Below are 137,802 nucleotides of genomic sequence, written 5' to 3'. Positions count from 1 at the left end.
CAGAGAGGGGTATATATTGCATTATTCCAGTGATGGGACATTCTGGAAAAGGTGAAACTATGGAGACAGTAAAAAGATTTGTGGTTGCCAGAGGTTAGGGCATAGGTAAGGATGAATAGAGGAAGCTGGGAAAATTTTTAGGGTAGTGAAAATACTTTGTATGAAGCTATAATTGTGGATACAAGTCATTATATATTTATTCAAACCCATAAAATGTACACCACCAAGAGTGAATCAAATGTATACCGTGAAGTTGAGGTGCCAGTGTAGGTTCATGGATGGTAACAAATGTACCATTTTGTTAAGAGCTGTTGACAATGGGACGGGGCAGCTGAGCATGAATGGGTCAAGGAATACATGGGAATCTCTGTACATTCTCACTTTTGCTATGAACATAAAACTTCTCTAAAAATAAAATAAAGCCTAACAATATAAAAAAGTACAGGATACAGTTTCATATAAGGATAAATACCAAAGTGTAAATGGAGTTAAAAGGAATCTTTAAGATACCTAGTCTTTATTACTCCCAAGTAATAATACTTCATACTTTTGAGTATTCTTCATGTCTTGGTGAATTTGATTATCACAACAACTTTTTGAGAGGGGTCCTATTATAATTTCTATTTTTCAGATTATGAAAAGCTGATTTAGAGAGGCTAAGTAAATTGTCAGAGCCCACTAAGTATTGGGTGGTAGACCCAGATTTCAAACCAAGTAGTCAAGTTCATGCTCAAGACTCTGTGTTCTTAACAAGGTCCCTAAATTGTCTCTTAATATCATTTTTGTTTCACTGATGTCACCCCAGAGATGACAGGAAATAAAACTTCACTTTGGAAGATGTAGGATTAGAAGAGGAGAAATAGCAGAAAGATTCAAAACAGTGAAAACTGTATCTGCACAGAAAAATGAATTCAAGACAAATATAATTATTCAATTGTAAATGAATATTAGCTCACCTAAATGTAAATTAATTAGTCCTGCTTTTAATGAGTGCTTTTGCTCTCATAGAAAGCTAAAACAAAATGAAAGGAGGATGTAGTCTAAGAAATGGAGATTAAAGAGAAGCAGAATTCAAAAAAAGCCAAATGTCTATTGCTAATGATTTGTAGAAGGAATTCTTCCAGGGACAATATAAGAGATAAATGTTCTTTCCAAAATAGAGAGGTCTGTGAGAGGGATATTTATTCTCTATTACCTTCTGCTTCTCAGACTTTGAAGGACCTTTCTATGTGCACTTCATCCACTTGGGCAATTAATTTAAGGGCAACAGAATATATTGACTCTGATATTGTTGAGCTACTGAACCAATAAATGCCATGAAGCCCAACATGTGATCATTTTTCTATTTTAAGGTAAGTCCTCTTCCTTGAGCCAGTGTTAGTTAGTGACCTATTCATGCATGGGAAAAACATTCCTGAGTGATACCATAAAAACCATAGAGCACCACATGCAGCTGTGAAGGCTGAGCATCATGTTATTTTAGGGTGTGCATTCATATGGATGGAGATGTGAAAGCCCCACCCGAAAGATATTCAGTTAAGAGAATATTGTCCTGATTCATGGAAACACACAATGACTGCCTATTACAGTGACTAGACTGATAAAGGGAATTGCATATCTGTCAGAAATATTTATCCACCCTATGAGGAGAAACATCACTAATCAAGATACACAGTTTGTCATTGAAAGAGCTCCTCAAATACGAGAGAGAATTCTAATTAAGGAGCATGAATATGAAAGTTAAACATTAGTTTCTGTAGAATAGGAAATAATCTCAGGTTCATTGAATTTTTAACAATTCACAATACTCATAATATTCCCAAGTTTCAAATTGTATCTGCATGTGGTTTCCTATTGGAGAAAGGAACTAGGGCATTCTCTGGAGAATACATCTATCTAGTCTCTCTCTCTCTCTCTCTCTCTCTCTCTGTCTCTCTGTCTGTCTCTCTCTCTATCTATCTATCATCTATCTATCTATCTATCTATCTATCATCTATCTATCTATCTATCATCTATCATCAATCTATCTAATTTATGTGGATTCCCTGGAGAAGTTGTAACCACTTGAGAGCTGAAAAGAAATGCTATGAGGTAGGGAGGTCCCAGCAGTCATGCAACAGGAGGGTCTATATTCTTTTTTTTTTTTTTTTTAATATATTTATTGATTATGCTATTACAGTTGTCCCATTCCCCCCCCACTCCACTCCATCCTGCCCACCCCCCTCCCTCCCACATCCCCCCCCTATAGTTCATGTCCATAGGTCATACTTATAAGTTCTTTGGCTTCTACATTTCCTACACTATTTTTACCCTCCCCCTGTCTATTTTCCACCTATCATCTATGCTACTTATTCTCTGTACCTTTCCCCCTCTCTCCCCCTCCCACTCCCTTAATGACAACCCTCATGTTCTAGTTGTTTGCCTAGTTTGCTCTCGTTTTTGTTTTATGTGTGGCCGTTAATAACTGTGAGTTTGCTGTCATTTTTACTGTTCCAATTTTTGATCTTCTTTTTCTTAGGTAACTCCCTTTAACATTTCATATAATAAGGGCTTGGTGATGATGAGCTTCTTTAACTTGACCTTATCTGAGAAGCACTTTATCTTCCCTTCCATTCTAAGTGATAGGTTTGCTGGATACAGTAATCTTGGATGTAGGTCCTTGCGTTTAATCTTGGGTAATGTAATTATGATGTGCCTTGGTGTGTTCCTCCTTGGGTCCAGCTTCTTTGGGACTCTCTGAGCTTCCTGGACTTCCCGGAAGTCTATTTCCTTTGCCAGATTAGGGAAGTTCTCCTTCATTATTTGTTCAAATAAGTTTTCAATTTTTTGTTCTTCCTCTTCTCCTTCTGGCACCCCTATAATTCGGATGTGGGAACGTTTCAAGGCATCCGGGAGGTTCCTAAGCCTCTCCTCATTTTTCCAAGTTCTTGTTTCTTCATTCTTTTCTGTTTGGATGTTTGTTTCTTCCTTCTGGTCCACACCATTGATTTGAGTCCCAGTTTCCTTCGCATCACTATTGGTTCCCTGTACATTTTCCTTTGTTTCTCTTAGCATAGGCTTCATTTTTTCATCTGTTTTTCGAATAGATTCAACCAAGTCTGTGAGCATATTGATAACCAGTGCTTTGAACTGTGCATCCGATAGGTTGGCTATCTCTTCGTCGCTTAGTTGTATTTTTTCTGGAGCTTTGAAGTGTTCTGTCATTTGGGCCATTTTTTTTTTTTTGTCTTGGCGCGTCTGTTACTTTAAGGGGCGGAGCCTTAGGTGTTCACCAGGGCGGGGTAATGCTGGTCACTGAGCTGTGACGCTGTAAGTGGGGGAGGGGCCGAGTGGGAGCAATGGCTCCCGCCTCACTCTCCTCCGGATTTCAATCCTTCACTCTGCTACCCACAATCAAACTGGGCCACTCTGGTGCTGGTTCCCGAGTAAGTGGGCCTGTGCACACTCTAGGCCCCTGTGGGTCTCTCCAACAACCTCTTCTGTGATGCTTGGAGTCTCTCCTGCTGCTGCCCCAACCCCCAGGGGCACTTTCAATCAGAGGTTTGAGGCTTTATTTCCCGGAGCTGGAGCCCTGGGTTGCACGGTCTGCTTCGTTGCCTGCAGTTCCTCAGGTTTATCTGTGGGCGAATGTGGTGCCGCAGGGTGCTACCCGCCGCTCTGCCTGCCCCACTCTCCGCCACTCTGAGTCCGGCCCTCTCGGTTTATCTGCGCAGATGTGGGGCCGCAGGGTCTGCTAGTGCTCGGACTGCCTGCGCCATTTGTCCCACACTCCGCCAGTCTCAGTCCCGCCACAGCCACGCGAGTCCTCTCCACCCCGGTGCCCGTCTCTGCCCCTCCTACCAGTCTGGATGAATGGTTATTTTCTATTTTCTTGGTGTTGGTCCCCCTTGCTGTTCGATTCTCTGTCAGTTCTGGTTGTGCGAGGAGGCGCAGTGTGTCTACCTACGCCGCCATCTTGGTTCTCAGGAGGGTCTATATTCTAATGTCTAGTATGTGAATGGCACGTCCTGGAACAACGAGGGCCATGCCCTTCACAGAGCCATCTGGTGTTTCTCCTATTCCCTGTATGTCATAATGGAGCAGAAATTTTACATTTATGTACTGCCTATCTTACCTTTATTAGCTCCTTGATGATAAGGATTAAAATATTTGTACGACAGCATTTAAATCCCCACAAACTTGCAAAACATAAAACATGAAATAATAGCAAAATATATAATCCAGTGTGCCTGTCTCTTTATATAATTTGTAGCTCAATATATTAATTTGTAACTCAGAATACTAGAAATTAATCATAGACAAAGTAAAATTCAGTTTTTATTATGTCAAAAAAAAGGTTGACATTTTTAAAACTTACTTCTTCATGGAATTATTTATTTGCCATCACAATCAACTTTAAATCTATAGAAATTATGGACTTACTTTTTAAAAAATCAAGTTAGAAGTAGAACAATACAGAGATTTCTTTCAAGGCTTTATTTTTTTATCGTCCTTAAATTTTAACATGTTTTCTGTAGTCATAAAGAATTTAATACCTGTTGAATAAATGTGGTCTTTATTTCTTGCAGAAATGATTATATTAAATTAGCTTCTTGATTTCAGATCTAGTAATAATCACATAAATTAATTTTTATTTTTTGCTAATTTTAATTTATATTTTATAGCAATTTATGGAGATATAATTCATAGACCATATATGAGGTTTATTTTAAGAATGCAAGCCCAGTTCAACATTCACATATCATTAATGTAATTTATCATATCAATAGAATTAAGAAGGAAAAATATGAATTTCTCTATTGATACAGAAAAAGCACTTAATGAAATTTAGTATCTATTTACAGCATAAAATTAATATAGCAATTTAAAATGGAAAGAAACTTCCTAAAAATCAATACAATACATCTACAGTAAAACTTACAGTGAACACCATATTTAATCATGAAAGGATATATGTCTTCTCACTAACAATGGAAAAAGAGAAGGCTTTTTTTCTCACTACAACTATCATACATCACAACGGAAATCCCAGCTCGTGCTGTAAGATGAAAGCAATAAATAAAAAGACATAATGATTTGAAAAAATAAATAAAATGTTCTATATTTGAAGATGATGTGATTGTTTATGTAGAAAATGAATCTTCAGAAGTTAGTATAACTAATAATTGAATATAACAAAGTCACAGTAAGCAAGTCCAACACACACAATTCTAATGCATTTCAGTATATAAGCAATACATAGTTGGAAGTATAAGTAAATATATAATTTATTACTCTAAAAGAAAAAAACATGATATATATATAAATCTAAAAGAAGTTCACTCACTGTGTTGCCAGTTTATTACAAAGGATGTCAAAGAATATGAATCAACAGCCAGATGGAGAGATACGTAAAGCTAAGTTCCAAGTGCAAGACCTTCTGTCCTTGAGTTTGAGGTCCAGCGGGGTGGCACATGGAAGTATTCTGGTTCAACAACCTGGAAGCTCTCCACACACCCTCTTTTGGGTTTTTATGGAGGCTTCATTCCACAGGCAAGGCTGATTAAATCATTGGTCATTGGTAATGGATTCAACCTCTAGCCCTCTTCCCTCTTTGGAAATGGTGGTTGGTTCCCCTGGTAACCAGCCCCCAAACAGATGCACTTTCCAAAATCACCTCAGTAACATAACAAAAGATAGCTTCCAGGATCTCAACACTTAGGAAATTCTGTCCAAGTTTATTGTGTATATTAATGAGTTAATCGCTCTACATATCCATGGCCCAGTGACCAGCCCGACACACTTCCTCTTAGACATGGCCACACTGTAAAGCAAAGGATTTGCAATCGCCACAAAACGATCCTAGGCCATTACTGACAGCAAGAAACCTGTGGTAACAAACACTCCAAAACACAAATGCTGTACCATGCAAGCAAAAAAAGAAAAAGAACAGTTCCCTTCACAACCAGGAGCTTTATTGGCATTTTGGGTGATAAAAAGGTTTTAGGAGCTATGTCAGAATCCAGGAGTAAGACCAAATATGCCTTTCCTATTATAAACTGCAATATCATAGCCACTTTTTAATGAGTTAAAGTATAAGTCAATGAAGGCAAATTTTAGCTATAGCTTATCTGTATTCTTGGAACTCTGAGAACCAATATACTTTTTTCTTTGTAAGTACTGTGTTTTTATGTCCTTACATGAGAGTATTATTATGTAATTGTTTTCTCCAAATAACAGAAAAATATAAATGTAGTACTGGATTTTGTGTTGATTCATGGATTAATAACCTTGACTGCCAGAAGGCCACTGTCATAGGCTATTGGTTTTGTGAGACAGCTGTATGAATTAAACAGGTTTTGTTTGTTGGCTGTTTCCTCATAGGACCCTGAGGTGCATGCTGGGAGCAGTGCAGGTACTACTCTGTGGAGGGCATGGGTTTCTGGCTGCTTGGCTGCACATCTGAAACTGGTGTAGAATGGTGTTGCATGTAAATGATGGTTGAAAAATTTTTAGAAATTAAAAAAAAAACTTTGTATATCTTTAAAGACTTTACATTCATGGAATTATAGAAAGTGAGAAGCAACTGGTAGAATGTGATAGGGTTTACAATGACTTAAAATCTACACAGGAAATGTTTCATTTCTAAGGCCCTTTTCACAGCCTCCTTTACCTCTTTGTTTCTCAGACTATAAATCAGTGGGTTTAACATGGGAATAACTAGCGTATAGAACACAGAAACTACCTTCTCTTGTTCTACAGAATACTGGGAGCTTGGCTGAATGTAACTAAGGCTTAAGGTACCATAGAATATGGTCACGGCAGTCAAGTGAGAGGCACAGGTGGAGAAGGCTTTCCATCTGCCTGCTGCTGAGTGGATCCTCAGGATAGCAAGAACAATGAACATGTAGGAAATCATCACAACCAAGAAGGTGGCCATGGCAATGACTCCAGAGAAAATTAAGAGCAACAGCTCATTCACAGCAGTGTCAGAACATGACAGCTTTAGGAGTGAAGGAATATCACAGAAGAAGTGGCTGACAACATTCAGCCTACAGAAGGACAATCTGCCCAAACTTACTGTGTGTACTAAGGAGTTAACTATTCCACATATCCACGACCCAGTGACCAGCCCTACACACTTCCCCTTAGACATGGCCACACTGTAAAGCAAAGGATTTGCAATCGCCACATAATGATCATATGCCATTACTGACAGCAAGCAGCCTTCCGTGGTAATAAATACCCCAAAACACAAATGCTGTGCCATACAAGCAGAAAAGGAGATGGTTCCCTTGGCAACCAGGAGGTTTATCAGCATCTTGGGTGCAATGGCAGATGCATAGCAGGCATCTACAAAAGAGAGGCAGCTGAGGAAAAAGTACATGGGTGTGTGGAGCTTGGGAGTGACTCGGATTAAGATGATCATGCTCAGATTTCCCGCCAAGGTAACGACATAAATCACCAGGAACAACACAAAAAGCACACCTTTCAGTTCAGCGTGGTCTGTCAATCCCAGAAGAATAAACTCAGTCACAACCGTATAATTCTTTTCAGTCATTTGTTTCTTTCCACAAGATCTGTTGTGAAAAAAAAAACAGAGATTACAGTTTATTAGGGAATATATATATATATATATCACATATTACATATTATTAGGGAATACAGATACATACAATTACTGATGTTAGGCTTTGGATAAAAAATATCCTTTCTTTGAATCTGAGATTTTTCACCAATAAAACTAATAAGTGGATAAAATGGTCTCTAATTTCATTCCAGTGATGTTGCTTTATATAATTATATTCCATAGAAAACAATAGGTAAAAAAAACAGTTTGTTTCTCACAACTTCAGTCTCCCTCTAAAGTGTGCACTTTAAGACTAAAGTTATACTACGCACTAAGACACGAATGATGATTGAAATTAATAGCATGTATAATATATGCCATTAGAAAAGTAAACAGTTACACAGTTATAGCATATAGCTATGATATTCTCTGATTTTGGTTTGAAGTAGGAAGTTATTGAATGAGAAGAGTCTGAAAATTACATTTATTTTGAACTTAGATATGGCAGCGACCTACACTGGCATTATTGTAGACAGCAAAAGGGCCACCGCGTGGGTTAAGGAGGTGCAGGTGTCTAGAGTAATGACATTTAAAAATGCTTCTTCTCTATTATGTCGGAGAGTCATTTTAGAAATTATAATAAACAAAAGATGATTATGTTGGTTTATCTGTAATTTATACCATCTATATATTTTAATTAAAACATTTAATTGATACAATGATGAGAAAGTTGGGATCCATTAACCCTGGGTCAAATCCTATGGCTAACAACAGTTGGTTTTATTTCATTGAACCAAGTTATTTAACTTCCCAGATTCAGGATGTATTATATTTAGTTCTCCAAGATTGCTGAGACGATTGAAAAAGACAACTCCAGTAAAGTATTGACTGTTCTTTGAGTACACTAAACACTTCACTTAAATACGTAGCTGCATAGCTATATGAAATCAAGATAAATAAAATAATGATACACATTTAGTGTATTATATATTTTGGTACATGGTGATCAGTATTAAACTTTAAAACCATTGTAGTTGAGGAATTTCCTTTTTATTTGGATCATTTCTGCAATTCTTAAGAACTATCTTTATTTATTTGTTTATTTTAGTAATCAAATGGATATTTCAAATTATCATTTGCAAACTAACCTTGTTAAATGTGCGATAAATAAAATAAATACCTATATTTTTTATATCTAATGTGCTCCTTAAAGATTACGAACAGATTTGACAATGTGGAAGAGTACTTTCAACAGCTGTTCAAAACTGCATATTTTTTTTATCATAGAACTACCTATCACATGCTCTTTCTTCTGCTAATCTTAGAGACATAACTGAAATTGTTAATAAAATATCACTTACTGAATTTTATTGTAAACTCTAATTTAGTAAATAGCATGTTTAAAAGGTATTAGAAATTAACTACCCAAATGTAAAACTAATAACTTTAGTGGCAAAATTTGATGGCAACATTGTAAACTGAATTAAATAATAAAATATGGACTTAAATTACATGAACTTTGAGAATCAAAACACTGATAAGATTATATCACATTTGAAGTTTTCAGTCATTTGTCAAATGAGTTGTAAATATAAAAAAATTAAAGGAAATAGAAAGACATTAAAAATGAAATTTAACTTACCAATTATATTTAAAAGTTTAGGATATTAGTTTATTTAGAAAGCTCACATCCATGTCCAGGGTTTCTTACTCTCTTCTCAGAGATGAAATCAGTTAATATATTTTTGAGATTCAGAATAATCAATATTTTAGTGACAGATAACTGAATAACTCTAGGTTTTAGATAGATAAGTAAACAGATAAGTTTTTACTAGATATCAAGTAAAATACAAAAAACAAAATTTTTTAAAAAAATGTAATGATGGTCCATCTGTAATTCTTTCCTCAATGAGGACACATTTGAAAGAAGAGACAAGTATGTGTGTGTGTGTGTGTATATATACACACACAGGCACATGTATACTTCTAACGAGACCAGAATCCCTGTGGTTCAGACACCAATTACACTAAAGTGACTACAACAAAAATTACCCTCTGGATTGCACTGTGGTTTCTCAAGAGACTGTCTCAAGGTATTTCAGTGGAACTGGTTTCCCTAACTTGTGTAATGTAAAAAATCTTACAAAGAATAGAAGGCAACACAGTACCAAGGGTGAAAATATAGCAGAAATGGTGATTGTAAATAATGTTTATAAAATGGATAGTATTTTATTAAGATATAGTAGGGACTGGGCCTGCCTTTGTAAGGCTAGAATGTGTTAGGTGGAATCCAGCTCGATAATGGCTATTCTTTCTAAAGAGTGGGGGGGCAATACCTGCAAACATTGTAAATAAAATTGCCCACTATGTTGAGGCATATTGTTAGAAAAAAAAAAAAGAAAGAAAGAAAGAACCTCATCTGCAAATCAGTAACCACAACCTTTCCTCAACTGGGGTTGAAACTTGGATTTCGCCATCTGCGCAGGTGAGGATGCTTCAGGCTGAAAAATGAATGCAAAGTGGTCTGAGTAGTAGCAATGTGGCCACCAGAAGTGACTTTACAGGACTGTCACAGAGAAGGTCCTGTAAAAGGTGAGGGCATAATTTCCCAGTATGTTTTACCATCAGTTGCAAAGCATAATGAGAAAGAACATCTCCATATCAAGATTCTAGAAAGCAATAAATATATTTAAAATGTTTTTAAGTCAAATGGATAAAAGGGAAAAAGGCAAAATGAATAAACCTTTAGCAGAAAGACCAGGGTTGTAAGTTGACTTACTGACAATGGTCTAAGCAAGGATCAGGAGGAATGAATGAATGAATGAACAATACCTGTGGAAAAAATCTAGCTGGTCAAAAGAAGTTGTGTCTTGGTGTGGGATACAAATGTAGCCCACTGTTGCAGGAGGATTAGATCATAATAAGTAACTATTTTGAGGAAGAGATGTTGAAGCCAGCCACTGATCATTTTTTAAAGTATCCTTCAGAAAACAACAGGAAGCATTTCTCCATCCCTCTGCAAGTGCTCACAGAAACCACTTAACACCTGTTGAACCTGAGTCTGTGCAGTTAACAGTTAAATGAACCCAATCTGACCTCCAGAGCACAGCGGTGCTACTGTTTGCCATCTGGAGCCCATTAAAACGTGTGAGGTCGGCCAATGAGAAAGATCTGGTGCCCAGACCAATCCTTACACACACGGAAGTCATAGAGGAGGAGGGCATGAGTAACATTTATGAGAGATGGATTATAGATCTTATCTCAAGTGTTGCTCTCAATGAGCTTGTATTGAACACTATCCAAAAGTGGGGAGATCTCCACTCAGGAAACACTATTATCGAGGCAATCATCACAGTAACACATTGCATTATAATAATTGTTACAGGTTTGTCATATGAAAGAACAAAAAATATATATATATTACTCATTTAAAGATGAGGCATTAATTTCAAATCTCCTAGTCACCAATCAAGCGACTTTGGGCAAACTACATGGGTTATATGAGCTTGTCCTCTGAATATGAGACTAGTGTATCTATCTTACACAGGTCTGTGACATATTTTTAACCCAGAGTGTACTCCATATTTTTATTTCAATAATAAGTTCAAAGAAAAAAAACCCTATGTGATGTCATTTATAAGTTTACCACAACTTTTGGAATGATGCCAGTTTTATTGGGATAAAGTTGATGTCAAAGTATTTTCCACAGTTACTTTAATCATTGATGACTCTGTGAGTGAGTACCTTTACGTCACGTGGGTCTCCGTGAACTGTTCAGATCATTTCTGTTGTTCAGTTGCTTTCCTTGAATTGTCCCTCACATGTTATCACCAGGGAATGTGTAGGGTGTCCTGGGTAATTAGCAGGCACCACGAGGCAATATTCTAAAAATCTCTCAGGTGACTTGAGCATGAATTATATGCCACGTCTTCAGGGAGTATCTCAAAGAAGGACAAGAAGCATAAATTCTCCCTATTTAAAGTAAAAGCAATTTAGGAGAAGAAAATCCAATTCTCCATTAAAGGTCAGTGTATAGGTTTGTGTTTTGATTATCACCTGGGTGTTGGTAGTTTTCCATGATTCCTGGCTTCTGATCATGGACATTCTTGTAGCTACCGACAGCTGACTCTGAACTACCACAGCAATTCATTATCTTCTCTGTTAGCTGCAATTCCCTGGCATAGAATGGCATGTTTAGGGCACTAAATCTTATGATTTTACTACTAGATTCCTAGATCTATTTTATTTATGAAAGTTGATAGTGACATTTGGATATTGCAATTGAACAGAGTTATGAATATCATAAAAAATCATCACTAATCTCATCTATTAGAATTTATTAAAGTTAGGATTTCCAAATAAAAACAGGATTCACAATTACATTTGCATTTCAGATAAGCAACAAATCATTTTAATATATGTTATATAATAGTTGATAAATATTGTATTATATATAATAAATATATTCAGTGCAATTTTTGACAGAAAGCATTTTAATATATGTGTTACCCATGTAATATTTTATAAACTGCAAATAATATTAAAATGAGGATATACATATGCTATATATAAGGATAAACTCCCAATATTTTTTAGTTATTTGCTTTTTTTCTCAAGGCAGCTTACTACTTGGTTTGTTTTTTCAGAATAAGCTTTACAAACTGACTGTATTGTACATTAAAAGTCTTTAACAGAGTATATTTCATATTAAGTATTCTTACCACAATAAAATTAAAATGTGAATTTTAAAAAACAAAGAATAAACAAAGTAAAAAAAATTAGATGTTTTCTGAGAGAGGTAATAATTGACACTAAAAATACAGATGAACTAAACAAACACTAGACTAATTATGTCAATGTAAGATATTTTCAAATGTGTAAGAATTTTTATGAGTTTATTTGAGCAAAATGATGACAATTGTCAAGAAGCAAAACCTCAAAGGATTGAGAAAATGCTCTGGAAAAGGGCAGTTTTGCACTTTCTTTCATACATTACAATCAAAAGAGGAGGCATAGGTGGGTTACATGAAATCCACTGGCGATAGATTAGGAAGGCAGAAGAAAGCAAAGCGGGGAAACCTCTGGGTTTGGACAAAAAATTAAATGATAGACACATACTTCTTTTACGCAAGTGGGTATGTAATAGTTAACACTCAACTATTAACATAATAACAATAACAATGAGGGGATTTGTGATCTCCCTCTGGTGGGGAGCCTATGCTTTGAGGAGTCTGGAAAAAAAGGAAATTTGACATTGCAAAGGTATGTTATTTCAGATGCAAAAAGATAACAGACAGGTACAATTAAGGTAAAGATTGCCATTTGTCAGGGAAGGTTCCGGCCTAGGACGTGACTGCTTGCCTTCACCTGCTTTTAGTTAGAAGTTTTTAACTTCAGACCATCCTATGAGGTTACTTTAGGTCTGGAAGTTTTTGTTGTTGTTGTTGTTTAAAAGAATTTTTATATAGCTATCATACGACTTTTTCAATGAAAACTTTTTATTGTTGTTCAATTACAATTGTCCCATTTCCCCCCATTACTCTCTCCCGCCCTCCTCACCCCCAACTCCCACATCCAGTCCTCCCCTCTTTGTGTTTGTCCATGGGTCTTTCATACATGTTCCTTCTCCTTCTTTGCCCCATTTCCCCCTCAAAGTTTGCAATGCCGTCACGCAGGCCTCCTCGAGGTCGTCAGGCTTAGCAAGTGGCCCCTTCTCATCCACAACACTTAGCAAATCGTTGAAGACTTCAACATGGCACTGGAATTCTGAATTTGTTTGCTTAATCCAGTGCATCTGTAGAAGAACCCAGGAGAGCAGGCCCTGCAGCACTTGTTCTCACTTGTGAAAGAGTAATGAACCTGAAAGCAGAGTGGGCTCGATGGAGAAACAGCAGACAACTTCATCTAGGAAAGAGGGATGGACGTAACTGAGGAATCTTCTCAGTTGGCTCCCCCTGTGCTTCCCATTCATTATGCCTTGAATCAGATTGGCTAAATGGACACCCCAAAATTACAGATTCCTAGAATTCTGCCAATAGCCATGAAGGGTGCGGGGGTTCCTGACTCAGCTGCTCTAAACTGTAGGTTTGGACCTTCTGCTGGGCTCCCAGAAGTTTTTACTTGATAGTTGTTCCGTCTAAAGCTGAGCATTTCATCACACAATTCTGTTTTGTATTTTAACTGGCTGGATATTTTGAACATCATTTACTCCTGCATCGAAAATCACACTTGCAGAGTTCCAGATTTTCACTGAAGGGAAACTCAACGTGAGGGGCAAGGAATACGAGTGGATTGAGCTAAAGCAGCTTCTCTGTCTTCAATCAGAGCAAGTTCTGCTTTGTTTTCTTGAATTCCCATGTAAATTTTATCAAATGAAGAGGTTAGTACTTATCACTGAAATATTTGAAAATCACAGTGTTATACTCTATGTATACTCGATTGTACAATTCAAGAAATACATCGACAGTAATATGAGATATAATAAATGCTCAAATAAATATTTTAAATGCTTATCATATTCACAATGGAGAAATTAATGAGTACATATAAATAGCATATAGAGGAAAAGAAGGATATACAATTAAATATTCAAAATGCCTAAATATTGATATAAACCATATATTTTAGCAGAAATAGATCCAGATATTATACCTCTTAAAGTTTTTACTAATTGAAAGACTTTTTTTCTTTAAAAATGAATAATAGTTATACATGTAAATTAAGGCATAAATGTGAATAATTATTAGAAGGAAAAAAGAGTTTTAAAAATTTCAGTGGTCAGCAAACAAGTAGTTGCATACATTATAAAATTATAAATATATTATTTGTATTAGTAACATTCCAGACCTATCTCTGCATTTTGGGTGGTAAGAGACTTCTCAGAAGCCATTACAATACCAGAGTGGATAGCATTACTCAATGATAAATTTGACTCTTACAAACACGCCCACTACCCATCAAATAAAGTATTATTAACTCAATCTCTCTTTAGCTGGACACCACAAATGTTTGTACACATGTCAACCATAGTTGATATTAGTTGATATCAACTATAATATTAGTTGAATGTGGAGTAAAGTTGGAATGCGAAGACAAATTGGGCTTGGTTGAGGTTAAAATGTCTTACATTTGCAACTTTGACAAAAATAAATCACTTTGGGGGTGTATTGTTAAGGCCCCACCTAGGTCTTAAAAGTGCAAAAGAGGGACCTAAAATCTTAAACTTCATTCACTTCATATTATCTCTGCCTCTCTCATTTAGAAAATCAAATATTCACAAGGATTCTCAGATAGAAATGTAAGTGTACTAAAGAAAAATTGTGATGTTATTGTGTAGGTTAAATAAATATATCTAATATTTATATGGCTTTTAAAAAATCAGTGGATATGTTGTCCCAAACATTGTTGACTCTAGTGAGAGTTTAACCTGTCACAACAGTGCATGTGTTTCCTGTGGGTCTCTTCTCTTGAGAAGTTAAAATTCTATCACTATCTATTTAATTTTATCTAATTTTATCTAATTCTATTTTACTTTTAAAATCAGATGTGGGAATTATTCTCTATCTCCTATTATGAAAAACGTGTTTGTTCAATGTGTCTGCAAAGAGTATAATTTGTTTAGATGACTCTACATGAAAGCTAATAAAAACCCCTCTGTTTCTTTCCAGAAGAGCTGACTGGACTAGATGGGCCAACGGAATTTAACATCATTGACAGAATTCGTTCTGATGGGAGTCACAAGGCAGCCTGAGCTGCAGATGCCACTGTTCATGGCCTTCCTCATTGTCTACACAGTCACAGTGGTAGGCAACCTGGGCATGATCATCTTAATCCAGGTGGACTCCCGCCTACACACACCTATGTATTTTTTCATCAAACACCTGGCTTTCATCGATCTTGGTAATTCTACTGTCATTTGTCCCAAGATGCTGGCAAATTTTGTTGTGGATCAAAATATTATTTCATATTATGCGTGTGCCACACAGTTGGCTTTCTTCCTTATGTTTATTATCAGTGAATTTTTCATCTTGTCAGCCATGGCCTATGACCGCTATTCAGCCATTTGCAACCCTTTGCTCTACAATGTCATTATGTCCCAGAGACGTTGTCGTGTGCTGGTGGGTATTCCTTACCTCTACAGTACCTTTCAGGCTCTAATGTTCACTATTAAGATTTTTACATTGACCTTTTGTGGCTCTAATATCATAAATCATTTCTACTGTGATGATGTTCCTTTGTTACTTTTGCTCTGTTCAAATGCACAAGAAATAGAATTGCTGATCATACTATTTTCAGCATTTAATTTGCTCTCTTCTCTGCTGATAGTTTTGGTGTCATACATTATGATTCTGAGAGCCATATTTCGAATGCATTCTGCAGAGGGCAGGAAAAAAGCTTTTTCCACATGTGGTTCTCATCTGACTGTGGTGGTTGTATTCTATAGCTCTCTACTATTTATGTACACTCAGCCCAAAGCTGCTCGCTCCTTTGATACTGATAAAGTGGCCTCTGTGTTTTACACATTAGTGATCCCTATGCTTAATCCCTTGATATACAGCTTAAGGAACAAAGAGGTAAAAAAAGCCTTCCATAGGGTCTGTAAGAATCAGTGCAAACTTTGAATTTAATATTCAATATGGACTATTGTTCTACTGAATTCTGATAAAGGCAAATGTCACAATATTTCTAATATATATAATTACATTCTTTTGACTCCAGAGCAAAAATTCATTATAATGCACAAATAGATTGTTTTCTAATATTCAGCCAAATTAATCCTCCTATTTCAGATCTCAATTAAATGATACTTCTGCCTTAGCATTTCTTGTTTTTAACTCAGTGTTTCATCTAGTAAAATCACAGAACCTGACATTTCTCCCAGTTGAAATGCTAAATTCTACCTCAGTAAACTATATGTTTGTTTTTGTCTTTTAATTGCTATTATTTTTTAGCTCAAGGATCTTTTTAGTTTTGATTTTATTCTGTTTTCTGAATCTAATACAACAGTGTAAATAAAGTAAGTCTCCTTCTCTCTCTCTCTCTCTCTCTCTCTCTCTCTCTTTTTTTTTTTGCATATAGCTCAAGGATCTTTTCAATTTTGATTTTATTCTGTTTTCTGAATCTAATACAACAGTGTAAATAAAGTAAGTCTCTCTCTCTCTCTCTTTTTTTTGCATATAGCTGTCCAGATCTCCCAACAACATTTGTTGAAGAGGCTATTTTTACTCCATTTTATGCTTCTGCACCCTTTGGCAAATATTCACAGACCATAGAGACTTGGGTTTATTTCTAGGCTCTCTATTCTGTTTCATTGATCGATGTGTCTGTTCTTATGCCAGTACCAGACTGTTTTGATTACCATGGCCTTGTAATATAGTTTGATGTCAGGAATTGTGATCCTTCCTACCTTGCTCGTCTTACTCAAAATTGCTGCAGCTTTTCATGGTTGTTTATGGTTCCATATAAATTTTTGAAATATTTGTTCTATATCTGTGAAATATATCATTGGTATTTTAATTGGAATTGAGTTAAATCTATAAATTTCTTTGGGTAGTATGGACATTTTGATGATGTTAATTCTTCCAATCCATGAACGCAGTATATGCATCCATTTGTTTGTGGATTCCTTAATTTCTTTGTTCAGTGTTGTGTAGAGCATTTTGCTAAATGAACTAAGCCAGATGGTGAAAGGCAAATACCATATGATCTCATCTATAAGTGGAACCTAACCAACAAAACAACAAATGAGCAAAATAGAACCAGAGACATTGAAATAAAGAACAAACTTATGGTAACCAGAGGGGAGGAGGGGTAACAGGGAGAAAAGGGGGAATGAAGGGGAAGGGTCATCAAGGAACATGTATAAAGGACCCATGGACAAAGCCAAAAGGCAGGAGGTGGGGTTGGATGGGGTTGGGGGAGTGATGGGGGAAAATGGAGACAACTGTACCTGAAAAACAATAAATAAAATAAATAAAATAAAATTAAGTCTCTTGCAGACAGCATATAGTTGGATTATGATTTTTTAAAAAACCTATTCTGCCGAACTCTACTTTTGGATAATTTAATCCATATACATTCAAAGTAATTGCAGATAATGATGACATACTTCTGGCAGGTTGCTCTTTGTTCCCCACACCTCATCTCATTCTCTTGTTGCTCATCCTTTCCTCCACTAAAGGGCTCCTTGAGTTTCTGGCTGAACACTGAACTGGGCATGCCTACAGTCAAAATCCACCAGGCTGTTAAAAGAATGACCAGAGACTTGTAAGCTGGACAGTTCAGAGGTTGCAGAGAGGGCAGGAAGACATTAGAGTTCCAAAATCCAGAGAATAGAATCCTTGTTTAACACCAGGGCATCTGGTAGAGACCTCAGAAATAAAAATTACTTAGGATTGCTACTCATAGAGTTTGGAAATAAGCCTCAAGAAAGTGCCATCTGATCCTTGTTAAAAAAACACTGAAGATTTTTTTAGGAAGACAGAAAGATATTATAATATGCATTAGCATAAAATTCATGAAATTCTCCATCCAATCACAAGTATTAGACATACGTGAAAGCAGGACCATGTGATACCCCAGGAGATGATTAACATAGATCTTGAAATAACAGTGATGAAAAGAATTATCAGGCAAAGACTTCAAACCACTATACACATACGTATGTATATCTGTTTAGAGTGTAAGCCCTGACATTAGTGTTTGCTTTTTATCTTCTTTTTGTAATGCAAGTTCGGGACTTGAGTTTTGGATGCCCAGGCATCAATTTCAAAGAGGCATCCTCTTCAAAGACTGCTATATTTTTTTTCAATTACAGTTTACATTCAACATTATTTTGTACTAGTTGCAGGTATGCAGTATAGCCATTAGATAATCACATGCTTTACAAAGTGGTCACCCCAATATTTAAACTACCTACATAATATTACAATATTATTGACTAATTCTCAATGTTGAGTTTCTATCACTGTGACTATTTTGTTAGTACCAATTTTTACTTCTTAATTTTTTCACTTTGTTCAAGGAACCCTTGTGCACTGTTGGGAGTGCAGATTGATGCAGCCACTATGGAAAACAGTACCGAGGTTTCTCAAAAAATTAAAAATGGAACTGCCTTAAGACCCAGCATTTCTACTTCTGGGCGTATATTTGAAGGAATCCCAAACAGTAATTTGAAAGTATATATGCACCCCTATGTTCACTGCAGCATTATTTACAACAGCCAAGTGATGGAAGCAACCCAACTGCCCATTAATAGACGAGTGGTTAAAAAAGTGGTGGTACTCTCTATATACAATGGAATATTACTTGTCCATAAAAGAATGAAATCTTACCATTTATGATGGCATAGATGGACCTAGAGGGTATTATGCTAAGTAAAACGTCTGACAGAGAAAGACAAATACCATATGATTTTATTTACATATGGAATCTAAAGAGAAAAATAAATGAACACATGACACAGAAACAGGCTCACAGACACAGAGAACAGACTGGTGGTTGCCAGCTGGGAGGGGACTTGGGGGGCTGGGTGAAAAAGACTTCTATCTTGAGTAAATACACTGCTAGCCACACAATTAGTTAAAGAGCCGGGAGGCCTCCTCCCATTGAGGCTCCTTTGTTTTGTAGATCTTGCTTGATTTCAGTAACTGACAATTTGGGCTACAAGTCGTTTTCTCTTCCAGGGCTTTAAATTCCCACTCTTACGTTCTAAATTTGCCCATGAAGAATAGGCCAGAGACCCTATGTTCCTACCCTAGAGCCACATAAAAGTGGAACCCCAGACCCTAGGAGCTTTTTCTTTCTACCTGCAACCTTGATGTCTGGCCCCAGATGTGCTATGTAATTTCCAGGACTTGCAAGGAATAAACCTGTACCTTTGTAAAGTTTCCTGATAGTTACTGCTGAAGAGCATCGTGCAGTCATAATAAGAATTACAAGGACTGGTCCATCCGTCCACAACATTGGGTATCGATGGGCTGAGACCAGTACAAAACAATGTTCCGTATAACTGAGGGGTTTCATAACAATACTAACTTTCTGGGACTGCCAGAGACTAACACACAATTTTAGATATGAACAAATAGTTATTGAATGAGAGGAATAGCATATTATACACTGAAAAAAATGATAACTACACTTAAACATATCTCAGTAGAAACTACCCAAAATGAAGCCATAGAGGAAGCAAAATACTAAACAAACACCATGAAAATCATCTCAGTGATCTGCAGAACAATAATAAGCTACATACTGTCCATTTAAATGTGGGCCCAATTTGAAAGAATGAACTATATCAGGCAAAAGCTATTGGAAGAAATGTTGGCCAAAACTTCTTCCAAATTTAATTTTTTTAAATCCTATAATCCTAAAAATATAAGAAGCTAATATAATTCAAAGCAAAATAAACAGAAAGGAAATTAAACCAAATATATCATAATTAAGTTTTTGAAAACCAATGATAAAGAGAAATCCTTAAAAACAGATAAAAATGAAATAAACCTTATAAACAAATGAAGAAAAATTTTACTACTGATTTATTGGCAGCCACAATACAAGTAATAAAACATTGGTTTATGCCAACCAAATGTTGTATAATCTTTTTTTAAGATGTAAATTTCATTTCCTCATACATTGTGTGTATACGTATATACTGTACCTAATATGTGCATGATGTGTAATGGAGATACTGACAAAGACATATTCATAATTCCAGTGTTTAGTGATATTGCATAATTTATTTTTTCAGTTAGACCCACATAAATACTTTTGACTTTTCTTAATGGTACATTCCCAGAATAATTAATAGAAACTAGAGTACTCTCTCCCTTGGGTAATATTATGCAATATTTGTTATACTTTAATCAAATTAAAACATTAACAAAATGAGTGTCGAGAGGGTAGAACACCTACATATATTCTCTAATGACGGATGAGGATTAAAACAGTATGAAATCAAAGTAGATTCTCCACTCAGGTGAGTGAAAAACACTGGTTTGGAAATTTCTGTGGGTAAACAGCTTAAACCAAAGATCTTGAAGAGCATTGTGTCCTATAAAACTGCTTTTTCTTAGCAATATACATTTTGTGTCATTAATAGAATTAATGTGTAGAACATGTACATTTAGACCACCTTAGTTTTCAGATGAACGTACCGTTTCAGTCCCCTCTTGTAGCAAGGGTTTTGTCTGTATTTATGAAGTGTCCCTTCTTTGTCACTTTTTTACTTTCTACCTATTCAATGTTATATTAATAAAAAGAAAACATTGTGTTTATAAAAATGTATTCTGAAGACATATGGCTTTATTTGAATCCTGACTCCACCTTCCATTATTGGAGGGACCATCGTTAATTTATTCCACTCCTGTGCTTTGGGTTCCTTGACTCTCAAATGGATGTGGTTTTACTATCTACTTCCTGCTGACTGTGTGGACCCCATGAGTGAATTTACGTAAAGTGCTCAGAAAAGTGCCCAGCACACAGTGAGTCCTCTATCAGTGCTCCATAGTCACTTGTATTCTTCTTCCCACGCATCTCCATTAAGAGTTTCTGAATAATCGGAATGGCCAAGTTCTCTGTATGCCAAAGAGGCTTGCATGGTTGGAAAATTATTAGGAGTGATTCAATAGGCAGAAACAACAGATGTGCCAAATAAGGGATAAGCTATTAATAATAAAATCCTAAAATTAACATATCACAGCCTTAGATTTTGTATGGGGTAAACAAGCTGAATTTATAGTAAGACGTGCTGAAATATATGTGTATATAACGGTCAAATTTTCCCCCATCACTGCCTGATTCATCGTTCCACCAACAGTTTAGAAAGTCTTTCGTCTTGCTACTCTAAGCAGACGATTGTCAATAATGTAAGGTATACGGTTTAGGTGTCTCTGTTTGTTTACAAATTAATTAAAATATTGAAAAAGCTTAAAATAGATCAGTCTTTCAACATACTTAAAATGACTTTAGATCAAAAAGGGAGGTCACAAAGATGTATCAAAACAACCACTTCAAAATACCTTGCCCCTTTAAGGCATACCTGACTGAAGGCTCGGTGACTGTGTGTGTCGTACCAGTCTCAGACTATCAACAGCGATGCTGTCAGCTAGGAATGCTTGAGGACACCCACCTGGACCTCACTACTGTGGCAAGCCCCCCAGACACTTCCCTACCAGAGCTGGCGTTTCGGCAAAGTGCAGAAAGGCAAAATCAGGGTTTTTCAAGCAGTCAGTTACTAGGTTACCCAGGGCTCTGTAAAACTGACCTTTACAGGTGAGGCAGCTTAGCTCTTTTTCTAATTGTGTAGTTGCAATACATTTATTCCAGATGGATGTCATTGAAATAAATGTCTCGGCAATCAACAAACCATGGTTGGAACAGTACAATCGAGAAAGCTAATTGTCAGGCACTTACACTACAATGTGAGCATAGGTATTATAGCTTTGGCTTGATGAGAAGAGTTGCCTCTATTTATAATTGAAGACAAAGAAAATGCCCATGTATCTTATATGTTATGTATTAAATTCACTTGGAAGATAGCATCCCAAATGTAAGTATTAATTTTATACTCTACACAGGTTCCTAAGCAATATGGAGAAACGCAATCATACTGCCGTGACCAAGGTGACTGAGTTTGTTCTCATGGGGATCACTGACAACCCTGTGCTGCAGGCACCTCTCTTTGGGATCTTCCTGGCCATATATGCGGTCACAGTAATGGGCAATCTAGGCATGGTCATCCTGACCCATTTGGACTCCAAACTGCATACTCCCATGTACTTTTTCCTTCGACATTTGTCCATTACTGATCTCGGTTACTCCACTGTCGTTGGCCCTAAAATGATGGCAAATTTTGTGGTGCACAAAAATACAATTTCCTATAATTGGTGTGCCACTCAGCTAGCCTTGTTTGAGATTTTCATCATCACTGAACTGTTCATTCTGTCAGCAATGGCCTATGATCGCTACGTGGCCATCTGCAAACCTCTCCTCTACCTGGTCGTCATGGCAGAGAAAGTGCGCTGGGTGCTGGTACTTACTCCCTATCTCTACAGCACGTTTGTGTCGCTGTTTCTCACAGTTAAGTTATTTAGACTGTCCTTCTGTGGCTCGAACATCATCAGTTATTTTTATTGTGACTGCCTCCCTCTGATATCCATTCTCTGTTCTGACACACATGAACTAGAATTGATCATTTTGATCTTTTCAGGCTGTAATTTGCTCTCTTCCCTTTTGATTGTTCTTGTATCCTACATGCTAATTCTTGTGGCTATTCTGAGAATGAGGTCAACTGAGGGGAGGTACAAAGCCTTCTCCACCTGCAGCTCCCATCTGACAGTGGTGGTCGTGTTCTATGGGACGTTGCTCTTTATTTACCTGCAACCCAAGTCCAGCCATACCTTCGATATTGATAAATTGGCCTCTGTGTTTTACACCCTGGTGATCCCTATGCTGAATCCATTGATCTACAGCCTAAGGAACAAAGATGTGAAAGATGCACTGAAGAGAACTTTAACTAATTGGTGCAAAATCTCCTCTTAATGTCTTAATATTCATTTGCAAAGGTGGGTTTTTGTTTAATTTTCTTTCTGTCCAATTACAGCATCAAAAGGTAGAAATGTCTTAGCAGATGAAGTTTTCTTCTTCTTCTGGGTAAAACACATTTCCCCTTACATCTCCCTGTACTTTTCTTCACTTCAATCAGATAAATAAACATAGTAGCCAGATAATTTAAGTTCCAAATTATTTTTCAAGATGTAGAAATAAAGTAAATCACACCAAATTTTTGGTAGAACATAAACTTGCAGAGGTAAAAAAAAAAAAGTCTTACAGATTTTAAGATTTTGTAACTTAAGATTTTAAGTTATCTTCAGATTTTGTTCCTAAGCATATTTATTGTTATGAATGTATTTTGTTTTCTAGAGCAACGTTTTATACTATAATGCAAAATCTTGGTCATGTATACCTTTCCCAAACTCTATTATTTCCATTACTTTTCACAATTGACAAGTTAAATAATATTAATAGCATTCTCTAGTATCACCCACATAAAAGGGGCTTTAAAAAAATGTCACACACACAAGGCCTAGACATAGAAGAATAAAAACCAAACTGTTCATGGCGGTTACCTTTGGGGAGCAGAGTGAGATTGGTTGGGAGAGGGGAATAGTGGAGGTGAGGGAGAGCTTTGACTTTTTTGTCTACATTCTTCTAGATTGCTTGAATTTGTATCATGAGAATGTTTTTATTGTGTAATTTTGAAAGTGTAATCAAAATGTGTTTTTTAAAAGAGTTAACTGCGTTGTTCAAAAAAAACTTAGAACTAATAAAAAACTCTGTAAAATTGCAGGATATAAAGACAATACAAAGGGATCAGTTGCATTTTTATACACTAACAATGAACAATCTGAAAAGGAGACTACAAAAACAATTTCATTTATAATAGCATCAAAAAGAATAAAATACTTGGGAATACACTTAACCAAGAAGGTGGAAGACTGGTACATTGAAAACCACAAAATATTGCTAAAGGAATTAAAGAAGAAACAAATAAATGTTCATTAATTGGAAGATTTATTCTTAAAATGTGCACCCTACCCAAAGCAATCTATGGATTAGATGCAATGTCTGTGAAGATTTCAATGATATTTTTTCCAGAAGTAGAAAAATCCATTTTAAAGTTCATATGAATTTCAAGAAACCCTAAATTGCAAAAGCAAATATGAAAAAGAAGAATGAAGTTGGAGGTCTCAGTTCCTGATTTCAAAACTTACAAAAAGTATGGTAATGAAAATGGTGTGATACTAGCATAAAGACATAGAGACCAATGAAATAGAATACAGGACCCAGAAATAAACCCTAATGCATATGGTCAAATAACTTCAACAAGGGTGCCAGGACAGTAGGGGAAAGGACAGTGTTTTCAGCATGGATGCTGGGGAAACTGGATTTCCACCTGAAAAAGAATGAAAAAAAAATGAACTGCAAATATGCTTGGGAGATATAGAGGTTGCAGGAAAATAGCAGAACTATAAATATGCTTGAAAAGAATTTAATTTAAACCTAGTCAAAAATGAGATATTTCAGGAGTTCTCACTTTTGGCAAAATTCACAAAATTGAATGACATTAGGATAGTTTTGTACCAAATATTACATGACGGACTGATCCAAGATTTAGAAATGCATGCATTTAGATAAGTATCTATGGTAACATTGGAATTCAAGTTCTGCATTCATGCTCTGTCTGGATATGAAGGAGCCAGGCTTAGAAAAATTTGGTAATAGTTAGCAAGCAAATAAAATTCTGTTATTCAGAAAAAAAGGAAAGTAACACATCATGTTCCCTGTAACTTTCTTATTTGAGAAATTCATCGACATCTTTCTTGGCCAAAAAACATTATTTAACTGTTTTAATTTTTAATGTCAACATACAATTGTGAAGTGCAAATCAATCACTGTGTATTTGACCCAGCCTTTGGTTGATGGAAACTTCATTGTGTGTAAGTTTTTATTTTTTGCCACTATCTAAAAATGTACACTGTAATAAGTAGTCTTGTGCTGATGATATATTTTGTTTTTTTATTTCTATCGTGAATGACAAGGGTTCTTTCACATCTTCATAACGTTTTACATATATGGGTAGTAATTTGGAAAAAATAAAACACTAAGAAAAAGGGCTATGCATTGTGACTTTTTTCATGTAGCATTTTTTTATTTTTAAGAGCAGATAGTAATATTTATTGACATTATTTTCGTTGTGTGATGATAAAATTTCAAAAGGGCAATAATTGATGAGAAACTTCCATAGCATAGGTCCGGACTGCCACAAAGGAGATTCAATGGGTGTTTGATTGAACTCCTAGAGGGAGGTCTGGTGATGCCAATCCTGGGTGGCATCCTCCCCAAGGAGGTAACAGGAAACATGGGGATTCTGGAATTATCTGCGCTTCTGAGTTAAGCTCTCAAAAATTCATAGAGACCTATAAACTCTTACTGCCACAGCCATGTAGAGATTCTCACTAAGAACCTGAAGCAAACTCTCCATTAGAGGTGGGTAGAAAATATTTACCTTATTTTTGTATAGTGGCCTTAAAAGATCTCAATCATTCATCAAATGGAGCCCCGCAGCTTTTATTTTGGAAAGAACTGGACATCATGTATAATCAAAAATACAATATTTAAAGTACGGTTTGTTTCCAAGATTTATAACTTGTTTCCAGAATGCAAAGTGTTAAACATGTTTCTAAATGAGAACTGACATCATTATATCTTAGATACTTAAATAAATTATATCACTACTGAAGCAATGGATATTTGCTCACTGATATTATTTATTTCAAAGTTTAATCTCTGCAGTCCTAGCTAAAATGAAAACTATGTTTCACAGTGTAACCTGTGAAAGAAAACTGGGTACACATGACCCGAACTTCAAAGGATAACTCCTTTTTGAGAATATGATTAGCCATCACAAATTTTCTCAAGAAAAATTTCCATGAAAGTTAATAACATACAGACTAATATATAAATAGAAGCCTAATATGTAATCCATACAACAATGACACCTATTTAGATAAACAATCTATCTGAGAGTAAAATAAATTAGTGGAGAAGACCTCATAAAGAAGAACTTCTGTTTGAGTAGAGGCTCTGCATAAGCAGTAGTGAGACATGAAGAACTGTGGACCCCTAGGTTCCTAGACAGAATCTATTCCTCCCTCAATGAGAAAATAAAACCCGGGAAGAGAATGTTCATTTACAAGGTTACCTTTTAAATTCAGTGTCCTAAAAGAGGATGTTCCAGAATAAATGTACTTTATATTTAGCCTTATAATTTTATTTAAAATATTCAAAGTCCTTAGGAACTATTTCACACACATTTTAAAAAGACTGACGACATTATTCATTCACATAAAACACTAGTGGGAATAAAGACAACTCGCCCGCTTTTTACCCTCCCAATTACTCATTGGTATTCATTAGAATATGGACAGTGCCTGGAGTGTGATAAGAATGCCATTCTTAAATACTGTGAATGTAACTCTGTAAGCCTTGTTGCCACATTCATTTTCAGTTCCTGATTGCAGGGAGCCACTGCCACAGATGGACGGTAGGCAGGCTTTGTTCAGATTAAATGCCACCTCTCAAAAAAAAAAAAAAATACAGTAATCTCAGAAGAGTCGCTATGAGTCCGGAACAAAGGGCCAAGATTTGTCTTCAGTGCATTCCTAGCAGGCTAATGTGGCTATAAGTTTGATTGAAAATGAGGCTAAAACATTATCTTAATTATTCCTTGAAAAGTTCAAATTGTTTATCTTAATTACTCAAAATGCTTTAAGGACTGCTGTTTGCCTACCTGCTGATTTCAGAGAATCATGACGTGAAGACCGAGAAGGACACAGTAGTCAATGAGGACACAGTAGTCAATGACAGTGTGAGTAAAAACCTGACCCAAGAAGTGGAAGAGTGGAATGCTGAGGATAGGGACGTATTTCTAGAAATGGGCAAATAATGCAACATGGGGCTTGAAACAGAAAATTGGGGGATGAATATATTGTTTATTATTTAAGATGGTTTCTAATTAAAATTTATTACTGCAGGGATTGAGCGAAAAGGAAAAAAGGACTCATGGAGGGGCAACAGTATGGTGGTTGCTGGAGGGAAGGGATATAAAGGAACTAAATGGTAATGGAAAACAATAAAGATTAAAAAATTGTTGTTGCAATTTCAAATGCAATTGCAATTTAAATGTAATTTAAAAGTGTGTAATGTAATGTAATGTAATTTTTAAAATGTAATTGCAATTTAAAATTGTAATTGCAATTTAAAATTGTTATTGCAATTTAAAATGCCCTGACCTGTGTGTCTCAGTTTGTGGGGCATCATCTCACAAAGTGAAAGGTCACCAGTTCAATTCCCGGTCAGGGCACAGGCCTGGGTTGCCGGTTTGGCCCCTGGTCGGGGTGCATAAGAGAGGCAACTGGCTGATGCTTCTCTCTTACATCAATGTTTCTCTCCCTCTCTCTCTCCCTGCATTCCCCTCTCTCTAAAAATAAGGAAATAAAATATTTTAAGAAATAATAAAATGAAATATATAATTAGGAAAACACTAGATTCTAGGAGAAATAGAGGAGTTGATATAATTTGGAAGCATTTGTGTTGGCTGATAGTTGATATGTTTGCTAAGCAAGACAATGGAGAGAATGAAACCTGCAGAGAAAATATTAACAATTGTAAACACAGAGAAAGCAAGATAGGTTAGGAACTGGAAATATGAGGGAAACACCATGTAAAGTATATGACTGTCTAACCACTAAGCTGTACACCTGAAACCAATACAAAATAATATTGAAAGTAAACTGTAATTGAAAATAGAAAAAGAAGCGTGGGAGGGGACACAGACGCCGTATCCTGCAGTGTGCTGTTTGGGGACAACAGGAAGCTGCACTCTCAAAACAGTGTAATCCCCACAAAGACTGATTGAGCAACTCACTAGGAATTTTTGTTACAAATTTTGAAACAAGAACGTTGACAGAAGTGGAAAAACAGGGGATCATTATCTAGGTTGTTGTTTCCTAAGTATCTACAAGGCTAACCACACAACATGCTCTAGACTTACATATTAGCTTGCCTAAATGACTATTTAAATGATTCATCAGCACCTCAAGCTTATTTACCATGTTCAAATTATCACTTCGATCACTTCATTTTAAATCATATGCTCTAAAATGCAAGGGAAAAAATGTCATGGCTACTGACTCAATTGCAAAAAAAAAAAAATCACAAAATTCTTTCTTGGTTGATGCCCCCAACCTCTCATTCCCTAATACCTACCTTACACAATTCATAATATAAACTATGTTGGAGATTGCATCTTGTTTCTGCTCCCAACTGTTAAATGTACATCTGTGTCCAGGCTCTCCACTTTGTCCCAGTCAGCATGAACTTTCACCAATAATCCTACAACAACTGCTTAAGTCATTTTTGAAAAATTTCCACTAATAATTCCTACCCCTTTCCAATTCTACAATTTATTGTCATTGTTACAGAAAAAGTTGTTATTCATCTACCTTAAAATTTCTCAATGGCTTATGATACTGGTTAGAATACAATCCAGCTATTGTAACCTGCATTATTGGATTTGAATGATTCTCTACCTACTTATTATTATCCAGTCACACTGGCTTCTATTAAGTTTCCCCTCAAAACCCAACAACAATAAAAATTAAAAAAAGAAAAAAAAAACCCAACAACAAAACACGAAGTTATTTTCTATCCCAGAACAGAATTCCTGCCTGGAATCCTGGAATATTCTTCCTGTAATGTATTGAATAGTGGGTTTCATCGCATGCTTTATGTGTCACTCACATGTCACCCTCTCACAGTGTCTTTCCCATAGCATCTCCTATGAAATAATTCTCCCAGGTTGCTCTGATTATCTCCTTGCTTAATTACTTATGGCACTTACTATATTCTGCAATGATCTTGTTTACATGTTTCTTTATCAACCTTCTGTCTCTTCCTTATTGAAATAGAAAGTCCATGAGGTGAGAAACAAGTAATTTATCTGAAGTTTGAACATTGCCTGGTACACATAGGACATCAGCAAAGACTTGGTGAATGAATAAATAAATAAATAAATAAATAAATAAATAAATAAAAAGAAACCAAGGGGGAAATTATATTTGGTGTCAGAAGCAAACAGATATCAAAAAAAAAAGAACAAACAAGTAAAAATATATTAGTTGTTATTTTTGTTTTATTTCTCTAATTCTCTTTATGCATCACTACAGAATAGTTTATATTTTTCCATTTTATTTTATTTTTTATTTATAGAGAGAATGTCAACTCTGAGCTTTTATAGTTCAGCCATTTTTTATATATAGTCTTTTTAAAAAACTATTTAGGTATGATTAAATATAGAAAGCTGGACATGTTTAATGTATAATATATGACTTGATGAATTTAAAGATAAGTATGAATTATAGAAACCATCAATACAATAAACATCCATCAAACCCAAATCTTGTCTCCTGTCTTTATTATATTATTATTATTACTATTATTATCATTTTATAGTTATATATAAAATTTAGCTAAACATTAGATTTTGTGCTAATTAATGATATAGCCTTGGCTCTTTGGAACTTAACTTCAAATCTTTAGATAAAAGGCTATTATAAAGCTTCTTTGGATCAATCGCTTACCATTTGTCCAATTGTGATGGGGCAGAAACCCTAGTTGGCTTAGCTAGGAGCAGGTTAGCACCCTTAATACAAAATACTCTCAAAAAATGTTGTCATATTAAAATTATAGTGTGTGTATTTTTTGGCAAATATGGGTAATGTAATTATCATAGACAATCTTTAAAATAAGTATCTTCTGCTATTACAATAATGAAAAATAACAAAAATGTTTTAAAAATATTGAGAAAAAGGTTAACTAAAATTAAGGCTGGATATATTTTATAGAATTTTAAAATAATATTATGAAATTATGTAAATAAAATACTGGTTAAAATAAAAACAGTGGAAATCATATGAGGACTTGTATCAACTTGTGGGGCAAGAAGGAAAAGAGTTATGAGGGAGAATAAAAAGGAAGCTGTACCCAGTAAAGCACAGAAGGGATGAAATTTTCAGAGATAATTTTTTTAAACTGAATAAATAAATCTGTAGACACACCTCTATGCATTTCTGTCTGAGTTAATTACACAGAAAATGAGAAGAAACAGTAAACAACCATGAATGGTAGAATATGCAAGTTCAGTGTGCTAAGATGTTATAGAAGATAAAGAAAATGGGACAGAATAGTGACTAACACCTACTCTGAAAAGGAAGCAAGAATTCTCTGACGAAGAAATTGTAAGATGACGTTCAGTTATTTTGGGGCATACAATTCCTCAAGCCTTTCTCACACTCAGTGCAAGAGACATAAGATAAAATGTTTCTTTGCAAGCTAATAATATACTCATAATTTAATAAGATGGTAAGGAAGTAAATCTTCAGAATTCATGATGCTGGATCACCTGTTTAAATTGCCATACTTGCTTTTTTTTTTTTTTTTTTTCTCTCAGAAAGGATTGGAAAGCTTATATATTTGTTCTAGAACCTTGAATTGAATAACTGAGTTAGAATAATACATGATTCAGGAACTCTTGCCCAAGGAATTGCCCCTGCCATCTAAAGGCCATCCCAGGAAATTGTTCCTTAAACTTTCTAACCACTTCTTTTCTTTTCCAAACAGATGAATTCCAAACTTTTTCATGGCTCCTGAAAATTTCACCTCGGTCACTGAGTTTATTCTCACAGGTGTCTCAGACCGCCCGGAGCTCCAGATCCCACTCTTCTTTGTTTTCCTGGTCATCTATGGGCTGACCGTGGCAGAGAACCTGGGCATCATCACCCTCGCCAGTGTTACCTCTCGGCTTCAGACCCCCATGTACTTCTTCCTCCGGCACTTGGCTGTGGTCAATCTCGGCAACTCTACTGTCATTGCCCCTAAAATGCTGATCAATTTTTTAGTAACGAAGAAAGCTATCTCCTACTATGAATGCGCCACCCAGCTGGGAGGGTTTTTGTTCTTCATTGTAGCTGAGGTGTCCTTGTTAGCTGTGATGGCCTATGACCGCTATGTGGCCATTTGTAACCCCCTACTCTACACGGTGGTTTTATCTCGCCAGGTCTGCCTTCTGCTAGTGTCCCTCACTTACCTCTACGGCTTTTCCACAGCTATTGTGACTTCATCTTCTGTATTCTCTGTGTCTTACTGCTCTTCCAATGTAATTAATCATTTCTACTGTGACATCGCCCCTCTCTTAGCATTGTCCTGCTCTGATATTTCCCTTCCAGAAACGGTCACTTTTATATCTGCAGCTACAAACTTGATTGGTTCCATGACTATAGTTCTAGTATCTTATTTCAACATTGTTCTGTCCATTTTAAGGATACGTTCATCAGAAGGAAGGAAAAAAGCCTTTTCCACATGTGCTTCGCATATGATGGCAGTCATAGTTTTTTATGGGACACTATTATTCACGTATTTGCAGCCTCAAAGTAGCCGTTTGTTGGACACAGATAAAATGGCTTCTGTGTTTTACACACTTGTGATCCCCATGCTGAATCCTGTGATCTATAGCCTGAGGAATAAGGACGTGAAGACGGCCTTAAAGAGATTTCTGACCAACGTATGCTGCTCTTTTAAATCGATGTAATTTCGGGACTCCGTAAGTAAACGGAGAGAGGGGTAAGACAGGCTGCCACTGTGGCAGAGGAAAAAAAGGACGGGGGGTGACGTAGGTTTTCAAGTAATCCTGGAAATTAAAAAGGGCTAGGATTTGGGATTTAAAAAATAAACTAAAGATCTTGTAATTTAGAAGTGCACAGAAATATACACTTAGAAATACACAGAAACTAAGTAACTTTGCTAAGGAGTATGCAGGTAACTAGATTGAAAGAAATATTTCTAGGAGTCAGAAGAAAAGTTAACAACAACTAAATAAGTTAAAACTCAGCGATAATATATAGATGACAGAAGTAAGTCAATCTTTCTTAATTTTTGACTTCTTTTTTTATTCCTGGATATGTTTGGATATAATGGGTCATTTTATCTTGCAGAATTATAATTGCAGATGGATAAAAACCTTCTTACAGTTAAGTCAACAAAATTAAAAAGTGACAGTTTATTTAAAATAAAACTCCCTAACCCTTTCTTAATATCATTTGAATGAAAAAATATACAGTACTGGTGAGTTTGTATTCTAAATGTTAATCAATATATGGTTGAAATGATTTTTATTCCAATTCATATAATTTATACAACTTTTTAATGAAAGACACAGAATACCATCATTTAATATGCCTCATTCTGTGTACCATTTGATAAACTTAGTATATCAGTTTTAAAAACTTTCCATTTTTAAGTATGAAATGTACTGCATTGTGATATTATTACATATTCAATGGACCATGTTTGTGAAAACTCCTTACATCATTAGAGGAAAAATTAAATTGTTTCAATTAAATTTTTGTTCTGTTTTCTATTTTAGATCAGTCATTGTACCCTAAACTCTGTTATACAACTTGGAATAAAAAAATGTGAAAAGACTATATTTCAGACTTATCATATCAGAATTGGGTCAACCAATGTGATAATAAATTAATGGAGTACTATTATTTATATAGTGCACTTAACCATGCTTTCCAATAAAGAAGAACAATAATCCTTCTTCAAAATTAATTTAGCAAAAATACGTAGACCTCTAGATAAGGCATGTACCTGATGCATGAAGGCTATCCTAAAAAATACTGTATTTCATTTGGACCCTTGAGTATAGAGAGAATGTTAAAATGCTCAGTGCTTGATGATGAAGTATAGTAGGTCCATTAAAATAGCATGTACAAACTAACAATGCTATGAGTGCTACTTTATTTACCAGGCTATTCTAAATATCTTTCCCACTCTTCAAAACTTTCTTCATAAAACCATTAAGTAAGTACTCACCAATCTTACTTGTTTTATCCTCCTCTGTCCTGTGGATCAGAGCACTTGGGTTTCAGCAGTTACTTGTCACATTTTTTTAAAAAGACAATGTCTAGAGTAATTAGATGATGCACTATGAATTTACTAATCTATAGTTGGATAGACCCCAGTATTACATTTTACATAGAAAAGGGTGATCTAGTTTAAAGATTACTATTTTAAAGGAAATGAGAGAAAGCAAATCTTATATTGTGATTGAAAGTGATACTGTTTTATGCCAAACAACATGATGTGACAGGCAAAAAGTGGCACCAAGGATGGAAAGGTCAAGTGTCAATAAGAGAAAGAGGTGGAGAACAGGTGGAAAGCATGAAGACATTATGGTACCGTTGTGCCCTGTTCTCTATGTCTTCATAGCCTGCATAGCATACATTACATGTATGCATAGCCTAAACATCTCTTAAGGACCACAGATTATTAGAAATACAATATTGGAGTATCATATTACAATGACAGGCAATATGGCACAAGAAGACTGTGAGTATTTCTAAATTATGACTTGAGCATATATCAACTATAGAGGGAGGCAAAAATCAGAAAGCAACATATCAGACTCATAAAACTGCCCTAAAAGCTTAGTTGCTTCTCATGTTTCAGTAAGGATTGACACCTAATTATTATGACAGAGATGAACCACAAAGACATCAAGTATACAACAAGAGTAAAATTATGACCCATGAAGGAAGGAGGTTGGGGGATGTAGAAGAGGGCATGCAGGGAATACATGGTGATGGGAGAAGACTTGACCTTGGGTGATGAACACACAACACAATATATAGGTTATGTTTTATAGAACTGTACATCTGAAAGCTATGTAATTTTATTAACCAGTGTCACCTCAATAAATTCAATAAAAAAACAGAAAGATTATGACCCACAAGAAAGGAAAGCTGAAACAATTTCTAAACTGGGTTCAAATGTCATCACAATTCCTAAAACAGGAAGATAAGAAAAGCTAAGAATCGAACGTTTTGTATCATCTATTAAGGCTTGTTTCGACACAAAGAATTCATTTTTGATCTGTAAATCAATTTATGTGAAAGACTTAATTAAAATGATTTCACTCATACGTGGAATCTAATGAACAAACCGAATTAACAAGCAAAACAGAGACAGACTCATAGATGGAGAGCAGATAGCTAGGTGGTTAGGGAGTGGAAGGATTGAGCAAAAAGGAAAAAGGACTCATGGACATGGACAACAGTGTGGTAATTGCTGTGGGATGGGGGTATAAGGGGATTAAATGTTAAGGGAAAAAGAAAAAACAAAGATTAAATTTTAAAAAAATTGAAATGCACATTGCTAAATAAAAGAAACCAGCCTGGAAAGACCATATTATTTATATGACATGCAAAAGGCAGAACTAAAAAGATGGTAAATAGATTTTTAATAATGCTGCTATGAAAAAAATGAATTCTGAAAGTGGTGTGTGGTGTGAAATTGATTTCATCTGTATTAAAATAGAGTTCACCTACAGACTTGGGATTCCCAGGGTTGCATTTGTCTATTGTCATAATCATTTCCTAAGCATAAAAAAATCTCTAATTTATCAGTAAGATAAGAGATTTCCCTTAATTACATGTAGGGTCAAAGAGCTTGTCCAGAGACGTGACTAACATTTCTAAGGCTTTTTTATTGTTTTCTGTGTTTGTTTTAAGTATTGTGCTGCACACAATGATCAAGCGTCCAATGCCAAATCATAGCATTTTATTACGAGGCACGAGCAGAATAGACATTTAGCCAATTGCACCAGATATGTTTCCCAGGTGGAAAGACTAGGAGATGGGGAATAGTAGGGGGTATATTTATTAAAGAGTTATTATCTGGAACAGAGTTAAAACATATATAATTCTTATCTTGATTGTTACACAATTGATCTAGATTGTGATTTCTAAGCATTTTCTATATTTTCTCTTTTAATCAAAGTGTCCTGTTCATACACCATGAAAAAGAATGTAAGATTCTATCTCTCTCTTCCTTAGATTGTAACCCAGTTTTATAAGGAAAGATTTATTTAAATGAAAAGTAAGGGCAAAGTTTAAATTCATAATCAGTATATAAAAACACAAAACCACCCATTTTCCCAACACACTAATTTGACAATATATTTCTTATTCATCATCTAGTTTGGAGTGAGTAGATGCCAGCTAATGCACAAAACTTTTACCAAATGTGTTGTACACACAGTACGGAGGGGCAGTCCCTGGAGAAATTGGATACACATTTCAAAGATATCTGTCAAAAATTTTAAAAGGTAATTCTTATCTGCTTTTTTTTTCATTTTTTTATTGTTGTTCAAGTACAGTTTTCTGCCTTCCCCCACCAACCCTCCCCACCACCCCAGCCCTCCCCACCTCCCTCCCCTGTTTCCAACCCCCCCCCCTTGTTACTGACCATATGTTCTTTATAATCATTCCTGTAAACCCTTCACCCTTCACGCCGCTCAGAATGGCCATCATAAACAAAGCAACAAACAAGTGCTGGAGAGGATGTGGAGAAAAGGGGACCCTAGTGCATTGTTGGTGGGATTGCAGACCGTTGCAACCACTGTGGAAAACAGTATGGAATTTCCTCAGAAAACTAAAAACAGAACTGCCTTTTGACCCAGCAATTCCACTGTTATGATTACTTCCTTATCTGCTTTTAAAAGTGAAATCTAAAGACTGATGCAGATAGCCTACAACAAAAATAATTTTAAAAAGTAATCATAGTATTTTAAGTGTTAAGAGAATCTTAGAGCAATAATGTTATACTCCAGGCAGAGCTGTAGCTATGAAGTTCTTCCAAAAATAGGGAATCAGATGAATAAATCTTCAGCCTTCCTCGGCATCCCGGTGGAGCCGGGACTGTACTTTTCCTGATAATTTTGCTTGCATCATGCTTTGAGGTAAGATCCTCTGGGACAGCGACATTGACAAAACCGTGGAGTCGTCTGCTATCCACACCCATTATAAGGAGAAACAGGAGCACCCTCTACCCAGGTAGGATAGCGAGTATATTTTTTAAATGGTGGCTTTCTCTCACTGGTGTGAAATAACATTGTTATAGTAGCTGAAGATGAAAATTTAAAAAATGAAAGATTAAATACAATGGACTAGAATAAACAAGTTTGAAGTACATTTTGTAAATTAAAGATAAACGGTGTTTTCTCTGATTTTACATTTGTTTTGATGAAAGTATCATCTAGGTTTGAAACTGAAGGACTGGAAGAAAGTGAAGAGATAACCTACTCAAATCACTTTTTTACATATATAGCTAAGTTGAGTTTCAATACATCCTAGTGATTTTCCCAAGCTCATGTAGTTAATTAAAGTCAGAACCAGGTCTGGAAGTTAAGGTTGAATGAGTATTATTGTATTCATATATTTAGGATTTATGGAAATTATACATGTACTTAATTCCATTTTTTGCCTGTTCTCTATTTGAAACCTTCTTTGCCCTAATCATTTCCCTATTGTTTTCGATAATGTTTTCCCAGGGAAACATTATCTCTACCACCTCTCCTAAAAGTCTTCAAGTTACAGGGCCTCCTCTCATACGTTCCCTTTGCATCTAGCACTTACCTCCATCAGACTGCTAGAGCTCACTATTCTCAGCCTGTTAGATTGCTATCTTTGTCTCTTTGCCCTATAAGCTTCTTGATGGCTGAACCCTGTTATTTGTTGTCACCTAATAACCCAGGAAGATATTTGATACATAAGAAACAGTCAATCAAGATTATTTTTTAATTTTTTTTACCTTAATTGTGTTCTTTCCATTACCATTTAGTCCCCTTATACCTCCTCCCCTCAGCAGTCATCACATTGTTGTCCACGTCCATGAGTCCTTCTTCCTTTTTGTTTAGTCCTTCCGGCCCCTAACCTCTTCCCCCACTAGCCGTCATTCTGCTCTCCATCTATGAGTCTGTTCCTGTTTTCTTTTTAATGCATACAAAATTGCAAATTAGGTATTGACTGATATTGCTCATATATATTATTTATAAATGTATATAAATCTAAATATGTACATATATATTTAGATCACAGAAAATAAAAATTCCAGTTTAGAATTTATAAGGAAGTTTGGAAAAAGCAGGCATATGATTGCCCAAACTATGATCTATGTCAAACCATGCTTTCTACATTGATAGAGTTTTTACTCAGGATTAGTGGCAGCTGTGTTAAGGGCACCACTATGTTCCTATGGATATTTGCCAAAGCAAAGAATATGACTTAAGAATGAGGGGAAAAAAATTCAAGTATAATTATCATGATATCAATCTCAATCTAAAATTAATCTTTTATTCTATATTACCTAACATTTAGAAGACGCTACAATAGTAATTAAGTAAGTAAGTGAATAAATAAAGCAGCATGACCCTCGATCATAAAGTGTTTAACATCTGTCAAGGGAAGAGATACAGAAACAGGCGGTTGTTACAAATGTTAGAAGAAATGTAAGTGAAGTATGTCTATAGTGATTCTCGAACACAAATATAAGCTATGATAACTCAGCATGGGAAGTAGTTCTTTAAAGAAGTGATATTTCAACAGGCCTTAACGGATAGACAGAATTTTCCCTTCAACTATTTTTTTCTTTTAATAGGGAACGGGACTAGGAATGAAGAGGACAAAATGAGGGAAGCATAGAAGGGGATGTTGTTATCAACAAATGGAGACCAGTTATATTAGTTGTACCAATAGAAGTCCACAAGTGTTGGAAGAGTTGAATGGAATTGGGGTTATACAATTGTTCATGGACAAGATTGTGACAACTCACATATGCGTTCAAATATAATTCATGCTTTATTTTTTTTTAAATCTAAATGGTTAATGTGTATAAATGTCAGAGATTTTTATTTTGGAAATAGAAAAAAACAAATGAGAGAAAAATATAGAAAATTTGGATAAAGCTTTCTTTCTCTCCAGTGTAGTCTACTGTCAGCTCTATCTTCAAACTCTAGTGTCTGGAAATTAATAGTTCCAGGACATATTATTGGATGAGGAAATGAGTAATTTGAAATAGGTTCCTAAGGAGGCAGCGATTAGGCATAAACAAGAAAATGTTAAGGATAGAACATGCAGATCAAGTGGCATGTGTCTCTTGAAACTATTTATAAGTAAATCCCTTATGTACTTGTTTTGATGGACATGGTGATGGTGTTCTGTGGATCAAGTGTAGCTTTCGAAATGGTGTAACTACTAGTAGATCACAAGTTCATTTTTTAAGAATCTAGATCCGTATTATTTGATGTAAATAAAACAGAACAGAATGTAGTAGAGCACAAAAGAGCACACAGAATAAGTGTTCCTGACAGTATTGGGACAATGTGGAATTGTGTCTGCACAGGTACAATGGCGTCTGTCAAAACGATGCCACTGCAGATTTGTCTTCCTTTATGCTGTCTATGTTAACATTTTTCAGTGATACAGTAGCTTGAACATTTTAACAAGGCAGCGTATAGTTTTAAATACCTCACTGAATAAGACCTTTGAATAGAAGCCAAAGCAATGAGAACTGTTCTACAGAAGCCACTTTTGTATTCACAATGGATTTGGGAGAAGAGACCTGTGCCTGCCCCACACGTATCTCTGTCTGCTCTCCATCCTGTCCCCAGAATCCCAGTCTGATACCACTCTCTATTAGCAACAAAATCTCTCCAAAGTATTAAAGGATAAAAACACCACATTTGGGAATGGCAAGTTGAATTTTCCTCTTTTCTCTACTTCCTCATGCAGGTACCTTGAAGAGATATGGCCCAGATCAACTGCACCCAAGTAAAGGAGTTTATTCTCACGGGCCTCACAAATCAAAAGGAGTTGAAGATGCCTCTCTTTGTGGTTTTCTTAACTATCTACCTCTTCACAGTAGTAGGCAACCTGGGTTTGATCCTTGTCATTAGAACAGATGCGAGACTCAACACACCAATGTATTTCTTCCTTAGCAACCTGGCTTTTGTCGATTTTTGTTATACTTCTGCCATTACACCCAAAATGCTTGGGAACTTCTTGTACAAAAAAAATACTATTTCATTCAATGAATGTGCTACTCAATTAGGCTGTTTCCTCACTTTCATGGTATCTGAGTGTTTGCTACTCGCTTCCATGGCCTATGACCGATATGTGGCCATTTGTAACCCCCTTCTCTATAGGGTTGTAATGTCCCCAGGGGTCTGCATTCAGCTTGTGGCTGTCCCCTATAGCTATGGCTTCCTAATAGCACTATTTCATACCATCCTCACCTTTCGTCTCTCCTATTGCCACTCCAATGTCATCAATCATTTCTACTGTGATGACATGCCCCTCCTCAGGCTAACTTGCTCAGACACTCATTCCAAACAGATATGGATCTTTGCCTGTGCTGGAATTACATTCATTTCCTCTGTTCTGATTGTCTTTGTCTCCTATGTGTATATTATTTCTGCTATTCTGAGCATCCGCTCAGCTGAGGGAAGATGCAAAGCCTTTTCCACATGTAGCTCCCACATGCTGGTGGTCACTATATTCTATGGGACCCTGATCTTTATGTACTTACAGCCAAGCTCTAACCATTCCCTTGACACAGATAAGATGGCCTCTGTCTTCTACACAGTGATCATTCCTATGCTGAACCCCTTGATCTACAGCCTTCGGAACAAGGAGGTAAAAAACGCCCTGAAGAAAGTCACCACCAATAGACAGAAACCAGGCTTCTGTGCTCCAGAAGTTTGAAAAATTATTTGACTATACAGAATTGCCATGTCCTTCATGATCTGCTTTCTCCTCTAGTAATCAAACTGGGAGAGTGTCGTATTCTCAGTTGGTTCCTAATAAAGATTTGGTCTCTGCAAAATGAAATCATTCCCCAAATTCTTTGTAAGCAAGTTTGGCTTAAAATAATAATTTATGTGTAGCAAGTATCATAAGAATTTACATTGTGTTATTTCTCAAGTGAAAAAAATTACATATTAAAATTCCATGATCTCATCTGTTAGTCACATAACCAGTTGCTAGCCAAAAATAGACAAAGTGAAGGCTCTTGGAACACCAAGTTTAGGCTTATAAGAGTATTTAAATAATATATTTATGGGTGCTTTAATAACATATTTCAAATAAAATGCCAAGTGACCACTGTAAACTAGTGGTGTCAACCAGGAGTGATTCTTCCTCTAGGGGACACTGGGCAATGTCAGCAAACAGTATTGATTTTCCTCATGACAAGGTGTGTAAAGGAAGACCTTTGCTGTCTAGAGGGTTGAGGCCGGGGTGCTGCTGCTCAACCTACCAGGCACAGGAAAGCCTCTCACACAAAAACTGAGCCAGCCCAAAATGGTAGCCTTGCCAAGGTTGAGAAAGCCTGCCCTAAATAGTTGTCTCCTAAACAATTATTGGGGCAATAATCTCATTCTAAAGGGGAATGAGATTCCCCTTTACTGTACCTGTACTGTTCCTCAGAACCAGAGATAATGTTAATTGATCCCCAGCCTGCCTTGGGATCCCTGTGGGTTGTGCACTGTAATTTTTCTGATGATCTTACTTGCAGCAAATTCTTAAGTGAGATCCCTGGAGACAGAGTCCTGACAAAACCTAGCAGTTTGTTGCTGCCAAAACCCCTTTGGAGAAGAAATAGGAATGCCAACCACTCAGGTAGATTCATAGGCGTATTTTAAAGTTGGGATCAAGTTAGGCATTGAAAAATAATAATTAGAAGGGAATAGAATGTTTTTAATAAAACATTTTAAGTTGTGTTTTTCTGAAAATAGGGTCAGGAGTGTTCTTTCTAATGTTATTTCTGTATATATGATATTATGTAAAATATAGCTCTTATTAATTTGAAATGAAAATAAGACTTGAGCTCTCCAAGATAGAATCTACTATCCTGTTTGGATAAGTTAGGCACCAAATTTACGAGATTGTAGTCTTTATCAAAACTCTCCTCATTTTTGCAAAAGCTAATAATTTTACCCATGATGAGAAGTGAAAATATTGAAACCAAGTCATCAATATGTCCCTTAATACACTGAATGTAAGTAAAGGACATTAATTATGAGCAAGGGGAATGAATATTAAAAGATTATTATAAAAATTAATCTTTAACTCTCCATTACCAAGCATCTACCAGGGGCTATATTTGGAAAAAGTCATGACTTGGACCCATGAAGTCTACATTCTATCAAGGGAAGAAATGTGGAAACAGATGGCTGCCATTAGTGTGAAATGTTACAGAAATGAGTTATGTGTAAAGCGTTTCTTGAGCACAAAAAGGAAAACTGTAATATGTCAGAGCCTGGGAAGTGGAAATCAGGGAGGTTTTTATACGAGAGGTGGGATTTCTGTAGGCCTTGAAGGATGGTTAGTTTTCCCTTCAACTCTTCATTTTCCATATACTGGTAGAGATGAGAATAGAAACAAGCACATAGTAATTAGAGACTGCAAAACAATTGTTCTGATTAGATTACTGTGTGTTGGTTGTTGCAGAAGAGAAGGGATGTGAGTATAATTGACATACAAAAATTATATTCAATATTTTATAATTTTTAAATATAAATATTTGGGTTCGATGGTAAAAGGATGTATATAATGTGCCTTCAAGTTGTTTGCACACATGCACCTCAAGATCAGGGGAGATGACTCTCTGAAGGTCCTAGAGCTGCCGAGGAGGGAAGGCTTTCCTGGTATCTTGGGACTTGGAAACCAGACTTCCAGTCAAGTAGTTGCTTATTTGTTTCAAAATGAATTTTAAGTATTTGTGGGATCACAGTTTAGGCTTTTAAAATCTTTAATGTCCTACCTATCTCATGGTGGTAATCGGCAGCAATGATCAATATTAGTGTATTCATTATCTTCAGATAAATGCCCAGAAGTGGAATTGCCAGATCATATGGTAGTTAAGTTCTCCATTTGTTTGAGGAACCTCCAAACTGTTTTCTATAGTGTTTGTAGCAATTTACATTTCCATCAATAGTGCACATGTTCTCTTTTCTCTACATTCTTGCCAACGCTTGTTATTTCTTATCTTTTTCGTAATAGCTTTTCTAACAGGTGTGAGGAGATATATCATTGTGGTTTTGAATTGCATTTCGCTGATGATTACTGAGGTTGAGCATCTTTTCATGTGCCTATCAGCCATCTATATGTTTTCTTTGGAAAAATGTCTAGTATTTGGATCTTCTGCCCATTTGTTAATTGAATTATTTAGGTGCTTTTTCTTTTGCTATTGAGTTGTATGAGTTCTTTATATATTTTGGTGGATATCAAACCCTAAGCATATATATGATTTAAAAATATTTTCTCTCATATAATGGGTTGCATGAGAACTTTTTGAGATTACCTGAGCAAGAGATGCTGCCTATAAAGGCCATTAGTCATTGAAAAGACAGGAAATACAAGTTATTTTATCTGTCCTATATGCCAAGTCATGTCCATTGTGTACAAAGCAAGTTATTAGTTTCCTCAAAATTGTATTTAATTTTTCATATGGAGAAAGAGAAAGATGACAATGACATTATAAATTTAGTAACAGAATCTTTATTTCTTATGTATTACCCTGTCCTAAATTAAAGCTTACATTAATGGTCATATTCCATTTATGCACAATAGTCCAAAAGACATGTAAAACATACGAAGAGATTTCATTTAAAACAATATAGTCAAGAAATAAAAACATAAAACATAATCCAAAACTATATGTTTTTAAATAAATGACAAAGTGGTAGGAGTCATATATATCAATATAATCTATCAGAAAGCAGATCTCACTTTTATTTTAATTAAGCAAATATTTTTAAAATGTGCTGATCTTCATTGCTTTTGTTCAGGTAAGTTGCTGCTTTACATGTACAGATGTCTGTGAAATGTTATAACAAGAAGCATTTGGAGAAATTTAGGCATGAGGGGACAGAACAAACTGGGTATGTTGAGAATATAATAGTGGGTGGGCTCCTGTATAAGACATATATGAGTTTGAACTCCAGCTGCGCTACAGTCTCCCTATCTGAGCTCACTCCAGGACTTACCCCCTTGGAGACAGCTCTCCCTCATCTGTAAAATGGACATAGTAAGCCAGGAAATAAATAAGCATCTATAAAACACGTTACTGTGTTTTTCATGAAGGTATCCATTTTGAGTATTTGCGTTATGCACACAATTAAGAGGATTATATAGCAACCAAAAATGGTGACGTCTGCACAGTAAGGAATGAGCGTAGCACAGACAGACAGCATTCTGCGTCTGTCAGCACGGCTGCAATGCGGGGTTTATAAAACGGGCACGGTGACAGGTTCGTCAGAGCAATGTCACCGCAGAAGATTCATTCTCCCTTTGTGTTATGAACGTTAAGACTTTTAAATACCAACAATAGTTTCCAAGTTTTGAAAAATTAATATTAAATTTTAAATAATGAAATGTGCAAGAGCTTGGAAAAGAGAGCTAGTCTGGACTAAATCTTACCATACAGCTCAACTTTATAAAATGCAGTAGATATGTGTGAAAGAAATAAGTCTTTCCTCCAAAATATCTACTTTTCCTCTTTGTCCCATCCCAGAGTCCAAGTATACTACTAATCATTTTAATATTAGTACTTTCACATTAATGTTACAATTGATTTTCAGTATGTTAAGGTTTAAAAAAAATTATTAAGGTTGAAAGGTTAATTCAATGAACATGGATTTAATTCTCCTCTCTCCATGCAGACACAATGAAATGCATGGCCCAGATCAACTGCACCCAGGTTAAGGAGTTTATTCTCACGGGCCTCACAGATCGACAGGACTTGAAGACGCCTCTCTTTGTGGTTTTCTTAACTATCTACCTCTTCACAGTAGTAGGCAACCTGGGTTTGATCCTTGTCATTAGAACAGATGCAAGACTCAACACACCAATGTATTTCTTCCTTAGCAACCTGGCTTTTGTCGATTTTTGTTATACTTCTGCCATTACGCCCAAAATGCTTGGGAACTTCCTGTACAAACAGAATGTTATCTCCTTCAATGCCTGTGCTGCTCAGCTAGGCTGTTTCCTGGCCTTCATGACAGCTGAATGCTTGCTACTCGCTTCCATGGCCTATGACCGATATGTGGCCATTTGTAACCCCCTTCTCTACATGGTTGTAATGTCCCCAGGGGTCTGCATTCAGCTTGTGGCTGCCCCCTATAGTTACAGCTTCCTGGTTGCACTGTTTCATACCATCCTCACCTTTCGTCTCTCCTATTGCCACTCCAATGTCATCAATCATTTCTACTGTGATGACATGCCCCTCCTCAGGCTAACTTGCTCAGACACTCATTCCAAACAGATATGGATCTTTGCCTGTGCTGGTATCATGTTCATTTCTTCTCTTCTGGTTGTTTTTGTCTCCTATGTGTATATTATTTCTGCCATCCTGAGGATCCGCTCAGCCGAGGGCAGGCGCAAGGCTTTCTCCACATGTGGCTCCCACATGCTGGCGGTCACCATATTCTATGGGACCCTGATCTTTATGTACTTACAGCCAAGCTCTAACCATTCCCTTGACACAGATAAGATGGCCTCTGTCTTCTACACAGTGATCATTCCTATGCTGAACCCCTTGATCTACAGCCTTCGGAACAAGGAGGTGAAAGACGCCCTGAAGAAAGCAGTCATCAGTAGAAATAAGGCTTCTCTGTTCGTGATATTAAGAAAGTGACTTAAGCAAATAAAAAGGTCTTCTGTTTATGGTCTAATGCTTTTCCTCTCAAAAAATATCAGAATGTTGAGTCTTTTAAAAATTGCTGGGGATTACATTGATTAATAATGTTATATAGGTTTCAAGTGTATATTTCTGATACATGATCTTCATATTGCACTGTGTGTCCACCACCCACAGTCAAATCTTCTTCCATCACCATGCATTTGACCCCTCTACCCTTTACTACCTCTCCCACCACCCTTCCCTCTGGTAAGCACCATATTGTTGTCTGTGTCTATGGGTTTTTGCGTGTTTGTTTTTCTTATTTGTTCATTTGTTGCAGTTAGATCCCACATATCAGTAAAATCAGATGGCTCTTAACTTTTTCTCTCTGACTTATTTAGCTTAGCATGATATTCTCAAGGTCCATCCACGTTGTTGCAAATGGCAGTATATAAGATCTGTACTAAAGAAGTCCAGCCATTTTTAATATAATGAGAATGGTTTGTACAACATGGATGTAACCTGGCAGCCAAGGACAGCTGACTGGAATGCACATGTGAACACTGATGACTTCACTGTACTAGTCAGAGGGGGTGGTAGACGTCATTGAGTGAGCATGTATACTGTATGACCATCACATTCAATATGACTGAGCAAGTAGAGTAATGAATCTGCATGAAATTTTGTGTTAAGCTTGAACATTTTTCTGTGGAAATTATGCATAATTCAGAAGGCCACAGCTATGGGCACCTGGTGATTGGCAGCTTCATCACAACAATGCATCCAATCATACATTACATCTCCTACAGTTTTTGGCAAAACATCAAATCACTCAGGTGACACAGCCCCCCTACAGCCCAGATTTGGTGCCCTGTGATTTCTGGCTTTTCCAAAAACTGAAATAACCTTTGAAAGGGAAGAAATTTCAGACCACTGATGAGACTCAGGAAAATATGATGGGGCAGCTAATGGTGATTGGAAGAACTGTGTGAGGTCCCAAGGTTCCTACTTTGAAGGGGACTGAGGCATCATTATCCTATGCACAATGTTTCTTGTATCATGTGTCTTCTTTAATAAATGTCTCTATTTTTCATATTATATGGCTGGATACCCTCCGGACAGACATTACATATATATATCATATCTCTTTTATCCAATCATCTTTCAAAGGACACTTTTGTTGTGTTCATGTCCTTGTCTAATCTCAATATTTTGTAAACATGTTCATTTAGAATAAAATTTCTAAAAGTAACAGTAACCATAAGAATTTACCACCATAACCTCATTTTTCAGATGTAAAATTTATTAAAATAACAAAGTCTTAAGTTCATAAGAAGGTATACCAATTTCCTCATTTCTCAAATGAAAGAGTGCACAAAAAGCCATTATCTGAATACATAATTAGTTACAGACAGAACAGGGACCAATGTTCAGACTCTTCACTCCTCCAAAATCCCAAGTTTGAAGTCATCTGGTTGCATCAACAATATCCCAGACACTGCAAAACTGTGTAGTCTGAATATTTTTTTTCTGATTTGTTAGTTTCTTGAAAAAAATAAGACAATATAAAACTTTTTCATATTTATACAAGTAACAAATTATCTTCATTAAAGAGAATAGTACTACATCCTAACTTTATTTATATCATTAATTTAACATGTCTTTCTACTTACCTGGAAGTCTGGTTTTGTCCCAAAAGACTCTTTGAGAGAACAGCTTTTTTTTTTTTTATACCTATGAGACTTCATTATATTTTTTTCAGTTATCTTTAAAAAATAATAATAATCTAATTTAAGAATAGAATCCCAGGAGGACTTCATTCATTCTAAACAAATATACTCAAAATAATTGAAACATTAGATCATTTATCCAGTGACAAGGATCATATGCAGTTATACTGGGCAAACCTTCGGTAAGTTGGTTATTGTTGATTAACTTATAGCTTATAACACAATGAGCCCAGCAGACAATGCAACCTAGTGAAAAAAACACACGCTTCTTGTCACAGAATGGCTTTGGAGTATGTGTGTGCTCTCACAAGTTTATCTATTAAATAAAATGTTCCTGAGTTTGAAGTCTTTTTAAAGATTGAACAACAGGGATAAAAGTAATAGTAAATTATAAGCATTAGCATATCATCTTTTTTCTTTCCATAAGCTTAAAGACCTGAGTTCTCATCCCAACTCTACTAATGAACTTGAAGGAGCAAATGATAAATGAGAATTACAACACACAACTGATAATGTGATAGAGTTGTAGCTATGGGTATTTGAACACACGGTTCAAATAAATGCAATGATAACTTTACAATTTTTAATTACACATAAAATGGTTTTGAGTTTATGATTCATTCATACCATTTAATATTTTTTAAGTCTAAGAGTCATATGTATGCTTAATGATAAAAGACTAGAAATATGCTATTAGTGCCTAGATAGATATTACATTCAATTAAAAATATTTCTTTAAAAACTTCTTAAATCAAGGTCCACTTTGATTTTCCTATATATTTTGATGGATCGTAGAGACACAGGCCTAGTCTGATCCACAGGTCTCAATGTTTCCTTCCTCACCTTTTATTTAAACACATTTACCTCCCATTGGAGGATTTCAGTTGCTCCTATTTTATCACAAGGCTCCTGTAGCAAATTTTGAGTCAGTATTCCATATACCAAAAACCATGATTAAATCAAGGGAATTCATAACCTCTTGTCAGACTGGGGCATTCACTGTGTCAGAGCTGTTGTATTAAAGAGTGTGGATTCCATGGAGTTTAACATTAATGTGAATCCCGGGTCTAACATTTGCTATATCAGATCCCAGACAGTTTATCCCATTTATGCATGCCTCAGTTTTTGTAGCAATATGAAGATAAAAACAATATCAGCTGCTAAATTTACTATTATAGGATCAAAACAGATAATGGATAAAATATTTAAGAACAAAAGATATTTTAAAGTGATCATTTTTATATTTACTCTAGTTTTAAAATGTTGAACATTTATAAAACTGTATGCACAGCCAATGGACACCAACAATAGTGTGGTGAAGGCCAAGGGAGGGGGAAGTGTGGGCTGGGTACAAGGGGGCAAAGGAGCAGGGGAAATGGGAGACATCTGTAATAGTGTCAACAATAAAAAAAAGAATTTCAGGTTAAAGCTGAAGACTTGCTATATAACATTCATATAGGAGGAAATTGTCAAGATTTTTACTTAAAATTTGATGATGATTTTATAAATTGGTTTTGTCCTTTCCTTAGGACGATTGTTTTCAATTAGTAAAGTATTTCAAACTCGCTAACAAATAAGTTCACCTGTGGAACATAAGACAATAAGACATTTCTCCCAAAAAATGTGGGATTATTTTTAGTGGTAAATAATTAGGAATACTTCACATTCATGTGGGCCCCAGATAAGCACAAATTATAGGACTACCAATATGAAAAGTTAGGTTGGCAATATTGACAAACATAAAATAATTATAAAGTGGGAATAAATATGTATATGAGGTTGAAATCAATTTTCTCAAAATAGAATATAGTGCACAATGTAAAGGATGAATAGAAAGGAAGGAAGAAAGGAAGGGACAGAGAGGGAGAGAGGATGAAGGAGGGAAGGAAAGAAGGAAGGAAGGACTACAATATAACTTCATAGATGTAACTACAGTTAACTTTTTGGCATATAAGCTTTGCATATTTTTTTCCTCTGTGAACATACAATCTATAGGTCATAACACGTGATGTGAATGGACAAGTCATTTATTCCTGTATAACCTATTTAGCATGTTGCTCTTTTTAACTCACTATATTGTGAACATTTCAGTCAGGGTCATGATTGTCTGAATCCTCAGTTGAGTTAAAATGTCTAATATTTCACATAATATAGTATATAACTATAAATTTTATTCAATTAATAATTTAACAGAGTTATTGGCCATCTTCTTTGTACTAGATAGTATTAGAAGTAGGTGATTCAATTTGGTATAAAATAAAAATATTATTGCTTAAAAATAACATTTTCAGGATTAGGATATGTTACAGACATGTTAACAATTCATCACAACACAGAGTGGCAAGTGCTATAATAAAGCAATTGGGGAATACAAAAAAGTACACATGAGGGGCTATTAATCTGGCCTGAAAAGTCAGGAAAGTCTCTAAGAGGAAGTGATTTAGCAGAGTACAGAATGTTACACAGAAAGAAAGTCAGGCAAAGGAAGTGGTGGCAGAAGACCACTCAGCCATAAGGAAAAATGAAACACTGCCATTTATGACCACATGGTTGGACCTTAAGAATTTCATGCTAAGTGAAGTAGGACAGTCAGAAAGGACTAACACCCATATGATTTCACTCATATATGGGCTATAAAATGGAAAGGCAGAAACACAGATAACACTATGGTGGTGACCAGAGGGAAGGGGATGGGGGTGGCAGGGTAGAAGGTAAAGGGAGGCAAATCTATGGTGATGGAAGATGATTTGACTGTGGGTGGTGGGCATACAGTGCAATACAGATCATGTATCCCGGTGATGCACACTTGAAACCTATATGACCTTATTAACCAAAGCCACACCAATAAAATTAAAAATGTTTAAAACGTGAACAGAGAATAAAGCATGTATATAATTCTGGCTCACAATTTGAATAACTACGGCAGTTTGGAATGTCTGCAATATAGAAGAATATCACAAGAGACCAGCCTGATCTGAGAAGAAGGAACTAGATTTTCAAGAGTTATGTCAGCCTCATTAAAGAACACGCAATTTGTCTTCAGGACAATGAGAGGAAATTGAAGGTTTAATCAGTGTTAAGTGTCAGTGTTCCTCCTTTCCTTATGGCTGAGTAGTGTTGTATGTATGTACCTCATCCTCTCCATCCAATCATCTAATGAAGGGCACTTCAGTTGTTCCCATGTCTTAGCCGTTATGAATAACACTGCAATGAACATCGGGTTGTATACATCTCTGTGAATAAACGTTTTTAAAATTTTTGGAATTGGGATTACTGGGTTATATGATAACTCTGTTCTTAATTTCTTGAGGCACCTCTGGCTGTACCAGTTTGCATTCTCACCAGCAATGAGTGAGGGTTCCTTGTTCTTTTTTCCTTTATATTTAAAGAAAAGTACAACACAGACTTTTCTATTGTATTGATTGTAAAATTTTAATTGAAAGAAAAAAATTTAATCCTTTTTTTTCTTTTTTTTACAGTGAATTTCCTATCTTGGAATTTCTGCCTGAACCAAATCCTTTCCCACTGAAATCATAAGTAACATCCACACATAGTTCGGAGTGCCTATTAGGAGTCTGCTTTGAGTGCATTTAACATAACAGGGCACTGTCTCACATTTAACTGCTTATATCTTAACAGAGTCAAGATTATTCAGAGTTTGATCTCCAGAGGAGTTTATTGTAGAATTGTTTTTTTAATGGCAAAAGGCAATCATTCAGTAGTCACTGAGTTTATCCTCTTGGGCCTAACAGATAATCCAGAGCTTCAAGCCATTATTCTCTTTTGTGTATTCTTACTGATCTACTTAGTTACTGCCTTCGGTAATCTGGGTTTGATCGTGCTAATTCAGGTCAGTCCTCAGCTTCACACACCTATGTATTTTTTTCTATGCCATCTGGCTTTTGTTGATTTCTATGGTACCTCTGCCATCACACCAAACACCCTTGTGAACTCTTTACGTGAAATTAAAAGTATGTCATTGTATGCATGTGCCACTCAAGTGTGTTGCTTTATCACATTTTCAGTGTGGGAATTGTTCATGCTCTCTGTCATGGCATATGATCAGTACGTGGCCATCTGCAACCCCTTACTCTATGCAGTCCTCATGCCTAGGAAACTCTGCGTTCAAATGGTCACTAGCTCTTATATTTATGGATTCACTGTGGGACTCGTACAAGCAGTAGCGACATTCCACATGTCTTTCTGTGACTCTAATGTGGTCAACCAGTTTTACTGTGATGACGTTCCCTTGATTGCTCTGGCCTGTTCTGATACCCAAGTCAAACAGCTGATGTTGTTAATCATTGCTGGGTTCAATATTTTCTGTTCTCTCACCATTGTTCTTGTATCCTATGTATTCATTCTCTTCTCCATCTTAAGGATCCGTTCTGCTGTAGGAAGACAGAAAGCCTTTTCTACCTGTGCTTCTCACCTGTTTTCTATTACTATATATTATGGGACCCTCAGTTTTATGTACCTTCAGCCTAAGTCAAGTCACTCACTAGATAAAGACAAATTGACCTCAGTATTCTATGCAGTGGTGATTCCCATGCTAAACCCATTGATCTACAGCTTGAGGAATCAGGAGGTAAAAAGTGCTTTGAAAAAAATAATTGAAAAGGTATGTTCTAGTAATTAATAATGAGTTATGTTGTAACCAAAGAAATGCTGGATATGAAGTTAGGAAATTTTAAATCAAGGGTTGTACAGTGCTATAGGGCCATTAGGTACAGGAACCTTCATCCTCAGGGACTTTAGTTTCCTGATTTCTTTTTCCTTAAAAATAGGTATTTCACTGCTTTTGCTTACACATAGTAGATATTTCATCACTACCGGCTTGTTTAATTGTTGAATTGTAAAAGATAGATAAAAATCACCTGCTCTTTTAACCATGAGATGTTTCCACGATGGAGATAAAGAATAAAAAAACTTAAAATCATAACTTCATTTTTTTTCACTGTGATTTTGAGAATTTTAAGTTGTCTTGAGAGACATGAACTATGTAAATAATAATGCAAATACCAGGCAAGCTTTTCTTCCACAGTTGAACAGGGGGAAAAAATAACAAGGTGCTAGGTTGACAAATTTTGACTTTAAAAGCAAGGAAAGTGACCTTACTTTTCACTTTACAACGTCCCTATTGATATGGTTGAACATTTCTTAAAAGACTTTCCTTTGTTAGAACTGTTTTGGTTTACAACAAAATTGAGAGGGAGGCAGAGATTTGTCATATACCCCCTATTAACACACATGTACAGTCTCCCCATTATCAACATTGTTTACCAGAATATGGTATATTTGTTGCAATTGATAAACCCACATTGATATATCTTAATCCCCCAAGTTTACCTAAGGGTTCACTCATGTACATTGTATGAGTCTGAAAAAAAAGTAGAATGACAAATCCATTATTGTAATACTATTCAGAGTACTTTTATTACCCTAAAAATCTCTGTGTTCTGCCTATTCGTCTCTCCCCTACCACCCTCGGCCCTGGCAACCGCTGATCTTTTCATTGTCTCCATGGTTTTGCCTTTTCTAGCATGTCATAGAGTTGGATTTACACAATAAGTAGCTTTTGTTCTTACTAAGTAATGTGCATTTAAACTTCCTCCATGTCTTTTCATAGCTTGATAGCTCATTTCTTTTTTGTGTGCTGAATAATATTCCATTGTCTGGATGCACTACAGTTCTTCACCTCTTTACCTGCTGAGGAATATCTTGGTTGCTTCTAAGTTTTGACAATTATGTATAAAGCTCCTATGATTGCCCACAGGCAGATTTTTGTGTGGATATATTTTCAACTCATTTGGAACACAGTCGCCATATTGTATGATAGGAGGATGTTTATTTTTGTAAGGAAGTGTCAAACTGTCTTGGCTGAACATTTTACCATGATCATTCAAGCCCCCTTCTAGAATTTTCTTCACATTCAGCCAGCCCTTTAGCTATACTGATGGAAGTTCTTAAAATGCCCTGTGAATTTCTGTGTTCCAGATATATTTTCCCTGAAACCACTGTGCATTGGCACCCTTAACTTCTTACAATAATCAGAGTTGATTACCTTAGCCAGCACACTAACTCACTCCTTGCCCACTGATCCACTGGTATGAAGTACTCACAGATTCTATTCCTTCAGGCCACAATTTCTCCATATGAAGTAGAAATTCAAATGTTCTACCCACTGGAACAATTTGCTTTCACCACTATCCTTCAGGGCCACCTCTTAGTGGGACCATAATGTAACAAAAGTGCCATTTGGACTATTTTGTACACAATGTGGTAGTCCTTCTTTGCACTAGGCCCAAATCTTAGCGGCAATTTTCTCACTTGGAACCTCTAACCTATGAAACCACAGCACCTATTGACAGAAAGGTTATTCTATACAAGTTGGGGTTAGGAATGTGGACTCTTCATTCTCACAGTGGGGCTAACAATTTTAGCTTTTCCAAGTAATAGCTGTTGCCATTGGTAAATTACATTTCTGTATCTTGGTTTCCTCATCTTCAAAAGACAGTAATATTTCCTTTCTCTCAGACTGATTGTAAGATTAAATAGGATTATGAACATAAAAAACATTGCACAGTTCCTAGCACATAGCAAGCACTACATAAATGTTGACTATTATATTTAATTATTAACACCACTACTGTACCAACGATCCCCTTTTTTGGATACACGTAATGGGGTAATAGCTTTTTAAAAAAGAGTCAGCGATGTAATGTTCTAACCCACAGATGTAAACAACAGTGTGGTGATGGCCAGAGGCTGGGTAGGGGCTGCGTAGAGGTGGACAAAGGAGGGGGGAATGGGGACATCAGTAATCGTGTCAACAATAAAAATTAAGTTAAAATAAAATGAACATGGAAATATGAAAGTGAGGAGTTACTTTATTGTGATCTCTAAAACAATTTAATTCTTTTAAATTTCTTTTTGTGTGTATGAACATATTTTAAACTGAATTTTTTAGGTTCCCCCATTACTGCTATTAAAGTAAGCATCATTTATTTTCTTGAAAAAAGGAACCACTTTTGTTACCTGTAGTAGAGATTGCATTGGTAAATTATGAGGTTTTTTAGTTCTAAACTTTCAAAGTAAAAATAAAGCTATGATCTAGTAAATATTTTTCTGTGTGTCAGATGCTGGTTGCAGTGCTTTAGATGGGCTGCCTCACTTAAGTTTCATAACACCCTTCTAAGATGGGTATTTTATAGAATAAAGAAATTCAAAAACAGTTACATAATTCATTAACACACATGTTGCTAGTAAATGAAAAAACAAGAGTTCATTTTTTCCAATTGCAAAGCTTACATCTTTAGTGACTATCTTAAATTTCTAACAACAGTTATGCAACATTAAAAAAGAATGAACAGTGATTCACAAATTGTCACCCAAACACTAGACTTAAATTTTTCAGATGTCAAACGTATAATTAGAATGATACGTGAGCCTGCACATGGCACAACAAACGGGTCCCCCATGTTGCTCACACACTCGGACAGGGAAAGTAAAGGGCAAAGTCACCATAGATGGGGCAGAGGGCCTTCTGCTTGATCATCTCATTGCCTATCAGTGATGTTAATTTCAAATGTTTCTCAGAACTCCCAACTCCCCTCAAAGCCAGATTGTTAGCTGTTCTTATAAAGCCTAACCACACTTCACTTTGACACTTTGATGTCACTGGGTCCCCTTTGCTTATATAACTGCCTCGGTTTAGAACCCACGAAAAGGACCTGAAAACTCTAGGACATAATTTTCTCATATAAATTGAGACGGAGAAATCATCTCAAATGGGCATTAACCTGTGTGATTACTTACATAACAAAATAACAACACTTTATGTTTAATTTAATTACTTACAGACCCAATTAAGTACCAAGAAAGTCTGAGGAAAAAAGAGGCCTATAAATATATACTGACTAGTGATTCTTTATAGATTGCACTCTAATTTACTGGATGAGATCAAATTATGTAGAAAAATGGGCATCTCTGAACTAATACATAAATGAGAAATAAAAACCTCACATACTTCTAATTTTTTGTTTAAATTTTACTAACACTCTTTGATTAAGTGCCTGGCAGATAATAGAAACCTAACCAAGTTTGAACTTACTTAAAGACTGATTATCTTTTGAGTGCTTAGTGAATTAAACTTTAATTACATATAGCACACGTTTATATAACAAAGATTTACTTAGCACTTATTATCATAAGATATTTTTTTCTAAGCATTTCATAAATATTAACTTGCTTATTCTTCCACAGAAACCAAGGATTCAGGTTCTCCTGTTACTGAATGCAGGTTCTGCTGCCTGCTGCAATAAAAGATGAACTTGTGAGACAGCTGCTGGTGAAGAAGAAAGATTTATTCAAGTGCAGGCCACCTGGGAAGATTGGGGTCCATTGTGCCAAAGCCCATCTCAACATCCCAGTGCAGGCAGAGGTTTTTATAAGGAAGGAGAGGGGAACAGAACAAAGGGATAAAGGGTAAGGGGTTGACAAGTTCTCCGTGTGCAGACAAGCACAGCCCATTCCAGTAAGGACCTCAAAACTGGTCAAGCAATGGCCTGGTTGTGTCATCCTGGTTTTACAGCTGAACGTCAGCAAACCCCCCAGAGCTGGGATGACTGAAGGTTGGAGTCTGTATCTTCTGAAGTTTCTTCCTAGAATTCTTACAAACATGCTGCTTATCTACAAGTGGGATGGGTTACAATTCCCCACTGTAACACTATTATTTTCTGAAACTGGGGAAAGAGTCACAGAGTTCAGGCCGATTGTCCAAGGTTGCACAGCTAATAAAGGAAGGAGATGGAATTCAAACTCAGGCAGCCTTGATTCCAGAGTCCTGAATTCTAATAAAAGCATGCCCCTGCCTTTGCTTGAGATCCACACGTGTGTGTTTGTGAATGTTCCTGTGTTTGAACATAATCTCAGTGGTCTCTAAAGGCTGAACAAGTGTCTGAATCATACTGAGTTTCCAGGACTGGCCTAGGTCTTTGTAGAAAATGTCAAGAACTGTCAAAGTAACAGTCACATTTTCAGTTCATTGGGAAAAAAATACATGAAATGTCAACAAAAGAAAGCTTGATGTCTTTCCCTGTTTGTATTTAATAAAGCATTATTGTTATCATTTTCTTAATTTTAATATTTTAAAGGTTTCACATCCTTTATTCCAGACTTTCTTGGAGGCACCTTTGACCTCTTTGTTTCTGAGACTATAGATGAGGGGGTTCAACATGGGGATCACAACTGTGTAAAATACAGATGCCATTTTGTCTGTGTCCAGGGAGTGGTTGGATTTGGGCTGCAGGTACATGAAGATCAAGGTGCCGTAGAAAAGAGTAACAGCCACCATATGGGAGCCACAGGTAGAAATGGCCTTGCGTCGCCCCTGGGTGGAGCGGATCCTTATGATGGAGGTGATGATAAAGATATAGGAGATGAGGACAATGGAAGAGGAACAGATCATATCAAAGCCGGCAAAGGCAAATATCAGAATCTCCTTCATGTGTGTGTCTGAGCAGGACAGAGCCAAGAGGGGGATGTCATCACAGTAGAAATGATTGATGACATTGGGGCCACAGTAAGTTAGACGGAAGGTGATAATGGTATGGAACAGAGCAACCAGAAAGCTGTATATGTATGGAACTGCCACCAGCTGAACACAGACCCGTTTGGACATCACAGTTGAGTAATGCAGGGGACTACAGATGGCCACGTAGCGATCATAGGCCATAGACGCGAGAAGGAAACACTCGGTGATCATGCAGGTGAGAAAACAACCCAGTTGAGTGGCGCAGGCATGGAAAGAAATGGTGTTGTGTTCCACAACGAAGTTCACCATCATCTTCGGCGTGATAGCAGAAGAGTAGCAAAAGTCAACAAAGGCCAAGTGACTGAGGAAATAATACATAGGTGTGTGGAGTCGAGCATCAGTTTGGATTAAGGTTATCAGGCCAAGGTTACCCAGCACTGTGACCAGATAGATGATTAAAAACACCACAAAGCATGGGGCCTGAAGCTCTGGCCGATCTGTAATTCCCTTGAGAATAAATTCAGTGACATAAGTGATATTAACTTCCATCATTTATTCTGGAGGATTAGGGTGCCAGTTGAAGTATAAAAATGACACTTGTCATGGCCCCTGCCAGTGTTGGGGAAAGGTGATTGCTTGTGTCTTCTTACCTTGAATCATGTCCTGTGGTCAGAAATACACCTTAGCTTTCTAATGGCAGGCGAGACTGGCCCAGCGAGAGGAGTCTTTTACTCTCAAAACAGTCTTAAAAGTTATTTTGCTTTGTAATTTTAGAAGGTAAGAAAGGATGTTGGTGAAAAGTTGAATACTATCTGAAAAAAATCTCATGAGGCAACTAACACTAATATTTCAGTGTTTTTGTTGAAACTATATTTATGCATATATAAATATGGCAACACAAAAATGTGTAATTCATAAATGGAGCTGTCTTATTTCCTTGTGTTTCAATTTTGTGCATCTTCCCATGACTGTAAAATATACCAAAATAATCTACTATGACTTATCCATTTTCCTATATCTCATTCTCAGTTAGATAGAGTAAGTACTTTATGCTCTATAAGCTAAAACAATTAGCTTGTTACATATATGTGAAAACATACAATTTTATTTACATGGGAATTCAAGAGACTTATGATTATTGTTCAATTCAAAATCCACATTTTTAAATTTGTTGCCCAATGAGTTAATCAAGTAGTTTATCAGATTGCTAATTATTTTAAATTACATATAAATATAAATCTTTACTCATAAATATGTCAATCTTTTTCAAGGACTTAAAATATCCAAAGCACTTACTCTAGTAGGTTTCACTTTTTAGTAAACACATGCTAAGGAAATATCCAGCTGTGAGCACAATTGTATGGCAACATGAATATGTAGGTGAAATTCTTGATGTGTGCTTCAAAGTAATTATAACTATTTGTTTTTCTGCCAGTCCTGCAAAAATGGGATTAGTCTCATTAAGCCCACATTAGCCTCTGTGAATTTTATTTTGCCTCCTGGCTTTATTTTCCACAGAAGAGATCCACAAAATATTAACAAAGAAAAGGTTTGAGAGGTCATCGTGTGTAATTCCTTCACATTTCAGATTTTCTTTACACTACTATTATTATTTCTGTCACAACTGAATGCGCACACTCAATCACAGGGAAGAAGAAAACGGTCATTGGGAAACCTCCTGTCTCCTATCCTCTACTTTATTAATTAAGGTGTTTCCTGATTTACTCACAGTCTAGCATTACTCAGGACCTGCTCTGTGCTTTTTTTATTGGGGTCTACGTGGCTTCTCCAAGCCAAGCATCCTTCATTCTAGGGTTGCACCAAGCTGGGCTTTCCGCCAGAACTTACAACAGCCTGCTGAGCCTCGCCATCTACCACCAGCGTATGCAGGTGCGCAGACATGTTGACTTCTTCAACCGGCAGATGCAACTCTGTGCATCCCACAACAAATACAAATGACACAGCAGGATACCGAAAAAAGGTTGTGAAGTACTGATTTGACTTTGATCACCTTAGATCCCTGTTTGAGGCCATTTTTTTTGAGAAGTAATGTTAGAGAAAGGAAATGTCAATAGATTTATATTTTATTTCAAGACTCAAAAATTACAGTGAGGGTCCTTTCTTTTTATAAGAGGAAAACATACTATCTTATGCTTGGGGTTTTCCAAAGGTCAAGGATGGACTTTAAACACCAGTGTTTCTGACACTTAAGTGTAGAGCTACTCATATATATCCTTTTCTTCATCAGCCTTTCCCCTAATGGTTTTAGCAGCCATTAATGTTCTTTGCCTGCATCGATTATTTCAATAGGCATTGGAAAGTAGCATTTGAATTCTTCTGAGGTAGGACCGAGGCATTTTATTTGAGTGAAATAATAAAAAGAAAGTGTAAATGTAGAGCCATTCTTGGTAACCCACCCTAGAAAGAAAATTTTAGACAGGAAATGTTATCTGCCCCTTTATTTCTCCTTCATAACCATGTAGTAACTTCTTTTGTGGGTACCACTGCAGGAGGGAGGGTAATTCTAGGAGGTTATCTGACTAACGAAATATGAGGACATTTAAGAGGTGTGTGTGTGTGTGTGTGTGTGTGTATGCTTGTAAGAGAGAGGGAATCAGAGATTGATGGAGGGGTAGTATAGTTACAAATAGAGATCCTTTACAAAGTACTATAAAGCAGAGAGCATGAGAGTGAAAAACACAGTTACCATATTAGAGGTATTATCTCTAAAAGCAGACTGATTCCATTTAATACCACAGCTCATCAAGGGGAGAGGTTTCGAATGGAAAGTTAGGGTAGAGTGGAGGTGTGGCAATCCACTCAGTAGACGAACAGCATACACACTCCATATGACTCACCTGCTTAGCCAGGATCCTGGCTTCCTATGAGCTCCTTCTGTAGTTGTTTGGGTGATTTATTAGTTCCTACTTTCCTTGGGGTCTAAAATTGAACCTCTAGAGATATCTGAAAGCTGTAATATTTTCTTTCCTGTTTTTCTCAAAGTGTGATGAGCTAGACAAATTATAATGAGGTTTTTTTTAATCGTTTAATTATCTGTATTTCTGAAGGAACCATAATTCAGGTATACCAGGCTATTCCTGTGAAGGCAAACTAGGCTATACTGCTGAAAACAACATAAAAAGGCCACAACCCTTTGTTCATTTAAATAAGAACTCACGTTTTGTGAAAGGATAAGATTAGCACTTCATTCCTGAGTAACTTACTTATGAGACCTTGAACAATATTAACACTCTTTTTTATGCCTCAATTTTGTCAACTGTAAAATCAATGGAAATGTGCATTGGTTTTTTATGCACATTTTATGGCTTTTATGGTTTTTTGTGAATATTGAATGAATTAATATATGTGAAGGGCTCTATAAACTATGGTAATTAGTAAGCATTCAAAAGATGTTTACTTTTAAAAGTAAGAGCAAGCAGACACAAAAATAGAGCCAAGCTCTTCCAATGACCTACCTGAAGAACAAATCTGCGTCTACCATAGTTTCAGACTCTGTCGGTAAATCTGTACGAAAAAGGTATTGTGTTTTTACTCATGGTAAAGTCCACTTTCTCATTACATTTCAAACTAGAAAACCACTTTAAAATCTGGAGAGCATTATGTGAAGTGAAATAAGCAGGCAGTGAAAGACAAATACCATATGATCTCACCTATAAGTGGAACCTAATGAACAGAACAAACAAGCAAGCAAAATATAATCAGGCACATTGAAATAAAGAACTGATAGTAATCAGAGGGGTGGAAGAAGAGGGATAATGGGAGATAGAAAGAGAAAGATCCTGAAGGAAAATGTATAAAGGGCCCACGGACAAAGCCAAAGGGGGAAAGGATTGAGGGTGGGAGGTGGGAGTGGGTGGGGGAGGGGCAAGTCAAGGGGAGACATGAAGACAACTGTACTTGATCAACAATAAAAAAAGAAAAAGAAATAAAATCTAATATATATCATATATACCAGATATATGAGTGTTGAAAAAATTCATGGCAGTTGCCAAAATTCTTTAAAAAGTTGTTTACGGCTTCCAGTTTTTCACAATTGTTTGATCTTTCCCATCCAGTTTTTTTCTCCACCATAGGAAGAACTGAAGCCAGTTCTTTATAGGTTGCCTATTATGTCATTGATAAATACAATAAACATTTTTAAAAATTTACATTTCCTCTGAAATTTGAAAATGTACACTGTCCCATGTCTTCTCATTTGTGATGCCGCACTTTCTTTTTTTTAATGGTGTCAAGAATATTTAACATGAGATTTACCCTCTTAACAAATTTGTAAGTACACAATGTTGTTAACTATACAAAACATTTTGTATGACAGGTCTCTGGAACTTCATCTTATATAACTGACCCTTTCTATCCATTGATGGACTCTCACTTTCTCTTCACCCAGTCTCTGGCAACCACCATTCTAATGTATCTATGAGTCTGACGATTTTAAATACTTCATGTAAATGGAATAATACAGTATTTATCATATGGTGACTGGCTTATTTTACTTAGCATAACGTCCTCCAAGTTAGTCCATGTTGTCACATGTGGCATAAATCCTCCTTTTTTAAAAGCTGAATGATATTTTATTGTAGATACATAGCACATGGTCTTCCTCCGTCACCTATCGCTGGATATCTAAGTTGTTTCCACATCATGGCTATTGTGAACAACGATGCAATGAATGTGGAATGCAGATATCTTTACGTTTCCACCAACAGTATGCATGGGTTTCCATTTTTCCACATCCTCACTAACATTTAGCATTTTTTAATAATAGCCATACTACCTGCTGTGGGGTGATTTCTTATTGTGGCTTTGATTTGCATTTCTCCCATGATTTGTGATGTTGATCGTATTTTCATACACCTGTTTGCCATTTGCAGTCTTCTTTGGAGAAATATCTATTCGAGTCCTTGAGTGGATTACAGGGGTTCTTTTGCTGCTGAGTTATATGAGCTCCTTATACATTTTGGACATTAACCACTTATCAGATATATGAGTATATTAAAAATATATTCTTCTATTCTGTAGGTTACCTTTCACTCCGTTTAACTGTGTCTTTTGCATGCAGAAGCTTTTTAGTTTAATGGAATCCTGTGTGTCTACTTTTGCTTCTGTTCCTTCTGTTTGTGGTGTCATGTCTAAGAAGTCACTGCCACACCCAAAGCCATGATTTTTCTCAGCATTATTTTCCAGGAGTTTTACAGCTCCAAGTCTTACATTTAAGTCTCTAATTCACTTTGAGTTGCTTTCTGTATGATGTTAGATAAGGATCCAATTTCATTCTTTTGCAGGTGGATATATAGTTTCCCCAACACCATTTGTTAAAGAGACTGTCTCTTTCTCATTATTTATCTAGGTGTCCTTGTCAAAAGTCAGTTGACTATATATTTATGGGTTTATTTCTGGGTGCTCTATTCTGTATTATTGATCTATATGTCTGTTTTTATGCCAATACCATACTGTTTTAATTATTGAATCTTTGCAATATATTTTGAAATCAAGAATTTTGATGCCTTCAGCTTTATTCTTGTTTCTCAAGACTCTTTAGCTATTCAGGGTCTTTTGTGGTTCCACATGAATTTTAGGATTATATAAAATGCCATTGGGATTTTGGTAGAGATGACATTTTGTTGTTTTTCTCTTATCACACTGATTTCACTGTCTCTACTTTTCTGCTATTATTTCTTCTAGTTCCTCCTCTCTTTCAGAATCCTTTTTGATGCCACAACATCAATTATCAATGAATTTCAAATTTATTTTTCTATCTTAGATATCTCCTTTCAGTTTTAGATTTATATCCAAATGTCTAGATATGAGTTTCAGTCAGATGTCTTAAAGCACCTCAAGTTCTACATGCCAAGACCAAATTCTCAAATCTGATTTTCATCCTGTGTGCTTTATCTTGGTGAATGCTACTATGCAGATCAAATAATAATATTCATCTTTGAACTTTTTTTATTTCTTTTCAAATTTTGTGTCTATTTTACCTTTTAGATATTATCATTTTTCTGGCTTTTCTTTTAATCTCTACTACCACTCTCCAATCTCAGTATCATTTCTTGTATTGAAATTTACCAGATGTGATTTAAGACAAATTATTTAAATTCTGTGAGCATCTCTTATGTAAAAGGCAACAACATTTTGTTTATGCCACAACGTTTTGTAAAGAATAGAGATACAATGTACATAGACCTTTTTAGTACCTTGCTTGGCACATAGTAATCACCCAATAAATTCTAGTCACTGCTGTTATTATTGTTTATATTATTATTCTACTCATAATCATTAGAATATCATTAATTTGCAGTTTTCAAAGTGATTTAATATCCGTTATGGATTTACTCATCGAGATTGCCCTGGGCTGTAAGTAGTATTTTCATTTTTCAGCTGAGGCTCAGAGCCTATGACTTTCCCAAGAGGACACGGGTAGACGGTAGAAGAGCCAGAGCACAAACGTAGATCTGGCTTCAAATCCTCTTCTCTTCCCACGACACTATCTTCTCTCCCAAAGGAAGATGCTTCAAGGTAGAGGACATGGCCATCCCTGAGGAATCAGATAATTAACTCCATACACTCAAAGTAAATGCATATTCGTTAATCTTAAGATGAAACTTTCTGTTTGTTGATACTGATTTCAGTTAATATGTCCCCGTGAAAAAACTGAGAAGTGTCGTTTTAATAAGGCCCCTTGAAACTGATTAGCAAGTAAACTCACTCTCGGCAATTGCAGTGGGGAATTTTATTTGCAGTGAAGAGTATTGTAATAAGACCCAGGGAGACAGTTTCATCATCCACACTTAGGCAAACTCTGACTGCAGTTTCTCTTTACTTAATGATCAGCATTTTATTTAATTAAAATCAACAGATGAAGAATGGTAGCTACTAGAAATGACATTTTTCTCAATTTTCCCAGATACTCGAAACTTGTGCATCCTGACTAGAAATGGAAACACTGAACTAATTGCTTCCATATTACACAGGACAGACAGGCAGTGGGCACTGGGGAACTTCTAAATTCTGTGATGAGATAACTGCATGTAAACCAGTCCCAAACAATTTGGGAGTATAATTACTGATCACTTTTTTTTTTCAAATACTGTGTCCAACTACTACTTTGTTCACAATTAAGGTTTTTGACATATGCTATGACCCGGAAGGCGTTGCGAGAATGTTAATGCCTCCTAGGATATCTAAGGATGCTAGTGGAAGGTTTTTTCTTTCCTGACTAAAGACATGCCAAAGTCAGCTAGGTCAAGTTGTATTCAAATGTAAATAGGGTAGAAATATTACATGTCTGGCACACATGCTAGCAATAAGAGATAACATGTGCCATGTGTACCCAGTTTGGGTGGAGGTGATGCTTTGCTATTTGCAGTAATTAGGCAAAGAATTGGTTTCTGCAAACCTTCAGAATACAGGTTATGAAGTGAACTAAGATAAAATGCTTATGACTGCAGTCTGATCATTTTCCAGAAATACGATAAGACACAAGAATCTCATCACAATAGGAATATTATATTAAAAGATATCAAATCAAGTCACTCCACGAAAAACAAATACAATGAAGTTGTTTGGAAAACAATCAAATTTGTTATTTAAAAGTACCAAGAAAGTAATTGCGTATGTGTGTGCATTTAAATAACCCTAAAGGAATACAAAGGAAAGCATATGCAGAGGACTGTTCGTGCACTGACACAGGAATTAAGTATTAAAAACTTAGTAAAGCTTATGTGAAGCTTAAGTAAAGCTTAATAAGAAAAAAAAGCTTATGTAAATTGAGTCAGGAATTCAAAATAAAAGTAAAAACAACTAAACAGAAGTTTCTTTTTAGCTACTTTATCTGTGGCTCCTGACACAAACTGGGGATTCCGTACATATATTTAAATAATAAATGTATCTCACAGGAAGTTTTTGGCAATTTGATTCCCAACAGTGCCAAGTTCATTGTTTTAAACTGGTTTCCTTTTTTGTATATATATATTTAATCATTAGTAAAATGTAACTTTTATTTTTATGTATATAAATTACATATGTATGTACATATGTTATATGTGTCTATATTGTATGTATGTATACACACATGAATTTATGTATATATTTAATCATTAGTAAAATATAAAGTTTACTACTGATATTCATTTTATTAATGATTAAACAAATATACATAAAAGAGAAAACACCATTTTTAAAGAATGAGCTCGGCAGAGTGAAGTATACATAATGATTAAAGTCAGTGCAGAAAGTTCATGCACGGCCAGCACTGTTGGAAGTTAAATGGTCAAAAGCTTGTTGAGAGATTTGTTTATCTGAGAATCAGTGACTGGCTCTGAGTGCCCAGTTGGTGTCAGGACCATCAATAGATAAAACCAATATAAAGAGACTAAAACCCCTGTCCACCCAATAGAAAACAGACATGGCAAACTACACAAGTAAAATATATGTGTAAATGACGTGGAATGGGGAAAGAAGGAAATCAGGGAAGGGAGGTAGGCATAATAGTAATTCATGCTTTGTAACTCTTATGACAGATCATACATGATCTTTACACCCTTTAACTCATTTAAACCTCAAAGCAGCACTAGAGGCAGTTACTATGGCTACATTGTTTTAAAGATGATGGTAACAAGACACAGGGTGTTATGTGACCAAGTCCTATAATGGCATAGAATGGCAGAGCCAGAATTTGGACCCAGATAATCTTCACTTCTGCAGAAGGGCCCCAGGGTGAAGGCATAAGACATCAAAAAAAAAAAGCATTCCAAGTAGAGGGAACAAATAGAAATACCTGAGGCTGGCGTGCCCGGCAGTACTAGAAGTCGGTGTGGATAGAAGGATGCGAATAGCGATAGAGGGAATAAGACCGTTGAGGTCAGAAAGCCTACCAATGGCCGAATGCTTCTGGATCTTATGGGCCCTCATAAGAATTGTGGATTTTACTTGGGGTGAAATGTGCAACCATTGCAAGATTCTGTACCCGGGAGTGAGATTATATAACTTTACTGACTAATTTATTGTTTAAAATAATTACTCTTTTAAAAATCAACTGGAGAGGGAAAGGATGGATACAGCGCATTTACTGGAAAGGATGGTGGAAACAGTAAATCCAATGATGACATCAGAACCCCTGACTCAGATCACAGGGAAAGAAAAGGGACAAGTGGAACAAATGGTGACAATACGTTAGAAGTGGTTTCCATCCTTAAATCGTTTGCCATTTATTTTTGCTTGTCTCTGTTTTCATTATACAAATTGTATTGCACACACATCACCAAGGACTAGTGATTCCATGGTGAGATCATTCCAGTTCAAACATGAACTAACTTTACCTTTGTTTTTATAGGCTGGTATTTTCCTAATTGGAACTTTCTAATCACGAGGGCAGTAACCTTGGGGCAGTCATGTCTGGGGAACCTTGGGCATTAATACTCTAGGGAATCGGGACTCAGTATATCAAGGCCTGTATCACACATTCACATACCCTCCCTACCCCAGAGAGTCATTGGGGAGGAGAGCCCTGTTCAGGAGAAGATTTCTCCCACAACCAGGTAGGTTATCAGGTACGACTGGTCATTTTCACAGCTCCCTTGCTTCAAGTCACCCACAATTTTTTCCTCTAAAAAGAAAGTAGATGACCCTGTGTTACTCTACTCCAACTAGGTAAAGCCAATATCTATCCACAAGAATGAAGTAACCTACTTAACTCTCCCAAAATGTTTCCCTCACTGGCTCCCTGAGACTTAGGTGCTTTTTTTTCAGAAAAGAAAGCATTGTTTTTATCTGTTAATACAACTTCAGAATCCAATTCCTGTGGAAGAAGAGCATTTGTGTGTGTGAGAGTTGCCTTTCAGGTGAAAATTTGGGTGGTTTAAGAAAAATGTGTATCAAACACACATTCACAGGTGAAAATAATATTCAAAAATGGAAGCTGGTCTTTTCAAAATTTGAAATAGATGAGGGTGTATAGGTTTTCCTGTTTTTCCTTTTATTATGGATGTAGAAGGAAAGAAAATAAACTGGTTACAGTATGTGTGCAAAGAAAAGAACTTCAATGCTAAAACTTCATTAATTGTTTGTAAAACATCTAAAGTGATGTTTATCATGAAAGACTGTAAGTAGGACCACAGTCAACATGTTCCTATGTCTGGAAATGGAAAAATGCTGGTCAGGCCAATACGTCCTCAGTTCCTCTTTCATTCTACACCAAGATAGTGAGCTGTGGTCCCATGGCTGTGTTAAGATGATGGTTCAGAAAGACAAGTCAGTTCAACAATTTCATCCAAACACTCCTCCCACAGAGTGGGCTTTGACTCCACCAATGAGAAAGTAAATGGATAAGAGAGACAGCTGTTTCATGTCAGATTCTACGTGTATGTGTGTTTGTATATGTACACACATATGCATATATATGTATATATGTATATAGACGTGTTTTGTTTTTGGAGAACACACTAGGTATAAATTATACTATTAAATTGAGTCAATACAAGGAAAAGAGAATTTCTGAGCACTTTCACCAAACTGTTAAGAAAAGTTTCCTTTTCGACAATTTGTTTGGGAAGAGAAGGGGGTTATTCTTTCTATTTACACACTTTATTTATTTATTCATTCAAATTTGATATGGTGACAATTTCTTATTTTATTTTAATCCCAAAATTAAAATTAGCTTTTTCAGCCATACAGATGGAAAAAGGCTTATAATTTCTAATAAATACACCATGCAGGTGGTTGTGATCATAATGAGTTACATGCAGGAAAATAAGCTGCATTAATTCTGCTGTGGAGGTGGAGATGGGAGGGCATGGAGGGTGGAGGGTGTGAGGAGACTTCATGAATATGGTGGCAATTGGAGGAAGATAGTGCTCTGTATTTTCTGCGAATAGAGAATCTGCGTAAGGTGAAGTGACTTTCAGCAACCTGAAGAAAACTGCCCACAATCTGGCTCTGTCTTATTTCCCTTCTTCCTCGTACAGTTGCACGGGCTGCTGACTGACTGGCAGCAGGAACCCCTAAGCACAGACCACAAGGTGATACTGATATACTCACAACTGTAGAGACAAAAGTCATCACTTTATCCACGATAATGCTCCAAACGCGAAAAGACTGGAGTACTACTTCGTGAAATTATTCTTTCCCCCATCAAAGGCATGACCACCTTTTAAAAGTAGAAAGTTTTGCCATTTCACTGAAACTTTGGCAAGGATTATAAAAATAATTTCTGATCATAAATGTAGGAAGTAGTTAAAATAGAACACTTTAACTTAGAGAACTACATAAAAGCTATATATATATATATATATATATATATATATATATACACACACACACACACATTAGTTCTGTTCAGAAGGTTTTTTTCCATGTTTAGAAAACAGTATATACAAATGATTATATATATACATTCAAAATTTGACCAATAAATAGAAAAAGGTCCCTTTTGTTTTCTCTGCATTGAATATCCTGCTTAACTTTCCATTTAAAAGAATATATAATTATTAAAATAGAAAAAATCTATTCAAACAGATAAAAGTAGTACATTATAGTTTTGTTCTACCAAGAAGAAAATAAAGGAGCAGAAATTTTTTAAAAAGTTTTTCCCTTACCCAATATAATTTAAATACTAAAATATTAAGTATATTTACAAACATATAAAGTTTTTTTGTTTTTTAATCTTTACTATAAAGTCTTCAATTGATTTATTTTCTATTGTCTCTCAATTTTTGGCCTCATAAAATGATAAAGAGAGAGAGATGATAATTTGAAATGAGATGTATTCGGTTGTTCTGGTATTCTACCTCAGTGAACAATAATTTTTGAGCTAGAGCACACTAGAGTTGGTGTGAGATGACAATTCCTCAGTCCCAATGATTTGTTTCTCGCTCTATCTTGTCTTTTCTCAGCAGCCGAGACACTGGAATAAATGGCTGAAAGGAATAGCACCGGGGTGACAGAATTCATTCTTTTGGGCTTTTCAGTGCATAGGGAGATTGAAATCGTTCTCTTTCTGCTCATTTCAGCGGTCTATACTCTAACTTTGGTAGGGAACATTGGGATGATTTCATTAATCCAACTGGATGCTCGACTTCACACGCCCATGTACTTTTTCCTCAGTAATCTGGCCTTTGTTGACATTTGTTACTCCTCTTCAATAGCCCCCAAGTTCCTGGAGACCCTCCTGACCCAGCACAGGTCTATATCCTTCCATGCATGTGCAACACAGCTGGGCTTTTTCCTGAACTTCTTGATCTCGGAGATGTTCCTTCTTGCAGTAATGGCTTATGACCGCTATGTGGCCATCTGCAATCCTCTTCTCTACAGGGTGATCATGTCCCGAAAGGTGTGTCTGCAGCTGGTAACGGGCCCCTACTTATACAGCTTTTCTGTTGCTTTGCTCCACACAGTTGTTACCTTCCAATTGGTCTATTGTGGCCCCAATATTATCAATCACTTCTACTGTGACGATGTCCCTTTAATGGCCCTTGCCTGCTCGGACACCAGCCTCAAAGAGGTCTTGATTTTCATCTTTGCTGGATTCAACATGATCAGCTCTTTGACCACCGTTCTTATTTCTTACTTATACATTGTGGCTGCCATTCTGAGAATCCGATCTACAGAAGGGAGGAGCAAAGCGTTCTCGACCTGTGCCTCTCATCTGACTGCTGTGACTATATTCTACGGGACCCTCATCTTCATGTATCTGCAGCCAAAATCGAGCCACTCCCTGGACACAGACAAAATGGCCTCAGTGTTCTATACAATAGTCATTCCGATGCTGAACCCCATGATCTACAGTTTGAGGAACCAAGAGGTAAAAAGCGCCTTGAGAAAAAGCATTGAAAAATGTTATGGCCTGCCTTTAACAAACTTTAAAAAGTGACTTGGAAGAATGCCTGACTTGGAGCAAGGCCACGGGCAGATATGTTGATTTCATAATCTTTTGATGAAATTAATACATTTTTACCATTCTTCAGATAAGTAACAGTATTTTGTACATGAGTGCTATTTTTATAGAGTTTACAATACATTAAGCATTTAAAGAAGTAGAATTTAAATTTTTTAACAAATTACTGCTGTTTAGGTATGTGACTCACAGTTTAGACCTGGAGAGTTTCTAGTCAACTAATAAGATTTAGCTGTTCCTTGGAGATGTGTTTTGGTTTTGTATACTGGCAGAAGACAGAAAGGAAGGTGATGAAGGAAGTTTCTTGTCCATCTTCATGTCATTTTATGAAATGGCCTGTTCCTCAACTGTCCCCTGTCTGGTAGCCATCATTCCTCACTCTGCCTCTGACCACCACTGGATTCATTACCAGTCACTCCCTGACATTACACAATTAGTATGGATTCTAAAAATATCAGTCTGCTGAATTACAAGACTACGCTACTATGACCTGTGTACTGTGATGGGTGTTAGAATGAATCTAGCAACTCAGGAAATACATTTTATTTATTTGATAGTGAAAATATGAACAAGCAATGAACAAAGCAAACAAGAACAAGATGAAGTTTACTGTCAAATAAGCGACATGAAGCCATGCCAATGGTATGTGTCAGAATTACATGTGAACCCTTTCCTGCCAGAAACTGGTTCCCCCTTTTATTCTGTCATTCTTTCTTCTCACCAACCGCCCATGATTCAAACCCAGGCATGACCAGTAATCAAAATTTTGCTGCACTCAAACTATGTAAGAAGTTAGTTCTTGAAATTTCAGGGTCTTGTGTTAAAACCTAAGTTTCACCACTTCTAGCTCAGTGATATTGGTGGGAAAAGATGAAAAGTTGCTTTAACATCATTGAGTTCTGGGTAGGTTCTGCATTATAAAGCTTAGGAACTCAAAGCTGGGTTTGCCATATAGTTACAGTTCACTAAACAATGTGGAAGCACATTGGATACTCAAGTTCCCTCCAAGTCTGTTTGAATATTATGTCACTACACTTAACCAATGCTATAACATCAGAGACTTCCACAATAAGATTTCCTGGATTTTGTCTTAGTAAAACAACTTAATAGTCTTAAACATTGCAGATATTACTGAACTGAAAAAATTAAAGTGGTGAGGTATATTTAAACCCCATGAAAAGTAGTGCCTGACATGCAGAGTTGATATATGTGTGTGTGTGTATATGTATATATATATACACATATGTAATCCCACATACATATCCATATATGTGATAGGCAGCTATGTGTATATGATGGTGGAGATTGGTCATAAATTTATGTCATTTTCTGACTTTTGGTTATTGTTATACTTTTATTATGATTTTTCTTACATTCGAATATTACATTTATTTTTTGCTTAATGTATTTTTTAAGTTAACTCATGCTTCACTTAAATAAATATGAAAATTAAACTCTGTATAATCACTGCATGTCAGTAAGATTTGTGCCAATCATCATAAATAGAAAGGAACAAAAATTATAAGTGCTCAAACATGTAAAATAACCAAATATCTATATAATATATAAAATTATTTTATGTATTATATTTTGGGAAATACTGGCAAAAGAAATTACAGTATAGGAGTTAATTGGAATTTACAATAATCAGTTTAACTTAAATCATTCCAAGTTATCTTAGGGTAGGTTCAATGGTCAAGTTTAGATGTTATAGTTATGTGAAGATATAAATATTAAACTATGTTTTTTTAAAATTATTTTCATGTTTTCATTACTCATCCCCAATACCATTATTAAAGCAGCAATAAGGTATTCTAAGTGTATGCAAATGGTACAGATTTTAGAGAGAAAACATTGAATTATAATTATGACTTTTAAGCTCTTAAACTGAGTGGGTACCACCACAGAGAAATTAGTCTTGAAAGTCATCACTATCAATTGTGAAGGGCAAGTGCTCAAGAAAAGAGAATGTCTTTGCCATTATTTTGGCATTACTTGTTCTGTAATTCTATAGAATAATGTTAAAAAGTGAAGAGAGTAGTGCAAAGTTTATGCAGTTAAGTGGAGAGTGGGAAAAAACATGACTCAAGAGCCATATTTCTGACCACAGGCAGCAAGGGCTCCACCTGAGACTGGCCATGTGAGTAGGATTTAAAGATCAGTGAGTCATACAGGCATCTGTGCCTTTCCTTTGGGTAGCATATGGATTCAGATGAGGTTGCTACAAAGTCACAAAACTACTAAAAGTACACCTGCTGGACTGACATACTCAGCACCTGTCACAACCCAGGGTCCAGGGCCTCTCAGTTACAGCGGGTTCAGGTATCCAAGAGCCTTTTCTCAAAGGCTGGACTCACAGTTACCCTTCCATCTAGGAACTGTGGGAAGCCAGCATTACCCCTCTTTGAGAAAAGAATTAAGTCAGAAGTTGAAAATCCCTTAAAATGGAAATCATCTTCAAGAGTAACTATGAAGCACTTGGGTTTAATAGTAGTTTATTTAGGTAATGTGTTATAAATCCATCTTCTGTTAATAATGAGCTGAAGGCTATACAATAATAACCAGGTTCCAAGGAACTATAGAATGATTCCACTTTCTAACTCATCAGACTAGTTGTGGGATGGAAATCAACAGTTTTCTCCAACAGGTTATAATTTTCCCATTTTATTTTCTTTCTGTTTCATGTATACAGACAGATATACCATTCACCAATTTGTCTTTATTACCCATGGAAACTTGCACACCTTGTGTTTGCAAGGCACTGGTGAATGAGGGACACATTTAATGATGGGGTGAACCAAGAGCACGAATCTCTGTGGAGCTTTGATGGCCTGACTGCTGTCTGTCTCTTTGGGGTGCATTTACAAAGTCAGCCATGGGAAAAAATGTGCTTCTTATAGTCCCTGATAATAAACTGTTTCTGATAACTCCTAATCCTACATGCATGCCTTTTTTGACACTTCAAAACCATTACTACTACCCTACTTAACAAATCAGAACTTGGATGCTCAGAAGAATCTGGAAACTTGGGTGGTGGAGACAGACACTAGGAAATGGTGGGATCAAAGTCAGGGTCACCTTCCCAGGTGTTCCATATACCACATCACAAGGACCAGTGAGAAGGAGGATTGGGGCAGGGCTGGCCCAGCCTATTGCAACATGATCTCATCTTAACTAATTACATCTGCAATAACTCTATTTTCAAATCATGCCACTCTGAAGTACTTGAGCTTAGGACTTCAATATATATTTTTGGAGGACACAATTCAACCCATAAGGAGCAATAGCTAAAGATGTGTGTTGGCTACATGTCTGATGAAAACTCACTTAGTCCATACCTACAAACAGCACAGAAAAAAAAAATGGCTGTGAAATCCTGAGGCCAAGAAAGAAGCTTATAAGTATATAAAAATGCTATTGGAGAGAAGTAGCCTAGAAGTTGGAACAATTGGAGGCCATGACAACTCATAGACTCATCAAGCAGGGAGAGAGAAGGGTTATAACCCAAGTCTAAGACCAGAAGTTTGGGTTTTTACCTCCTTCTCGTTAAGACAGAGGACCAGGGTTACTTTATTCAATACCAGGAGAATAGGCAAATACCTGAGGAGATTTTTATCACCCTCAAAGCAAAATTTGCTCTACGAAGTAGAGGTGAGATGACAAGGATCGTGTTTCTGAAAAGTATCATAAGAACACCTTAAGGGAAGATTAGGATACAGGATAAGTGGTATAACCAGTGAACCCCCCAAATATGGTGACTCATTCGGTAAGATAGGATTGTATTTCTCTCTCAGGCAACAGTGTGAGTTAGGGGTTAAGGTAAGGCCATTAGACCTTCAATGTGTGGCTTCTATGTTTGGGTCTAGGGCAACAATTTCAGTGGCAACATTTTTAAGTGGGCAGGGAGAGGGAAAAATCCAGGTCTAGTGGCTTTGACCTTGAGTTGGCTTTTGACCCTTAGGTTATATTCATAACATTCTATTAACAACTCATTGCCAAAACTTCATAACAAAGTTATAGACCTGGCTGTTAAGGGAAAAATGAGAACTGTAGTTTATACCTGGATGGCCATCATTTTTGAAATAGTAGCAATATCTCTGCCCTGATGATCACAGAAAATACGGTCTTAGAATGTCAGGTCATAATGTCAATCTCTATGAAAGCAGGTATTCCTTGAGAAGCCCTATCTTTTGTACTTCACACTAACCCTTTGGAAACAAACATGAGTTGTTTAAAAACATTTTTTAAAATGCTTTGTTAACATAGTTTCCAATACCAACCAATGGTACTCTTTTCCCCTACTCAGATTTTAAAGTTATGAACAAGAATTCCCTTCCCCCACTATCTGCCTTTCCTCAGATCCATTCTAAGGAAAAGTGGCCCATGCTTAATTAGTATATTAATCTGAGTCGCAATACTGTCTCTTAATTAGTGCATCTTACTGTGGTATTGCTACAACTATATGCTGCTCCTCAGAGTCCTCCCTCACACATGCAGCTGCATACCCCTTTTAATTAGATTAGCACTTATACAAGAATAAATTCACTCATTAACAATCACTTCTACTTTCCATTTGCCCTATATGGGTAAGTTAACAAGAATCAGCAAAAGTAGGCAAATTTGTATCCTACTTGTAGAAAGAATGGAATGTAGACGATGTGGGCTGTAGATGCCCCAGTCTAGATAAACTGAACAGTGAGCTTTTGAAGATTTTTAATGAGGCCCAAAGGGATACCATTTTGACCCGTGTTTATTACATTGGAATGCATGCTCAGTGCAATAGCATTTGTTGACAGTGTTTCTTATCTGGTCAATTCACTCTAGGCACTAAAAGCTTGGTTTAAGCTGCAAGAAACAGAATCAAAACATTTAACGTGAGTAGGAAGAACTGGAATCAAGTGATAGTTTCAAATCATATCAACCAAAGATTTAATAGGACAAAGGTCAGATTTTAAATATCGGAAAACTTATACTGATTTATTTTTTATTATGATGAGGGCAGGAAAATCTTTAGTCATAAATATTTAACCCTTTTAACATCAGAGAATTTATACTACAATCCAAAACAAAGAATAAGGATAATTAAACAGATTATTGAAATACAAACATTATTTACTATAAAACAATGCATACTGAGGACAAATCTTATGATTGTATTGAGATACTAGTTGGAGATTCTGAAGACAATTTCATTTTTAAAAATCCATGTGTACATAAGCACTATAGAATACTTTTTTGGTAAATCAGCATCCTTCAACTTCCTGTATTCATAGAAAATAGATGAATTCTTATTCTTTCTCTCATGAAATATATATACAAAATATATCATAGGAAACCATATTTAATTTCAACAAGAGTGCCTCCAAATTAACATTTTTCTATCTAAACTTATTTATTAGTTCTTCCAATGACTACACTTAGCACAATTTTATATACACTGTGAATGACACTAATATTCAGATTCAATAATATGGTTGCCTATATAAGATGAAGTAAGCTAACTGTTCAAGTCCATTCATGGGGTAAATCATCACTGTATTAGACTAAGCCTTTAATCATATGTAAGAGGTGTCTTTAGAAAATCTTTTTCAAGCTAGGACTTTAAGGCCTGGGCATTTATAGTAGGTAGCAACACCCCACAAAAATATCTATTGTAGTTTCACTGCCCCAACTTTGCCTTAATGATTACTTTGTTGACAGCCTCTTTCACATCTTTGTTTCTCAAACTGTAGATCATGGGGTTCAACATGGGGATCACTGTGGTGTAAAATACGGCCACTATTTTCCCCTGCTCCACAGATTCCTCGGTAGGCCGCCTAAGATACATGAAGATGAGAGTCCCATAAAACATGGTAACAGCTGTCAAGTGGGACCCACAGGTAGAGAATGCCTTCTTCCTTCCGTCAGCAGAGTGCATGCGTAGCACAGCTACTACAATGAGGGTGTAGGAGATGAGGACCACTGAGAGGGAGTATGTGAAGTTAATTCCAGCAATCACAATCATTGTGTATTCTTTGATGTGGATGCCCCCGCAGGCAATCTTGATGAGAGGAGGGTCTGCACAATAGAAGTGGTTGATTTCAAAGTTTCCGCAGAAGGACAAGCCGTATGTCCACAGTGTGCATATTAGACTAACAGAGAATCCGTAGACATAGGGCACAGAAATGAGCCGAACACAGACAGTCCTGGACATTTTACTGCTGTAAAGCAAAGGGTTGCAGATGGCCATGTAGCGATCAAAGGCCATCACAGCCAAGACATAGACCTCCACATGCACAAGGGCAATGAAAAAGTAACACTGCACCAGACACCCCACATAGGAAATGGTTTTTGTCTCTGACAATAAGTTTTCCAGCATTTTGGGGGTGACATTGGAAGAGAACCATATATCCACAAAAGACAAATGACTCAAGAAAAAGTACATAGGGCTCTGAAGCTGGGGACTGATGCTGATCAAAATGATCATACCAATGTTTCCCAATAGAGTGATTATGTAAACTACTAGGAACACCACAAAAAAGAGAACTTGAAGCTCCTGGCGACTGGTCAACCCCAGAAGAATAAATTCTGTCACATCTGTGAAATTTGGCATTGTCTTCACAGAGACTCAGTCTGTTAAAGCCTATGGAGAAATTAAAAATAACACAAAAAATGAATTTGTTGTATTCTTGAAATTTTGAGTCACATTTATCTTTTTTCTAATTCAAATAGTTTAAAAATTGATGTGAATTTTGAACTATGTCCAAGATAAGTATAGGTGTAATTGTTTTCTTTGACAGGTGTTATAAGTAGTTACCATCAATATTTAGCAGTTTTCTATCTGTAAAAGAGGAAATTACATTAGTTGCTAATGCATGTTAAAAATAGACATTTATATTTTGCTAGATTATGACACTAATGTTAAAATCACAGGGAACAAATATGACTAAAGTCAGACTGAAAGTTGTCAAAGAGTGGCTAAATCCTGTTCCATGTGGACTGATTTATTTAAAAAAGTGTTCTATATTCATATGTACATAAATTTTTGAAAATAAAATTGTAGTCAAAATCTTCAACTAGTGTCTCAATACACTGGTGTTACATTCTAGTTATTAACATATTTGTCTCACTTAAGCCAGCATATGGTATCCTATGCTTCCTAATGTGAAATTGCTAGTCATATTTTATTTTGTTTAGCTAACAATATGCTTGTCTGATTGCCACTACTTGCAGGGATGAGGTAAGAGGGACTTAACAGCATAGACTCTCTCAGTTGTACGATTATCTCAGAAAAGTAAACTACAAGTGGTTTAATCACCTAGCACCACTATCAAAATTATGTCAATAGATAAATACGTAAAGTTACGTAAAGTTTACGTAACACGTTTTAATAACTAGTATGTCTCATTTTAGGGAACCAATCAATTCTATGCCTTGTTATTCATATCTAAATTTGGTGTCACTGCAAGAAAAAGCTTTTCAAACAACATATTCCTGTTTACTACACTTCTCCAAGAACTAAACACTTGCCATGAGTTTTCAAGGATCTAAATATAGGATTAGCACAGTCTTGAGGATTTAAGCTCTGGATAATAATTGTACTTAAAGGGTATATTGCTGAACTACAAGTGGGCCTGTTTGCAATGACTTACATTAATTTATTTTGCAAATATTAAAGCTAACTACATGTCAGATATATTTGTTGCACCTACATGTAATTGAAATTACTTGTAGATGGGAAATATGAGGGAGAACAAAATAGACAAGATTCTGCATTGCATTATACTTTATTCTTGTTGAGAATGTACAAGTAATAAATATACAAGTAAAATAACTTAAGGATGGAATTGCTGTGACAGAAGTACAGTGTGCTAATAAGATAAGAAGAATCATGGGCATGGACAATGGGGGAATTGACTTTGGGGGGCTGGGTGGGACAGGTTAGGGGAGAGCAATGAGGAAAAAGGCATGACAACTTCAACTGAACAACAATAAATAAATTTAAAAAAGAAACATACTCATTTCTGAATATTGACTTTGTATCCCCCTGTTTTGCCAAATTCACTTATTAGGTCAAATACTTTTATGGTGGAGTCTATTGGGTTTTCTATGTACACTATCATGTCATCGGCAAACAATGATATATTTGCTTCTTCATTCCAATTTGAATGCCTTTTATTTCCTTTTCTTGTCTGATTCCTGTGGCTAGGACTTCCAATACTATGTTGAATAGGAGTGGTGAAAGTGAACATCTTTGTCTTGTTCCTGATCTTAGTGAGAAAGCTTTTAGTTTTTGCCCATTGAGTATGGTGTTGGCAACAGGTGTCTTGTATATGGTCATTATTATGTTGAGGTATGCTCCCTATGCTACCACTTTGCTGAGTGTTTTTTATTATAAATGGGTGTTGTTCCTTATCAAATGCATTTTCCACATCTATTGATATGATCATGTGATTTTTGTCTTTCCTTTTGTTTATGTGATGTATTATGTTTATTGATTTGTGAATGTTGTACCATCCTTGCATCCTTGGGATGCATCCCACTTGATCATGGAGTATGATCTATGTAATATATTGCTGGATGCAGTTTGTCAATATTTTGTTGAGGATTTTAGCATCTATGTTTATCAGCAATATTGGCCTATAGTTTTATTTCTTTGTTGTGTTTTCAGCTGGTTTGGGGATTCAGATGATGCTGGCCTCATAAAAAAGAATTTGGGACTTTTCCCTCTGCTTGGACTTTTTTGAATAGTCTGAGAAGGATAGAGGTTAGCTCTTCCTTAAATGTTTTGTAATTTTCTCCTGTGAAACCATCTGGTCCAGGGCTTCTGTGTGCTGGGAGTTTTTTGATTACTGGTCCAATTTTGCCAGATGTTATTGGTCTGTTCAGACTTTCTGCATCTTCTTCATTAAGTTTTGGAAGATTATATTTTTTCTAGAAATTTGTCCATTTTATACCAACAATGAAATATCAGAAACAAAAATCAGGAAAAAAATCTCATTTGCTATAGCAACAAGAAAAATAAAGTACCTAGGAATAAACTCAACCAGGAAGTAAGTGATCTGTACTCAGAGAACTAAACTACACTGAAGAAAGAAATTAAGGAAGACACAAACAAATGGAAGCATATACCATGTTCATGGATTGGAAGAACATCATCAAAGTCTCCACACTACTCAAAGAAATTTATAGATTCAACACATTCCCTATTAAAATACCAATGACATATTTCACAGATATAGAACAAACATTTCAAAAATGTGTATGGAATCATAAATGACCCCAAATAGCCACAGCAATTTTCAGAAAGAAGAACAATGTAGGAGGGATCACAATATCTGATAACAAACTATATTACCAGGCCCACCGTAATTAAAACAGACTGGTACTGGCATAAGAACAGACACATAGACCAATGGAACAGACTAGGGGGCCCAGAAATAAACCCATGCCTCTATGCTTAATTAATATTCAACAAAGGGGGCAGAAGCATAAAATGGAGTAAAAATAACCTCTTCAACAAGTGGTATTGGGAGATCTGGACAACTACATGCAACAAAATAAAACTTGACCACCAACTTACACCACACACAAAAATAAACTCAAGATGTAGAAAAAACTGAAATATAAGCCATAAAACCATGTCATAAACCATAAAGTCTTAGAGGGGAACATAAGCAGGAGAATCTCAAATATTCCACATAGCAATATTTTCACTGATATTTCCCCTAGAGCAAGGGACATAAAGGAAAGAATAAACAAATGGGACTTCACCAAAATAAAAAGCTTCTGCACAGCTAAAGAAAGCAGCACCAAATGAAAAGGGAACCAACAGTATGGGAAAATACACTTGCCAACGATACCTTGGACAAAGGTTTGATCTTCAAAATATATAAAGAACTCACATGACTCCACACCAGGAAGACAAACAATCCAATTAAAGAATGATCAGAGGACCTAAACAAACACTTCTCCAACGAAAACATACAGAGGGCCCAGAGACATATGAAAGGATGCTCAGCATCACTAGCCATCAGAGAGATGCAAATTAAAACCACAATGAGACACTACTTCACAACAGTCAGAAAGGCCATCATAAACAACGCAACAAACAACAAATGTTGGAGAGGTTGTGGAGAAAAGGGAACCTAGTGCACTGCTGGTGGGAATGCAGACTGGTGCAGCCACTGTGGAAAATATTATGAAATTTCCTCTAAAAACTAAAAATAGAGCTGCCTTTTGACCCGCCAATTCCATTGCTGCAATTATACACAAAGAATCCTGAAACACCCATTCAAAGGAACCTATATACCCCAATGTTCATAGCAGCATTATTTACAATATCCAGGTGTTGGAAACAACCTAAGTGCCCATCAGTAAATGAGTGCATCAAAAAACTGTGGTACATTTACACAATGAAATACTATGCAGAAGAAAGAAAGAAGGAACTTTTACCTTTTGCAACAGCATGGATGGAATTGAAGAATATTATCCTAAGTGAGATAGGCAAAAAGGTGAAAGACCATATGATCTCACCTATAAGCAGAACCTAATCAACAAAACAAACAAACCAGCCAAATAGAATCAGAGACATGGAAATAAAGAACAACCTGGCAGTGACCAGAGAGGATGGGGGAGGATGAAGGGAAATAACAGGGGAAAGAAGGGTAAGGGTCAAGTCAAGGAACATGTATAAAGGACCCATGGGCAAAGACGACAGGGGAGAAGAAAGAAAGTGGAAGGTGGGAATTGGGTGGAGAAGGGGAGAGTCGTGGGGGCAAAATGGAGACAACTGTACTTGAAAAACAATAAAAAAATAATAAAGAAAGAAATTGAAAAACTAAAAATTCTCCCCAAAAGAAGAAACACACTAAAAGAAAGCAAGGCGTGTAGAGCCTGGACAATGATGAGCAATCCAAAGCTTCTGAAAAGAAACAGAAAAACACATGTATAATATTCTTTTAAAATGATAAGAAATAATGGGAGGCAGAGTACAGACTGGTCAGAACAATCTCTCTGAGGAGGTGACCACTGAGTCAGTGAGAAGTAGCCAGCTGCGTAGAAATATGACAGAAGCAGTGGATGCAAAAGCGCGGAGAGGAAATATCAGCCTGGCAGGTTGACAGAGTGCTGCTGGAGGCACGCCTTTATATATTGAAATGCGCATCAATTCTATGATGATATCATGGCATCTTCAATTATTAGCAGGGCCCATTTGAGAAGTTAATTAATCTCAATAAATTACTCTCTTAGCCCTGAAATGCTTAATACATACATTAAATATATCATACGTAAAATGAACTGGGCACATTACCTAACAGGCACTGCAGTTTTACTTCTGAGCTAAGTTTCCCCTTCCTGTAGAGTTCCATGATTGTGTCTCATCTGCTTTGCTCTTTACAGGGCAGATGAGAGCTGAGATCAGCGATTTTTCTATGTAAACATTCCCGACTTTACTGGAGGAACTCACAATTCTCTGATGAGCAGAGTTTCACTTTGGTTAGTGCTACTACTATCTCATCGTCAGTATAAAACATATAAAAAGCATCAGAGTACCAGAACACATAAGTTAATACTACTTCTCTAAGTTTGTTTCAGTCCTTGTGTGATGCATTTCTCTTCCTCTACACATAATCACTAGCTCTGTGGTAGTAGAGTTTACCTCCTTCATCTTGGAACTCTTTAAAATGCCTAGCTTGGATGTTATGTAGAACAAATATTCAGAGATATTCATACATATGATTTCTTTAAAAAGTGTCCCAATCTCTATATCTTCATATAATGTATTATAATATTCCAATATTATTAAAAGTCTCTGAAAAAGGTTGGTCTAGTGACAAGCATCCCAACTTTATAATATCAGTAAGAATATTCACTTTTATTGAAGGCTTAGGAAACCACTTGCATGCAAATGTTACAGAACAGGTTCCACTAGCATTGTCATTTTACATATGAGGAAACAAGTGCACTGAAAACCAGAAAAGTCTCCATGGGTCAGACACATCCCAACTGACCAGACTGAGGTACAAACCAAGTAATTTAACTTCAGTGCGGTACCCTTTAATAACCTTATATTGCTACCTCTCTGAAAACCTATTATTCTATTTTTACACATTCAAAATTTAGTTTGATTATCCTCCAAGAACAAACAAATCTATCCTTTTAATACTTTACCCTTGATGGACAGACCTTAGTGTGATGTGAGAGCAGGCTGAACTACAGAGATAGTAGACCGCTGCTTCTCCCTGCCTTTCCTCCGTTAGGTAATTCCAGAGACCCAAGATCAGATAAGCAAGGCACTTCTGAGATAGAGCTAGTTTGTTGCACAAGTGTGCATCCTCTATGAAAACAATTGAGAATACAGAATGTGCAATTTATAAATAAAAAAACCAAATTCACTTTTATTAACTTTTCTGGAATTTTCCATGAAGAAAAATTGCTGGTGCAATTGTACTTACTGACACAATATCCTCAAATTTCATTAACATATATTTTAAAACAATAATGTGCAAATCAATGGAATTTGTAGAGAATAATGAATAAGTAAAAATGAGGAATACAAAATTTTGTAAATACTTATTGTAGCAAAATCATTCTTATGAAATTTTGAATAAACTTGGAATAGAAATAAAATATTTACCAGTGATATAATTTCACAAAATTAAACACTATAATAACAAGTCTACAAATAAGGTCTAAGTCTTCTCTTCAAAACAGGGATAAAAATAAAAGATTTGACTGCATTCATCTGTATTGCATAGAATACTATTTGCAGACCTACCTTTAGCAGAGACCAGCAGATGATAATTTCCTACAATTTATAATGGAATCTGGAACATTGAGAGCATCTCCCCAAGGAATAATCCAAGTAATTATGAAAGGAATAATGATTACAATTCTAGAAACATCTCAGGGGTAGGAGAAGCTAAGAGGTGTTAATTGGAAGAACAATTCTTTTAATAAAATTAAGAAATAAAAATTCTTGATATCATGGTACAATCTCTCACCTTCACATATGTTCTACCCTGTTTCATTCACACTTGGTACTTACGCATGTCAGAAAAATACCCTTGGCTTGCATCGTGCAAAATTTTAGGCAGTTGCTTTCTGTTGTATTACAGTTCTGACAAACATCATGTGTCCGGATGCATGATCACAGCAACTCATGCCCTGTGCTTACTTTTTTTGTGTTTGTTTACAGGTGCCAGAAGCATCAAAAGTAGAGATCACTTGGAAACATTTAGGGAGAAAGAGTACAATTAAAGGTCTTGGTGAAGTAGTCGACCGTAGAGCAGTTCGACTCCTGGAGTTCAAGCTTTTCTGGGAGTCAGTGGAGCACTGACTTTGGTCAGACATATCAGGAATCAAACCTTGGTTCTACCACTATAGCTACGTGGCCGTGAAAAAGTAACAATTCCCAACCTTGATGCTTATCTGTATAATGAGGAAACTACCGTCTGACAGCGTGACTTAATGGTCTCAGATGACAGAGGGATAATTCTCAGAGCAATGCCTGTTTCATATGACACACTCAAAAAACTGAAACTATGCAATTTCACCTGTAAACGCTTTACAGGTATGGTCCCACCATCTCTACTGTTGTGACTAATATTATCCATATGTTGAAGAATAAAAATATGCACATGGGAAGTAACTATGAGATTAAGTGTTTCTACCAAGTTTAGATAGCGAGCAAGCTAAAGATCCAGAATGCTGACTTATCTTGTTGATAAACTCTGAACTGTACACTATCTCAATTTAACCTGAAAAATTATGGACATAATTGTCCTTGAGCAGTTTTCTTCTGAATTCCTCAGTTCCCAAGTACCCAGAATTCCTGAGTTCCTCCTAATTTAGTATGGAGAAAATATATCCGATGAAATTTTTGGCACCAGGTTATTATGATGTAATATGTACCCTTTCAAGAAAATGTAGCTTTGAAAAGAAGAAAGTGTGTGTGTGTGTGTGTGTGTTAGAGACAGAAAGAGCACAAAAGAGGGACAAGGGGAGATAAACACACTTTGTGTTGGAGATGTTTAAATATAACAAAGTTGATAAATGTAGAAATTAATGTAACAATAAAATCTATTTAAAAAAACTGTTTTACAGAAATATCCTGAATTTTCAGCTCACATAAAAATTTCTTTTTGAGTTCTGCCAACTCATGGAAATTATGAACCAGAAGAGACATTAGAGATAATAGCCTACAACCTAAAAATTAACTAGATGAATAATAAAACTTGAATATTCCAAGGTCACCCACAAATTAACTTTTTAAATTTTCAGTGATTTAATTATTTTAGTTTTCTCCTTCTCTGGTTTTAAACTTGATTTTTATTGTTGACACTACTACAGATGTCCCCATTTTCCTCTCCTTTGCCCCACTTCCATGCAGCCTCCACCACCCCCTTTCCCTCAGGCAATGACCACCCTATTGTCTGTATGTGAGGATATGTTTTTTGGCTAATCCCTTCGCCTTTTCTCATCCAGTCCCCACCTAACCCCACTCTCCACAACACACAAATTAATTTAAAATTTTGAACATGATTTAACATTGTCCTTGGGTGCCATCATTCTTCATGTAACATTAAAATAATTCTCTAAAAAAAGTCAGTTGGGAAAGCATTTTGCCTTTGAAAAATAGAAGCAACAAAGGTTATCCAAATATACCTGCTAACAGTTTACAAATATTAAAATGCTTCAAAATTATGTTGTGAAAGATATTATAACATGGCTTATCAAGAGTTCTATAATAAATGGTTTTAATTTCAAAAGAAATTACTCTCAACACACTCCAAAAGTAATATTACATAAGTTAGATGTTAAATTCTTTATGGAGTTTGTGGTTTGTAATCAGAGACACAGTAATACTGCAATTTAATCTAAAATAACAATTTGTCTATATGTGAATAGCTTTAAAGAGTTGGCCATGACATGTATGTGTGTATGTGGAAATGAGTTCATATGCATATTGGGTTTCCCTTAGGGAAAGTAAGATCAGAAACAGACAATGAAAAATATTTTTCCTCATATTGCAACAATATAATTTTTAATTTTAACTTTGCAGATAAATTTGTAGTTACTTAAATGTGTAGTTTAAATCTGTGAATTACATTTCTGTGAGTTATGCATTGTCTGCATCAGAACATCAGTTTACTTGTGTAGTTACTGAGGACAAAGAGCCTTTAAGGAAGTCCTAGTTATAAAGTTGTTGCTTCATGCTGGTACTTCATGAAATTAGGTAAAATAGAGGTATCAATCATGTTAATATTATCATGGCAGGACAGGTTATTGGTAATAAGAAAGAGAACACCCTAAATATTTTATTTCTTTCAAATACAAAAATTACTTTAAAATCTTTAAGTACTATATCGTCACAGTTGTGCAAAATATTCCACGTGAACATCATTTTAATTTGTTAAGTGGACTCTGCAGAGCTGTGCTTTCAAAATGGCACATCCATCCAAGAATTCCACCCATTCTTCATTCAGACTGAACACCCTTGGCAGGGGCACATGAGACATGCCCAGGGCAGTATTTGGCAACTTTGGGGTTGAATTATGGAAGTTATTAGAATCTGTAAAAGAGAGATATCATGTGATATCTCTTAAAAACCAAAAAATTGAATCGGGACTAAATACAGTAAGACAGTTATTTTCAAAGTAGTTGTCACTGAACACACATGCTCTTCACATTGAAAAAAGCACTAACCATCACAGAATCTCACAACTTTAGGGAGACTATTGTATGTCCTCATTCTAAAAAATTAAATAAAACATATATTTTTTTCTGCCCCAATTTACTCTCTAGATAAGCAAATTGACATTTCCCATATTCATCTATTGCACTTTTCTAACAGAGAAACAAAACCTGTTCATAATAGCTAAGAATTTGAGCAATTTCAATTAGTGTCCTAGTGAACTTTGACTCAAATAACCTTTTCATTAGTTAATTTATGAAGTCTTAGTTATCCTCACTTCTTACATCAACAGAAATGGGTCAATCTATTATTTTTCTTTGAATGTGCGTCTTCCTTTTTTTCTTCTCAATGTACAGTCTTTAGCTTTTGTGAAAGGTCTCTAGCTATGTCCTAAGTCATAATCTGCTGACGAATATAACATAGAAGGCAAAATTAACTCAACTTTATTTTAATTTTTTACACATATTCTGCTCATCACTTTGTTCACGGCCTCTTTCACGTCCTTGTTCCTCAGACTGTAGATCATGGGGTTCAGCATGGGGATCACTGTGGTGTAAAACACAGCCACCATCTTCCCCTGCTCCACGGACTCCTCTGTGGGGCGTCTGAGATACATGAAGATGAGAGTCCCATAAAAAATGATGACAGCTGTCAAGTGGGACCCACAGGTGGAGAAGGCCTTCCGCCTCCCCTCTGCTGAGTGCATCCGTAGAATGGCGATGAGAATGAACAGGTAGGAAATGATAACAATGGTCAGAGAGTACGTGAAGTTAATACCTGCGAGTATGATCATGGTGTACTCTTTGACGAAGGTCCCAGCACAGGCCATTTTGATGAGAGGTGGGTCCGCACAGTAGAAGTGGTTGATCTCGATTTTCCCACAGAAGTATAAGCCGTAAGTCCATAATGTTGCTGCCAGACTAGTCAGAAAACCATATATGTAAGGGAAAGAGATCAGTCGAACACAGACAACCCTTGACATTCTGCTGCCATAGAGCAGAGGCTTCCCGATTGCCATGTATCTATCGAAGGCCATCACAGCAAGGATAAAAATTTCTACGTGGACAAGGGCAATGAAGAAGAAACACTGTACCAAACAGCCATTGTACGAAATAGTTTTTGTCTCTGATAACAGGTTTTCCAACATTTTAGGGGTAACATTGGAAGAAAACCACACATCGACAAATGACAAATGACTGAGAAAAAAGTACATGGGGCTGTTGAGCTGTGGACTGACCTTAATTAACATAATCATGCCAACATTGCCCATTATGGTGATAATGTAGACCACAAGAAAAATGATGAAGAAGAGAATTTGCCATTCCTGATGACTGGTTAGTCCCAAAAGAATGAACTCCGTCACATCAGTGAAGTTGAGCATTTTCTCAGTTCTAGGTCAATGTTAGTTACAAATCTCTGTGATAACAAAAAGGAAATAATGTAAAAGTCAAGTATTAATTATGTATTAATTTATACTTTTGTCCATGCCCACTTTTATTGGTTTCTTTGTTACGTATCTATGACTGCTTTTTGCCGTTATTTTCAGCCGATCTCTGGCAGTCACTAAGATAAATAAATACATGGGCTCTACTATGTAACACTTATACTAACTATTGTGATTAAAACATGCTAGTATTAAATATTGTGATTAGCCAAATTCCAAGACTACCTTCTAGACATCTCTCCTTTCCAATGCTGGCAAGTTTTGGTAGTTTCACATTTTTTAGATATTTATGGAGAGTTATACTTCCCTTTTGACTGTAAGTCAAAAATAAATTTTTACATCTCTTTTTTATCATAAATATATTCTTCATGATTAAAGGAGAAAGCCAATTAATCAAATAACCCATCAGCTCTAAATGCCAGATAAAAAATATTTTTTAATCTAATCTCATACTTGTGTTCACTTAAACTGAAGTGGCACAAAGTAATCACAGTCATCATCAAAACCAAGTTAAAAGGGTGAACCACTTATACATGTTCATATGTAGTCATACATTGTACATATTCCCGGTATACTGACTCTTTTGCATGTCACATGTAATTACAATCTACTAGGTAGCATCCACTGTAATGTTCTGGAAATTGAAAAATAAGTAAAGCAAGGAGATTAATGTTACTACTTATAGTGGTATTAATGTAAGTAAATTTTCTGAAACCACGATATACTCTTACAGTTATACCAGGGGAAGAGAGTAAGAAATGCTTGACTCTTCTTTTGAGATCCAGTGGAGTTATAAGAAAGCTTCTTGGATGTTTTGCAAGTTTATTTTCAAATATAGGTTGTATCATGAGCACCTTTCTCCAGAACAATATTTTACACATTATTTTCCTGAGAAAACACTAGTTTCTTTTATAATGTTAATAGGGATTATGAAGAAAAATCCACAAGTGTCCGTTCTTCAAGTAATAATGAGAAATCTTTATATCCTATCCAATCATTTAGAGACACACAATCTACCTAGTAAAATTACACTATGAGAAGTTTTATGGAAAAAAATCTATTAAACTTAGTTTAGTTTGCATTGACTTATCTCAGGAAGAGAGGAGAGAGAGAGAGTCCATCAGCCTCAGTAAAAATGGAGCACAGACTGCAATTCTAGCCAATAAGAATCTTGAGACAGCTTTTCAATGGCACAATGAATGTGTGATGGAATGGTGTCGTGCCCTTCAAGGTTAAATATCATTTCTAGGGCACATTATTATTCTGAAAACTCTTGTTTTAACCTCCAGAATTACACTTGGTTCACTTACAATTTGATGGGACCTATCCTTGGTTATCACTGGGCAGTGACCAGGACAGATAAGAGCAGACAATAAGATAAACTTCACTGCCATAGTGAAAATAAGCGGACGTGGCCGCAAAGGTAATGCACTACCTCCCATTCACCTCACTGAGAAAGGAAAGTTTTCTCTGGAGAAAGGAGACCTGAACATTCAAAGTAGATCAGACCAAGACTGCATAACTCCAGAGTCTCAGGCTAAGTAAAGAAAAGTTGAGGCATTAACTGATGGCTAAAAAATTACAAATGATTACAGTTAAAGTTGTTTGAAATTAGATAATCTGACTTGGAATATATTTAGGCAGAAAAAAACTTGCAGAGTTGATAACTCCATCTCTAAAATCCTTTGTTTTATGATATAAAGGATACCACCCTCCACCCCCAGCTCTAAGGCTCCATGACACCTTTATGGGACTCATTTTGCCTTAGAAGAGTTTTTCAATGTTCAATTTTTTTGAAACAATATTGCAATCTGAGTCCTGGCTGGTGTAGCTCAGTGGATTGAACACGGGCCTGTGAAGCAAAGGGTCACTGGTTTGATTCCTAGTCAGGGCACATGCCTGGGTTGCAGGCCAGGTCCCCAGTGTGGGCCACATGAGAGGCAACCACACACAGATGTTTCTCTCCCTCTCTTTCTCTCTCCCTTCCCTTCTCTCTAAAAATAAATAAATAAAATCTTTAAAAAATATATTGCAATCTAACCCCAAAAACTTATTCCAATTTTCCTGTTATTCAAATATCTTTATGGCAGAAAATACAATAGAGAAACTACCTTTCAGATGAGGGAAGAAAGGGAGAGAGAGAGAGAGAGAGAGAAAAGAAACTCCCTTCTTTCTCTTCCTTCACTGTATCAGGGCCCAGTCCAGAAGGGGGTCCTGCCTTTAGGTGACAAGTCTCTGGATCTGAGTCTGTTTTTGCTTCCTGACACTGACATTTCCCTAAAGCTTCCAGCTGAGATTTTGTTGAAGATGGCTCTGTTTGGATTTGTTGTTATTTCCTTAAGAATTGATATCATTCATGTATTTTGGGCAGGATTGCCCCAGGAATGATGCTATGTTTTCTCCATCACATTGTGAAAGACATAACATGTATTTATTTCATTCTCATTTGGTTTTGCTATCTGCCAGGTCTCAGCACCATACTTGTAATCAACAAGTATTTTGTACTTATTACTCAATGAGAATTAGGCATTGCTGTGTATTTTGTAGGTGGGGGTGGGGATTAGAGACTGTGCTCTGTGTATACTGTGTTGTTCTGCAGACCTTCAGCCACTAGGGTAATAGCCAGTGGTGTTCTTAGGTAAATCTATTATGGCTGTGATGGTAGTCAGGTGGAGATTCCCTAATTGTATTGTTTCTTTATATTTACCAGTTGGCAATTCACTGCAGAGTTCCTCTTTCTCTTCAATCTGTTTGTGTGTGCCTGTCTAGAGAGGCTTGCTGATTGACAAAGCAGACAATATGTCTTGTATTGGAGATGCGAGGAATGCTTTGCTTTTATTGGTCTTCACATTTTTGAACTGTGTCCCATGGCCTTGTGGGTTACAAAGGAGAAATAGGCACCCAGCCACCCTGTTTAAATATATCAAGAAATTTTCAGTGTTCAATTTGACCGAACCTTTGGGATTTAAGCATACGCAGACATGCAGAGAGAAACTGAAGCTTAGAAAGTGCGTGTGATCCCGTTGAATTACAGTGGTTGTCAATCTGCTGTGCATAAAGCAGTTTCCTTTACATTATTTTGAAGTCTAACTCAATAGCACTTTTTATTGTTCAGCTTACTACTCATAGATTGTGTATTAATTGGCCAATATTATGTATCTACCAATTTATCATTCATGTCACAAAAGTTAAACTACCTACCACCTTAAAGAAATATATCTGAGAGTCTTTAAGAAACAAAGGATGGCATCAGACCAGAGTGGAAAGTTGTAATGTGAACATTTTTTTATTAAAAAATTCCTGATTTATGGACAGTAACTGCGTGTACTTATACAACATTCGTAATGGTAAAAATGATAACTCGAGGCAAACAAAGTTATGCATCAGTTGCGTTGTGACTGGCGACTGGGTGAACGTGGGCCACGGTGGGGCTTTGCTCCCACAGTGTGAGGTGAACTGTGCACACTGCCGCTCTGCAGGTGTCTGCTGCCTGTCATCACTCAGTTCTTCCTGACAATTTTTTCTCTTTTGAATTTTTCTGGACCCTTTCTGACATAAGCATGAACTTAATTTTAAACTAATTTTTAAATATGGAAGTCCACTAAAATCATAAACTGGTTGCTTAGCTTTGTCTTTCACCCTTAAAAATTGTTTTCACATACAGAGTAGGGCAAAAGGGTAGGTTTACAGTTGTTCACAGGGGAAATAATACAATAATTAATAAATAATAATGCAAGAATAAACTCTATGTTTCACGTACAAACTACAGTAAACTTACTTTTGCCCTACCTTGCATTCAAGAAAAAAAAAAAGAAACTAATACTAAGCAGGAAAACAACTTGATAAAATATTTTCCCTCCTTGTTGTGTAAATGCTCTGTAGTGTGTTGTTGTGTTTCAGTTTGGGGGAAGCTTCTCGAAGTTCCCAGAGGAAGAGGAATTGTGTTTTGAGTGTTTGTCCAGAATGATTGAAAGATCACTGTGACCTGCCTGTGAACGTGTGCCATCCAAAGCAACAGGAGCAGGATAAACAGATCACAGATATATCTGCAAACTACCCAAACAATGGTACTTCATAAAAGTATTACCTTCTGAAAAGAAACGAATTTTCTGAAGAAAAAGAAATTGGATTTTTGAAGTTTGACAAAGACATTGTGAAAAATGTTTTAGACACTGTCATAGATGATAAAGAAAACACAGAGACAAATAGAGATTCCATGTCTGGAAAACAAGCTGCCAACCTGTGAAAAGATCATAGGTGCACCAGCGGATCCTGCCTGCGGCTGCCTGTGCAGCTCAACCTTACGCATTTTGCAAAGCTTCGCGTGAGAGAAATTTTTATTTAGAAAGTCAGACGTGATTGCACGGCACCACAGATGATTTGGCACACACACAAAATGACTATAAGAGATGGCAGTGTTAGTATTTCACAAAAACGAAATACAAGAAAACCTGAATGGGTAGTTAGCCAACCAACAGCAATGGTGAACTGATGAGGAAAGTGGAAGGGTTAGGTCTGATCCCAGGGGTTATGTGGTCTGCAGACTTTGGGGAATCTTAGAAGCACTTTTCTTTACCATCTAAAAGCAAAAATATATATTCAAATTCCTCATAGTGTAACTCTGTATTTCAAATGAAGTTACCAATAAATATAGATTTTTCCCCAAGACTAGGAATGAAAAAATATTAAATATTCCAATTAAAGAGTTCTGTTTCTATTGTCTTGATTAAATTCTCAGTCCATGACATGTTATGAACTTGGGCAAGTTTTATTTTTTTTTGTTTGGTTGTTTTTAAATTTTCTGTGCCTTTATATGATGTAACAGCAATACTAGTAATCATTTCACTGTGTGTTTATGAGCATGAAAAGAAATATTACACATCACCACATCATAAATGTATAAGGAAAAATTATTATTAAATGAACTCCTGAAAATTGTAGCTTCCATTAATAGTTTGTAATAATCAAATCATCAAATCTCTATAAAAAATTTCTCTCTCTCTCTCTCACCATCACTTCTCTTTCACATATATAAATAGCACACCTACACATAGATGACATTTAAGGAGTAATTGATGTTAATTAATAAAAAATAATATGAAATCCAAGATGCAACCTTCATCTGACATTTCTAGACAAATGCATTTGTATACCAACCTGAGAATGCGTAAAAATACCCCCAGTAAGGATGCAGAGTAAAAAAGGAACGGAAAACAACTTGTATATACCAGGCAGAAGAGAACTGGAGGACCATAGAGACATTTCCCTTAAATCTTTGCCCGAGGAAAAAACAAGTAATTAAGAAGCTTCCTCTAGAAATGACCCTGGGGGAAGTACATCTCCAGAGGAAGAGGTGATTGTTGAGTTTCTTTTTTGGCAGTGAGGGAGGGCAGTGTAGGGGGGTAGGGCACCATTAGGAGTCATTTTTTAAATAATTAATTTATTATTCTTTTTAATTTTTGTGTTGTTTATGATATTACAGTAGTCCCAGTTAACAGATTTACACAAGTTTATTTACCACCCCCCAATCCAAGTTGTTTGGACATTTCCTGGGATCAAACAAGAGAATTTGCTTTGGGTTTGCATCACAATAAAATTGGTGATAGTGTTATTCAACCTGCTTAAGGGTATCTTGGTGTTCTGTGCTTCACAGTCTGTGCCACTTGGCCTTTCCAGAGGAAGATGAAACAAGTATTATTCCTTATAATTAAATTTGTAATTCACCAAAGCAAGAAGAATATGTTTGCTTTAACTAAGTTTATAAACAAGGAAAACTAGAAACAATTATAGAAACAATAATGCATTTATTAAAGTTAACACATGCCAGACACTTAATTTAATTTAATTCGCATAAATATCTCCTAGGATAATTATATTCGTCTCAGTTTTACAGGCAAAAAATCTGAGTCTTAGAGAGGTCCAGTGCCTTACTCAAGGTCACACGTTCAATAAGTGAAGGAATACATTCCTGATTCCAGAACATGATCCCAGAATTACCCTGTTAATTACCTCATTCTATCACCCAGCAACTATTAACAGGACAGACCAAAAACCTCAATTTCTGACCCAAAAGGAGTCTCATTTTCACTATATGATTGATGTAAATGTATATTACATCATAGCATTTATAGACTTAAGGGAAAAAAAAGAAAGAGTAAATATATCTCTACTTTCCCCCAAATTTCCTAAAAATAACTTGTTTACATATATTTATGAAAATACACTAAATTCCAAAACACCAACAAGATTGTTCTCACCTTCTGGTAGTCATTATAAGGTGAGGCATAAATAGGATCTTAAGTGGATATCATAGGATATTAAGTATTGTTGCAGGAAAAACTCAATTGGTCTTGTCCACATGGGGAAGAATTACAGATAAGCAAGTCTACTACTAGTATGCAAGCAAAGTTTGTTGGTGATATGTTTTCATGGAGGAGATCAGGCCTTGTCGAGGCGTGAGAAAAAGGCATAGGTAAAGGGCATGGGTAAAGGCAGGGGTGGCAAAAAGCATCAGGTCCTTTGTTCTGAGGACTTATACAGTTAGTGGGATGGGGTGAGGGAGTTACATATTGATTGGTGGTAAAGGCAGTGCCAGCTTCCCTGGGTGGGGTGTGACTACCTGAAGGTATGTGTGTGCGGGGGGTCTGATAGCCCAAATTCTCATCTTGCTCCAGACCACATTTATTCATCTTGTAAAACAGACATGTGACAGTGAAGCAGGGTGCAGCCAAGAGGAGGGCCCCAGGAAGGGATTTATAATGGGGTCCAGGACTCGGGGTGTCCAGGAAATATTAGAAAAATGTATGTAGGATGTCTTCACCCCCACAGGCCTGAGCCAAGGGGGATGGGACACATGGAACAGGGCCATTCAGAGGCTGTTTTGGGTAGCAAGAGCTTTGCAGCTAACCCCTGGCACGGTCATTTAACATATCTATAACCTTTAACTGGTTTCATGGATATGTTAAATAGCTGTGGCCCTGCTTTGAGCCAGGGAGATGGGAGTGACTTCCACCCTCGATGGGACTGGGAAGCAACTCCCCCTGGTTACAGCACCTGCGTGAGAGCTTGGAGATGATTGGCTCCATGCCATGGGGCCACACCTGCCCAGACTTACTATGGCAGCCCAGTAAAGCTGGAAGAATACGGGGATGCTGGCAGGTGTAGCTGACTGTAGGAGGAGTCGGAAATGTGGCTGCAAAGGAAGATGGGTGCTGGGATTTAAACCTAGGCCCGGCAGCCATAGAGTAAGAAGAGGCCATGCGGCTCTGAAGTAAGGGAGAGACCACGCGGCTCCATAGTAGTAAAGGAGGGCCACAAGGTTTTGGGGGAGAAGGAGGAGACCACGCGGCTCCAAAGTAAATGGGGAAAAGGACCACGCGGTTCTGAAGGAGAGTAGAGAGGACCACGAGGTTTTGGAGTGCTTCTTCTTGCCACGTGGCTTAGGCAGCAGGAGAGACTTTGCCGGGAAGAAAAGGGGAGAAAGGACTCTTGCTGGTGGCCATGAGAAGGTGCCACATGGCTTTGGATTAACTGGGGATTGCAGCAGCCACACAGCTGATGGTGCCGGGAGCCTGAATCACGGACTTCTACTTCTTTTCCTGAGACACGGTACCCCGGACTGGGCACAGGGAGAGGGAAGGACTGTGCATCTGTGGGTATTCTAGAGGACTTTAGTATCTTATTGAAGACATTAGGTCATTATTCTAAGTTTGTGTAACTTTCAAATAAACAATTCCTTTCCTTTTCACCAGTCTCTGGCATTGAGAGACGTCTTTCCTCTGGCGGCGGGCATTTCGAACCTAGCAGGTGGGCGTGGGGGGAAGGAACCTCCAGAGACAGAAAGGCGGAATCCTTTCTGTAATAATTTATCGTGAACTTCCCCCCCCCTTGCTCTGTAACAACAGGAGGAAGTTAATCAAAGTTGAGGCAGTTACTCAAAGTTATTTGTGGGCTCTTTCTGTTAGCACTAGGGAACCCCTCATAGAACAAATAGTGACTAGAGGCAGACAATTGACCAAAGCTGTTTTATGGGCTTTTTCTTTGAGCATTGTGGACCTCTTCTTATTCCCCTTTCTAGATTTTGTAACGAATACACAGTTTCAAAGGCTTTCTTTCCCAAACTGTGGGAATGATGAATACAGAATTTCAAGGGCTTCCCCCTCCTGTGCTAGCATGGTGTTTCTTGTGATGTTGGAACTCCTGGCAATCTTATCAGACCAGGCTCAGGACTGCTGGGTTAGTGGGTGAGACCTGTCTCCCTCCTCCTCCCTGTCTTAGTTTACTGTTTATCCTACCTAACAGTATGTTCACATATCAATAAAATTTATTTAATTAATTAGTATACATTTGAAAATGTAAACTTGTAGTTATATTAACATTGCTTAAATAGAGTTTATAACATATTCTACATAACATTCCATTGTCAGGGATGTTGTCTCCAATTATAACAATGAGTTATGGTGAAACTATATTCAAGTGAAGTATTTTTAAACAACAGCATTTAATTCCAAACCAACACCTATTCTAGGTACAAGAAGAGACCATTAGAGTCCCTTTAAAATCAGAAGAGTAGATTTGTGAAATATTGAAAAGCTCTATGAAAAAGCTTTTCCAGTTACAAAATAATTACTAAATTTGACATGGTGTGAAAGGGGGGAAAACATAGATAATATTGCCAACATATTTTTATCGTGCCAGATTTCATAGACCCAAAGAGTCTTGTGTACAATATACTTTTCTTACCTTTACACCATTATTTCCTTTACAATTACGTGTAACCTTTGTCTATTCATTGAAACCATAAATTATTATTTCCTCAAAGTTATCTAAAAGAAATGGTTAATTTCAATCCCTTCCATTGAATTATGGGTCTCATCATACATTGTAAATTTTAAATATTTTTAGTTAAAAATGTTCTACTGATTTCTTTGCTCATGGCCTCCTTTTTACCTTTGTTCCTGAGACTATAGATCATGGGAGAGAATGTAGGAATTACTCTGGTATAAAACACAGCTACCTCTTCCCTGCTCTACACACTGTTCAGCTGGAGTTCCGAGATACATGAAGACAGTTTCATAGAATATGGTGATGTAACAGGGTGAGGCAAAGTGGGGGGTAGGCAAATGGGAATTTGTAATGGGGTCCCAGAACTCAGGGTGTCCGGGAAATATTAAAGAAATATATACATATAGGATGTCCTCACCCCCACAAGTCTGAGCTGGGGGATTGCACGCATGGAGCAGGGCAACAGAGAGTTGCTCTGAATTACGACAGTTTTGCAGATAACCTCTAGAATGGTTGTTTAACACATCTATAACCTTTAACTGGTTTCATAGATACGTTAAACAGCTGTGGCCATGCTTTGAGCCAGGGGGATGGGAGTGACTTCAACCCACCTTGTAACTGGGAGACAACTCCCCCTGGTTGCAGCGCCTTGGGACCACACCTGCCCAGACTTACTATGGCAGCCCAGTAAAGCTGGAAGAATATGGGGATGCTGGCAAGTGTAACTGATTGTAGGAGGAGTGGGAAACGGGGGCTGCAGAGGAAGACTGGCGCTGGGATTAAAACTCCACGAAAAGGTGCAGCAACCATCTGGGGTCTTTTGGGGAACACGGATCTTTCTGGGCCCATGCGGCTTGGGCAGAGAAGAACCACGGATTTCTATTTCTTTTTCTGAGATACGGTACCCTGGACTGGGCAGAGGGGGAAGGAAGGACTGTGCTTTTGTGGGTATTCTAAAGGACTTTGGGATCTCAATGAAGACATTAAGTCATTACCCTTAAGCTTGTATAACTCTTTAAATAAATAAACCCTTTCCTTTTCACCAATCTCTGGCAGTGAGAGACATCTTTCCCTGGCGGTGGGCAAGGTAAACCTAATACAGGATGGAGGACCCCCGGAGCACAAGGGTGGGTCCATTAAGTAATGGTATATCGTTCACCACCCCCCGACCTGGGTCTGTTCTGTAACAGTGACAGCTGTCAAATGTGATTCACACATGGAGAAGCCTTCTGCTGAGCACATTCCTGTGATAGCAATAAGGATGAATATGTAGGAGATGATAAAGGAGATGACCAATAAAGAGTAAGAGAAGTTGAGACCTGCCAATGTTAGCATGGTATATTCTTTAATGAAGGTTCCTGCCCAGGCCATTTGGATGAGAGCTGGGTGTACACGTAGAAATAGTCGATCTCAATGTTCCCACAGCAGTACGATCCATGGGTCCACAATGTTGAGATCAAACTATTAAAGACACAATATATGTGAGGGAAAGAGCTCAGCTGAATACAGACAGTCCTTGACATTCTGGTACCATTAAGCAGAGTGCTTCCAATTGCCACAAATCTATCAAGGACCATCACAGCAAGGGTGAAGACTTCTACGTGGACACAGGAAATAAAGAATATACACTGCACTATACAACCAGGGCAGGAAATGGTTTCAATCTCAGATAACAAATTTTCAAATGTTTTAGGAGTAGCATTAGAGGAGAACCACACATCTGCAAAAGACAAGTGACTGAGAAAAAAATAAAAGCTGTTGAACTGGGGACTGATCCTGATTAATATGACCATACCAATATGATCTGGGCACACAGAAAAAGGTTGTGTAATAATTTAGGACAACTATTTAATCCCAAGAAAACAAATTCTGATCCAGGTAGAGATGTATTTTATCTAATAAAATAATCAGAAAATCCACACACCAAATATGGCTATTCCTCATTTATGTTAACTTTTTCTAACGCCTTCTCTTTCAATTCCTCTGTTAGTTTTATGTTTCCTGTCTCCATTCCCAAATCCAATGAAGAGAAATTGGATAAAGGACATAGACTCCTTTGTCTCTCAGGTAAACATCACTGAAAACTGCTATCTTAATGTATGTCTCTCCACTTCCTCTAAATTATAAATTTTTTCTAAATGTTTCAATAAACTCAACATCCACATTTATTGTTTATTTGTGAGTACCCTTTTCCTTGCCTAATATGGATGTAATATGTAATTGTATATTATTAATTAATATTAAGCACTCAGTGAATAGAATTATTATGTAAATAACATAGAAAATAAGACTGGACCATCTACTAGTCCACAAGTTTTTAATAAATATTTACAAACCCTGATGACTATTTTTTAATTTTCTCATACATAACAATCAGCATATTGATGAGTTGTATCTCTACTGGCAAAATTGTTTTTAAGCCACACTTACTTATCGAATAATGTCTAGATTTTATTAATTAAGGTACTTTAACAAAATGTTAGTAATCATTACATGTAAACTGCTGCTGGTTTCTTCCCTCGCCTGTTATAAAACAGGGCCAGCCGTGAGAGGAAGCACCACCGGGTTGGATGAGCACCTAGAAAGTCAGGTACATACCTGTGCTAGGTGTTATTTCTCTCCCCCCACAGTAATTCAGCCTGTGAGCCCAAAGAGCTATGTTTCTGTGTTCTATACTTCGAGGTTCAGAGAATGGGCTTCTCAGACCAGCAAGTCACCGGATTCTATCTTTTTCTTGATTCTTGAGTGTGAACGCATTGACACTAGATAGTTTCACACTGTATGAAAACCCTGTCGTGACAATTGGCCGTGAAGACTTCAAGTCCTCTCCTCTGACACGGATGATAATGGCATCTGTTCCTTTATTGCTAAGACATTTTAAGGGATAATGCCAACCAACAGAGAAGCTAAGTAAGAAAATTATGGCATAGCACACCCTTGTTCTTCATTGATTAAATTATTAGCAATTTTGACCATTCTTGGGCAATCTGAAAGCAATCTTCAGCATTGGGCTGAAGGCATATTAGAATCACATGTGCTGGGATGGTGAAAAAAAGGGGTTGGAAGGTAGGAAGGGGACTAAGTCTCCTTACTTGCAAATGAGTCAGCCATGCTGCCCCTATGGACATCTAAACACAGCTAAATCAAACATCATGATTTATAAAAATAACTTCAGTTGAATCACTGTTCAGGGTGGCTTGCTTATGATTTTTTAAAATGTCCCTGAACACATAAAAAGTTAGGAAGTTTAAAATTAGATACTGTGTGCCATCAACCTGCATTAAAGAAACAAAATCTTCTATGAAATCTTGATTTTTAAAATAGCCAAATGCATTTGAAAAACATTTACAGACATTTTTATGATGCTGCAAGTAAAAGCCTACTTATTTCTAATATTGAGACGGAAGAATAAAAATGTTTATGTGGCAAAATATTTTAAAATAGATTTTATAGGAGACTGTTCTGCGTGGCGTGGGCCCAGCTCCCACTCAGAAAGACCAGTGGGGAATGAGGTCCAGCCCACAGGACCCACACCCATGGACAGGTTCTCCCGTGGGGAATCAGGCCTGCATTGTACCTAGGCCACTTTGAGACTTGCTTTTGCTAAAACTCCCTCACCCTGAATTGAGGCAGCAAACATCTTTACATCTTTTACATCTTTAAAGTAACTTCCTAAAATCTGTGCTAAACCTTCCAAGGACTAGTGTAACCAGCTTAACCACTTTTCCCTTTACATTTGCAAATATCCTTCCTCTTTTATGTAATTAGCAACACCCTCTCCTTTGTTTTCTGTAACCACCTAAATCGAACCTGTGCAGAGTAAATGAGGATCGTCCTCAATGTAATGTGCCCAGAAAAGCAATAAAGACCTGTCAAGGCAAGGGGCAGGCGCTGTCCTCTTCAGAGAGTGGCCGCGCTGTCCCTTTTCCTCCACAGGACTGGGTAGTCCGTGTGAATTTGTCTACCACAGCCACAACACAGGATCCTGCTGGCCAGGATCCGCATCAAGATTTCACTCAAGGACATCAAGAACGTTAGTAGACACCTTATCAGGTACCTAAGATCCTCACAACACCTGTGAAATAAAACATTATTTATTTCTTTTTTTTTTTCCGGTGGCTTGCCTTTTTATTTTCAGAAATGAAGTGCAGTGGGTTTTAGTGTTGATGAGGTGAAAACATTTTTTTTCTTTTTAAAAAATTTTTTTATTGTTATTCAGTTACAGTTGTCTGGCTTTTCTCCCCATCCTTCCACCCCACCCCAGCTGAAGCCACCTCCCTCCCCCGCCTCCACCCTCCCCCTTGATTTTGTCCATGTGTCCTTTATAGTAGTTCCTGTAATCCCCTCTCCCTAGCAGCACAATTTACAAAACATTTATTTCAAGTCTTGGGAATCATTGGAAGTAGGTTAAGAAGTTATTACTTAAATGAGTAAGTAGTAAAAGTGAGATTTTTTTTTTTTTAATGTAGTGCAGATGGCTATTCGCTAATGAGGTGATGGCAGAACGCTTATCTTTTAGCCTGATTCAGTGTCCTGGAGTAAACATTTCCTAAACTCTCCTACAGGGAGGTTTGAGGATATGGTTAAGTTTGGCCGACGAGATATAAGAAAACATGTGGGATAGCACATTTATTGTAAAACATTAAAGATCATTTGCACGTGTGGGCTGCCTTCTGAGCAGCCTCTTTACATCTTAAGGTGACCTTAAAAATGTAAGCCACGCTTAGAGTAAAACAAGCTGGAATGGATTCAGGGAACAAACCCAATAAAGCTGAATACAAATTGGAGACTGATAGCTTCCAGACTTCTTTTATCTGACCATAAAACAAAACAAAGTAAATATTTAGACTTGTTTAAGCCACTATTTTTTTGGTAAGAAATGACACTAGCTGATACAGGAAGGTGAATGAACTGCTTCAACGTTACCTCCTATTCTTCCCATTTTCAACCACTGCTTTCAGGAATTTTAACCTTATCAGCTACCTGACGCAAAGTTAGAAATGTGTTAAATTAGCTTAAAAAGAGATGTCTGACCCAATAATATCACATCTTTCTGTGTCTAGCAATATTTTTAATGGGAGTTGGGCACGTTTATTTCCCCAGTTTTGGTTTCCCAATTGCTTTTCTCAATGCCTCTTTCACATCCTTGTTCCTGAGGCCATAGGTCATGGGGAATAGGTCATGGGGTTCAGCATGGGGATCACGGTGGGGTAAAGCACAGCCACCAGTTTGCCCTGTTCCACTGACTTCTCGGTGGGATGTCTCAGATGCGTGCAGAAGAGGGCTCCCTAGAAAATGTGACCACTGTCAGGTGGGAGCCACATGTGGAAAAAGCTTTCTTCCTTCTGCAGAACGGCTTCTAAGGATGGCGACAAGGATGAACATGTGGGATGTGAGCACGATCAGGAGGGACTGGACGTTGCTGTAGTCAGCGACTAGGCACATTGATGACTCTTCGCTGTAGGTGTCAGAACATGCCAGTTTGATAAGAGAGGATCAGCACAGTCGAAATGATCAATCGCATTAGCCCCACAGCAAGAGAGGTTGTAGGTCCTCAAGGTCTCCATCACGCTACGGAGGAAGCCATAGACATGAGGGACAATGACCAGGCGAACACAGACATGCTTAGACATCTTGCCACTGTACAAGAGTGGATGGCAGGTGGCCATGTAGTGGTCACAGGCCGTGACAGCCCGCACCCAGTGCTCTGTGAGGACCACACAATGACAGTACAGCATTGTACCAAAGAACCCACATACGAGATGGTCTTCTCCTCCGATAAGAAATTTTCCAGCATTTTGGGAGTGACGTTTGTGGAGAAACACAGATCAAGAACAGACAAACTTGAGAAAAGAAGTACATGGGAGTGTGAAGGCGAGAATCAGTTTTGATTAAAACAATCATGCCCATGTTCCCTATCACACTGACTATGCAGACCACATGGAACAGCACGAAGAAAGCAACTTGCAACTCTGGGCGACTTGTTAGGCCCGAGGGGATAAATTCTGTCACTTCAGTGTAGTTTCTTCTGGACATTTCTTTGTCTCATATGGGAGGCATTGATTGGATTATCTAAGGAGAGATATAAAAGGATTTTTTTAATCACTGAACATTGTATCAGGTTACATATTGTAAAAAGATCCAAAAGGCCTTGGCTCTGTGATCTCAGTAGCATTTCCATAATTAGATATGAACATATATACCAAAACCAAGTAAAATATTTTAACAAACGATTTTCATTCAGGTCACATTTGTAACCACACTATGCAGTTAAGTTGCAGGCTAAAGATACACATAAATTTAAGTATCTCAATACTTGGGGAAATTTAAAAATCTAAATAACTTATCTGTCAAAGAAAATATTGTACTATAAATTTAGAAATGCTTAGAAATTCTGTCTGCCTTTTTTCTTACACACACATAGAAAGTTACAAAGAACTTTGAAGATAACACAGGTAAAGCTCATTCTGAGAAACACTAAGAAAATGAGTTGTGAGTAGATAAGATGGTAGATATCAGACCTTCATCTCATATTTCTTAGTTTGATGATTTACTGATGTATTATTATATACCTCCCCCAGTACAAACGTACAAATTTTCATATAATAAAATTGAAGTTTAAACTGAAGCATAAATTGAAGTTTGTATCTAACTATAATTTTCTTTGGGACAATTTTGACATTAGCAAATGTCTTTGTCAGAGAACTTGCCAGAGGCTGTGTGAACTTCTCATACCCTATGAACAGACTCAGAATGTCAGTGTGAGTAGAACTTCATTTCCTACCTTCCCTAAGACTGCAAGTGAGACTAGAAGATACGGCTCACTTGAGTTTGAAGGTATAACGACGCAACAGCAATACTAACAGCTGTTGGGTTCTTATAGTCTACGCGCCATATTAAAGCACTTTCCATATATTATTTTATTTGGTACTACAGAATACCATTTTACAGTGCAGAAATACAGATGGTTTCTTGAATTTTTTATTTCAAATCTTATCTTCTTAGCTAGTAAATAGGATGGGGTCTTTCAGTAATTGCACCTACCTTATTAACATTAAATTTTATAGTTCATAAAATTCTTTAAGTCACTTTATAAAAGCTTGTAAGCCATTTGGTTATTTATGTTTAAGTGTTTATAACACGTAATTATTGGGCATATTTCAAGTTCCAGCCATGGTACTGGATACCAGAAGTAAGATGGTGGACAACATAGAGGCAATAGGTTCGACAAGGGAAGTACTCAAGTTCGGAAAATTTAACACTGTGACCCTAGCTCACAGATCAGAAATGGAAGAAGCAGCAGAGGAATCAGATATAGTTCCCAGTTTAGTGTTTCTCCTCTTTAATGTGCTACTTCCCTGGAGAGTTCATCAGTTCTTGTCAGCTGAGTAGGCTGCTTGGGGAAAGATAATAACTGTTGCTAAAACTGTTAAAATTCAATTTATCTAATATTTTTGCTTCTTATCCTAAGCCAATGATTGCATTGTAAGCGACTAGTGAAAACAAATATGAATAAAATAGGATCTTAAACTAGAATTGGTTCTTTTTTAAGTATAGACGATAGGGACACACCAGACATTCTAACAAAGGCACCAGATGGAAGAGTGAGGAGGACAGGCAGCCAAGGTGTAACAGGGTGCAGCCAAGAGAGGGGCCCCAAGTAGGGATTTGTAATGGGGTCCAGAACTCAAGGTGTCCAGGAAATATTAAAAAAATATATATAGGATGTCCTCACCCCCACAAGCCTGAGCTGGGGGAAGGGACACGTGGAGCAGGGCCATTCAGAGTTGTTTTGTACAGCAACAGCTATGCAGCTAACCCCTGGCATGGTCATTTAACATATCTATAACCTTTAACTGGTTTCATACATATGTTCAATAGCTGTGGTCAAGCTTTGAGCCGGGGGGTGGAAGTGACTTCCACCCAAGATGTAATTGGGAAGCAACTCCCCCTGGTTACAGCACCTGTGTGAGAGCTTGGAGAAGATTGGCTCCATGCCATAGGGCCACACCTGCCCAGACTTACTCTGGCAGCCCAGTAAAGCTGGAAGAATAGGGAATGCTGGCAGGTATAACAGATTGTAGGAGGAGTCAGAAATGGGGCTGCAGGGGAAGACTGGTGCTGGGATTTAAACCCAGTCCCAGCAGCCATACCAGAGAGGACCACACAGCTTTGGTGGAGAAGGGAGAGAGGATCACGCAGCTTTGGCAGAGTGGGGACCCTGTGGTGGTGACACAACTGATGGTGCCGGGAGCCTGAACCACGAACTTCTACTTCTTTTCCTGAGATACGGTATCCAGACTGGGCAGAGGGAGAAGGAAGGACTGTGTGCATCTGTGGGTATTCTAAAGGACTTTAGTATTTTAATGAAGACATTAAGTCATTACTCTAAGTCTGTATAACTTTTAAATAAATAATTCTTTTCCTTTTCACTAACCTCTGGCATTGAGAGATGTCTTTCCTCTGGCAGTGGGCAAGGCAAATCTAGTAGGTGGGGGGAACCCCCAGAGAGAAAGGTAATAGTATATTTCTCACACCCTCCTGGGTCTGTTCTGTAACAAAGGTACCAGTGTCCAAACTTAAAACAGGAGGAAGTTTGTAACAAGGATCTAGGAGAGTGTGTACGTACTGTGATTCAATTGGCCAGAGGAAAGCCAAGAGCTTTTTTTTAAAACTCTCTGCCCATGAGCAGCTTCTCCAGTTCAAGATCTAGATTTTAGTACTGACTTAATATCTAAGAGCTTTGCAATTTTGCTCAGATCTCACTGGATATGGACACACACCATACTTTAGTGGAAACCATTAGTGTTAACCATAGTTTAATTCTAGAATTGCGGGGCTGTGGCAGAGACAACTAATATAAAAATACAGTCCATGGGAGATCGGTCAGACTGCGGCTAAACCCACGAAACACAGCAGACACTCGGACGCAGCTAGCAACTCGGATGACGAGTCAAGCGGCTGCATGTAGAACCCGCCAAAACACAGAATCCTTCTCACCAATTGATGGGGGTAAAGTCTTTCAGACCCAGTGCATTTCTCTGAGTATAATCAGACTGACTCATATTTCAAGTATCTGGATTTAAAAAAAAAAAAAGATATTCTGAAAACAAAATTCCCTTGGAATACAAACATAAGCTATGAAAAAAAAACAGGTCCTAGACAGAAACAGGATATTGGAAAATAATTCAGAATCTTATAAGTAACAGAACAATAAAGGGCTTAGAGATCTTTTAGTCTAAACCTCGTAGCTGCACATACTGAAGCTAACTTCTCCACCTGTTTAATGCTTACAGGAAAAGGCCTATTTGAACACATACTTTACTTCTGAGAAGTCAAAAACATTCTAAACCATTAATAAACTACATGGACCTACACTTTAAAATTGTCTTTTTCTTGTGGAAATTGATGACAGTAGACACCCAGGCATAAAGTAATTGGAAAACACAAAAAGGATATTATTTGAAACTGTTAGTGAAATGTCTTCAGGAGATCCATAGTGAAGCAGGGTGCAGCCAAGAGGAGGGCCCCAAGAAGGGATTTGTAACGGGGTCCAGAACTCAAGGTGTCCAGGAAATGTTAGAAAAATATATATAGGATGTCCTCACCCCCACAAGCCTGAGCCAGGGGGGATGGGTCACATGGAACAGGGCCATTCAGAGCTGTTTTGGGTAGCAACAGCTTTGCAGCCAACCCCTGGCATGGTCATTTAACATATCTATAACCTTTAACTGGTTTCATGGATGTGTTAAATAGCTGTGGCCATGCTTTGAGCCAGGGGGATGGGAGCAAATTCCACTCAAGATGGGACCGGGAGGCAACTCCCCCTGGTTACAGGGCCTGCTGAAAGCTTGGAGATGATTGGCTCCATGCCATGGGGCCACACCTGCCCGGACTTACAATGGCAGCTCAGTAAAGCTGGGAGAATATGGGGATGCTGGCAGGTGTAACTGATTGTAGGAGGAGTCGGAAATGGGACTGCAAAGGAAGATGAGTGCTGGGATTTAAACCTAGGCGCGGCAGCCATAGAGGGAGAGGGCCACGCGGTTCTGAAGGATAGGAGAGAGAACCATGTGGTTTTGGAGTGCTTCTTTTTGCCACGCAGCTTAGGCAGCAGGAGAGACTTTGCCGGGAAGAAAGGGGAGAAAGGACTCTTGCTGGTGGGCCATGAGAAGGTGCCTCATGGCTTTGGATTAACTGGAGATCGCAGCAGCCACACAGCTGATGGTGCCGGGAGCCTGAATCATAGACTTCTACTTCCTTTCCTGAGATACGGTACCCCAGACTGGGCACAGGGAGAGGGAAGGACTGTATGCATCTGTGGGTATTCTAGAAGACTTTAGTATCTTAATGAAGACATTAAGCCATTATTCTAAGTCTGTGTAACTTTTAAATAAACAATTCCTTTCCTTTTCACCAGTCTCTGGCATTGAGAGACTTCTTTCCTCTGGAGGTGGGCATTTCAAACTTAGCAGGTGTGCATGGGGTGGGGGGAACTTCCAGAGACAGAAAAGGGGGGTCCTTTCTGTAATAATTTATTGTGAACCCCCACCGCCCTTCTCTGTAACAATAGTACCAAATTCTACCAGGATGATTAAAAAACCCTGCTAATGTAAAGAGGAAGACAGAACTGAGTAAGCACCTATAGATTTTCTCTCATTAATGATGCACTGTCTGTGCAAATTTTCCATGAAACTACCTATTTCAACACATCAACATCTAGAAAAGCATGCGATTTAAATAAGTGAATACATAAATTGCTAGATATTGAAAATTAACATGCGAACACATTTCCTCTTCTACCTGTAAAAATATGAGTGTCTTTTTAGTGAGCACAAAGGTCAAATTCTTGCCAGTACTATCGGATTTATACTCAACTTGATGATATCAACATTTATCTCAGGAGAATCCCCAACTGTTTCAAGAAGCAATTAAAAATGAAATCCCAGTGGGGAGCATTTTCATGAGGAGAAATACTAATTGGTAGTACTACACTTTCTCAATTCCATATTTTATATTTCGCTGAAATTTAAACCATTCGCCTGTACTGAAATATTTAAGACAATAATGAAAGCCAAATTTGCAATCCTCTGGGGACAAAATTTCTCATGAAACTGAATTCAAGTAATTTTATTCATCATTTCAAGTTCTCTAACTTATTTCCTATGTTGTTTGCCCTTTAACTAATTCACACAAAATATGTATTTAGTGGAAAGTTCCATGCTGTTTAGTCTTCAGAATACAAATATGAAAAATATATTCTTCCCCTAAAGGAGTCTTCACATTGATGGGATGCTTAAATAAATAACACTAGGTATAAATGATTGGTTTCCAGAAGAAAAAGGCATGGAATGTGAGAGACGGATAACTACCAGGGACAGCAGCATAGACAATAATCAGCAAGTGTACGCTAAATATATGAAGGACTACATTTAATTTATAGTTTCTATTGTGCCTCCACTGTTTGCAAAAGATTCCTAAAAGTGAGTCTAAAATTGAATTCATAGCAAAGTTGCCTTAAAATGTAATTGAGGGAAAGATATCTTACAAATAATATTTGATATTCACAATAATCTCGTGAGATGCGTGTCACTAATCAGGGTGTGGAGGTGAGTAAACTGATCCCACGGGGTACCTATTCTATGCTAACCCAACTAAAAAGTAAATAATAAAACTGAGACTTAGAATCAGGTCTAAATAAATCTAAAATCAATCCTTTGCCCACCACTTCATGATATTATTTTTTCTTTGTTTCTTTCAGCAATAAGAGGTTAAAGTGACTATTTTAACAGGTAGTATGAATCTTGAGATGGATGGGAATGAAAAAGAATCACAAAATTCTACGTTTCTTTTGTGAGTTGCCAGTGGGTTCTAGTCTATGTCTCCTCATTCAAGAAGCTGTACTTAAATGTTAAATCTTGCTTGTCACCATGGGGAGAAAAAAATACCCACTGAAGGTTTCTCTCACCAACAATATTATGCTCAATTGAGAAGGGACACGTACAAATTCTAACCTACCTCATTGTTGACAAGTAACCCACACGTCCACCTAAACCCAAAAGGTGAGCAAAACTGCTACCATGGGCACAAAGGGCAACAAAATTAAAACAACTAGTGAACAAAATGAACAAATGTACAAAATGTAAACTTTTGTAATAAAATTTTTACTTTTTGTGTTTGGATTTTTAAAAAAGCTTTAAAGGTTTAAAAGTGCAGTGTTCATGAGATTCCACACATAAGTGAAGTCGTACGGTGCTTGTCTGTCTCGGACTGGCTTATTTCACTTAACATAATATTCTCCAGGTCTGTGCATGCTGGCTTAAAAGGGTTTTTGTTACAGCCAAGTAGTATTCCATTGTGTAAATGTACCACAGCTTTTTTATCCATTCATTTACTGAGGGGCACTTCGGATGCTTCAGATCTTGGTTATTGTAAATAGCACTGCAATGAGCATAGGGGTGCATGTATTCTTTTGAATTAGTGTTTTGGGCTTCTTTGGATATATTGCAGGAAGTGGAATTGATGGGTCATAAAACAGTTTCATTTTCAGTTTTTTGAGTTAACTCCATATTGTTTTGTACAGTGGCTGCATCCATCTGCATTCCCACCAACAGTGTATGAGTTTCCTTTACTCCACATCCTTGCCAACACTTGTTTGTTGACTTATTGATGATAGCCATTCTGACAGGGATGAGGGGATATCTCATTGTGGTTTTAATTTGCATTTGTCTGACGATTAGTGATGCTGAGCATCTTTTCACTTGTCTATTGTCCATCTGTATGTGCTCTTTGAAGAAATGTCTATTCAGGCTCTTTGCTCATTTCTTAATTGGGTTGCTTAATTTTCTGGTGTTGAGTTGTATAAGTTTCTTATACATTTTAGATATTAAGCCCTTGTCAGATGTATTGACAAATATTTTCTCCCATTTAGTGAGCTGTCTTTTCATTTTGTTGATGATTTCCTTTGCTGTGCAAAAACTTTTTAGTTTGATATAACCCCACTCATATATGAAATCTAATGAACAAAATAAACTAACAAACAAAACAGAAAGAGACTCATAAATACAGCAAACAGACTGACAACTGCCAGACGTGAAAGGAAATGGGGGCTGGGTGAAAAATGGGAAGGGATTAAGCCAAGAAAAAACTCATGGACACTGACAACAGTGTGGTGATTAGAAGAGATTAAAAGGGTGGGGAGAGGTAGAAGAGGATAAAGGGGGATAAACAGTGATGGAAGGAGACTTGATGTGGGGTGGTGATCACACGATATTGTACAATATACACATGATGTAGAATTGTACCCCTGAAACCTATGTAATTTTATTAGCTAATGTTACTCAAATAGATTCAATAAAAATAAATAAAAAAACAATTGTAGTGTTTCCTACCGGGGTACAGAATTTCTCATTTTACCATAAATTTTGTCCTGTAATTTAGGAAAAAGGTCTAGAAAATGCTTTGAGGCCAAAAGAATAGTGATATCTTCTAGGGAAATATATTTTTCCTTAACAGCTCTCTGGTTAATGCTTCTTTCACATCTTTATTTCTAAGGCTATAAATCACAGGGTTCAACATGGGAATTACTGTGGTATAAAATACAGCCACCATTTTCCCCTGTTCCACAGATTCTTTTGAAGGGGGTCTAAGATACATAAAGAAGAGTGTCGTATAGAATATAGTAACAACTGTCAGGTGGGAGCCACAGGTAGAGAAAGCTTTGTGCCTGCCTTCTGTGGAACGAATCCTCAGGATAGCAGGAAAAATATATAGGTAAGAAACCAGGATGATGAGGAGAGAAAAGGAAAGGTTACATCCAGCCACAACAAACATTGATGTTTCTTTGTTGGTGGTGTCAGAGCAAGCCAGCTTAATCAGGGGTGGGTCAGCACAGTAGAAGTGATTGATTTCATTGGAGCCACAGAAGACAAGGCTGTAGGTCCACATGGTCTCCATCAGCCCAGTGAGCGCTCCATACACATAAGGCACTGTGATGAGGGACGTGCACACGCTCTTGGACATTTTGATGCCATAAAGCAGAGGGTTGCAGATGGCCATGTACCGATCAAAGGCCATCACAGCCAGGATGTAGATCTCCACATGGACCAAGGCTATAAAAAGGTAACACTGCACCAGACAAGCAGGATAGGAAATGGTTTTCTCCTCTGACAAGAAAATCTCCAGCATCTTTGGGGTCACATTGGAGGAGAAGCACAGATCCACAAAGGACAAGTGGCTCAGGAAAAAGTACATGGGTGTGTGGAGCCGGGCACTGACCTGGATGAGGACAATGGTGCCCAGATTCCCTGCCACCGTGGCCACGTAAATGGCCAGAAACAGCAGGAAGAGGAGGATCTGCAGTTCCAGGCGATCAGTCAGTCCGAGGAGAATGAACTCAGTCACTGAGGTGAAGTTTCTTCTCATAGCATCCTTCAATGGGAAGTGAGAACTTTGGATTAGTTCAGAATTTTTTTATGGAAAAGAAATTCATATTTTCTTAGGATATTACTTTGTATCTTTATCTCTGCATTTTTTCCTTTCTTTTCTATGAGTATTTTTCCCCTGGAGGTATTAGAAATAGTTCAATTAAAACAGGATCTAATCAAATGTTACCAAACCCATTCAAAGTAGCTCTGGGTCTCAGTCAACAGTCAGCTTCAATTTTTATTTTTATTTTTGCTAATTGAGCTCTTATTTCTCTTTGTTTATGTATCTTTGTGGTATCTGTCACTACTTTCTTACCTACATCCTTTCTTACTTTGTCTATTTTCAACTTTTTATAACCCTACACTAATTTTTTATCGTAGATTTTGCCACTTGGTGGCAGTAAACAAACAAACACCACTTATCTAAACAAATTTACCAGACAACTTAATAAAAAACTTAATTAGAAATTGAAAACCTTGTACCAGAATTTCTTTTCCTGATAATGATTCTTTCAGGTCATACCAGGCAAAATCCCTTAGGTTTTTTGTCAGGGGGCACTAAGTGATACATTGAGTTCATTCTTTGTAGGATATGAAAAGTCTGTACTTCCTATTTTAGACTGACTGGATGCTATTTGGGGGAAGACTCTGAAGAAAAGAGAATTCTTTAAAAAAAGTGAACAGTTGTAAATCTTTTACCATGAATGGAAATCAATATAAAATACAGGGAAACTTTCAGAAATTCTTCTAACATTTTCCCAATAATTCAATAAACCTTGGAGGAGCTCATTTTTCAGTCCATCAGGCCTGAATTAGACTTTAGAAATGACTTAGCCCACATATTCATCTATACTTGTAAAAACGTTAGAGAGCAGAGTGCTCGCACCAGCCACAGGGAAGTGACGGGGCCTGGGCCAGAGCCTCCCCCACACCCACACAAGTACTTGCTTCTTGGATCCAGAGCTAGTCTCTTTAAGAGGACAAGTTTTAAAAAAAGCAAACCATAGTAAACAATACAAAATAACCAAAAAAGGCCCCTTTCTTTGCTTAATTTCAAACTAGATTTGCTACAACAAAAGAGTAAGATCTAGCCAAGAGAAGGTGATGAAAGAGTGTGAATTTGTACAACAGGTACAGTATTTTCCATCCCTTTATACCAGAGTCTCGTCCTTCCCTTCCCCTGTTCTGCTTCCTGCGGCTACGAGGTGGGTGTAGTCCTGAGCCACCCTGGATCCATGGAGGAGATGGCAGAAAACTGAGTTAATAAAGCTGAAACTACTAAAATTGTGGCAGCGCTGAAATGACATATCCCCTCAGAGTTGTATATAAATGACAATTGAACTCTAAATTGTTTAACTATTATTTTGTTTCACTCGTGCATGAATTAAAGTTATTATTCAACTAATAACAAATCTCTAGGCTCCGTACTCAAGATACTATAAGGCTGATTGCTATATAAGATATAATTACATGAAGCTATAAATGTTATTTTGAATTTAATCCTTCACAGGTTATGCGCAAGGACCATGCTGTGACTTAAAAATTGTGATGATAATGCCTAGATAACCCCAACGTTCACTTTTTGAGACATTTTAAAATCATCTTAAACTTCCTATTCATTTATTCCATGCCTTTTGGAAATCCAAAATCACAAATACACATACACACACACACACATTGCAATTCTATGGAATGTAGCTGGAAGATAATATTTGTTGCAAAAGAATAAAGTAATTAAATTTAAATAATGGGCATATTTATTATGGGCATATTTTCTAAATTCCCCTCCTTTATCCTAGCCACAGAGGATTTTTTAAAAAATTTTAAAGATTTTATTTATTTATTTTTGGAGGGGAAGGGAAGGAAAAAGAGAGGGAGCAAAACACCAATGTGAGGTTGCCTCTCTCACATCCCCTACTGGGGACCTGGCCTGCAACCCAGGTGCCCTAGACTGGGATTCCCTTTGGTTCATAGGCCAGTGGGCCACTGAACCACTCAATCCACTGAACTACACCAGCCAGGGCCACAGAGGATTTTTATCACGGGCTGCTTTACAGTATTTAAACCCCAGCTGTATAACATCTTTGATTTTTCTTATTTTTCCCCCTCCTTTTTCTTACCTCTACTCTTCTTCCCTGAAATGACTTCAATAACTCCCTATTTTTCTCTACATATTATTCTGAGCATCTCACCTTTTCTTCACTGTGTGTGCATATATATTCACGTGGGTAGTGGAGTGTCCCACTATCTTTTTCTCATCTCCTACCAGAGAATACTGAAATATATCGTACCTATATATGTGTTCACACCCTAGTCTTAGATCCTACCTTCCTTAATGATGCTCTACCAAGGTATATTTTTGCTTTCCAAAATTAAAAAAAAATCATTTTGCGCTAAAATACTTCTGGTATCCTGAATACTGGAATTCGACTCACAAAATCAACCATGGGTTTTGGAACTAAGCTGATTTGACCTGAAGAATTATGACTGTACTGCCTATTAAGTCTACAATTGTAGAAAATGTAACCTTTATGAGCCTCTGTGTTCTCATTTGGAAAACGTTGAAACAATGGTTTCCTCTAAGGATTTTAAAAGTTATAATGTATGTAACTATCTGACCATGTGGAAGCATATAAAGCCATCACAAGAAATTTTTTGTTTCTACTTCTCCTTTGTTTAATATTTAGAAGAAATAAAAATTCTCAAATTATGAGCATTAATACTTTCCTTATTATAGACCCTAATTATTACCATGCAGTTCTTTATTCTATCCATAGACTTGTTCTTATCAAATAAGAAATTAATTCCAAGTATAAGTAATAACACCATCGCTAATTCTTCACACAAAATAGACAGTCCTACCTATAAAGAGGTGGGAAAAATCAGTGAGCCTTCAAAAACAATAAGTGAGGAAAATTGGTACTTGTATTTATTTATAAGATTGTCTCCTTTTCCCTATGGCATCTTTAAAACAACAAGATTAAGCAATCAATTCTGCCAATTAAAAGTTCCCTGAAGATAGCTCAGGGAATTTGTACATGGAAGTTAAGAATAGCTTAAGCATCTCTTTTGTGTTTTCTTCCTCAGCACTCTTGGTAGTGGCTTTGCCTGCTGTTTGCTGTGCATTTCTGGACACCATTCTTTTCTGCTACCTTCATTATCCAGCAGGAAGAGCTTCATTGTAAAGAGTTACTCATTCATGTTACTCGGCCATCCATGCAGCAAGAACATATTCTACCACATAGTGTCCTTCCAGTGATCACTGATTCATTTGGGAAACAAAGGGGTATATGTAGCCCCCTTTTTCTTTTGCTTGTTTTATATTGTTTCTTTGCTTGTTTGTTTGTTTGTTTTTAGAAAAGTCCAAGGGCAACTGAAAGCTACTGGAGAAAGAAAGCTAAAGTACGCACATGATTTATTATGCTTCCCTAGGCCACAATGTATTTTGTACAAGTATAACTGTTGAAGTTTTTAGTGGTTAAGTGTTTTTAATATTTTGATTAATAAAGTAACTAGACATACTAACTGGATTCACAAAACAATTTTGAAAAAAATACTTCAGCTGTTCCTCATAAGTGTTATGGTAAAATAGTTGTAAATGTTTCTCCATTAGTAAACATTATTCTTGATAAGCAGTGGGTATATGTTTAATCAAATTAAAAACCCACAGTACCTTGCCTTGGATAAACTTCCATAACTTCATGTTAAGCAGAGTTAAATTAACACATGATCACAAACATATTAAGATATTTTTGTCAGCTGAGGTGTAAGGTAAGAGGAAACTTATTATCAGAATAGTCTTACCCAGGTAAATCAGGCTGCCTTTAGATCATCAAATAGAGCAAGTCTTCTAGGGAAAATCCATTTGATTATACTATAACTTCCAACACAAGACCATCATAATAAATAATGGTTATATATATTTCAATTCTTGAATCAATGGCTACTTTTACCTACATTCTGATTTTCCAAGCTTGTTCATCAAATACCATATCACTTTAAAAGTGCTCTTTACAAGTCAGAAAAATTAATTTGACAATTAAATTAATATGGAAGATCTCCTTGTGGAATATAAGACAGATAAAAACTGAGGAACCAAGGCTTCAGGGCCAAAGATTTTCAGTAATTCAGTTACCTAGCTATTGTTCTTGACTATTCATTGGATGTTTTCTGAAAATTTACTCTATAAGAGTTTATTCAAAAAGACAAAATCAAGGGGGAGGGTAGAGGTGGGGGAAAGAAGGTGTGACTGGCTGGGGTGGGTTGGAGGGATAGGGAGAAAATGCAGACAATTGTAACTGAATTTAAATAAATAAATAAATAAATAAATAAATAAATAAAAAGAGTTTATTCAATTTTTGAAATAAGTAATCATGTTCTTTTAAGAAAAACAAAAAACAATGTTTAACTATATTCAATAACAAAAGCAAAATGTAAGCCTTTCAAATTATTTACATAGTGATTCTTTATGCTTATGGATAAAAAATAGATAGTAATTCAGCTCTGGATTTCATCATATTTTCAAATACTACATTTTTTTCTCACTATTTATTTGGCAGTTCAAAAGAAGAGTCACAAATATACAGAAGAGATACTATTTTAATGTTTGCATTGATTCTTTCAAGGAAGTACCATTGCCTAGCATACTTATGAGAGATTTTGAAAGCAAAGAGGTTTTCCTGGATTTACAAAGATTAAAAGATTTTTGGTAACTTTCAAACTTGGGATTCCTGTGTAACCCTAAAAATATTCTAGAGTTTCAATAAGATGTGTAGTTAAAAACTTAATTTTATTTGGTCTGAGTAACTACAAAGTATGATGATGTTCCATATTGCCAGCTCTGTAGAAAAGAGCTGTGATGTCAAATTTATATAAAACCACACATATAAACACCATGGTGGCCATGGGAATGTAGAACAGTTTGTGCCCAATGTTGTAACTACATGAAAAACAGATGATCATGTGGATGTAATTGTTGGAGATAACACCAGGAACAAGATAGTGAGTTAACAGGAATGTAATCATGGTATATTGGTCAAATGAATTGATCAAGCAAATGACATTATTAAGTAAAAGGTTAACGAGAATGCATGCAATTGGCAGATTGGTGAGGAGACAGTATGAGGGTGTCATCTGCAGAGTTAGGCTCAAGGTTTGCACAATGAAGAAAATACAGATAACTAGGAACAAGGCAAAGTAGACAAGTTACAACAATGGACAACTGGTCAACCTTGGGAAGCTAAATTTTGACTTATTCTGAACATTTCCAAATAAATTATTCTATTTAAGGAAATCAAAACAGACTTATTGTACATGAATGAATCATACATATTTATAATTCCATCAGTGTGTTTCATGTTTTCTAGTTCCCATCAGCTTATGACTTATAATCTCCAGGGTGTTAAAGTTTTCTGCCTATGTTTTTACCGATCTACTTACCTACCTGCCATTCTATCTTTTCTTTTTTTAGTGGTACACACTATGTACCAGGCTAAGCAATGGAGAAATGCAAGGTATGTCTGGAAAAAGTCCATCTATTGTTAAAATAATGAGAACTGTTTGCGCGACATTGATCTAACCTGGCAGCCAAGGAGAGCGGACTGGAGTGCACATGCGTGAGTGATGACAACGTCACTGTACTAGTCAGTGGGAGCAGTAGATGCTGTTGAGTGAGCACGTGTACTGTGTGGCCGTCACACATTCAATGTGACTAGATGAGTAGAACAATGAATCTGCATCAAATTTTGCATTAAGCTTGAACATCCCTCTGCGGAAACTATTTGGGTGATTCAGAAAACCCCAGCGATGGGCAACTGGTGACTGGCAGTTCCATCACAACAACCTGCCCACTCATGCATGTCACATGCAGTCTTTTTTGGCAAATCATCAAATCACCCAGGTAACTGAGCTCCCCTGCAGCTCAGATTTGGTGCCCTTTGACTTCTGGGTTTTCCTAAAACTAAAATCACCTTTGAAAGGGAAGAGATTTTAGACCATTGATGAGATTCAGGAAAATATGACAGGGCAGCTCATGGAGACTGGGAGAACTGTGTGAGGTCCCAAGGTGCCTTCTTTGAAGGGACTGAGGCGTCATTGTCCTATGTACAGTGTTTCTTGTAGCTTGTATCTTCTTCACTAAATGTCTCTACTTTTCACATCACATGTCTGGATACCTCTGGACAGACCTCATGCTTGCTTTCAAACATTTTATCCGACATCGTGGCATTTACATTATTATGGGGAACACAGGTATTAATTAAATAAACATACTTATAAGGATATTATATCCAAAGAGTGTTAAATGTAATAACAGAAACATATAGAAACCTATGGAAGGAAACTATGTCTCAAATAGGTGACATGACTTTCTGGTTAATAATAAAAATGAGTTAACTTTTATTGAATGAATACTAAGTATCAGGCATTGTGTCTGCTACTTCATATGTGTTAATCCGTTTCTGCTACACAGCATTCCTATGAGAAAGTGCTATATGATGATCCTATATAGGAGAAACTGAGGCAGAAAGAGGTTGAGTAATTGGTTCAGTAAATCAGATTCCAGAGTTCATTCACTTAACTATTAATTTAGCTGATAAATGATGAAGTCATGACCTAACTCCAAGGCTTATTTTATTGAACAAGCTGAATTAGTCCATAAATTATAAAATAGGATGTTTTCTCATACTGGATTATGTAATTCAGTGTGCATGCAGCTGTCAAAAGTATGATGAACATTTCTTAGAAGACAGAAATAATAGTTTTATTCATTTTATGGTGTTTTTTCAACAAAATATAGTGAAAAAGTATGTTATCATAGAAAAACAAAAAACTTTTGAAGCTAGACACATTTGGACTTGCCTTTTGATTGTAAGTTAATAATTACTCTGTGAGTCTCTGTTTGCTCATCTTTAAAAAGGGGACTATGATACTAAAATTAGTATTGGTTGTCACACTATGTGCAACAGCATATAGTAAGGCAGGACCTGAACCTTGGTAATAAGCATTGTTATTATTTATTTCTCTCTCTTTCATGTATGTATGAGTGAGAGTCTAAACATTCTTCAGATATCACTGTTCCCAGGAAAATATATGTGAATAAAAATGGTGTGTTTATTGCATTGCCACTTTCTGCAACATTTATTTTTTCTAAATACACATGGATTAGTTTTCCTCACAAAACCACCAATTAGAGTCATAAACTTTTAGATAAGTGAGGAGAAAAATATAAAATATCATTATTTCTTAGAGAAGTAAATATCCTCTATTTTCTCATAGATTCTTTTTATCATCATGTTGCTCAATTTTTTAAATAAATGAAGAATCCAGCAGAATTAACTTTAAAAGGAAAATAATAATTTAAGATCCTTCATGACAGACTGTCATTAATAAGGGAATTCCTTCAATTTTAGGTAAAAATTCTAAATCTACTAGAATAATTCACTAACACAAAAAATATTTAATCAGCACATACTTATTCAGCAGCACGAAATAAAAGACAAACTGTTTTAACAGGCTGATGGTGTCATCCCAGCCAGCCAGTCAATTGGTGAGAGCACGTGGGATCATTCCTCCTTTGTCTTTAACATGTGTGTACGTGGGCATCACTGTGGGCTTCACGTTGCTAGTGTCGATCATACACATCAGTGACATTACAGGTTACTCGTATTTCTAAACAGTTTTGTTGCCTTATAACTCATATTCTTCCTGAGTCATTGGTTGGTCCATTCAAAAACATTCTTCTCACACATTTGAAAATAGAGATAATTTGTTCACTTTCAAAATGGAGACTCTTTTATTATTTTATGCTGCCATTATTATTGGAGCTTTATTTGGTGCCAAGCTAGGCTGTAAGGATAAAGACATGGATACTGAGAACAGAATATTTGAACTAATAAAGGGGCTGGTTTTATATAACTGAACATGTGTGTGCTTAAATAGGAATAGATCTAGGTATGTGTTTAAGTAGAATCCAGCAGACTATCAATTGAATGTTAAAAGTTACAAAAATAATTGTTTATATGTGTGTTTTAACAGAATTTATAGGCAATCTGACTTTCAATATATAGTTATTTAAATAACATCTAGTCATAGGAAAGCTTGAAATAATTATATATGGTAATGTGTAATTAATGAATGTTAAAATCTTACCCTGCAGGAAATATTGAGCAAAAATAGGCTGTAAGGAGAAAAAGAAACTTTGAAATACAACTGCAAAAAATTGTCTCAATTGGGGGAGTGACTAATTATTGTTCTATGTATGGCTTTTACTTTGTCACTGAAAGCAACATTCACATATGTGGTCACAAAAGAGTTGTAACACTTATTTTGCTCAGACCCGACTAGTCTGACATAATATTGAACTAGGAGCTGTAGGTAAGTTGGAACAGGAGGACAAAGGATGAACAAGTTCTTGTCTTGCACAAAAACGAAACCAACTTCAATTTACTTAGAATAAATTGCTTCTTTCTTCTTTTGCATCAGCACTTCCATTTTCTTATACTACAGCACTTAACAAATTATATTGATTTTTCTCTTTAAAGCTTCATGAATTCAAGAAAACTCTATAAACCATACATTTTTGAGAGAGCTATTATTCTTTGCCTGCTTCAGGACTTTCATCTGAAACAAATAATTAATTGTCTGGAGCTTCATGTTTCCTGTTGTGGCAGAAGAAAGATGTCTTATTGAAAGTAATTCTCACAAGTGGAGAGAAATGAATGGATGTCAGGCATGGACATGTTATGGTAAGTTCTCTTTCCAAGAGGTGACAAGTCTCATCAGCCATTGTGGCCACATTTCTCTAAACCCCTAATGGAATCGAAGCCCCTACATCATTAATTCTACAGAATTATAAAAACAGTAAAAATTAGTTCATGACAGTCAACATGTGAATTAACAATTTTATGTTTTTGTGCATATAAATATAACTATACCATACAACAGTTTGTAGAAAAAATAGACATTTTCTGGAAATATAGGAAACTGTTAATAGTGGTAATTTTAAGAAATGAGAATGAAAGATCAAGATAGAGGGAAAAGGAAATATTTTACTCTTTTACTCTATAGTCTTGTAGAAATCAAATCTTTACTCTTAGAATGTGTAACTTTTATAATCTAAAAGCAATATACAAAGTCATAAATGTAAAAATGTATAAAAGAAGAGAAAGTACGTCCCATACGTACATTTATAATGCCCACCCTTTTGCACTCACACACCATGTACTCACATGTCTCATATATAACTATACATTTTCTATACCTATATATTTTATAGCTTGTTATTAAATTAGAGCTTTTCATCATCTATTTAAAATTGATTTGCTTCCCTGGCCAGTAGTTCGGTTGGTTACACTGTTGATCTGATACACCAAGTTTGCAGGTTCCATCTCTGGCCAGGGCACATACAAGAATCAACTACCAAATGTATAAATAAGTGGAACAACATATCAATCTCTCAGTATCTCTCTTCATTTCTCAAATCAATAAATAAAATTTAAAGTACATAAATAAATAAAATAACATTGACTTTACTATAAGTGCAGTTAAAGTCAGATCCAGGTCTTATAAATATATTTTTATTTAATTTATTAAAAAAGAGACACTGTGATTTTCTTCAAACGTACATTTCTTCTGATCAATTTCCCCAAAGCTTGTTTCACATCCTTGTTCCTCAGACTATAAATGATGGGGTTCAACATTGGGCTTACAAAAGTGTAGAAAACAGCAATGATTTTGGACTCTTCCACTGACTTGTCTGTGGGAGGTCTAACATACATGCAGAACAGGGTCCCATAAAACACAGTCACTGCCATAAGATGGGACCCGCAGGTGGAAAAAGCTTTTTGCCTGCCTTCAGGAGAACGCATCCTCAGAATGGTGATGAGAATGAAGACGTAGGAGATGAGGATTATGAGGAGGGAGTTGGAGAGGTTGAATCCTGCTACCACAAACATGGATGTCTCTTTAATGAACGTGTCAGAGCAAGAGAGTCTGATGAGGGGTGGGTCAGCACAATAGAAGTGATTGATGATATTGGAGCCACAGAAGGTCAAGCGGTATGTCCACATGGTTTCCATAAGGCCACTAAGGAACCCATAGATGTAGGGACCAGCAATCAGGCGAATACAGACGCCACTGGACATCTTGCTGCTGTAAAGCAAAGGGCTACAGATGGCCATGTACCTATCGTAAGCCATTACTGCTAGCATGTAATATTCAGTAATCAGCATGGCAATGAAAAAATAACACTGGACTAAACAAGCAGCATAGGAAATGGTTTTCTTTTCTGATAAGAAGTTCACCAACATCTTAGGAGACACGTTAGTAGAATAGCACAAATCCAAGCAGGACAAACTGGTGAGAAAGTAGTACATGGGGGTGTGGAGGCGTGAATCTATTCTGATCAGTACCAACATGCCAAGGTTCCCTCCAACAGTGATCAGGTAGATCACCAGGAATAGTGCGAAGAGGATGGGCTGAAGCTCTGGACGGTCTGTTAATCCTAAGAGAATGAATTCGGTCACCAAAGTGGAATTTCCTCTGACCATTTTCTTAGGTGCCCCCGTTGCTCACTTAGATGAATTAAAACAAAGAAGTGATTGAGAAGTTTATCATATGTTCCTTTCTCTCATTTTCCTCCTCTCTTCTTCCACTCGTAGTCACCCTCACACATCCCTATTATTAGACAAAATCTGACACTGTAGGAGCTGGGACTTTGAGAAGGTCATGGCCCTTGTTACCTGTGTGTATATTGTTCAGATGATTCTGAAAGAAAATGGCTCTTGTGATACCAACCTGTTTTGGAAAGCAGGAATTAGGGCCCAAAGTCTGTCTAAAAATGGATTGAACTACCACCTGCCACTTGCAGTTCACCATAAAATCATGGGCTTCATCATTGAGGTCAATGACGGTTCTGGACAAGACGATGATGTACTCAAAACGGTTTTTTGGTCATTAATAGGGTGTGCATATTTAAAAGTTTAGCCTCTGAGAACCACGCTCCCCGTTCTATTAGGGAGCTCAAAATTCTAGAGGTTTGAAGCAAATGTTCTGGGACCTGTTTGACTGCATTATTCACAAAATATAGGAGATTGTGTTATCCTATATGAGTAGATTAAAGATAAGAACTCCAAATTTGGAAATAAAACCCTATAGAATAACTGATGAAGAAATTTTCATTCTGAAGAGTTTATATGAATGAAAGCAAGAAAGGCATAGATAAAGAGAAGTATCCAAAACTTATGTCACATTCTCTTTTGCTTATCCATTCTTTTAAACTAATTAACAGAGAATTATTCTTAGCACTAAAGTTCAGATGATGTTAATTATAATGAAAGGATTATACCTTCAGACAATATTGATTATAATTAAAGAATAACATGAGAAATCATTGTGCCAGGCATCTAGAAAATATATTTTCATTGTGGATTCTTAATGTTGGCATGTGTTATTTCATAAGCGATACACTGAAGAAGGTAACGAACCGAAACTCAAATGCCTGTGGGGGCCATATTAGATCATAAGAATGGGTAGACAGTCAGTCTGGGTAAGAGTAACCTGAAGTGAGCTAGAGAATGGTTCCCAGGCTACAGTGTCAGCAGCCACTCGGGCCAGTTGAATTTTTACTATATGGTCATGTTGTCCCATGTTCCAAGATCCTAAGACCTTTCGATTTTAAAGAATTATCAGAATTCATTATTTTTATGGGAAACCTAATCAAATACAACATTGGCAAGTAGTTTTGTTTTTAAACTTGTCTCATGTGGATAGAAATTTCCCCAGATGGAGCCCTGCATTGTCTGCTCTGCCGTCATGAACTCCAGCACCTTCTCCCTCTCTTGGTTTTCCAGTCCTGTGTCTCACAAACATAAGGGCAGGATGCATCACCTGGTTACACTGTATGAACCTGAATTATAGATCATTTTACATCTTCAGCTTCATACAAGTCAATTATCTACCAGTAAAAACTCATTAGAAAGCAGTCTCTTTACCTTAGTATAGTTGTTTTTTTTCTATAGACTTCAGAGTCTTCTTATTCAGTATCAGACTTTCACTAAATAATTTCCAAAATCCCCATCATTTGTAACATCCTGACTCATTATTGATGTAGTTCCAAGTCCTATACTCATTGCTAGTCATGTATTTTTAGTCAACATTGTTTTTCCCAAATTTTCTTTCTCCAATAATTTAAAAAGAGATTTACAAAGTTCTATGAGTGTTTTGTTTTTGCTAGAATGAGTATAATCATGCTTGAATTTTTCTCTCTTCAGAATTATTTGCCAAGGTATTGTTGTGCTTGATGAGGAAACTTTTTTCCAATAAATATTATTCTAAAAAATTTATTAAATTGGCAAGCACTTACTCCAACATGGTTATTTAATGTGCATTAAATTATTAAATGAGGAACTTAATATTCATGCTACATATAAAGTACAATAATTAATGTAAACACATAATCCCAATACAATTTTGTTTTTTCTAGTGATCGATCTAAACAACAAATACTGAGAAATTACACTAATATTCACTGCTCCTTTTGTGGTCACCTGAGTCTGACTCATGAAGATTCAAAACTGAAAGAGGAGAAAGTGCAGGCATGGAAGTCAGAATTGTCACACCTACCTGACCCAGGAAAGACTTCTCAGAGACACTAGTGGCCCAAGGGATGAGTTACTGGGAATGATTTATACCTGACTTGCAAATTGTAGCCTTTATCCCTGAAGTAATTTTCAACACACCCTGAAAAAAATCATTATAATGTAACTACAAGAGAAAACTCCAGGGAAACAGTTATTCATGTGGACTCATACTCATTAGCATCTTGGGAGTGCAAACTGTGATTGCCTCAATTTGTAATCATTTCGAGCTGATTCCTGTGTGTGATCAGGAGTTTATTCTCACAAAATTTGTGTATTGAGGATCACATATATTCCAATCAGATCAGTAAATATTAATAAAAATATAAAATCATAACACGATTCATGGACTTTGATGTTTCTGTGATGTTTTCCCAGTCTGAATTTTGTACAGTCCCTTCCATAAAATTGCTACTGTTTGCTGAAAGGTTTTCATATCTAGAATAAAGTGGTTAAATTTCACAACCCAATGAGTAAAATAATTTGAACGAGATATCCTAATGAGTTGTAGTACAGGTGTTGGGTCTAGCAGTTTGAAACTAATATATAAGGAAAAGCTTGGTGAGCCTGTAATTTATCAATAGGTGATTTGCTCCTACATGAAAACAGAGTAAATGTGAAACTAGTATATCTACCTTTTCTTCCCATTACCAAGTATCCAATTATCTACTACAACAAAAAAATTGCAATTATGGGAGATGATAGTTGTGTTAACTAACTTTATTGTAACAATCATTTTCCAATATATACCTTTGTAAGCTTAAGCAAGGTTATGTGTCAATGATATCTCAATAAAGCTGGAAAAAATATTAGTCAATAAAATTATAAGGGCAGTTCCTTGACAAGAGAACTAAATTACAAATACATAACAATGAAATATCTTTTAAAGTCCCAATGTATGGTCATTAACCACTCTCTGCTAAATGACCTGTAGATTAAATAAAAAGTCACCAAGAAAATAAGAAAATATTGTAAACTGGATATAAAAATAAGTAGCTTTCAGCTAAAGCAAAGTTTAGGTGAAATGTATAAACACTTACATGACAAAAAAAAGTAAGACTGAAATCAATAATTCAAACATTCATTTAAAAAAAAAACTAGAAAACTCCAGTAAGCAAGCAATTATTCTTTTCCAAGACGTGAGTTTATGGATTCAGTGTTGCTGTTCAGAGGAAGGAAGTAGAATCCTACAGCTTAGAGGCCACAAACTAGATCCACAAACTCATGTCTAGGAAAGAATGCTCATTCTAGTCCACTCCCTACCAGTCACTACTGACTATTCCACAAGCACATCAACAGGAAACCATTATTATGACCTACAGTTGATAGTTTTACTTAGTAAATTGGGGTTGAAGGTGTGTTTCTTAAAGAAGATGGTCATAAGAACAGAATAAATTCAAGGCACTGGGCTGAAAGCAGGCCTCTTCTGTCTACTTTTGTAATCAACAAGAGCACGCCAGTGTTCCAGGTCGTGACAGCAGGGAGGTTCCAGTTGGAGCACTGTCCCTCGGATTTGACATGTCTACGAATCATCCAGGATGTGGTGAAAGCACAGATTTGGATGTGGTAGAGCTGAGGGACAGAATGTGATGTCCCGTTCTTCAAAAACCTCAAGGCAATGACGATGCTGCTAGTCCAAGGACCACATTTCAAGGGACAAGGGCAGAGACTAACAGATGTAGTTGTTTATCTTTTTCCCAGATCTGAGATTTTTACTGAGCTGCTTGAGACATACCCATACAGAACACCAAACTTGTCATCCAGATGCAAAGACATTTGAGCCAAAGGTTTAGAGGTATGGTTTATTGGAAAGTGGCGGCATTGCCATCTTAGTGACCTTATTTCGTCTGAGGACGTTCTTCAGTGCCCGCTTTACATCTTTGTTCCGCAAACTATAGATCAGTGGATTAAACACTGGACTTACAAAGGTGTAGAAGACGGCTATTATCTTGGATTCCTCAACAGTCTTATCTGTTGGTGGTCTTACATACATACAGAAGAGTGTCCCATAAAATAGGGTAACAGCCATCATGTGGGAAGCACAAGTGGAGAATGCTTTGTGCCTCCCCTCTGCTGATTTGATCCGGAGGATGGCAGCAATGATGAAGGCATAGGACACCAGGATGATGGTGAGGGAGCTGGAGAGATTGAAGCCAGCTGATATGAGCATGGCGTGCTCTTTGACATAAGTGTCAGAGCAGGAAAGCTTAATGAGTGGTGGGTCAGCACAGTAGAAGTGGTTGATGACGTTGGATCTACAGAAGGTCAAGCGGAAGGTCAGGATGGCCTGTAACAGGCCATCTGAGAAGCCATACACATAAGGAAAGGTGGCCAAGCAGATGCACACCCGCCTGGACATTTTCACACTGTAGCGCAGAGGGTTGCATATGGCCACGTAGCGGTCATAGGCCATGGCTGCCAGCATGTAAAGCTCAGTGAGGAGGAGCGCAATGAAAATGTAACACTGTGTAAAGCAGCCAGCAAAGGTGATGGTCTTCTTCTCTGAGAGGAAATTAGTCAGCATCTGCGGGGTGGCGTTGGAGGAATAGCACAAGTCAACAAAGGCTAGGTTAGTGAGGAAGAAGTACATGGGCGTGTGAAGGCGAGAGTCCAGTCTGATCAATGCTATCATGCCCAGGTTGCCCAAGAGAGTGACCAGGTACACCACCAGAAACAGCACGAAGAGGAGAGGCTGGAGTTCAGGGCGACCCGTGAGCCCCAGGAGAATGAATTCTGTTATTTCACTGTCATTTGCGATGGGCATTTTCTGAGAGTCTGTGCCTGAACTTGAAACAAATGGAAATGGGGCAGACAGGAAGGTACAAATCATGTTACTGGTTATTGAAATGACTTTTCTCCAAAATTCATGTCATTTAAAATGAATACTACCATAAACCAAATTTGCATTTTTACTGTCATTATTTTATGTGCCTGTATATGAATTACTATTATATTTCTATCTCTTATCTACATTTACACCAACAAGTATACCTATAGATAATATATTTATACCCATACTTATGTCTGTATACACAACTGAGCTACTTGACCTCTAACTCCTGGCCCTATTCTTTGCCTCTCAAACTCTTTCTCATCCTATAAGTCCGAGTTTAACAGCCCATCATTCATGAAGAATTTCTCACTCCACTCCTGTCATACATAAGATTGAATTCATCCCTTTCTGCTTTATGCTTATAGTGACCCTCCATACCTTTAACTTACTCTTTAGCACACCACATCGCATAATGTAGCTATTTTGTACTAATGTATTAGTTCTCCTTGGGCACAGAAAATGTCCATTTTTGTACTGTGACTTCTAAGCACATATTTACATACTGGATTTTAAAGATTAAAATAGTGCAAGCATGAAAAAAATGAATGACATGCAATGTTGTAGTCATCTCTTTATCTTCATGGACCTTTTTATGATGTCTTAGAAGAATTAAGTGCTTTTTGAACTTAAGTGTGTGAAGCAAGGTTTTGAAAAACATATTCTTCAAGCAAATTCACAGAAAGTTTTTTTTTTTAATATATTTATTGATTATGCTATTACAGTTGTCCCATTTCCCCCCCCACTCCACTCCATCCTGCCTACCCCCCTCCCTCCTACATTCCCCCCCTATAGTTCATGTCCATAGGTCATACTTATAAGCTCTTTGGCTTCTACATTTCCTACACTATTTTTACCCTCCCCCTGTCTATTTTCCACCTATCATCTATGCTACTTATTCTCTGTACCTTTCCCCCTCTCTCCCCCTCCCACTCCCTTAATGACAACCCTCATGTTCTAGTTGTTTGCCTAGTTTGCTCTAGTTTTTGTTTTATGTGTGGCCATTAATAACTGTGAGTTTGCTGTCATTTTTACTGTTCCAATTTTTGATCTTCTTTTTCTTAGGTAACTCCCTTTAACATTTCATATAATAAGGGCTTGGTGATGATGAGCTTCTTTAACTTGACCTTATCTGAGAAGCACTTTATCTTCCCTTCCATTCTAAGTGATAGCTTTGCTGGATACAGTAATCTTGGATGTAGGTCCTTGCGTTTAATCTTGGGTAATGTAATTCTGATGTGCCTTGTTGTGTTCCTCCTTGGGTCCAGCTTCTTTGGGACTCTCTGAGCTTCCTGGACTTCCCGGAAGTCTATTTCCTTTGCCAGATTAGGGAAGTTCTCCTTCATTATTTGTTCAAATAAGTTTTCAATTTTTTGTTCTTCCTCTTCTCCTTCTGGCACCCCTATAATTCGGATGTGGGAACGTTTCAAGGCGTCCGGGAGGTTCCTAAGCCTCTCCTCATTTTTCCAAGTTCTTGTTTCTTCATTCTTTTCTGGTTGGATGTTTGTTTCTTCCTTCTGGTCCACACCATTGATTTGAGTCCCAGTTTCCTTCTCATCACTATTGGTTCCCTGTACATTTTCCTTTGTTTCTCTTAGCATAGGCTTCATTTTTTCATCTGTTTTTCGAATAGATTCAACCAAGTCTGTGAGCATATTGATAACCAGTGCTTTGAACTGTGCATCCGATAGGTTGGCTATCTCTTCCTCGCTTAGTTGTATTTTTTCTGGAGCTTTGAAGTGTTCTGTCATTTGGGCCATTTTTTTTTTTTTTGTCTTGGTGCGTCTGTTACTTTAAGGGGCGGAGTCTTAGGTGTTCACCGGGGCGGGGTAACGCTGGTCGCTGAGCTGTGACGCTGTACGAGGGGGAGGGGCCGAGTGGGAGCAATGGCGCCCTCCTCACTCTCCTCCGGACCTCAATCCTTCACTCTGCCACCCACAATCAAACTGGGCCCCTCTGGTGCTGGTTCCCGAGTAAGTGGGCCTGTGCACACGCTAGGCCCCTGTGGGTCTCTCCAACAATCTCTTCTGTGAGGCTGGGAGTCTCTCCTGCTGCCGCCCCAACCCCCAGGGGCGCTTTCAATCAGAGGTTTGAGGCTTTATTTCCCGGAGCTGGAGTCCTGGGTTGCACGGTCTGCTTCTTTGCCCTCCGTTCGTCAGGTTTATCTGTGGGCGAATTTGGTGCCGCGGGGTGCTACCCGCTGCTCTGCCTGCCCCACTCTCCGCCACTCTGAGTCCGGCCCTCTGGGTTTATCTGCGCAGATGTGGGGCCGCAGGGTCTGCTAGTGCTCGGACTGCCTGCGCCATTTGTCCCACACTCCACCAGTCTCAGTCCCGCCACAGCCACTCGAGTCCTCTCCACCCCGGTGCCCGTCTCCGCCCCTCCTACCAGTCTGGATGAATGGTTATTTTCTATTTTCTTGGTGTTGGTCCCCCTTGCTGTTCGATTCTCTGTCAGTTCTGGTTGTGCGAGGAGGCGCAGTGTGTCTACCTACGCCGCCATCTTGGTTCTCCCACAGAAAGTTTTTTTGAAAAGTCTGATGCAATATACTGTCATCTTCATATTTAACAATTATTTAAAAGACTCTAATGTAGATATTGTCACAATCACAATTTTAAAAGACACCATCACATTAGTAACATAAACATATGCAAAATATATGAACAAGTGAATCCTCATATAGTATTTTGAATATAATTTTCATCAATGACATGTGTTGATAAAGAAGTAAGTTTTGCACAGTTGGTACCTAAGTAATTAATCACAACTTATATTTATCTAAAAGTATTACAGTCCCCGTGGTTTTTTAATGAAATTTGGGGGTGATATTGTTATGAAGATTACACTGGTTTCAAGTGTGCAATTCTATGCTGTGCCTCTGTGTATTGCATTGTGTGCCCACCACCCAGTCCGAGCTTCCATCATCGTATAGCTGATCCCATTTACCCCTTACTACTCCCCATTCCCCTTCCCTCCGGTAACCAATTAGCTCTCCTTCACATCACAACTAGTGCTGAATCCCTGTTCTTTTTCTCTTAAGATGCGTTATTTTTCTCTCATACTTATTTCTTTTAGTATGAGAGATGTCTTTTCTCTCATACTTATTTCTTTTAGTATGAGAGATGTCTTTTCTCTCATACTTATTTTTTCTCCATTCTTGTCTCATTTCAAAATGAATAACTAAAAACATATTTTAGTGTAACTTTTAGAAAGTCAGTGACAAAGTCTTCTGACACTTCTATCCTCATTACCTAAAATAATAAATATGTATGAATGTTTGTTGATTACACTAATAGTTATTGATAACATAATAATTCTTATCCATGAGTCACTTTATTCCCCCATTTGTAAGTAGTGATGATAATATCCATCTTGCCTATCTCTCAAGTCATTGTGAAAATCAAACTAGATATGGAACAAGTATTGACTGATACTTAGCATAAGCATGAGATTAGGCATTGTAGATGTAATGTGAACAAAACTATCCAAAACCCCTGCCCTTCTGGCATCGTGTTCTAGTAGACAGAGTCATAGGGTGCTGCAAGTAAGTACATGGCTTTTTTAAACAGCACTGTTATGGAAAAACATTTTAAAAATGCAGTTGGGGAGGAAGCGTTCAAATTCTTCAAAATAACATCCACAAAGAACTCATGAAAAGATAGGGGTTTTTAGGCAGAAACTGAAGGACAAAGAGACTAGCAATACAGCTTTTTGAGAAGGGTGTGGGGTAGTAAAGAGAAAAGGGCATCAAACATATGGTGATGAAAGATTTGACTTTGGGTGGTGGGCACACAATGCAATATACAGATGATGCATCATAGAACTGGGCACTTGGAACTTATATATTCTCACTATCCAATTCACCCCAATAAATTTAATTTAAAAGGAAGAGTGTTCCAGGAAGGATAAAGAGCAAATGCTGAGATACTGTATGTAGTCTTCCTCTGGAACTGCTAGTAATGTGTGGTGTGCAGAGGTCATGCAGTAGAGAGCAGAAAATCCCAGCTGAATTGCTTCCTAAAACACAAATGTTTCACTTTCTTGAAGTCTGACTCACCTCTACCTATCACTTTCCTGCTAAGCATACCAAGGATTTCCACTGGAGAATAGCAGCCATCAGTAGGCACAGCTTCTCTTCAAGAAGTGTGTAGCAGAAAACACTCGAGCAACAGCATATTGATTTGTTGACAGCAGCAGGTGGCTTAGAAGATATACGTTTTCATATTCTCTTCTACCCAGGCGATCCCGGAGAGAAAATAGGCAGTTGTTATAAGAACAGAGAAAACTGGAAGGAATAAGAGAAGGATTCAGATATTTCAGACTTAAAAAGCCCAGCTGGAAACTGGCTTTGAGGGGTTCATTTGCAGAGGGACTATTTGTTGCCTGTGACTTACTGACTGCCTGTGGGATCTGAAATGGTTTTGACTCACAAGCTCAGTAATTTGTGAGGGATCCAGAAATATCCAGTTGAAATAGAGCAGAAAAACTGACAAGTGGAGAGAAGCCAAAAAGACTATGAGTAGTGTGTATTTACAGAGAAATAAAATCACAGCTGCTCTGACTGCCTGTTTCAGGCCAGAGAGAAAGATGAACATCTTCTGAACAAGGAATTGGGGGGTTTCCTAGTTCACAACCAGGGAGAGCCTCTGCCAGAAGGGGGAAGACCAGCAAAGGAGCATCTCAAGGACAGAATAAAGCTACGAATTACAAAGCTGGGACCTAAGATTAGCTTCACAATATACAGGGTCCATTACAAAGTAAAATTCAAGTAATCGTTGTTCCAACATTATTAAGAATTTCAACACGATGACAGTGGAGCATTAAACAGCTTGTACAAGTTGTATCCCCATGAAGCCAGCCATTCCTGGATCACGAAAGCTAACAGAGCTAACAGTGGGGATACCGAAGGAAAAGAAGAATACCCCCACTCTTGCAAGAAGAAAAGCAACAACAACAAGAATAAGAAGAACTAGCAGAAGAACAAGAACATAGATAGAAGAAGAAGAAAAAAGAAATCGCAAAACATGAATTGGCCCTGATGACCCTGTCCTCAAGGGTAACCCAGCTGATGGGCTAGTTATCTAGACAATTGTATAGGCCATGCAATTTCAAATGAATTAAAAAAGAGTTTTGTTTTGTGTTTTCAGAGTAAGAGGAAATAGAGATAAGGAAAAGTGTTTAGCAAAAATTCATTGTAAAAATGGTCCTTAAGCTTTTATTTTTATAAATATGAGTCCCATGAAAAATCTAATGAAACTATTGAAAGTATGGATCCTATGGATGTGGAACCATATAAATGCACACATTAAAACCTACCAAAAGACACAATACGCCAGGGGCTTATAGGGCACTTGGCTCAAGCTCCAAGAACGCTCATACTAGGGTAAGTGCCATCTCACACCTTGAAATGTCCTTACGTTTGTGTGAGATGAGAATGTTGGCCTTTCTTGCTTCAGCTGAACCAGTGACAGGTCTATAGAATGTTGTCCAGGGAGATCAACAGAACTTTCAATAAACCTGGTCAGGGAAATCAGTTGAAGTTCAAACTCTGCTACTGAAATGAGAAAGGATTGCAGGTACGTATTTGAGGACATGGGGGTGGGCAATTTGGTAAGCCTCACTTTGAAATTGTAATGCAATTTCTTATTCACTGAAAGAGAATAAAAATACCAAAACTTACTTCTGGTTCTGATAAGCACTGTTTTCTCAACCTCTGATTAGGGAACTTTCTTGATGCCTCTCTAAGCTGTAAAAGGTGGTTCCATTTATACCCAGCTGTGGGAGGTAGGGACCTGCTCTTAAAGCAAATCTCAGAAGGACTTAAAAGTATCAGCAACGAGTGTTACATTGGGAATCACCCCTCTTGGGTTTAACTGGAACACTCTGGGATCAGAAGGCTAATTACATGCATCAGTCATAGTTTCCATAATTTATTTTATTTATTTATTTTTGAATTAAAGTTTACATTCAGTGTGATTCTGTATTAGTTTCAGATGTACAGCAAAGCGGTTAGACAATCACGTACTTTACAGAGTGGTCCCGCAGCTGCTTCAAGAACCCAGCTGGCCCCACACATAGTCATCTCCGTATTATTGACTGTGATCCCTACGCTGTAACCTACATCTCAGTGAATATTCTTCAACTACCAATTTTTCCTTCCTAATTCCTTCACCTTTTCCACCCAGTCCCCCAAACCTGCTCCCCTCTGCCAGCTGTCAGCCTGTTCCATGTATCTGTGAGTATGCTTCTGTTTGTCTATTTTGTTCACTAGATTCCATGCATAAGTGAAATCATATGGTATTTGTCTTTCTCTAATTGGCTTACTTCATTTAGCCCAATACCCTCTAGATCATGGGTGTCAAACTTATTTTCACCAGAGACCACATCAGCCTCGTGGTTGCCTTCAAAGGGCTGAATGTAATTTTAGGACTGTAGAAATGTAACTACTCCTTAACAGTTAAGCCAGAGCTCCACGCTGCAGCCGGATAAAACCAGGTGGAGGGCCGGATTCAGCCCAAGGGCCTTGTGTTTGCCACCTGTGCTCTCTGGATCCACCCATGTGGTCACAAAAGTTAAGATTTCTACAGTTTCCATAATTTCAAATTTATTATTTGCCCTAAGAGCCCTGCAAAAGACACAGAAAAAGATGTCATCTTGAAATTTTATGATGATACAATTTTTATTTTTCTATTTCATTTACACTAAAAGTGTCTAACCTCCTAAAATCCAGACCTCTTAAAAAAATCCTTTGTGCTGAACATCAAGTCTTGGAAAAAAATTGCCATGAGCAAGATCTAGCAACTCAGGGTCATTGGCAAACATATTAGTGAGCATTTCATATGTGTGAACAACTTTTACTTAGGTAATTTGACTGATTTCTTTTTTTTTAATTTTTATTCAGTTACAATTGTCTGCATTTTCTCCCCATCCCTCCACCCCACCCCAGCCTGTCCCACCTCCCTCCCCCACCTCCACCCTCCCCCTTGATTTTGTCCTTGTGTCCTTTATAGTAGCTCCTATAGACCTCTCTCCCCACTATCCCCTCCCCACTCCCCTCTGGCTATTGTTACATTGTTCTTAATTTAATCCTAAGAAGTAGGGTCTTCATCTCGAACTTTCAGTTTAAGAAACAGATACAAAACTAAAAGAACAGCAATGGATTAGTTCAATCAGTGCCATGGAGCTAGTAAGTGACAGGGTAGGATTTAAAGTCCTGTCTTCATAAACCAGGTTGACTACATTTTTAATTTTAGGCAGATGTCATTCCTCAGCCTGTCATCACAGTTTTGTCCTTCCCTTTCTCCCATTGTTTAAACATTCCCTTAGTTTGCCTCTAGTCATAACTTTCCTTATTCTTGTCAGATTCACATGGGTCCTGGTAATAAGAAAAAGCTCAAGTTGAAGGGAAGGATTGTTTAGACACGATATTCAAAGCACAACCATAAAGAGAAGATTAATAAATTTGAACTGTGTTAAAATGAAAAATTCTGTGCCACCAAATCATATCATGCACAAAAATAAATTTCAAGCTATAAACAACTTAAAGATATTTGCATTGTATGTATTAATAGAAGATTAGTTCCTGGTACAGAATACATAAGCAGCTATTACAAATAGAGGAAATAAAGATAAAATAATCCAACTGAAAATTGGGCAAAGAATAGGGACTTACAACAGAAAAAAGACACATCTTCAATTTCCATCAAAGCATTTGAAAATACTTCACTGAACTTGTAATGACAACCCAAAAAGTTATACACGAAATGAGAATCCATTTTGCACCATAAAACTGGAAAACATTTTAAAAGTCTGGCAATAATAGGGTATGGCAAAAGTAGATTTACACTTGTTCTTATGCAAAAATAATACAATAATTAATAAATAATAATACAAGAATAAACTCTGTTACATGTATGCAAACTGTAAAGCTACCTTTGCCCCACCCTGTACTGTGTTGACAAGAACGTGGAGTAAAGGGCACTCTCACACATTACTGGCTGGCAACAAATTGGTGAACAATTTGGCTATATCTTATCAATTTAATGACATGCATATCTTATGACCCAGAAATCACCATCCTCATTCCATACATGAGGGGACCTCTTGAACTGGTATACATTCAGAATTCCACAAGAAAATTTTTTGCCAGACTTTCCTAAAATAAGAAACTGGAAAAATCAAATTACCTGCCAATAGTAGAATGGGTAAATATATGATAACATATTTACATATTGACATAGATATTATTACTGAAAAATATTGCCGCATGACTCAGCATGCATAAATCTAACAACACTGAATGTGAGCTAAAATAAATTGCAGAAAGACACATGCCCTGATTTCATTTACATCAAGTTTTAAATCTAGCAAAATATTATTATATAATTCTGTGGTACATAAATACCTAGAAAATGTTAGCAGTCTACATAGGGAAAATAAGCATTAAATGACATTAGAGTTCAATGCAGGAAATGGGGAGAAGAACAGAATCAAGTGGGGAGGACTCAATTTTAGAATACCTGAGCACCTGAAAAATCAGAAACAAAACTCGCATGGTGTGAGGACTTAATAATGACCACTTATGTTTACATGGTGGTCTTTCTACTATTTTCTATTTTTGATTATATGTTGAAAACAGTACATAATTTGGAGAGGTATATTGGTTTTAAAAATCCTAAAAGACATTTAGTGTTTCATGAAAAACTTTACAAATGAAGATTCCACTGGACCTATCATTCTAAAATTTTTTCTTAGGGTGATAACCTAAGATACCCAGAGATCTTTACTGCTATATGACTTGCTAAAAGCAGAAAACTCACTTCCTATGGTTGATAAGTTTCTGAATATAGTTTGGAAATCATTCAGCACTATAAAAATCTAACAAGCAGTCAGTGCTCTAGCATCATTTGATAATTCTGCCTTTTACAACTTTTTAACAGTAAGAGTATTATAGATGGGAACATGCCATTTTAATTGACTTTAAAGCTCAATAGCAATGCTTTCTACTATTGTCTTTGAATTTCTATGCATTATTTTTTTCATTCACTGACATGGCAACTAACATTATTCCAAGTTCAATATGTGAATTACAAAACACAAAACCTACTCAATAACAAATAGTGATTTATTGATTGAAAGTACTCATTAATTGGTCAGACAATAAGGATGTATTGCATACCTATGACCAGAATGTTTAATTTACTTAGCAAACAATTTCTTTTGGATAACTTTTTTGAATGCTTCTTTAACATCTTTGTTCCTCAGACTATAGATCAAAGGATTTAACATAGGACTCACAAAGATATAAAACACAGCTACAATTTTACCCTGCTCCACAGATGTCTCCGAAGGGGGCCTCAGATGCATGCAGAACAGCGTCCCATAAAAGACAGTAACAGCTGTCAGGTGGGACCCGCAGGTGGAGAAAGCCTTGCGCCTCCCCTCAGCAGAGCGAATACGCAAAATGGCTGTGAAAATGAAAATGTAGGAGACGAGAATCATGGTGAGAGAGCAGGTGAGGTTGGAACCAGCCACCACGAACATGGCCATTTCTTTGACGTAAGTGTCTGAGCAGGCAAGGACTAACAGAGGTGGGTCCGCACAGTAAAAGTGGTTGATTTCATTGGGTCCACAGAAGGACAGACGAAGCATCAGGATGGTCTGGACCAGACCGTTTGCAAAGCCATAAGTGTAAGAAATCACAACGAGGGAGATGCAGACCCTTCTGGACATTTTGCTACCATATAACAAGGGTTTGCAGATGGCCATGTAGCGGTCATAAGCCATCGCTGTGAGCATATAATATTCTGTGATCGCCAAGGCAATGAAAAAATGGAATTGTATAAAGCAACCAATGACAGAAATGGTTTTTCTCTTGGATAAGAAACTGACCAGCATCTGAGGAGTGACATTGGTGGCATAGCAGAGGTCTAGGAAGGAGAGGTGGCTGAGGAAGAAGTACATTGGAGTGTGAAGTCTCGAGTCACTCCTGATTAACAGGATCATGCTCACATTGCCAACCACTGTGGTCAGGTAGATGGCCAGGAACACCACAAAAAGGACAGGCTGCAGCTCTGCTCTGTCTGTCAGGCCCAGGAGAATGAACTCGGTCACCACTGTGGAGTTCTTCGACATTGGGTTTGCTTGGCTTCGGAGGAGGTCTAAATCAAGGAAACAGAGACTCATGCCTGTCCTCATTCATCCATTATCCTCTGATACTTCCTCCTCTTCTCTCAAACTTGTAAATGCAAGTGGCTTAAAGAAGTAGCCCAGTGATCATGCAATGATGTTTTAAATATCTAAAATAAGTTAGAGTTTCTTTACATAAAGGTAGCCATCTTGTTAAATGCTTTACTGCAAATCTATTCATAATTGAAAATGCTTTATCTTTTCTGCAACTGTTCATCACATTTGTGCATTTGCAACCTTCTTAAACATTGCTTTTCTCCAGAGGATAAATCGGAATCTCATTTATCTTCTCTATACCTACTGATGTGGTACGTAAAGCATCATTATTGAAACCCACCTGTTTTTTACAGCTGAATGGACTTACTGCAGTGGGACTGATGAATGGCTCACAGCCTTACAGAACTGGGGTCTGTCTACCTGCCCTCTAAACTCCACTGTGTTCCAAGATGTCCCCTCTCCCTGCAGTGCATGTCCTTTGACCCCACTGTCATCTTCCTCAGGTGTCCATCTTATCACCAAATCTTAACTTTTTTTTATTGCTGTTCAGTTACAGTTGTCCTGCCTTTTTTCCTATTGCTCTCCCTGCCCTGCCCCCTGCCCCTCAAACCCACTCCCACAGTCAATCCCCACCCCATCATCCATGGCCATGAGGCATCTATTCGTGTTCTTTGACTTGTCCCTCCCCTATCTTTCCCCCGTTATTCCCCACCTCCCTCCCTTCTGATCGCTGTGAGTTTGTTCTTTATTTCCATGTCTCCAGTTCTATTTTGCTCATCTTTTAAGACTCAGCTCTGAATCTCCTTTGCTTTGTATATAATTGCCCAAAGAGCAAAAATCAGTTCATGCAATACAAAAATAAATCTAGATTTTTGTTGAAAAAAACCAGACATGCCTGTAGTACATAAAAATATACATATACATGTATATGGAGATATACACATACACCTATCAGTGCTATTAAATGTTCATGGCTATAGCAATTAGGAGTAAATAATGTACTAAAACTCCCTGGGGTGAGCTTTAATACATTAATAATGAAAAAAATACAATAGGATAATGGAAAAAATGGTAGACAAATATTTTCCCAGATCATAATAATTTTATTGTAACTCTACTTCATTTTAACTCTTGAGAAATTGAGACAAACTCTATGTGAATTCCATCGAAATTCTTTAAAACATCTAAAAGGTCACACTGAAAAAATAATCATACAACCCATACGACTGAGAGACTATCTAAGATACCATGAAGTGCCACCTCGCAACATGTGTTCGGGATAAAAGTGACCGCAAAGACCATCATAGAAAAATCTATGTCCTCTGTCAACAACACCTGCACAGCTATGTCTGTGTGATACTGAATTTCAATAATAGCTACAGTGCCAAGGATGAACACAGCTCACTGTCTAAGGCACTTTGTAAATGCACCACTCCAGCGTTCTTGTCGATTGTGGCATCCCCATTCTGCACTTGAGGACTTTGCACTTATTGACAAGGGTAATAAAATATAAGACAAATCACCTAAATCAGCAAAATTATAATCATTTTGCAGGTTTTTTTCTAGGTTCATAAGATTATAGTTATAGCCATAACAGACAAGGACTTTTTTGTGCTCAGATTGTATTGTAGTAAATATTTATTTATTGAAATGTTAACCAAGAGTCAAAACAATTAATATGTCATTCAGTTTTCTTGTGAGAAAAGGAGGCAATGCAGACAAAACTTTCCATATTAGCCAGCTGATTAATTGCTTCATGGTAATAACCTTGCTTTAAAGAAACAGAACACATCCTCCATGATTTAAGCAAGGAAAACTCAGCGAGAAGTACTTGGAGTGGACAGAGTGGCTCTGGGAACCCCCGAGGTTTGCACTCTTGACATTCACCCTCACTCTGAGGCTCTCTCATGTAATGGGCTGCCACTGTCACCCAAAGAGTCTAAAGGTTGGTCTTTAGCTTTCACAAGAATGCTGTCTCCTGGGCATGGGGTCACAGTTCAACTTAAAGTGGAAAAATTAATTTAGAGAAAGTTTCTTCATGAAATGTATTTTAGTCATTTTAAATAATATAGATTATAAAGCTAAAAGTGACCCACTGCCTGTGAAGTGGGTACAGAACATCATATGGCTGGATGCTTATAATTATAAAGAATAGCATTGCTAACTCAGAATGAACTAAAATGGAAAGATTATTTATACCATCCCTTTATTTTACCCATGAATCAAGAGAGAATAAGCATGGCTAGTTACCGAAAGTGGGCAGAGTATGTAACAGTTACTGGGAGTATGCTCTGAGACTTCTTGTGTGGATATCTTTTATCCTCTAATTACTGTCTGTGGGGCTTGGGCAAGTTATTCATCTCTCTGTGCCTAAGATTCCTCATGCATAAGATTTGGTTATTAATAGCAATTCCCTCCATGTCAGGGACTTAACCAAGGTAAACTTTTAAAAATATGCCTGTCTTAGAGTGAGCCCTTCCTAAGTTGTAGCCACAGTTATTATTTGGTGAAAAGTCCAGGTCTAGCCTAAAACAAGATGACATAAAGTATGAGGTCCTTGGAGACAAGTTTATCTAATCTGCAGCTATAGCCTCAGTGCCTTCTCAAATGGAGGCAACTGATGGTTATGGGTGGGATGGCTGTTCTCTTTGGTTCCTGTCTCATAAATACTACTTTGTGCTACATTAATAAACACTTGTACTCTGAGAAGAATAATAGAGTGTAAATCAAGACATTTGCTAATTCATCACAGTATATTTGGGCCAGCTATTTTTATTGATTAAAATATCTCTTTCTAGATCCCAAAATATACTTCACAACAGCTAATCCTACCTGTGAAAGAAGAGTGACTTCCCAATGACAGCATGGAAAGGAAGAACCTAAAGAGCTTATAACAGAATTATCACAGAAGGATCAAATCCCTATGGTTCAATTATTTGTAGCACAAAACAC

The 137,802-nt window shown here is 37.0% G+C and overlaps 15 protein-coding genes and 2 pseudogenes across 18 annotated transcripts; 7 read left to right on the top strand and 10 right to left on the bottom strand.

Moving 5' to 3' along the window:
* Nucleotides 1–6,595: 6,595 nt before the first annotated feature.
* On the bottom strand, nt 6,596–9,260 carry OR5J2 (olfactory receptor family 5 subfamily J member 2). The gene is made up of 2 exons (XM_024577322.3): nt 9,192–9,260; nt 6,596–7,559 (listed from the first exon to the last, which is right to left on the bottom strand). The coding sequence occupies exon 2, from the start codon at nt 7,538–7,540 to the stop codon at nt 6,596–6,598; it is 945 nt and encodes a 314-aa protein (XP_024433090.2). The 5' UTR covers nt 7,541–7,559; nt 9,192–9,260.
* Nucleotides 9,261–15,220: 5,960 nt separating this feature from the next.
* Nucleotides 15,221–16,349, top strand: LOC112319913 (olfactory receptor 8K5). The gene has a single exon (XM_024577307.4). It carries the CDS (start codon nt 15,235–15,237, stop codon nt 16,168–16,170), a length of 936 nt encoding a protein of 311 aa, XP_024433075.2. The 5' UTR covers nt 15,221–15,234; the 3' UTR covers nt 16,171–16,349.
* Nucleotides 16,350–20,487: 4,138 nt separating this feature from the next.
* On the top strand, nt 20,488–25,294 carry LOC112319914 (olfactory receptor 8K1). The gene is made up of 3 exons (XM_024577308.3): nt 20,488–20,525; nt 22,126–23,112; nt 23,898–25,294. Exon 2 carries the CDS (start codon nt 22,139–22,141, stop codon nt 23,087–23,089), a length of 951 nt encoding a protein of 316 aa, XP_024433076.2. The 5' UTR covers nt 20,488–20,525; nt 22,126–22,138; the 3' UTR covers nt 23,090–23,112; nt 23,898–25,294.
* Nucleotides 25,295–25,548: 254 nt separating this feature from the next.
* Nucleotides 25,549–32,631, top strand: LOC112319922 (olfactory receptor 8J1). The gene is made up of 2 exons (XM_024577316.3): nt 25,549–25,597; nt 30,791–32,631. The coding sequence occupies exon 2, from the start codon at nt 30,810–30,812 to the stop codon at nt 31,755–31,757; it is 948 nt and encodes a 315-aa protein (XP_024433084.2). The 5' UTR covers nt 25,549–25,597; nt 30,791–30,809; the 3' UTR covers nt 31,758–32,631.
* A 3,408-nt stretch (nt 32,632–36,039) lies between these two features.
* On the top strand, nt 36,040–39,780 carry LOC112319921 (olfactory receptor 8U9). The gene is made up of 2 exons (XM_024577315.3): nt 36,040–36,066; nt 38,803–39,780. Exon 2 carries the CDS (start codon nt 38,818–38,820, stop codon nt 39,772–39,774), a length of 957 nt encoding a protein of 318 aa, XP_024433083.3. The 5' UTR covers nt 36,040–36,066; nt 38,803–38,817; the 3' UTR covers nt 39,775–39,780.
* Nucleotides 39,781–40,677: 897 nt separating this feature from the next.
* LOC128779136 (olfactory receptor 8U9) lies at nt 40,678–45,854 on the top strand. 2 transcript variants are annotated; one of them, XM_053924654.1, is made up of 2 exons: nt 40,678–40,689; nt 43,734–45,854. In XM_053924654.1, the coding sequence occupies exon 2, from the start codon at nt 43,739–43,741 to the stop codon at nt 44,705–44,707; it is 969 nt and encodes a 322-aa protein (XP_053780629.1). In that variant the 5' UTR covers nt 40,678–40,689; nt 43,734–43,738; the 3' UTR covers nt 44,708–45,854. The 2 variants fall into 2 exon arrangements, with proteins under 2 accessions (XP_053780629.1, XP_024433081.2); XM_024577313.3 differs by lacking the exon at nt 40,678–40,689 and adding an exon at nt 41,012–41,068.
* Nucleotides 45,855–50,119: 4,265 nt separating this feature from the next.
* Nucleotides 50,120–51,503, top strand: LOC112319945 (olfactory receptor 5AL1). The gene is made up of 2 exons (XM_024577338.2): nt 50,120–51,053; nt 51,499–51,503. The coding sequence occupies exons 1-2, from the start codon at nt 50,120–50,122 to the stop codon at nt 51,501–51,503; spliced, it is 939 nt and encodes a 312-aa protein (XP_024433106.2).
* A 3,150-nt stretch (nt 51,504–54,653) lies between these two features.
* OR8U3 (olfactory receptor family 8 subfamily U member 3) lies at nt 54,654–56,700 on the bottom strand. The gene has a single exon (XM_024577310.3). It carries the CDS (start codon nt 56,507–56,509, stop codon nt 55,550–55,552), a length of 960 nt encoding a protein of 319 aa, XP_024433078.1. The 5' UTR covers nt 56,510–56,700; the 3' UTR covers nt 54,654–55,549.
* Nucleotides 56,701–67,886: 11,186 nt separating this feature from the next.
* Nucleotides 67,887–68,873, top strand: LOC112319930 (olfactory receptor 8U3-like). Its single transcript, XM_024577324.3, has one exon. It carries the CDS (start codon nt 67,887–67,889, stop codon nt 68,841–68,843), a length of 957 nt encoding a protein of 318 aa, XP_024433092.1. The 3' UTR covers nt 68,844–68,873.
* Nucleotides 68,874–73,874: 5,001 nt separating this feature from the next.
* Nucleotides 73,875–81,540, bottom strand: OR5M9 (olfactory receptor family 5 subfamily M member 9). Of its 2 annotated transcripts, none has more exons than XM_024577309.3 (2): nt 81,487–81,540; nt 73,875–75,489 (listed from the first exon to the last, which is right to left on the bottom strand). In XM_024577309.3, exon 2 carries the CDS (start codon nt 75,457–75,459, stop codon nt 74,527–74,529), a length of 933 nt encoding a protein of 310 aa, XP_024433077.3. In that variant the 5' UTR covers nt 75,460–75,489; nt 81,487–81,540; the 3' UTR covers nt 73,875–74,526. The 2 variants fall into 2 exon arrangements, with proteins under 2 accessions (XP_024433077.3, XP_053781578.1); XM_053925603.1 differs by lacking the exon at nt 81,487–81,540 and adding an exon at nt 79,302–79,353.
* Nucleotides 81,541–83,844: 2,304 nt separating this feature from the next.
* On the bottom strand, nt 83,845–91,219 carry LOC123478388 (olfactory receptor 5M3). Its single transcript, XM_045185319.2, has 2 exons — nt 91,148–91,219; nt 83,845–85,962 (listed from the first exon to the last, which is right to left on the bottom strand). The coding sequence occupies exon 2, from the start codon at nt 85,925–85,927 to the stop codon at nt 84,995–84,997; it is 933 nt and encodes a 310-aa protein (XP_045041254.1). The 5' UTR covers nt 85,928–85,962; nt 91,148–91,219; the 3' UTR covers nt 83,845–84,994.
* A 3,661-nt stretch (nt 91,220–94,880) lies between these two features.
* On the bottom strand, nt 94,881–97,885 carry LOC112319931 (olfactory receptor 5M3-like; annotated as a pseudogene).
* A 1,980-nt stretch (nt 97,886–99,865) lies between these two features.
* Nucleotides 99,866–100,810, bottom strand: LOC112319932 (olfactory receptor 5M5-like; annotated as a pseudogene).
* A 6,122-nt stretch (nt 100,811–106,932) lies between these two features.
* On the bottom strand, nt 106,933–109,207 carry LOC112319940 (olfactory receptor 5M8). The gene has a single exon (XM_024577334.3). It carries the CDS (start codon nt 109,196–109,198, stop codon nt 108,263–108,265), a length of 936 nt encoding a protein of 311 aa, XP_024433102.1. The 5' UTR covers nt 109,199–109,207; the 3' UTR covers nt 106,933–108,262.
* Nucleotides 109,208–118,664: 9,457 nt separating this feature from the next.
* Nucleotides 118,665–121,848, bottom strand: LOC112319933 (olfactory receptor 5M5). The gene is made up of 2 exons (XM_024577326.3): nt 121,822–121,848; nt 118,665–119,771 (listed from the first exon to the last, which is right to left on the bottom strand). Exon 2 carries the CDS (start codon nt 119,745–119,747, stop codon nt 118,788–118,790), a length of 960 nt encoding a protein of 319 aa, XP_024433094.2. The 5' UTR covers nt 119,748–119,771; nt 121,822–121,848; the 3' UTR covers nt 118,665–118,787.
* A 477-nt stretch (nt 121,849–122,325) lies between these two features.
* On the bottom strand, nt 122,326–130,450 carry LOC112319934 (olfactory receptor 5M11). 2 transcript variants are annotated; one of them, XM_045185317.2, is made up of 3 exons: nt 130,346–130,450; nt 128,723–128,950; nt 122,326–124,621 (listed from the first exon to the last, which is right to left on the bottom strand). In XM_045185317.2, exon 3 carries the CDS (start codon nt 124,597–124,599, stop codon nt 123,625–123,627), a length of 975 nt encoding a protein of 324 aa, XP_045041252.2. In that variant the 5' UTR covers nt 124,600–124,621; nt 128,723–128,950; nt 130,346–130,450; the 3' UTR covers nt 122,326–123,624. The 2 variants fall into 2 exon arrangements, with proteins under 2 accessions (XP_045041252.2, XP_045041251.2); XM_045185316.2 differs by having other exon boundaries at nt 122,326–124,616.
* A 2,365-nt stretch (nt 130,451–132,815) lies between these two features.
* On the bottom strand, nt 132,816–134,958 carry LOC112319942 (olfactory receptor 5M5). The gene has a single exon (XM_024577336.3). The coding sequence runs from the start codon at nt 134,860–134,862 to the stop codon at nt 133,864–133,866; it is 999 nt and encodes a 332-aa protein (XP_024433104.2). The 5' UTR covers nt 134,863–134,958; the 3' UTR covers nt 132,816–133,863.
* Nucleotides 134,959–137,802: the final 2,844 nt, after the last annotated feature.

The sequence above is a fragment of the Desmodus rotundus genome, chromosome 5 (assembly GCF_022682495.2).
Source record: "Desmodus rotundus isolate HL8 chromosome 5, HLdesRot8A.1, whole genome shotgun sequence".
In the NCBI taxonomy this organism is placed as follows: domain Eukaryota; kingdom Metazoa; phylum Chordata; class Mammalia; order Chiroptera; family Phyllostomidae; genus Desmodus; species Desmodus rotundus.
Note: the sequence above shows the minus strand (reverse complement) of the source record. Positions and strands in the feature narration are given on the sequence as shown.

What these genes read in the sequence shown, in the direction of transcription:
- OR8U3 (XM_024577310.3), bottom strand. Translation starts at nt 56,509, where the DNA reads ATGATGGAAGTTAATATCACTTATGTCACTGAATTTATTCTCAAGGGA.
- LOC112319934 (XM_045185316.2), bottom strand. Translation starts at nt 128,750, where the DNA reads ATGCTTAGCAGGAAAGTGATAGGTAGAG. An exon ending in CAGGAAAGTGATAGGTAGAG is followed by an intron (nt 124,617 to 128,722) that starts GTGAGTCAGACT and finishes TTTCAAGTTCAG; the next exon opens with GCACAGACTCTCAGAAAATG.
- LOC112319945 (XM_024577338.2), top strand. Translation starts at nt 50,120, where the DNA reads ATGGCAAAAGGCAATCATTCAGTAGTCACTGAGTTTATCCTCTTGGGC.
- LOC112319942 (XM_024577336.3), bottom strand. Translation starts at nt 134,862, where the DNA reads ATGAGGACAGGCATGAGTCTCTGTTTCCTTGATTTAGACCTCCTCCGA.
- LOC112319922 (XM_024577316.3), top strand. Translation starts at nt 30,810, where the DNA reads ATGGCTCCTGAAAATTTCACCTCGGTCACTGAGTTTATTCTCACAGGT.
- LOC112319913 (XM_024577307.4), top strand. Translation starts at nt 15,235, where the DNA reads ATGGGCCAACGGAATTTAACATCATTGACAGAATTCGTTCTGATGGGA.
- LOC112319930 (XM_024577324.3), top strand. Translation starts at nt 67,887, where the DNA reads ATGGCTGAAAGGAATAGCACCGGGGTGACAGAATTCATTCTTTTGGGC.
- LOC112319914 (XM_024577308.3), top strand. Translation starts at nt 22,139, where the DNA reads ATGGAGAAACGCAATCATACTGCCGTGACCAAGGTGACTGAGTTTGTT.
- LOC112319940 (XM_024577334.3), bottom strand. Translation starts at nt 109,198, where the DNA reads ATGAGAAGAAACTTCACCTCAGTGACTGAGTTCATTCTCCTCGGACTG.
- OR5J2 (XM_024577322.3), bottom strand. Translation starts at nt 7,540, where the DNA reads ATGACTGAAAAGAATTATACGGTTGTGACTGAGTTTATTCTTCTGGGA.
- OR5M9 (XM_024577309.3), bottom strand. Translation starts at nt 75,459, where the DNA reads ATGCCAAATTTCACAGATGTGACAGAATTTATTCTTCTGGGGTTGACC.
- LOC112319933 (XM_024577326.3), bottom strand. Translation starts at nt 119,747, where the DNA reads ATGGTCAGAGGAAATTCCACTTTGGTGACCGAATTCATTCTCTTAGGA.
- LOC128779136 (XM_053924654.1), top strand. Translation starts at nt 43,739, where the DNA reads ATGAAATGCATGGCCCAGATCAACTGCACCCAGGTTAAGGAGTTTATT.
- LOC112319921 (XM_024577315.3), top strand. Translation starts at nt 38,818, where the DNA reads ATGGCCCAGATCAACTGCACCCAAGTAAAGGAGTTTATTCTCACGGGC.
- LOC123478388 (XM_045185319.2), bottom strand. Translation starts at nt 85,927, where the DNA reads ATGCTCAACTTCACTGATGTGACGGAGTTCATTCTTTTGGGACTAACC.